Genomic DNA, 102,398 nt, shown 5'->3' with positions numbered 1-102,398 from the left:
AAATGACTGCTTTTAGTTTGCCAGAGTCTTAATTCTACAACATTTGCTGTCACATTAGCGTAAAGTCCGCTAAGCAGATGGGTGGAATTTACGTCAATCCGTTATTTTAAAGGGAGCCTGCTAGGGTGACGCTAAACGGGACAATCGTCTGATTAGTCGCTCAGAAGATATAAGCGACATGTAAACACGGCCAACAACCTGCTGACGAGCGAGAATTTGTTCAGCTCACCTAAAAATAGTCGCTGGTTGATTAATTACTGCCTGGTGTAAACAGGCAGTCGGTTGCCTTTCGGTGACTAGCTAGTAACTTTCTAGTGAGGCGTGCGCTTCAGAGACCGCGATATAGAACAGTCGCTCTACGTAAAAACCACACAGTCATTCATGCGCTAGCAGTGAGTATTTCGAGCGTCTGTTCAGACAGTCGTCCCGTGTCCCTTTGGGGTCTTTTCACACGGCCAGAGTTATTCGGCCGCATCAGTGGACTTTGCAGTCCTGCCGAAAATTCTGCAGCGCCAATGTGCAGAATTTAAAAAGGCTTAAAACTGCCTGAAATTTCGCCAGTTGGCCGTGCGGATTTCTGCAGCAGAACATTCCGCCACCTTCTGGTAGAATAATTCCGCCCGTGTGAATGAGCCCGGACTCTCCTTAGATTAGCGCACCTGCACAACGAACTATCATGGCTAAAGTAGTCGGCGCAGGTGCAACCACGTAACGGAAAATGGTGAATATTTGGAAGATCTACACCAAAAACTGCATGAAAATCTGCATTATTGGTGCAGATCTGCAGCAGACTGCACTCCTTTTATTGAAAGTGTGAAATCCTCTAGGGATCCATGTCCAAATCCGTACCATTGGCGCGTATTTTGACACCATTTTTGGCGTAGTAATGTTGCGGATTTTCTGCAACAGACAATTTCGTAACATTTCCGTAAAAGAAGCATCATTTATAGCGGATTTTGACTCGGAATCAGCTGTATATCCGCTGCTGATTGCGGCAGATACAATACACCCCTCACCTCCCAATTCTTCAGCATAGCCTTTCACCCGGCGGCCTGCTGGTCAGGTGATGCCACTTCTGCATCACCTGACCTGTGGTGTTGCACTAGAGGTCGCAGGCTGTTCTCAAGAATTGGGCAGTGAGGAGTGTATTGTATCTGCCGAAATCAGCTGCGTTTATACAGCTGATTTCAGGTCAAAATCCGCACTGATGGTTTGTATTTTGACTGTTTTTTATGCAGAATCTGGATTTCACTGCAGAAATTCCGCAGCATTTTCGCCCGGTGCGTAGGTACCTTTAAAGGGGTTTCCCATTATTAGGAGCCAGGGCATAGCACTAGAATATGCCATCAGCTCCTGATTGGTGGAGATCTGACTGCTTGAAATGAGTTGTGCTGTAACCCTTTTGCAATGTTAAAAAAAGACCCGAAGGACCTCAGTTCACGGCCAATCGTAATGTTGTAGCATATCCTCATGATATGCTATAATATCACAGGATGGGAGTACCTCTTTAAGGGATCGGGCAGACGAGGGGACCCAAGCTTTCAACGCTTCTACACAGTGTTTTAGGCCTTACAATTGTAGTCAAGTGTCCTCTCGGCTCTGTCCAGTGGATGAGAAGACTCCTAGGGGAGACGGTCATGTGTGGCAAGCCCAGTACCCACTTGAGCATGGCACAATGTACTTCGCCAGTTGGATATAAGATGCCCTAAATGGGGCATGGCACAAATACTGGTTGCCTTTAAAATGGCATTACAGGGTTAGCCGTACAAAGACGTAAACTAGATGTCCGTCCCACATACTCTCCATTCACGTAGGGTTAATTAGGCATCATATACAGTATGACTACTGTCATATAGAAGGTTGCTGTTAGTGCAGTCGCCGCCTTATAAAGGCCCGCAGCAGGGATACAGATGTAATTCTAGATCAGTGTATGTTGTTCTTCCATGACTGTCAGTGAGTGGACTTTGTGATTTTGTGGCCATCGAATTATGTGGTTTCCGCCTTGGAGATGTTTACATCCTCCTTCACCTCCCTTTCCCTAATTTAAGAGATTTATAGATTTTTGTGATTCTTTATTAGGTTCCAAGACCTCGCCCATCAGAACAGTTGTGGAGATGTAAGACTGGCACTTTGTCATTACCTTTCAGTTTAATTTTCTATGTATGTTTAATGTGGAAACGGCACCCCTCTTATCTGCAGGATGTGCCTGGTACTGCAGTTCAATCACTTGAATAGAGTTGAACCAGGTACAACTAAAAGGACAAGTGGGGTGACGTTTCTGGAGAAAACACACTGGGTCTCATTTATCAGAACTGTCGAAAAGAACGGTCTTTGTTGCCCTTAACAACCAATCAGTGAGTCTCAATGTATTCCTAATTGGGGATAGGCCACTTAGTTTATAATAAAATGTATCACGGGAGCACTAAACTTATAAGATAGATATAAGTCAGCGTGTGCTGTGTGGACGCATCATTTAAGGGTTGTGTAGAAATCCTCATTAAAGGCGTTGTCAAGTTGTACACTATTGATGGTCTATCCTTTGGATCTGCAGGAATACACTGCCCAGGATCCCACCAGTCAGCTGCTCCTGCACTGAGCTGATCTCTACAGGAAGCATACAACTCCATTCACACTACAGTGGCCAGATGTGGCATTACAGGCACTTTTTCATTTGAATAAATGGGAACTTACATGCACTACCAAGCCTGGCCACCGCAGTGGAAATGGAGCTGTCTGCTTCCTGCAGAAATCATATCAGTGCACTAGTGCAGCGGTCCGTGAACAGCTGATCAGTGGTGGTCCTGGGCATTAGTAACCAATTTTAAAGGAGTATTTCCATCTTGGTTTTTCATAGCCGAGATAGGAAACCTCTACCATGGCTACCGGCACCATGCCCTGACTGCGTAAATCAAGATGTTGTCTAAGAATTTTTTTAAAAATGCCCGTTGTCCATTCAACCTGTAACAAACCAGTCCCAGGATGGGAGAATGCATCCCTAGAGCAGAAAGGGTCTACCGCCACAATGTTCATTCCTGCCAGGCTTACCATTCAGCCTACTATGAACTAATCTCTATGGCCACTTCCTACTCCAGTCTAGCGATGCATTCACCCATCCTAGGATAGGTTTCTCGCAGGCTACATGGACGGCAGCCATTTTTAAAATTCCTGGATAACCCCCTTTAATGATGACTGTTTTGAGATCATACAGCTTGGCTTCCGCCGTTGGCTTTTGTCAGGCAACAGCCTTCTGTTTCGCTACTGCTAGGGCTCTATCATCCTCTGTAACTACTTCATTTCCTATGGACTCGCATCACCAACCCAACCGTTACATTGCGCCCCCCTCCCATCCGATGCCGGATCACCCTGCAATAGAAGCCAGTGGTAAATGTTGCCCATATATCCATAACCTATTCTAACTCCGCCTTTTAAAGGGCAAGTAAAGCACATTACTTTTCCATTGAATACCATGTTGTAAGCCGCTGTCTTTGTCTCTGCTGCGTCTGTCCACCTCTTCCTCTATCAGTGTATAAGAAATGAGATCTGTTCCAGCCAAAACCGTCCGAGCGATTTTGTGGCCCCTAGTGAGTCGGTGTCATTGTACGTTGTGTTCATGTAAATAATTACCCTTCTAATTGTCCTGTTCAAGGAGCGAAGCAAAGTTCTGGGAAGGAGATTTCAATAGGAATAGACTATTTTGATATTGTTCATTAAGAGGATGATCTATGTGTACATATCTATATTGTATATATGTGATGACAATGGATTTGGCTCCTTTTTTTTTGTTTGTTTTTTTGTTTTTTTTTCTTTTTGTGCAACACTACCTTCTCCCCCGTACTGCTGTTCTACAGTCAGTGTTTTAATGTTTATACTTTTGTTATTGCACGGTTTAATACATTTGCTGAATAAGTCGCAGCACAAACTCTTGTAAAACTGCGGTGCTGTATCATTACAAAAAGTGTCATGGGATTGTTGCTGACGGATCTGATATGCATGGAAGGCACTTAAAAAAAAGAAAAATTAATAAAAAAAAAATGCTAACAAATTTTTCTTCATACCCGTCGACGTGTCGGTTGCATTCTATGTAGTATTGAACTTTGACAGCGTATGATTTAGGCTTAGGGCCGCGCGGCGGTTTTCACCCAGCCAAAGATCACAGTGTCACACTGCTACATCACAAGTAGTGAATGTGGTTGGCAGGAATCCAAACCCGTTGGATTTGTATGTATGTTGCGGTGTGACATTATGAGATTTGGCTACACATCCCATGCCTTGGGCAATATTCACATCTGCGTCAGAGGCTCTCTTTAGAGTCAACCGTGCAGATCCGGCATAAAGTGGGAAACAAAACAGTGCAGCATGCTGCGTTATGTTCAGGAGAGCATGATGAAAGGTGGACAGACCCCATTATAGTCAGTGGGGTCTGTTCGCTGTCATTTCCTTCTGTCATAGAACAAATCTGGCATTCCGTTTGCTTACTAATAGGGTAGAACAGAAAAATTGAAAGCTACATGCTGGTGAGAACCGAGCATATGATGGTGTATACATTCTCTGCATCCAATGAACTGGAGGAACGGTCTGCTCACCCAACTTTGCTCTTCCGACCCAGTAAGTGCACAGAAGCAGAGAGCTACTGCTGATAGGCATAGTGAAAAATGAAGTCTTTTATATTGTTGCAGTTGTTAAAACTTTCATTTCAGATCGCCGGTAAGAGCATGGATTAAAAACCAGCATAGATGTTTAAATGCCTACATGTTTCGAGCAGGAAGCTCTTAGTGATAGTATAAGATCCTTATGGCCCATTTACATGCAAAGAATCGTTCAAAAGATAGTGTGCATTAGCAGTTTATGCAAAGCAATCACTGAAAACCTAATGCCCATTAGCAGCTTATCACCTTCATTTGCATGTAAATAAGCCTCCTTATTATGTTATGCCAGAACGACGCTCCTGCTTGAAACATGTAGGCATTTACACAAATTTGCTATGATTTTTATTCATATTCTTGCTGAAATTAAGCATTTTATGCTATCAGAGTTGTTGAAAAATGTAAATTTTCTTCTATGTTCTGCATATACAGAGAGCACCCGCTGTCTTAGGGTAAACGCACACGGACCAGAATTGCTGAGGATTTTCCATCTGCATGAAAAATCCACAGCGGGTTACAATACTGGCCATGTGGAGGAGGGTAGAAAAAACTCACATCCTCAGGGATTTATTCACATGTCCGTATATCGGCTGGGTTTTCACGCCCGGGCGATATACGGTGTCCCTTTCTGCAGGGGGAGGAGGTGGGCTGGGAGTAGTGCACGGAGCTCCCGCCCCCTCTCCGCCTCTTGCCACTATTTGCAATGGGAGGGGGCGGAACTTAGGTTCGCTCCGTCCCGCCACTCCCATTGCAAACAGTGGCAAGAGGTGGAGAGGGGGCGGGAGCTCAGTGCACTGCTCTCGGCCCGGCCCGCCTCCTCCCCCTGCAGAAAGGGTTACCGTAAATCAGCCGGGCGTGAAAACCCAGCCAGTATACGGAAGCGTGAATAAGCCCTCATAGTGTCGACTTTTTCTGCAAAGAAATTAACGTGCGGTACTGATTTTAAAATTTGGTATCAGGTCAGTTTCTGCTGCGGACTTTTCACTGTAGATTTAACCCCTTAATGTAGATGAACGAAATCCGCAGCAAAAACTGTATGTGTAACCTTTTTATTTATGGTGGATACATGTGCAGTTACCTGGTAAAGGGGGTTGTAGAAGTTCAGCAAAACATGGCTGCTTTCTACCAAAAAAAATGTGTCACTTTGTCCACGTCTGGTAGTGTAGTTCAGCTGCATTGAAGAGAATGAGGTAGGGCAGCCATTGTTTGTTAATTCTATACAACCCCATACAGGATATGCTGTAACTGAGCCTCTAGATCGTGTAAACCTGTAGACTATCAGTTGGCGCCACCGATGGTCCCATACATGTTCTATTGGTGATAAATCTGGCGACTGGGCGGCCACAGAAGTGTGACAATGTTGTGGGGACATTCCTGTGACCCTCTAGTATGTGCGGCCGAGCATTATACTGCTGGAAGCTGCCATGAGAGGAACACATGTGGCTGAACATATCACTGAGCTGGCATTATCCCTCTTTGCACTACTAGGGGTGACAGATTGTAATAGGCGATTACCCCCTCCCCCTTCCCCAGGACCATCACACCAGCAGAGGGCAGTGTGCCGCTCCACATCAGAGCCAAGATTGAGGCGCTCTCCCCGAGGTCTCCGGACCCAAACTGAACCTGCATTCATCGCTGAAGAGAACCCGGTTCCACTCCACAGTAATTCAGTTTGGTCATTCACAACAATACTGTAAATGGAGGAAACGGTAGGTGTGTGGCAAGGGCAACACATGTAATGGGCACCTTGACACCAAATGTCCTTCAGCCAAGCACCTGTAAATTGTTCAGACAGACACAGGAGTGTAACGATGGCGCCACCTGTCTCTGGAATGGGGACAATGAAACAGTTGGAGCTGCTCATGCTTGGCGGATGATCCGACAATCCTCTCTACTGGTGCTCTGTCAATGGCCCCTTGACCCCGGTCACCTTGTGTGCCCTCACGCATCCACTGCTTCCCCACCTCCTAACAGTCCGGTCAGAACGGTCCAGGTGGCGGCAAGTTGTTGCTACAACCATTCAGCTTCTCACATCCCAATAATGCGCCCCTCTCAGACTCTGGTAATGAGGTGACATCTCTTCTCTGCGCCGTAGAGGTGTCTAGTGGTCAACAAGCTCTACACAAGCGGAAGAAGAGGTCACTACACACAAGGAACCTCTGATAGACCAAGGTGGGGAACCACTTCTAGGGCCTCAGGTGACAAGACCGTTCATCTAATCTCCACAATGCTCATCATTTACAGATCTGCCTGAGATGGAACCGCAGGACGAGTTTTGCACCAAAACAACTTCTATTAGGGGCACAATTGTTTTTTTTACGAAGTATATATTTAGGCCGCCTGCAGACGGCCGGGTCAGATATGTCTGCGAGAATTCTCGCAGCAGGACCCGACCCAAGCGTCTGCAGAGAGCAGCGCGGAACTCACCTGCTCCCGCGGCCCCGCCTCTTTCATAAGCCGGCGCATGTGCAGAGTGGAGTCGGCGGCCGGGGAGTGACGTTCCTGTGCGGGGCTGCACAGAAATAGAGCATGTCGCGGTTTGTTTGCTGTGCGAGATTTCGCGCGGCCAAATCGCGGCCGTCTGCATAGGATTGCGTTTCTTAACGCAATCCTATGGCAGCTTCCAGGGGAGGAAATCCCGCCGCGGAATTTCCGCCCGTCTGCAGGCGACCTTACAGTGATGGTGATTACAACCCTGTAAACCCCATTCAACATGATGTACTTTTTTTTTTTACGCCATGGATTTTGCAGCAAATTCGCAACATAATCCACGTGTTTTAAATGTTGATTTTTGTGCGGCTTTTATCCAGGTCATTTGAGAGGGTGAAATCTGCCGGCTGGGCATTAAATAACCCGCAGCGTGCCCTGAATGTTGTGCTGATGTTCTGTTACATGTGGGCGCAGTCTCTAACCCCCCCTTCACATGTATTGTACTATAAAGTGCTGCAGAGTGGCACTGTGGAATCTGCATTGAAAATCCACCACGTCTGAATTCACCCTCAGGCCAGCTTTACACGAGCCTATATGCGTATTTACGTGCGTCTGAGCGTCTAGTTTTTGCGGAATGAATGATGCTTTTTCAATAAGTGCATCAGCATATTTTACTGTACATTTTGTGCCTGCAACGCATGTTCATTTGCACATTCCAACAAAGGCGCACTAAGGCCGCCGGCACACGAGCGGGTGGAATCTGGAGCGGGCGTCTGCCTCCAGGTTCCGTAGCAAATAACCCTCCATAGCATGCTATGGAACAATGATTCTTCATGCACACCAGCAGAAACCAGTTGTAGTTTCCGCTCACGGATGAAAAATCGCACCATGCTTGATTTTCCTGCAGTCCTTACACGGACGGCTTCCATTGAAGTCAAAGCAGGAGTTTTAAAAAAAAAAAATCTGTTCTGCGCAAGTCCAACGGCGAGCTGTGCAGACCATCCACAATACAGAGAACCTGGAAAACAACAGGTGCATTCGGACACCAGCATTTAGGGCCAGAATCTGGAATCTGTGTACATTCGGGCTAAGGGCTTATTTACACTAGCGTATATCGGCCGGCCAATATATACTTCCATCTGAGCAGTTTCCCCTCATCAGCTCTCCGTCTCTCTCTTCCACTCCAGCGTTTGCAATGGGAAGGGGCGAGGCTAAGCTCCAATACAGGGGCGTACCTATAGAGGATGCAGGGGATGTGGTTGCACCTGGGCCCAGGAGCCTTAGGGGGCCCATATGGCCTCTCTTCTCCATATAGGGAGCCCAGTACTATGAATAAAGAATTATAGTTGGGGGCCCAGGAGCTTCATGTTACGCCTCTGCTCCAATCTATCCCGCTCACTCCCACTGCTGGTTATGGACAAGGGCCGGGAGCTTAGCTCCCCCCCTGTCCCACCCACTCCCATTGCAAACCGCTCGGAGGGGAGGGGAGGAGAGGGGGGGGGGTGCTGCTCCGATGGGAGCGTATATCGGTCGGCCATGAGAACGCCGGCCGATATATGCTCATGTAACTAAGCTCTAATACTGATCAGCATTTGTCCAATGCTATGTTTTTAAAAATACAGCCACAATAGATACATAGATTTACGTTGGCGCTGCATTACGATACAGAGTTAAAAAGCAGCATAAATAAGGATCTTCCTTGATTGTGTTCTTAAAGGAAACTTCTGGTTTCAGCAAATAAATGTATAATAAAAAGTTCAGCATTTTCCAATCTACATCTTTATATAAATTCCTCCTCCGCTTGCAATCATTTATTCCCATAGCAATCAACACTGACTGCATATAAAGATATTGAAAACTGAGGAAGAGGTGCAGAAGATGCTGGAGAAAAGGATTAGCTTGTATTAGGCACAAAATCACCTTAGTTGAGGAAGAAGAGGAGATTGTGGCAAGTGAATACAAGTAAATACTAACAGTTATTAACCCTTTCCAATCCACTGTCTGATGGCTGAAGACATTATGATTTAAGGCTGTAGAGCTCCGATGTTGGAAGACGGCCGTCAGGGTTCTCTTACTGTATATTGCCAGACTCTCTGCTGTCAGAGCCTATCTAACGTGTCACCTCATGCAGTACTGGCTTTAGCCAGCAGATAGCGTTGTTGTATAACGGCAGAAAAAGAGTAAGCCCCCTAGGAAAACCAGGATACAAATTGGATTGGAAAGGGTTAAAGATGAAGGTCTCCGTAGCTAGACACTAGTTGTCTTCCAATCATGTCCGATTGCTCCAGAGCTCCGATGCTCCTTCTCCGAGAACATAGCAGTGAACGGGTGGGCAGTGCTCACAGAACGTGCAAGTTGTGAACTGCGACCAACGGGATACACCAACGTAAGCTGTTGCAGTAGACACACATTATATTGATAGCAGGGAAGTGATCCCCTTTTCTCAGTAGGACTGTGTATTAGGGCATCTTATAGCTTGCAAGGAGTACTGTTCTCAGGATTGAGTTAGTGCAGACTACATTAATTAACCGTAGAGTAATGCCCCATTTACAATGGGATGAGCTGTCGGGCAAATGATGCCCGACATGTCCTGGTGAAGCTCGCTCCTGTGCTCAGAGTGGTGCCAGAAGGGATGCGCAGGGGCCGGGTAAATGGCCCTTAAAAGTCTGAGTGCGAGTAAGTAATGTGATTGGTATTATTTATACTTCTGCATATCTTAAACAAACCTTATCTATATTTTTTTGGTAACTCCATTGGCTCCACTGTAATCTAAAACCTCAGTCGCTACAGCTCACAAAAGTTGGCCATAATGAAGCGCAGTGCATCAGGCTGTCTACAGTGATGCAAAGAGCATTGTCAGTGGACAGCAGAGCAATGGAAGAACTTTCTATGGAGTGACAAATCACGCTGTTCCATCTTCACATCACATAGAAGCACCTGGGTGAGGAGGATGATGGGGAACACCTTTTGCCTGAGTATGTTGTGCCAACAGGTAAGGTCGGTGGAGGTGCCGTTATGGTTTAGGGATGTTTTACGTGGCAAGCCTGTAAAACATCAGTTTTACAACCAAACTCGGTTGTAGTGGCAAGAACCATGAACAGGGAGGTGTACCCTGACATGCCACACCAGCGGTGGCGAACCTGCGGCACACAGAGCCCTCAACTGCTCACCACAGTCGTGAATACGGCGGATGCTGCGGCTCCTCTGCTAGCATTCACTCAGCAGCACTGATCCCGGCGCACACTGTGACATCAGTGCGCAGCCGACATCCTCCTCCCCTGACGTCTCCTACTTGGTTCCACAAGAACAGGGGAGGAGGTGTCCAGTAGCACACTGACGTCACAGTGTGCACCCGGGATCAGTGCCAGCAGCAGTGCTGAGGATGAGAGGAGAGTGCTGTGGGATGTCACTATTTCTACTGGGGCCACTGTAGGAAGTCACTACTGGGGGCCGCTGAGCAGTGTCACTCTTACCTCTGGGCTTCTGTGGGGGGGGGGGGGGGGGGTTAATATATCTGCTGTGTGTGTGGGTCTCTATTACCACTGAGGCTGCTCTTGGGGGGGGGGGGGGGGTCACTATTACCACTGATGCCACTCTGGGGGGGGGGGGGGTCACTATCACTGCTGGGATATGTTTACATAATTCCACAGCATTTCCGCATCCAAAAGCAGTCAAAATCTGCACTCGGTCTATTTTGAAGCAGCCTTGTCCTTTTTAGAACGACGGAGGTAAAAATCATTTGTTGTGATAAGCCCCCCCCCCCCTGACGTATTGGCACTTTGCGATAAATAAGTGGGTTTTGGGCTGCAGTTTGGGCACTCGGTCTCTAAAAAGTTTGCCACCACTGTTCTAGACAGCAATGTGCTGCTGACAATGTGGTAATACTTCCAACAAGACAACGCACCTTGTCACACATCCAACACTGTTTTACGTTGGTTTGAGGATATGGACGTTCTACGATTAGACCTGCTGCACAGAGTCCAGGCCTGCACCCTACTGAGCATCCTTGGGAAGAACTGGAATGTTGGGTCAACGTCTCTTCTCATAGAGTGAAAAATAATTCCTTCCTGACCGCAAAAGCGGTGATTGGCTATCGCTCTGGATCTAATCTACCCTCCTGCCTATTTCTGCTGCACATACTCCAGCTCCAAGTAGGAGACTGAGTGAGGAGCTAGTCGTGCAAGCGCTCTAGGGCTTCATCCATTTTTAATGGAACTGCGGAAATAAAATGGTACCTACTTGGCTGTTATATCCATTAGCCCCATTGAGATGAACAGAGCACTGACTGGGCATGCTCGGCTAGCGCTGCATTCAAAGTGATGTCACTGCAGGAAGTGAAGCAACCCCCACAGTTACAGGAGTCCTGTTCTCCAGAGCGGCAGGGGTCTTGGTGGTGAAACCCCCGTGATCAGTAAGTTATCCCCTATCCTATATAGGTGAACAAAACTTGTCAGACAATGCTGTAATGTTCTTTAGGTCACTCAAACATGAATAATTGTGCGGCCGCAGTAGACTTCCCTTAAGGCCTCATTCATACAAGCGTTTTTACGCGGCTATTTCACCGCGATAAAACGCCTGATAATCATGACCGTGTGAAGCGGTGGATTCCATTGCATTAATTCTTTTCGGTCGCCGATTTTTCACGCTGCATAAAAAGATAGGACTTGCCCTATCTTTTGCCGAAAACTGCTGGGGGCTCACATAGATTCCAATAGTAGCTTGAAAAAAAAAAAAAAGAAGGCCGGGGGGAGGGAGTTTACACGTGTTCGACACTCGGAAAAGAACACAGCGGGCTTTATTTAAGCATTAGAGGATTTCTGCCGACCGACGGAATTCCGCCTCGCAGCATATTTTTCATGCGATACGCCCGTGTGAATGGATGAGAAAACAATAATCTCAGGACTCGAACGCGGCTATTTTTGATTGATGCGATTTTCATCCATGATGAGACTACCATAAGGGTCTGTGGCAGGTTCGAAATTACGCAATGAGAAGGGTGAAACACTGCGCAAAACAAAGCAAAAAGAGGACAGATGGCCCCGTTTTGCATGTTGCTTCAATTTTCCTATTGAAGCAACATGCGTTTATCACACGTATATAAATTGCATGTTGTAGAGAGGCGATGCAAAACGCATCACAAATCGCACGTTTAAGAGCTCTATAGTGGTCGAGTTTCCCAGACCAATACTGCACTCTTCCATGTGAACGTAGCGTTTTTTCGTCAAAAGATAGATCAGTACTAGAGATGAGTGAACGTACACGTTTAGGGCGATTTCGCAATCGAGCACCGCTTTTTTCGAATAACTGACTACTTGGGCGAAAAGATTTGGGTGCTGGGGGGGCGGCGTGGTGGAGCGGGGGGGGTAGCAGTGGGGAACAGGGGGGAGCTCTCTCTCGCTCCCCCCCCCCCCCTCCCACTCCTCTCTGCAACCCCCCGGCTCACCACCGGCGCCCCCCGAATCTTTTTGCCCGAGTAGTCAGTTATTCGAAAAAAGCGCTGCTCAATTGCAAAATCGCCCTAAATGAGTACGCTCGCTCATCTCTAATCAATACCTATCTTTTGATGTGTGAAAAATCGGTGACTGAAAACAGTCGTCAATTTGACATTTTGACAGTGCAGTTTTTTTTTTTCACGTGCCCAAAAATCGTCCATGTGAATAAATGCCCTTGTATCCAATGCTTCACACGGGCGCAATTGTCAGCTGACGTTAGATCACGGCAAAATAGCTGCGTAAAAGCACTCGTGTGAATGAGGCCACAAGCTGCAGAGAAACATCTTCAGTCCACGGGTGTTGCGGTATCCGCCGCTCATGGACACGGGGCCGGCGATGTTCTGCACATTACCGGCCATCCCCTAATAGTGTTCACATTCTGTGTTAACCCCTTGAAGACCTGGCTATTAGTTTTCCATTGACGTAGCCATCTAAAAGGTCATTTATTTTCCGGGATCAGTTGTGTTTATCATTAGTACCATTTAGATCGGGTTCATACGAGCATATGCGTATTTCTATGCGCATGAGCGTAGAGTTTTTGGGGAATGAAAGAGGCTTTTTGCACGCACAGCGGTGCATTTTATTGTACTTTTCGTACATGCAAGGCATGTTCATTAAAATAAAACACACAATTGCGACATTTGGGGGAAGCTGGTTATGGCGCACACATTGTAGCAAAAAATAACGTGACTTTGTTCTGTGGGTCAGTCCAGTTACGATGATACCAAATGTGTATCATTTTTTGTTGTACTACTTTTTAAAAAATGTTCTGTTGCTATTTTCAGTGTGCATCACCAAGGGGTTAACACAATGCATGCCTTCTAATTAATACGGTACAACTCTTAAGTACAACCGCTACGTTAATGTAAAAAAAAAAATACGCAAAAGCGCCGGCAAGCAGCGATCCCTATAAAATACTTGGAATATCAATTAATGCCTAATTACGGCCAGTGGTGGTATTCTCCCAGCGTTATACGCAGGCTAACTCCCTCCCCCTCCCTTTTTTTATGGGAGCTTGCTGTGTATTTCAGCTAAAGATAGGGCAAGACCTATCTATTCACAGACGTATGAAATACAAAACTGAAAATGATGGTATATGCTCGATTTTCCTGGTCTGATTATTTCACATGGTGGTGGCAAAATGCCTGCGTAAATACAGTCATGTGAATAAGCCCTCATGATGTCTTTACACAGGCAAGTGTGATATGAGTGCAGCTTCAGATGGCCATAGACGCAGCTACACTGGTATGGAGCGTAGTTGTGCCTGAAGGATGGTTTTCGCCGGTCGTTCAAACTCCACGCCGTAGCGCAGGAGTTTTTAAGAAAATAGTGGGAAGTTATCTTTTCTCACCCGTACAATTAAAAAGGTGAGAATCCCGATGGTGAAATCCACTGAAATCAGTGGTTTCGTTGTACAGCTGTGATTATCACAGCCGCATAAGAGCAGAAAAACACATTCGGTTTTAGCGAAAAAAATATGTCTCACTCCAGAAACCCCTCGGGGTGCCTTCCAATGCCTGTATAAAGGCACCTGTAAGCTTTTTGCAGCGTGGGACGCAGCTAAAATGTTGCCCCGTTTCTTTTTTTTCCCCACCTCCCATAGGAGTCTATGGGAGCCGCTGCCGTATATCAGGCAAAAGATAGTTTTTGAACTATCTTTTTGCCCGCCGTATATACGTCAATGTGTATTTCGGTCGCATATGTTCCATTTTTCACGGTCCGATGCATTTATGCGCCATATATTTTTGCCCGTGTGAACAGATGCATTGGAAACCAATGCCCCAGATGGTCACGTATATCGGTCGGCCATAAGAACGCGGCGTTAACGGGCTCGTGTGAATGAAGTCTGATAGTGGGTTTACAAACGCACTATTTTTTATACAAGGGCAATGCATTGTGCAAGAAAAACAAAAATTGCATCACTTGCAATTTCCCACACGCGAGTGCGATGATTTTTTTTCTTTTGATCACATAGGGAATATTGGGCGATTCTTGACCAGAATCGCTCTATAACATGACGTGTGAGCTCCCGCAGCGAGCAAAAAAAAAATCAGTTCATGTAAGTTTACCTATTTAAAATGATTCTCTCTTTTCACGTACGATTTTTGCGCATCTTGCAATGCATAGAAATTCCGCATGAAAAAACACCCGGGTAAATACATCCTGAACCAGTTTGTTTTTTCCTGCAAATCCCTAATTCACATGAGTAATAACTCTGCGAAACCTGCTGGGTTATCAGATGCCAGATTACAAATTCTTACTGTATATACAAAGAGTGGACAGATTGTTTCCACCATAATGTCTACATTTTTGTGTACAACCTGCCATCCCGCTATGTGCATCTCCTCTCACCAATCAGGGCAGCTTCACACGAGTGTAATAACATTTGTGTACTTGCATGCCACCAATCACAATGCACCATCTGGGTGTGTAATACACGCCAAGATAGAACATCCTTTGATCTTTTTGTTCTGTGCGTATTTTGCTCAATATATGTGTTGTGGCAACATGCAAGCCTATGGCAGATTGGTACAGCATATTGCGCATGCAAAACCTGCGCATGCAAGACGCTGTCACAGATGTTAAGGCAGTGCAGCCTTCTGATTCGGAGACCGGTCTCTCTTCCGCGTACTGATCGTAGACATCCAGTGCAGCCTTCTGATTCGGAGACCGGTCTCTCTTCTCCGTACTGATCGTAGACATCCAGTGCAGCCTTCTGATTCGCAGAGCGGTCTCTCTTCCCTGTACTGATCGTAGACATCCAGTGCAGCCTTCTGATTCGGAGACCGGTCTCTCTTCCGCGTACTGATCGTAGACATCCAGTGCAGCCTTCTGATTCGGAGACCGGTCTCTCTTCTCCGTACTGATCGTAGACATCCAGTGCAGCCTTCTGATTCGCAGAGCGGTCTCTCTTCCCTGTACTGATCGTAGACATCCAGTGCAGCCTTCTGATTCGGAGACCGGTCTCTCTTCCGCGTACTGATCGTAGACATCCAGTGCAGCCTTCTGATTCGGAGACCGGTCTCTCTTCTCCGTACTGATCGTAGACATCCAGTGCAGCCTTCTGATTCGCAGAGCGGTCTCTCTTCCCTGTACTGATCGTAGACATCCAGTGCAGCCTTCTGATTCGGAGACCGGTCTCTCTTCCGCGTACTGATCGTAGACATCCAGTGCAGCCTTCTGATTCGGAGACCGGTCTCTCTTCCCTGTACTGATCGTAGACATCCAGTGCAGCCTTCTGATTCGGAGACCGGTCTCTCTTCCCCGTACTGATCATAGACATCCAGTGCAGCCTTCTGATTCGGAGACCGGTCTCTCTTCCCCGTACTGATCGTAGACATCCAGTGCAGCCTTCTGATTCGGAGACCGGTCTCTCTTCCCCGTACTGATCGTAGACATCCAGTGCAGCCTTCTGATTCGGAGACCGGTCTCTCTTCCCCGTACTGATCATAGACATCCAGTGCAGCCTTCTGATTCGGAGACCGGTCTCTCTTCCCCGTACTGATCGTAGACATCCAGTGCAGCCTTCTGATTCGGAGACCGGTCTCTCTTCCGCGTACTGATCGTAGACATCCAGTGCAGCCTTCTGATTCGGAGACCGGTCTCTCTTCCCCGTACTGATCGTAGACATCCAGTGCAGCCTTCTGATTCGGAGACCGGTCTCTCTTCCGCGTACTGATCGTAGACATCCAGTGCAGCCTTCTGATTCGGAGACCGGTCTCTCTTCCCCGTACTGATCGTAGACATCCAGTGCAGCCTTCTGATTCGGAGACCGGTCTCTCTTCCCCGTACTGATCGTAGACATCCAGTGTAGGCCACATGCGAGTGCCATCTTGGATATACCCACAAGCTCATGTTCACACAACGCAGAAGTCCATCTCATATCTCTCAATAGGGATTTTCTGTAGCGAGTACAAGCACCAGATGAATGAGAGGAGACACATTGTCCACATGTGACCCCCCCCCCCCCCCCAATCAGAACGGCTGTGTGCTCCCAATTACAACTGCGAGTGAAATATAAACGCCAACAACTAGTCGCCATGATTTTCTTTTTTATTTACACATCTCACAAAAACGGTGATTTAACGATGTAAAAAAATACTGCGTCTGCAACATAAAAATGGAAATCACTAGTAAAATGCTTCACTTTATTGGTCCATCCAACCTTAAGCAATAAATAATCTTTTTTTGCAAATATTTGACAGCAGGAATGTCCAATCTTGGCTCTTCAGACATTGATGAACCACTCTATACAGCCCTCGGCTGCTCGAACACGCTGGGAGTCGTAGTCCAGCAACAGCGGAAGAACAAGAGTTGGCACACCCTGCATTATATATAGATATATAGATAGATTTCTCTCTGCATGCTATGAAAATACTCTGTTTTATGGCTTGAAGGTGGACTGTAGCTCTTTGAACGCCGCCTTCCTCTGTTCCTTCTCTTCCGCCTGTCTCTTCTTCTCTTCTTGTTCAGCTTTGATTTCTTGTTCGAATCGGCTGCCGTGATTGATGGCCTGTACCTAGCGAGCAGAAAGAAATCCACACTTGTAAGACGCGATACGCGAGGTTGGGCGCACACCAGCATAATTTCATTGCGGAGTACGGGCGCTAGGTACGCGGCGAATAGAGTCAATGAAAGCATATTGATTTTTATTAATGCGTTCACATTTGCGTAGATTCGCTGCGCATAATCCGCACGTAAAAAAAGAAAGCGGTATGTTGTATTTTACTGCGTATTACGCGTGATAGAGCTCTACTGTTTTCTATGGGTATGTAATAAACAATTACATTGTGTATGTGCGGCGTTTATACGTTAAAATCACTGTCATACTCGGTGATGCAGCGGCTCACACAGCGGTAAAAGGCTGCACACGCTCATGTAGGCCTAATTCATATGAGCAGCTGCAGCTCTGCACGGCATGGGAGAAATAGAAAAACGTAAGTTTGGTATGTTGGCTTAAACCACGCCAAAGGAGGCAAAAACAAGACCTGGTTAGGCTTTGTCAGATAAATGGTGGCCTACAGCTACATTTAGACCGGCTGCACAGGACCGGGTTTGAATTGTGCGATAGTCTCCTGCGCAAATGATCTGTGGCATTCCGTGTAAATCCATGGAGGCGGCAACATCCCAGCACATGCGAGGTGCACACACATGTGATGCAAGATTTTCTAATGAAAACAACAGGAAACAGTCAAAGTTCCCCCGCCAGCGGCAGTAAGCCACGTTGGCGGATTGTTATTTGCCTGAGGTGATGCAAGGCGGTTTTAACACAAAAAGGCTATCACAAGTAGGTGAGTGCGATATTGGGCCTAGTTTTACATACTCGCCCGTGTGAAATTAGCCTTAACCCTCTCCAGTCCAATGTCGGGCCTGCCCCGACATCATAATTTCCCTCCACAGCTCCGATGTCGGGGCAGGCCCGACACTGCAGTGCAGGAGTGGATCTGCACCCGATCGTCAGACACATCGGGTATAGATGCACTCCTGCACTGGTCCTCATCGAGGACCCCCGAGGAGAAGGTAGAAAGGGTTTTTAACCCTTTCTGCCTTCTCCTTTACACATTACATAGCGCTCAATTAGCGCTATGCAATGCATAGATTCCGGCCGGCAATCATGTGACCGCCGGTGTTACCTGACCCCCGGCGGTCACATGAACGCCGAGCCGGGAGCCTGCACCGTGGGGGGGGGGGGGGGGGCTGCTTACCTGACCGCCGTCTTGCACATTCTCCTTCTGTCTCCCAGCCCGGCGATCATGTGACCGCCAGGTGCCACCTGACCACAGCGGTCACATGATCGCCGAGCCGGGAGGCAGAAGGAGAATGCGGAAGACGCCGGACAGGTAAGCAGGTCTCTCCCTGCACCCTCCTGAACTCTGTCAGATCAGGAGGGTGCAGAGAAAATGTATTTTTTCTCACCCATTCTCCCCAGCTCCAATTTATTTGGAGCTGGGGAGAATGGGTGAGAAAAAATAAATGGATTGGAAAGGGTTAATGTACGCACCAGAAACTTTCCTGGCCTGTACACCGAACGTCTCCGCGTGACGTGGGAGGAGCTGTAACTCGTATCGCAGTCTTGTGGCTTCGTTTCCAACTAGTTATGAATAAGAATTTCCTTTAAAGTCCAAAAATCAGCAATAAATGTAAAGGTTTGACACCAGGATAGCGGTCGGCGTGCCAACATATGCCATTGCAGACTACTGACAGTGGGAGGAAGTGGTAGTCTAAGGCTGTGTCACACAAGCGTATGCATATTCGCTTGTGTAATTATGTTTTTTACTGTACTTTATCTGTGCGCAATACTTATTACATGCGCAACGTGTGAACGGGACAATGCAATTCTATGGCATATTAGTACTGCGTATTAGTACACGCTTGTGTGAGCCCTACGGTTGTTTTCACACGACGAGAAAATCGCATGAGTACGAAGCCAGACTTTTTTTTTTTAAATTGTTCGCATTGACATGTGGGGAGAAAACATTGCAGTACGCACTATCTTCGAGAACTCCCGCGGAGCGCCCATTGTTTTTAGTGTGGCCGGTACAGTATCACACGACGTGCGAGGTGCACACGAGTGCCAAGCGATGTTTACCCATTGATAACAATGGAAAACACTCCGCGATTCTACTTCCCCTGAAGTGACACGAGTCGGTTTTAACACAAGTACGCCTCGCATCCGCGGGGACATCGCATGTTGGTAAGCGCAAAATTGGGCAGTGTCGCGGCCCGATATCGCACTCACCCCTGTGAAATTAGCCTAAGGATATGCAACAGTTCCAAGTTAATTCCGCCTCAAAACTCAGACAAGTGGCTATGCATCATGGGATTGTTTGAAAGTAACCTTAAGATGTTGCCTGATAAGCATCAGACAGGAGGCTGCACTGCATGGAAGACAGTGCAATATACAGAAGAGACCCCCAGAGTGTGACAAGCAATCAGGTGAGGGGGGACAGGGATGGAAGAAGGTATTATCAGGAGGGGGGCTTGTTTAAGTGGTTTCTCATATTTGTTGTACAGTTTCTGGAATAGCAGGGTGACCCCTATTATGGCCATCATTACTGCCCCCTTACACGTGCCAATTATCCCTATTATAATCACTAGGCAGACCAGCCATACAGTGAATAGCGCTGAGGTACAATACCACACACAACCTTTGGCCAGGGGTGGCGCTGTTTAAGGAATAAAGCAGACATGTTTTTCTAACCTTGCCGCTATGTTTGACCTTAAGGGCAAAAAACACACGGGCAACAACGGAGTGTAGTTACCCATGAACGAGGTTTTCTTTTTTTCTCTTCTCGGGCTATTCAAACTCTGCGCCAAAAAAACAGCAGGAAGATGGGTCCGGCCCTACACTGCTAACTATATGCAGGAACGATGGGGCAAGTCTTATTAACGGGCGAATCTCGCTAGTGGAAACTAAACCGTTGTCTGTGCCGCCGGGGACCGGATAAGGCAGGCCCTCCCTGCGTCAGCACGGATTGCGGCATTTCAGTAGTTAAACAGCCAGAATTGACGTTTTCCCCAATCCCGCCTGGTAGCCCAGCAATGATGTGCCTGTACAGCGCTCTGCAGGAACCGCCTCCCGCTAACTATCTACACACCCCTCATTTTGGTGGGAAGCGGACGCACTTTTAGAGGAGTCCAGATGTTACAAGTAAGTTACCTTTGCTTCAAAGAAGCACTTGGCTCCTTTCACCCCCTCAATGGAAACATCGATCTCGGAGAGTCGGGCGAGAGCGTGCAACCCGCTGTCCTCCTCCAGCTCCCCCGCTGCAGCTTTACGGAAAATTAAAAGGAACTTTAAAGAGAGGAAATAAGAAAAACTTAGATGTAATAAATCTACAAAGTGGAAGATTAATGCGTAGAGGTTCATTTTAGATTTAAGCACAATCAAATAAGTTTTTAACTTCCTTTAGGCTACATTCACACGGGCGAGAATATGAGCTCCATTCTTCTGAATGGACTTATGTGATGAGGAGTGTTACCAATGGGACCATGGCCCTCGCATATCGTGCGATGTGATGTTTCCCACTGTATGCTTCCAGCCCTTGATCCTTATAGATTACAGCCAGGACCAAGCACCGTATACTTACAGCACTTGATCCTTATAGATTACAGCCAGGATCAAGCACCATATACTTACAGCCCTTGATCCTTATAGATTACAGCCAGGACCAAGCACCGTATGCTAACAGCACTTGATCCTTATAGATTACAGCCCAGGACCAAGCAACATATACTTACAGCCCTTGATCCTTATAGATTACAGCCCAGGACCAAGCACCATATACTTACAGCCTTTGATCCTTATAGATTACAGCCCAGGACCAAGCACCGTATACTTACAGCCCTTGATCCTTATAGATTACAGCCCAGGACCAAGCACCGTATACTTACAGCTCTTGATCCTTATAGATTACAGCCCAGGACCAAGCACCATATACTTACAGCTCTTGATCCTTATAGATTACAGCCCAGGACCAAGCACCGTATACTTACAGCCCTTGATCCTTATAGATTACAGCCAGGACCAAGCACCGTATACTAACAGCACTTGATCCTTATAGATTACAGCCAGGATCAAGCACCATATACTTACAGCCCTTGATCCTTATAGATTACAGCCAGGATCAAGCACCGTATACTAACAGCACTTGATCCTTATAGATTACAGCCCAGGACCAAGCACTGTATACTTACAGCCCTTGATCCTTATAGATTACAGCCCAGGACCAAGCAACATATACTTACAGCCCTTGATCCTTATAGATTACAGCCCAGGACCAAGCACCATATACTTACAGCCTTTGATCCTTATAGATTACAGCCCAGGACCAAGCACCATATACTTACAGCTCTTGATCCTTATAGATTACAGCCCAGGACCAAGCACCGTATACTTACAGCCCTTGATCCTTATAGATTACAGCCCAGGACCAAGCACCGCATACTTACAGCCCTTGATCCTTATAGATTACAGCCCAGGACCAAGCACCGTATACTTACAGCCCTTGATCCTTATAGATTACAGCCCAGGACCAAGAACTGTATACTTACAGCCCTTGATCCTTATAGATTACAGCCAGGACCAAGCACCATATACTTACAGCCCTTGATCCTTATAGATTACAGCCCAGGACCAAGCACCGTATACTTACAGCCCTTGATCCTTATAGAATACAGCCCAGGACCAAGCACCATATACTTACAGCCCTTGATCCTTATAGATTACAGCCCAGGACCAAGCACCGTATACTTACAGCACGTGATCCTTATCAAGTTAATAAGCCTTTTTTTTTTGCCCCTCTGCATTTCAGCAGCGATACCCTCATTCATGTGGCCCTGTGAAGCGTTTTTTGCGCCACGGTTCAAAGATGTGTGAATTACAGTAGCATACAGATTTTTTGCAACTTAACTAAAAACGAGACTTTTACCTTTTTAGTATTTTTTCTTAATACCCTGAAAAGGCTGATAAATCTTTAGGTCATTGAAGTTGGTCGGATGGCCAATATGCGTCGGTTTTCTGTAATGTGCGCAATGCAATGTATTTTATTGTTTACGCGCCTTTTACACGAGTCGATTCTCGCCTGAACATCGCCGCTAGCTCATCCGCGCTCGTTTACACAGGCAGATCATCGTTGAGAATCGTTCACTTCTCGTTCAGCGCTTCACATTCAATGTATACACGGAGTGTATTCATACCGTAATGAGAAGTGAGCAAATCGACGATGATTTTTATCCCGGCCGAACGAAAAGTGCACGATGGCTCGCGTTTAGACTTAACGATTGTTGTCCGTTCTAGCTATTTTTTTTTAGCACTAATTGCTAGCGGGCCTTAAGTAATGGCGATACGTATAACGTGTAGGTACCTTAACAGTAAGCAGCTATCATTTCGCTAGTCGCTTAAAAAAATCGCGGAAGTGTACGAACGACATACGCTTGCCTCCTTCCCCACCGAGCACTCGCTGTCGGTAGACACCTACACGCCGCAAACAATCCGCGTTACCCTCCGTCACCTTACTAGCGACAGGCATCTTCTGAATATTTCATCGGCTTCAGCCCTGGGTTCGGACGCTGGGGGTGATACAGCCTCGTCTACCGGTGTGATGGATGGCGGTAGTAACTCTGCACAGACGCGGCCGCCGGCTCCGACTCACCTCCCTGAAGCTCAGTTTTCCATCAAAGTCTTCATCCACTTCTTTAATCATGTCCTTAAGGCCCAGGTGGGTTTGCGGCGCTCCGAGTTTCTCCATCATCAGCTTCAGCTCCATAAGATCTATGAAGCCATCCTTCCCGGCGTCGTACCTAGCAGAAGAAACAGACGTTGAGGATTAGCGCTGTGTTACGTGTATTTACCTACGCTGGTAATATTAGCAGGCGGAGGAGGCGCAGAAACAAAACTCCACGTTCTGAGCCGGGGCTAGGATCGCTTCTCCTCCAGCAGCTGCGTGACGGTGCCTCGCTGTACACACTAATCCCGACGCCGGGGGGAGGCCGGGGGCAGAAAACTGAGCTTATGAGTCTGCTGCATTAATGGGATGAATGTCGGCGACGTCTGGGAGCGTCTACTTACATTGTTCCTCGCGCACCGTAGCTTGCAGTCCCACACAAACAAGTAGAAAACACCAGCTGCGCACATAGCTTTGCAAACCTTCAGTGATTTAATTCATGCATCAAAAGCAACGAGACGCGTTTTGGCCTTAAAGCACTTTTCAGAATAAGCTGCCGTGCGTACATGAAGAATAACATTGTCCCTGCCCGATATATGACTTGTATCCTGGTGTATCACCAGTTTTCCCCTCTGCAGATGTGTATCTAATTCTCAGTCTTCACTGAACTGATAGTAGGGGCCTGCTGTTGTGATGGCCACTGTACACTGAACATGGAGGAAACAGCAGATTCTTCTCCCTTAGAGCTTATTCACACGGGCGAGAATGTGCATTTAGGATGATGTGAGGATGAAAATAACAGCATTTTCTATTTTTGGGTGTTACCTTGGGAAGCCTTGCCCATTGTTTTCAATGGGACCTTAAAAGTAATTGCATGGCACTCCCATGCCGTATGGTGTGCATACAAGTGCGAGATTTCCTATTGAAATCCCATTACGATCTTCCGGCGCACGTGAAACATGCGCCTGAGGATTGCGATTTCTCATAAGTGACGCGAGGCGTTTTTGAATGAAAAAATCACCTTGCACAACATTAACATTAACCCTTTCCAATCCACTGTCTGACCTCTGAAGACATTAGGATTTAAGGCTGTACAGCTCCGATGTTTGAAGACATCCGTCGGGGTTCTCTTACTGTATATTGCCAGCCTCTCTGCTGTTGGAGCCTATCCAATGGGTCACCTCATGCAGTACTGGCTTTAGCCAGCAGATAGCGCTGTTGTATAATAGCAGAAAAAGAGGAAGCCCTCTAGGAAAACCAGGATACAGATTGGATTGGAAAGGGTTGAAGGTTTTTCACATCATGATCAGTGTGACTCCCTTTGCAACTCCTCACAAACATCGAGCCGGTAGTCTGTTTCCTACCAAACACGTTGTAGCGTATCAAGACTAAATGGCTTCACAGAAGCCAATGACTCTGCACACTAATAGACTGTTAGACGTGAAAATGAAGGACACAAGACACTGTCCTGTCTTCGTTTGTCTCATATCCCCCAAGCAACGACTGTGGCAGAATAAACTGTTTTTGGCCTGGTATAGCAAAACAATCTAACAGTAAGACGTTACGGACAGCAAGGATGTCTTACTAGTTAATTTTGCTAAAGTTAAACTATTTGAGTTTGTTTCCATTGATATCAAATTTATGTATCCAAGTGCCATTAAACGGGGGTTATTAGCGGTTCGAAGCCGGAAGATCACCTGGAATTACAATATACTGCAATACTGAAGAACACTGTTTCCTGGGCATCCTATTAAGCCTTACCATAGGCAGGGCTTAGTATGGGGACATTCCTGCAATGATAATGGAACAGCCTCCCATAATCTTGTTGCGGGTGGGCCATTCGGCAAACCGAGGCCACGGGACGGAATATTCCGCAACAGCGTTGCAGAATATGGTGTCGCTGGATTCCGCAGGCTAACTGTTAGCAGTGTGGATTTTGGTGCTGAGTATTCTGCAGGAGGCCACAATAAATGTTGTAGACTATTCGGTCCTGTGTGACAGCACCCCAAAATGTTGCTGTCAGGAAAGTGCCATCTAAAGGATTAACAGCGTAGTTCGAAATTGCCTCCGATATCCGCCATTAAGCTGGCTGTCAGCTGCCAAAGACAGCAGACACCCGCTGCTGAACTCTCGATCATGCTCTGTATAGGGACACCCGGTATTCATCATACGTATACAGCGGATGTCAGTCGGGTTTTTGCATGAACAGTGCTTATCCCAATCACCGGGGGTCTGACTGCTAGACCCCCTGGAAATCAGAACTGGGTTCCTATGTGTGTCTCACCCATTTGAATGGAGTGGCGGTTGCGTATGTCCTGTGCTACTTCATTCACATCTTTGGGAATGCCGGAGACAGTCACATGTTGTACTCCGCCAGTCACAGAGTAGATTTAAAGGGGTTTTCCAGGCAGCGCCCACTGGGATCGGAGCGGGAGCACTACTCCGACTCCTGTGTAGTGGCCGACGTTCGTAATTGCAGGTTCAGCTCTCATTGTGATCAGAGGGATTTGCACTTGAAATAGCAGACTGGGGTCCCATTGACTTCAATGAGCGCTGCTATCATGAGCGCCAGCCACTAAGCAGAGGTCGGAGTAGCGGCTTCTGCTCCGACCTCCATGCATCCCCACAGGCGCTGCCTGGATAGCCCCTTTAAGCTGCAGTGAACGCGGTCAGCTACGGCTTCATTCAAACAGGGAGGGCGCCCAGTACACTATTTTTGTCGCGCTTGTCAGGGGTCCCGGCTGTCAGACCCCCACCCGCCAGATACTTATCTGCTACCCACAGGGAATTTGAATCCATAGATCATAAAAACATGATATAGTAAGAAATTAACATGGAAGTGGGTGTAAAGCAGGCGACCGCCCCCCCCCCCCCCCCCCCCCCGAGTATACGGCTGATGGATGAAAGGTGTAATATACTGGTTATCTGCACATACACGGGAGCTGGTCATCACTGTATCCAGCTGCCCCTGCAGTAGGTCACATCCCTGGAGTACAGTACGGATGGCCTCGTACCGCGCGGTGCCAGGAGCCGCGGCTCTTCCTATATCTTCTCCCTGCTAGATACAACCCACTGCTGTGTATTAAGGAAACTGAAGATGAATTATGGGGATTTTTCAGCTATTTTTACTCCACCCCTCCCCCAACATTCAGAATTATCTAAACTATCATCCTATTTTCAACTGCGCTGATCAAGACCGTAATCTTCATCGTGTGATAATTGCTCCAGCGCCTAACCACTAGCTGGAGAAATACGTGCGGGGGAGGGGTGGGGGTTATTCTGTATAATCTACAGTACTCCTTATAATACACAGATACCGCAGAACCTCAGTCGGTCCACCAATGAGCGGAAACACTCAGCATGTCCACAAAGAGAAGCTGCAGCAACTGAAGCGTATTGTGAGGTTCTGCAGCAGCTCAGGCACGGATCGAGACGTTCTGCAGCAGCTCAGGGACGGATCATGAGGTTCTGCAGCAGCTCAGGTTCAGCAGCAGCTTAGGTATAGATCTTAAGGTTCTGCAGCAGTTCAGGTATGAATCATGAGGTTCTGCAGCAGCTCAGGGATGGATCAGGTGGTTCTGCAGCAGCTCAGGTGTGGAGCATGAGGTTCTGCAGCAGCTCAGCTATAGATAAGGTTCTGCAGCAGCTCAGGTATAGATCTTAAGGTTCTGCAGCAGCTCAGGGATGGATCAGGAGGTTCTGCAGCAGCTCAGGGATGGAGCATGAGGTTCTGCAGCAGCTCAGCTATAGATAACAAGGTTCTGCAGCAGCTCAGGTATAGATCACGAGGTTCTGCAGCAGTTAGGACATAGAACTATATAACACACTGTGCAGCCTCTTCACTAGGGCTTATTTACACGGTTGAGTGTACTCAAGACTGACTTCACATGACTTCTGTCCGTTTTCACGATGCACAGGACTCGTGTGCTGTATTAACCCATTGTGTCCACTGGTAAATTCACAGAGGCATTTTTCCTCTTGCAGTGGTGCTGGCAGGCAAAAAAACCTGAAACGTTCCGTTTTTCAGCAAATTAAAAAAAACAAAAAAACTTCAATGTACATGGATTGCGATTTTTAATTTTCTATTGAAACATGCAATATTCACACGCATGAAAATCACATGTATTGTGATGGCACTCGCCCGTGTACATACAGCCCGAGGGGGTTAACTGGCATCAGAGTCCAAAATACTAAGTACTGCGCTGCCGGTTCACAACATGGACTCTAGGGAGTAATCCTTTAAAGGGATTTTTCCATTCCAAAATTAGTCGCTAAAATGTGATTAAAGGGATTTTCGGGATGGAAGAAGTTAGGACCTCCATTGATTCCTAGAACAGGAGGTCAGGTTGGCCCCCAAATGCATGGAGAGGTGGCTGCGCAGGCACTCCATTAATTTCAATGGTGGCGCTGGAGGCTGTCTAGCGCTCGAACTCAGCAGTCTGGTGCTGTCACTGAAACAAATGGGGTGGCAGCAAGCCTCTGCGACCTCCTCTCCATTCATTTGGGAACTGACCAGACCCCATTCTCAGGATCTGTGGGGGTTCCAGCGGTTGGACCCCCATTAAACAGCCAGTTATCACCCATGCCATGAATAGAGGATAATGTCTTCCAATCACAATACCCCGCTCATAAAAGTATTTGAATAGTTCCATTACCTTTCTGTAGTTTCTGCCGTTCACCAGATTTGTTGTCATCCCTCACTTTCTCCCAAGCTGGCTCCTGTCGAGGATGTTGACCATGATCCCTACTGATTGGCCAGGAGCAGGTGCAATAGGGTCACATTGAGCAAAGGGAGAAGTCGCCATACGCACTTGCGTATTTCACTGTGTATGTGCGGGGATTTTTATAGACCCCCGGCAGAACATCTGGTCAAGGAATGAACATACATTGCCCTGGTCGAAGCCAACCGGACGTCAACGGAAGACCCCAAATCACCATGCATCTGAGTCAAATGACCGGGTCTGGTGCGCCAACTCTATAGATAAACCAGTAGGACGGGGCAGCGAAAAGTTAACGGCTATGTACTAAATCAGTGTTTCCCAACTCCAGTCCTCAGGGACCCCCAACAGGTCATGTTGTCAGGATCTCCTCAGTATGGCACAGGTGATGTAATTATTGTCGGTGCCTCAGACATTGTCACAGGTGTTCTTACTATAGGATATCCTGAAAACATGACCTGTTGAGGTCCCCGAGGACTGGAGTTGGTAAACACTGCACTAAGTAATCCAAAGTACCCTGGTAGCTTGAATTTGCTTTGGAATGGACTCAAATGGAATATTCAACCACTTGTCATGTAATAACTGTTCAGCCCCCACTAGAGAAGTTGGGAGGGGGGGTGGTGACGTGTTGTTCATGCTCTTCAGGTCTGGTGAAGATGCCAAATCTCCTCTCCCTTCTCCTAAAACCACGTCTGCACATAACGAGCTGCATGGATGGGGGTATTAGCATCCTGCAAAATCACAGCAAGAATGGAACAGGTTGCCACAGGAGGTGGTGGGTTCTCCTTCAATGGGAGAGTTCAAACAAAGGCTGGACAAACATCTATCTGGGATGATTTAGTGATCCTACACTGAGCAGGGAGTTGGACCCGATGACCCTGGAGCTCCCTTCCAACTCTACCATTCTATGATCTGTATCAGGATACAATGTCTGCCCCGCTGGGTGGACCCAATTGACCACAATGTCATGTAGTCCTTGCCAGTCACTCAACCTTTCAAGGTGATGATGGTTCCTGCAGAAAACCATGAGATGATTGCCCGAACCATGACGGATCCACCACCGTACTTGACTATGGGAAGCAGATAGGCGGAGTGATAGGCTTCCTTCAGGCCGCCTACACATGGCAGAGCCAGATTCTATATGCGGCTGCGATTTATTGCGGAAATGATTTAAAAATGCTTGCGGACAATCACGGATTCAAGAGTTTTTCCACGGGGGTGAACAATGGATCATCCGAGTGAAAAAAAAATGCAAGCCCAATAGTGCCCTCCTCCACCTGCCCGAGTGATCTCCAAGCAACCTGAGAAGTATCTGCTCGTGGCATCACTGTAGTCTCCGTTTATTTCTTACGCTACCAGCGGTTTGCGGATCGCTGCTCTGCCATGAAAAATTAGTTTCTGGAATTCTCTCTCCGTTGTCTGGTTGAGATATGCTAGAAATGATGATGATCGCGCGGCAGGCACTCCGGCCAAGGGTAGACGTACCATAGCGGTAGACCGTGCGCCGGCTACGGGGCCTCTGAAGGGAGGAGCCGGCTCTGATTGTATAAGAAGGTATACAGGACCTCCGAAAAAGAGGAACTAAATTCTTAGCAAACAAGGTGGAATGGGCAAGAAACATCGGGCCCTCTTGTCATGGGTGGCAAAACCGGACGCCATAATGGGCGGCTCATTAAAGTTTTTGCTGTAGGGCGCCATCTCTTCTGTGTACACCGCCACCACCGGCCGCGCTTTAGAGGATACAATCGGCGCCCTTCTGTTCACACTTTGTCACCGTTGCGGTTAGCAGACAATGGTTTGCCTTTGAGGGTGGATGCTGCCATCACTCCCGATACCGCACCTCTGGATACACCAACTGGCAGTTTTGTGGACAGATGCTCCAACTAGATGGCACCATCAAAGTGCCCTCTCCGAAAGGCCGCAAGATCGGACATCGCACACGATCCACAACACACGTCTTGCGCAGATGACCTACTGCGGTTTTACAGATGGTTTGCCACTAACCCTTAACGGGATTCGGTCACCCCAATATCGAAATTGTGCCGTTAACAGAGCGTTAAGTGTGGCACACAATTCGAGCACGCGCTTATAGTTATTGCTGATAACTTACTTTTAATGACGTGGCACCGTCTATACAAGTGCGCTCCCCCCAGAGTCACAGAGGTGGGCCGCCTGGGATCCAATCATGCGCCCCCCACCTTTACTAACACCCCTCCGGCACCCCTCAGTGACGTCAGCGGTGAAATCCGCACTTTCAGTATTTCACCTTCTCGCTCACACCGGAAGCGGCCATAGGCACTGAAGCCGAGGTATCTGCCCCTGGCCCCATTGACTCGTTGTGCCAGCACCCAGCCTGGCAGAGCTTCCGGGTGGCTGAGAGAGCCACACAGGGCAAGCGCAGGAGCTCACCACTACTTGTGCTGATGGCACTGCCAGAACGATGGAGGGCGGTTAGCCACCGTGACTCGGAGCTCAGGCAGCCCACCACCATGACTCAAGACGGACCCATTTTATATGCGGCGCCACTTTACAAAAGTTCTACCAGTTTCGCCATGGCGGTGACAGAACCGTTTTATCAAGGGGGGGGGGGGGGGGGTCGTGGTCCGCGTGAGTATTATTACTGCGTACGCTACCAGGAGTATTATCAATCTTCCTGTTATATTAACCCCGTACACTACATTACACTATATTATATACACGCGTCTGACCGTCGGCCTCTCGCTATACCTGTTGCCGCGCTGCACCCCCCCGGCTGCCGGCAGCCTGTTACTCCCGAGGAGTGGGCTCTGGATTTAATGGAGAGGATCCATCTGTTTACGAGAACATTGCTGGAGGGTGAAGAGCCGCATCATAATGACAGATGACATTTCCCGGGGACGAACTATAAAAGGCACGACCCCCCCCCCCCCCCCCCCCCTATAAGCCACATCAGGGTTAACCCTTTCCCTTCCAGGGAGAGAGAAACATATATCCAAATATTCTGCAAGTGAGCACACTAATGAATGAAAAAACAAAAGCCATCATCTACACCCCCCCCCCCCCCCCCCCCCACCGGAGGCCATAATGCCATTAACCCATTAGTGGAGGAAATCCGAACCGGATGAGAGGTATTTCTGTTCCTAATCACCCATGTGCTGCAAATGCAATATGTTAGGGTTAGCAATGCTCTTCGATCAAGGTGTGCCACCTGTAGCTGGGAATTGTCGTTTCCCCTACCAATGCAGAAAAGAGAAAAAAAAATCCTTGTGCCGTCAATTCCCCCCCCCCCCCCCCCCCAAAAAAATACATTTGTGAGTATTTAGGCACGTGGAATATATAAAGATGGCCGACAGATCGGAAAAGGTGCGTTTGCAGCGAGGGTGAGCGTAGATGGAAAACGAACAGGCAACGCAGAAGAAAGTCGCCTTCGGGAAAACGTAACCGTTACTCTGTAAAAACGATTAGCGGCCATTTTTGGGCAGATTTAGAAAATTAAAGTCAAACTCTGGGCAAAATGCAATGTTTTTTGGTTATTTTGTATGTCTGGCGGCGCACAGAGAACGCGCGGAATCCATAGAGAACGCATCGGACGTGGCAGATGTAGCAGAGCCGAGTTTGCAGTCTGATGTTATGGTTGCAAGTAAACCGAATGCACAAGTGCAAGTTATCAGTTCAGCTCTGCTACATCCACTAAGCGGGCACCGACCGGCACTCACCGCCGGAACATCCCCTCCATGTCCTTGATCTGCTTCCTGCTGAACTCCTTGAACTCGGTGTACGGGTTGAAGACCCTCATGTGCGGCGGCTCCCGCTCCTCCGGGTCCTCCATCCGCAGGCGGCGGTTCAGCCTGGAGGCCAGCTCGTCCGCAGCCATCGCGTCCCGTCCCCGGCTGCTGCCGCCGCCACCTGTCCCCCCGCACGAGAGGCAGCAGCCGGCACGGGTCATGTGACCGCTCCCACACATATAACGCCGCAGCCCATTGGACGAGAGCGCAGAGGGGGGCGGAGACTGGTCCAGAGAGATGAGGAGGAGAGGAGGATGCTGAGAGGCGGAATGTCACCGCACACTGCGCCACACATAGCGCACGTACGCACAGCGCCGGCAACACTGCGCCACACACAGCGCTGGGCAGCACAGCGCCGGCCAACACTGCGCCACACATAGCGCACGTACGCACAGCGCCGGCAACACTGCGCCACACACAGCGCTGGGCAGCACAGCGACAGGCAACACTGCGCCACACACAGCGCTGGGCAGCACAGCGACAGGCAACACCGCGCCACACACAGCGCTGGGCAGCACAGCGACAGGCAACACCGCGCCACACACAGCGCTGGGCAGCACAGCGACGGGCAACACCGCGCCACACACAGCGCTGGGCAGCACAGCGACGGGCAACACCGCGCCACACACAGCGCTGGGCAGCACAGCGGCGGGCAACACTGCGCCACACAGCGCACGTACGCACAGCGCCGGCAACACTGCGCCACACACAGCGCTGGGCAGCACAGCGACAGGCAACACTGCGCCACACACAGCGCTGGGCAGCACAGCGACGGGCAACACCGCGCCACACACAGCGCTGGGCAGCACAGCGACGGGCAACACCGCGCCACACACAGCGCTGGGCAGCACAGCGGCGGGCAACACTGCGCCACACAGCGCACGTACGCACAGCGCCGGCAACACTGCGCCACACACAGCGCTGGGCAGCACAGCGACGGGCAACACTGCGCCACACACAGCGCTGGGCAGCACAGCGACGGGCAACACTGCGCCACACACAGCGCACGTACGCACTGTGCCACACAGCGCTGGGCAGCACAGCGACGGGCAACACTGCGCCACACACAGCGCACGTACGCACTGTGCCACACAGCGCTGGGCAGCACAGCGCTGGGCAACACAGCGACGGGCAACACAGCGACGGGCAACACAGCGACGGGCAACACAGCGCCACACATAGCGCACGTACGCACAGCGTCGGGCAACACTGCGCCACACACACACACACACACACACACACACACACACGGCAAAACTGCGCCACACACCCAGCACATCCGCAAAGCTTCGGCGCCACACACCGCGCATGTCCGCACAGCGCCGGGGCCACACTGCGCCACACACCGCGCATGTCCGCACAGCGTCGGACAACACTGCGCCACATACAGCATCGGGCAATACTGCGCCACACACACCACGCCACACTGCCCCACACCGCGCCAGGCAACAACGTGCCGGGGCAACACCGTGCCACACTACCAGCCCCTCACCCCTACACTATAGTCATCCTATATTACCAGCCCCTATAGTATTGTCCCCTCACCACTACGCTACAGTCGTCCTACAGTACTGGCCCCTCACTCCTACGCTATAGTCATCCTACTCTACTGGCCCCTCACTCCTACGCTATAGTCATCCTACTCTACTGGCCCCTCACTCCTACGCTATAGTCATCCTACTCTACTGGCCCCTCACTCCTACGCTATAGTCATCCTACTCTACTGGCCCCTCACTCCTACGCTATAGTCATCCTACTCTACTGGCCCCTCACTCCTACGCTATAGTCATCCTACTCTACTGGCCCCTCACTCCTACGCTATAGTCATCCTACTCTACTGGCCCCTCACTCCTACGCTATAGTCATCCTACTCTACTGGCCCCTCACTCCTACGCTATAGTCATCCTACTCTACTGGCCCCTCACTCCTACGCTATAGTCATCCTACTCTACTGGCCCCTCACTCCTACGCTATAGTCATCCTACTCTACTGGCCCCTCACTCCTACGCTATAGTCATCCTACTCTACTGGCCCCTCACTCCTACGCTATAGTCATCCTACTCTACTGGCCCCTCACTCCTACGCTATAGTCATCCTACTCTACTGGCCCCTCACTCCTACGCTATAGTCATCCTACTCTACTGGCCCCTCACTCCTACGCTATAGTCATCCTACTCTACTGGCCCCTCACTCCTACGCTATAGTCATCCTACTCTACTGGCCCCTCACTCCTACGCTATAGTCATCCTACTCTACTGGCCCCTCACTCCTACGCTATAGTCATCCTACTCTACTGGCCCCTCACTCCTACGCTATAGTCATCCTACTCTACTGGCCCCTCACTCCTACGCTATAGTCATCCTACTCTACTGGCCCCTCACTCCTACGCTATAGTCATCCTACTCTACTGGCCCCTCACTCCTACGCTATAGTCATCCTACTCTACTGGCCCCTCACTCCTACGCTATAGTCATCCTACTCTACTGGCCCCTCACTCTTACGCTATAGTCATCCTACTCTACTGGCCCCTCACTCTTACGCTATAGTCATCCTACTCTACTGGCCCCTCACTCCTACGCTATAGTCATCCTACTCTACTGGCCCCTCACTCCTACGCTATAGTCATCCTACTCTACTGGCCCCTCACTCCTACGCTATAGTCATCCTAGTCTACTGGCCCCTCACTCCTACACTATAGTCATCCTACTCTACTGGCCCCTTACTGCTACACTATAGTCATCCTAGTCTACTGGCCCCTCCATTCTACGCTATAGTCATCCTAGTCTACTGGCCCCTCCATTCTACGCTATAGTCATCCTACATTTCCGGCCCCTCACTCCCACACTGTATAGTCATCCTAGTCTAACGGCCCCTCCATCCTACGCTAAAGTCATCCTACTCTACCGTCCCCTCACTCCTACGCTATATAGTCCTCCTCCTCGACCGGCCCCTCCACCCTACGCTATAGTCATTCCTACGCTATATAGTCCTCCTACTCGACGGGCCCCTCCACCCTACGTTATAGTCACTCCTACGCTATATAATCCTCCTACTCGACCGGCCCCTCCACCCTACGCCATAGTCACTCCTACGCTATATAGTCCTCCTACTCGACCGGCCCCTCCACCCTACGCCATAGTCACTCCTATGCTATATAGTCCTCCTACTCGACGGGCCCCTCCAACCTACGCCATAGTCACTCCTACGCTATATAGTCCTCCTACTCGACCGGCCCCTCCACCCTACGCCATAGTCACTCCTACGCTATATAGTCCTCCTACTCGACCGGCCCCTCCACCCTACGCTATAGTCACTCCTACGCTATATAGTCCTCCTACTCGACCGGCCCCTCCACCCTACGCTATAGTCACTCCTACGCTATATAGTCCTCCTACTCGACCGGCCCCTCCACCCTACGCTATTTAGTCCTCCTACTCGACCAGCCCCTCCACCCTACGCTATAGTCACTCCTACGCTATATAGTCCTCCTACTCGACCGGCCCCTCCACCCTACGCTATAGTCACTCCTACGCTATATAGTCCTCCTACTCGACCGGCCCCTCACTCCTACGCTTTAGTCATCCTACTCTACCGGCCCCTCCATTCTACGCTATAGTTATCCTACATTTCCGGCCCCTCACTCCTACACTGTATAGTCATCCTAGTCTACCGGCCCCTCCATCCTACGCCATAGTCATCCTACACTACTGGCCCCTCCATCCTACACTATAGTGTAGGATGGTTATAGTGTAGGAGGACTATAGTGACTCCTACGCTATAGTCATCCTACTCTACCGGCCCCTCACTCCTACGCTATAGTCATCCTACTCTACCGGCCCCTCACTCCTACGCTATAGTCATCCTACTCTACCGGCCCCTCACTCCTACGCTATAGTCATCCTACTCTACCGGCCCCTCACTCCTACGCTATAGTCATCCTACTCTACCGGCCCCTCACTCCTACGCTATAGTCATCCTACTCTACCGGCCCCTCACTCCTACGCTATAGTCATCCTACTCTACCGGCCCCTCACTCCTACGCTATAGTCATCCTACTCTACCGGCCCCTCACTCCTACGCTATAGTCATCCTACTCTACCGGCCCCTCACTCCTACGCTATAGTCATCCTACTCTACCGGCCCCTCACTCCTACGCTATAGTCATCCCACTCTACCGGCCCCTCACTCCTACGCTATAGTCATCCTACTCTACCGGCCCCTCACTCCTACGCTATAGTCATCCTACTCTACTGGCCCCTAGAGTATGGGGGGCCATTTTACAGTTCGAGTTATAATTTCCTACCACTATTCATTACCCCTCGCTGACATTATAATCATATAAACCCCCCCCCCCCACCCCCCACCCACCAACTACTATTCTATTTATATAATATTGATTGTTCCTTACTACTCCGGTGTAATAAATACTCACAATACAGCTTCATACTACTATATTGTAACCACATCATACTAACCCTCACTACTGACCTATAATAACCAACCATACCATTATAATCATTACACCAATAAAACCCACAAAGTATCAGTGCTGCAATTACTGGTGCAGTGAAGGGTAATAATAGTAATACTTATATTGTATAACACTACTAATCCTCCTGCAGCGGCAGTTCTATCACATAATCACTACATCAACATAATACTTTTCCTCATCACTAGACCATTATAACATATCATTATACGCCTCAGCGCTCGGCGAGCGTCCTATTCTACTAGCCTAATCATTCCATGTACAAACATATCTTCATACTGAAGCAAACATGACCCACCGCACAACAGCCTTACGCCAGATACACAGGGCAGCTTACAATCCGTTCTGCAAGGTTTTCACATAACTGGATATCTGTGCAGGGATTGATTCATCAGCCCGTGTAAAAGCGTCCGGAAGACGGGAATCAGTCAGTGGAAAAGCTTGTGTTGACTGAACCACAAACAACTTCTTTGCTTCTCATTAGACATGAGGTCCCAAGCAATCAACTATTGATGACCTATCCTGAGGATCGGTAATCCACAGTATTCTCTCTGGAAAAGCCTTTTAAATGTTTCCATGCAGGAAATTTGAATGGCTGACCGTTTACTGTGAAGAGGGGCGGGTGGGTTGGAACGATCTCTCTCGGATAACAGAGCCTGGAGACCCCCAGATTTTCCACAAGACCAGCGGGATTAGAGGTATGGATGGGAAGGCATAAGCGAGATCCCAGTCCCAGGTCTGAGAAAGAGCGTCTGTTTCCAGTGACTGCCTGTCTGCTCTCCTGAAGAAACAGGGGCATTTGGCGTTCTCCTGGGAGGCGACCAAGTCCACTTGTGGTATCCCCCACTCTTCTGTAATTAGACTGATTGCATGCGGGTGAAGTGACCACTCCACCGGGTCTATCTGTTTGCGGCTGAGGAGATCTGCTCAGTTCCCTGGACCCCTTGCATGGAAGGCTGTGACGGAGGGTCCTAGAAGGTTCACCGCCAGGCCTTGGAGTCGTGGATTCCGGGTAGACCCTGGTGACGAATGAGGGACACAGTCGTCACATTGTCTGAAAAGATTTTAATGCGTCTACCGTTGATATCTACCTCAAAGCCGTGAACCACCTTCCAAGGTGCATACAGTGCTTTATAATTAGAAGACTGAGCCGCCTCCTCCTGGTTCCAGCCCCCCTAGATGTCATAACGACCCAAGTGGGCCCCCCCAGCCAGTCACAATAGCATCGGTAAAGATAGAGGTTGGGGATGTAGGGTACCAGACTGTGGACCTGGCGAGGTTGGATGACGACAACCACCACTCTAAGGATTCTTTGATCCTGGGGGAAAGGGAAACTAACCGATATAGGGAAGAAGGTGATCCATCCCAATTACCAAGGATAAATTCCTGCAGGGTTTTGCAGTGAAGTTGAGCCCATGGGACCACTCCAATGCATGAAGTCATGAGGCAGAGGACCTTCATGCCTTTCGTAATGGAAATCGTAGCAGAGAAAGAAAGTGCCTGACATTCGTCTAGCACCGCCTTCTGTCTCTCCGTCGGAAGGAAAGAACGCTGGAGGCGAGAGCCCAAGATAACTCCTAGAAACTTCTTCTGGTGTTCAGGAAGGAGACTAGATTTATCGTAGTTGACAATCCAACACAATGACTCAAACAAATAGAGAGTGAAATTAATGTGAGTTTGGAGCTCTGGCACCGACCCCGCTACCATCAGGAAGTCATCCAAGTATGGGATGATTATTATATTATTGGCCCTCAGCAAAGCTATCATTTCCAACACAACTTTGGAAAACACGCAAGGTGCCGCAGAGATTCTAAACTGTAAGCATACAAACTGGAAGTGTGACACTGAACCGTTCATGACCAGAGCAAACCGAAGGAATCTCTGGGAATCTGGGTGAATGGGGACGTGGTAATAAGCGTCCTTTAGGTCAATAGTGGCCATGACGCTACCGGGCGCAATTAAGGGCATCGCTGATTGTACTGACTCCATCTTAAATCTCCTGTAAGAAATAGACTTGTTCAAGAACTTTAAATTAAAAAAATTGTTCTATAAGAACCGTTGGGCTTCTTGACAAGGAACAGGGGGAGTAGCAACCCCTGAACCGATCCTCCACGGGAACCTGAATGATAGCCGCAAGAGCTAACAATTCTTGCACTCCCAGTTGAAGAGCCTGAGCGAGCGAAGGCAACTGGCAGGGGGTGACCACGAACCTACGGGAAGGGGAGGAGGAAAATTCAATTCTGTAGCCCTCCTTAATAAGGCGCAAGTCCTAGGGACTGGACGTCACTTCCTCCCACCTGGAGGCAAACTGCATCAGTCGACCGCCGACCTGTGGTGTCTCGGCCGTAGGTGGCTCTGAGGGTGTTGTCTCACCCTTTCTGCCTTTGGGGTAGGACCAGCGTCCGGTCTTACCTTTCCCCTTACATGCCCTGGTGGGAAATGATGGAGGGTAGGAGGAGGAAGGGCGCCTGAAGGTCCTCTCTGTAGGAAGCCCGTGGCTCTTGTCCGATGCCTTCTCCAACAATGAGTCTAGGGACGGCCCGAAAATCCTGTGGCCCTGGAACGGCAGGGCACAGAGCCTATTCTTGGAGGTACTATCTACAGTCAAGGCTTTGGCCCAGACAGCTCTCCTAGCTGTATTGGAGAAAACTGCCGAGCGGGCTCCAAATTTTACGGACTCCATGGAGGCGTCCGCCAGGAATCCTGCCGCTAGCTGGAGTAAAGGCAAGCAACTGGCAATGTCTTCCCTGGGACCCCTTTGGGTGACCAGCGACTGGAGCTGGTCCAACCAGACAGTCATGGACCTCGCCACTGATGTGTCTAATATTCGCCTTCATAGCTAGGGCAGCGACTTCCCATGCTTTTTTCATTGTGGAATCCACTTTAGCGTCCGGCGGATCCCGCAACTGCGAGACATCCTCGAAGGGTAGGGCCGCCTCCCTGGACACCCTGGCCACCGCTAGGTCTACCTTGGGGGTAGCTTCCAAGAAGTTGATGTCGTCTGTGGAAAATATCAGGCGATTCCTGAATTCTGTTGGAAGGGAGAATTTGTATTCCGCCTGCCTCCACTCTGATAAGATCAGCTGTTTCAGGATGTCGTTAACCGGAAACTGCCCTCAGTATCTTCCCTGGCTCACATCTTGCATTCAGAATCCAGACAGACAGCAGCAGAGGAAAATTGGTCTTTAAATTTTTGAATTTGGCGCCTTCCCGAATCCGGACACGCCCCCTTGGCTGTGGCTCTGCACCTCATGTGACGGCACTATGTCACTCCACCGGGGGTCACTCTGCACTTACCTGCTGGATGCGGCTGCCGCTCTGCCGAGAGGGAGGCCAGGACCGTCTGCCGCTGCCGAGCCCAGTGCCACCAGACGCCTGCTGCTGGATTCAGCACAGCTCCTGTGCGCCCCCCCCCCCCCCCCCCCCGGGAGAGGGACGACCATGGAAGTAGGAGTGATGCAGGGCCAGGTACCGGGGATTCTGTTCCTCCAGCCAGCAAACCCTATGGGCAGTGTGCTGGGAGGATAAAAGGTTGCTGTATAGTATGGTCCTGCGGGTGAGGGGCCCTCTTACGTGGTCCCACCCGCACAGGGACTGCCAGCCCAGCAGAGGATCCGCCCCAGGGCGGACAGGCTGCTGGAGTTCCTCTTCTCCGACATACACCTGGAGGTTTCTCCGCTTGGACTGTCCTGTAGGGACAGGAAGACACTGGTGAGCTGGTGATGGGAGTTGCCTTTTGTATTTTCTGCTTCCTGTCCCAACAGGTGTCCAGCAGGCAACCTCCAGGTGTATGCTGTCAGGATGACAAGGGGAAACAGTTTTCCCTTAGAGGGGTTGTCACACTTTTAGCAGTTTTGCAACAGGAAGCAAACAGCTCCATACATTACACAGTGGCCCAAGGTTGGTACTACAGGCCGAGTCCTATTGAAGTGAATAGGACTGCACCTGCAGTACCATCCCAGGCCACTGCGTAACACACCGCGCCATCTGCTTTCTAGAACTGGTACAACCTCTTTATAAAATGTCATTCTTTTATAAATGGGTCTGAAATTCTTTATACATTTTCCTCAACCACATACTAATCTTTGCACCATCAGGGATTATTTCAATCAGATAGCCTTCAGCTGCTTATTTCCACTGCAGCGGCCTCTACAGAGGAGATTTTGCATTACATGCACACAATTTCAATAGATCGCAGTGAATGTCATACAGCAAGAGCAACTGCTCATTGGCAACCATCCGCCATGGCTGATAAATTCCCATCCCCCCTTCCAGCTTGGGATACCCCTGATGCAAAAAAGTTCCCTTAAGTTTTAGCACTTTTTTGCTTGGACTCCTCATGAGCTGCCCAGTGACACCAGTTCTGATGGAGCATGTGCAGGAGCATGTGGCTACCATTGACAGCACCTCACAGGGTAATAGTGGGAGTAAGCAATAAAATCCCTTTTTCCAGTACGGATAAGAAATGGAAGCGGAACTCCGGCTGCGCCAATTTTGAGACACAGACTACAGTGTTGATGGAAACCTCAATGGTTGATTACACAAAACTGCAGTAAACTCTCTGCAAAATTATTAACCTCTCCCCTTCAAAGAGACTAACTTCACACCGCACCTTCCACCTACTACCCACATATTTTATCAGAAGGATCACACAGGATTAACACTTTAGTGTCCTACATTTATATCAAGCCGTACATTATACTTCCTTCCAGGCCTGAATTTTTCTTGGTCACCGTTATAACATAATTACCTAGTGCACCAGCACCCTCTAGTGGAGACCTATAAACATGCAGGATACAGTGACACCAGCAGGTAGATCAGTCTCATTACATCTTTCTTGCAAAAAAGGGCAACGGGGTGTCCTACATAGAAGGAATCATTACACAGGGGTCCGTTTTGCAATTTTTTAATAGACAGGGCGTTCAAAAGTGTGGAAACACCCATATTCAGACAAAATGGTTTGGCAGGCAGTGATCCAATTTTGCATACAAACTGCCGGGAAACAGGGAAACCTATTAGGCCAGGTCACCAAAAGGACTGCCATTTCGGTTGCCGCCATCTTGGACTCATCATCACATTGGAACAATTAGTCAAGTGTGTATAATATGTCTGACTGGGGATGTCACACGCCTACCTTCCCATTGGAAAAATTATAATTGAGGCCAAGATGGTGGTGTTCAAAATGGCCGTCATGTTAGTGACATGGCCCAACAGGTTTCCCCGCAGCTTGCATGCAAAATTGGATCATGGTCTGCTGAACAGCTTTCATTCCATATAGCGTAACAAATCTTCACCATCTTCAAGAGCTCTGCTTGCAGTCAGTGAACGAGGTTTTCAGCATTTATAGGCAGTGGATAAAAGCCTTGCAACGTGTGCTCATACTCTAAGTAAATGGTGACAGTTCCCATTCAATGACGGCAAGCAACAACCTGGAATGGATAAATAAAGGAGGGTAGAATATTATACACGAGAAGCCTCTGCTAGGTTTACAGGCGATGGCTGCTTCTGCCACAAGCTGTAATAGAAGGGAGATAGCATTATGTCCCTAGCAGTGCAGCATTCCAGGAGCGGGCTCACAGCAGATGAGATGGCGGGGTAATTGAAGGCCTTGCCCCGGGCCTCTACCATCTCCTCCCCTGGGAGGTAGCCTGGACCCGTCCAAGTTACTGCTGGGGGATGTCACAGGGAAAGGGCAACTAGCAGTTACTTTGAAGTTCTTTGTCACTCGTGACGCCATCGTCCCATCCTCTGCGGTGAATCCTGAAGATGTAATAAATAGTCCATACACACTGGTAACTTTCTGAGCAAAACCAGGAACGGTTGGAAGAGCTCGTTTACTGTTGTGGGCCATATTGTGCGTCTGTGTGCTACAGGGACAAATGTGATCACTTATGGAGCACTATATAGCGTCCTATGAAGTGCTCGGAAGGGAGTGAATTTCTTACCGAAAATTCCTTTTTTCCGAGTCATCCTGACAGCAGACATGGAGGTTGCACCTTGACCTCGTAGGGACAGGAAGCAAGAGACTTCAAAAGGCTCCTCCCGTCTCCCATTCACCAGTGTCTTCTAACTTACTTACATGGACATGTCGTGGTTAACCAAGGAAGATAGTTATTTGCTCCGAAAAAAAATAACATGGTTAGTTCCATTTGAACATAAACAAGAAGAGGGTAGCTTACCCAGACTTAACACAAGATAATACGCACAAATTTTCCGCATAAAAGGAAATGTCCACCATAGGAGCCTCTGGGCTACTGGTTCGTGCCCGCATAAACGTTTATATAAACGTGTGAATTTTTGGGAGGGAAATACGTAACGTCAGGATGACTCGGAAAAAAGGAATTTTCGGTAAGAAATTCACTCCCTTTTCCCGGCGTCATCCTGACGATAGACATGGAGTATACCAGATTAACTCTTTAGGGAGGGACCACTGCCTGCAGGACCTTTCTCCCGAAAGAGAGATCGGAGGAGAGGTCCGCATTCAGCCTGTAATGTTTTGCGAATGTGTGCAGGTTGGACCATGTGGCTGCCTTACAAATTTGGTCCGGCGTCGCCATAGCCCTCTCTGCCCAGGAGCAGGATACTGCCCTGGTAGAATGGGCCTTGAGTCCTTCCGGGATAGAACTGTTGCCGGAAGAGTAGGCCTGCTGGATGGTGGATTTTATCCAGTTGCTGATGGATCTCCTAGAAGCCGCTCTTCCTCTGCCCGGCCCCTGAAATTGAACAAAAGACAGTCAGCCTTCCTAAAGAATGAGGTCTGCTCTAGGTAGCATAGAATGGCCTTCCTTGCATCCAGGCTATGGTAGTCTCTTTCCCTATCGTTTTGGGGATTTTGACAGAAGGATGGGAGAATAATTTCTTGCTGTCTGTGGAATTTTGAGGCTACCTTTGGAAGAAGAAAAGGGGGTCTGTTTTTAGTATGACCCTATCGTCCTGGCTTAATAGGTAAGATGTCTTACAAGATAGGGCCTGGAGCTCGCTTACGCGCCTCGCTGTTGTGATAGCTACCAGGAACACAGTTTTAAACGTGAGGAACCTAATTGGAATCTGATCGATAGGTTGAAGGGGTCTTTGCAGAGGCTTTGGAGAACTAGGTTCAGGTCCCATGGGGGGGGGACTGTACTACGGCTAATTGGCCTCATTCTTTCTGCCGCTCTCATGAACCTGCGGATCAGTCTATGATCCGCCAAAGTTGGGTCTAGAATGGCCGAGAGCGCTAATACCTGTACTTCCAGGGTTCCTGGTCTCAGGTTTTTATCTGGAGGAAGTCCAAAATCTCCGCCACCAAAGTGTCAAGATTGGAGACTCCCAGCCCCCTCCAGGAGGAGAATTTTTTTCCCGATCTTATTATAAATAGCTGAGGTTACAGGTTTTTGGGACTGGCGTAGAGTCACGATAACTCTGGAGGACAGACCTTGTCTTAGTAGCGTCTGTTCCTCAATATCCACACCGCGAGGTTCAGTCTCTCTAGGTTGGGGCAAAGAACAGGGCCCTGCGCTAGAAGGTCCTTCCTGGATGGAAGGCGGATTGACTCCGAGCTGGCGAACTTTAGGAGCACCGGAAACCATGCCCTTTTTTCCCAGTGTGGGGCGATCAGGATCAGCGTGATGTTGCTCTGCTGGACCTTCTGAAGAACTCTCGGGATCAGAAGTATGGGGGGGGGGGGGGGGGGGGGGCGTACGCCAGACTGAAATCCCAACTCTGGGAAAAAGCGTCTAACCCCTTGGCCTTGTCCCTCGGATCTAGGGAAAAATAGGCGGGACATTTTGAATTTTTGCTGCTCGCTTCTGTAATGAGACGAAATTCCTCTTGATTCAGAGACCATTCCCCGGGGTCTAGGCCTCTTCGACTTAGAAAGTCGGCTGTCAGGGACTGTACCGTGGACTCGGCCCATCGGAAGATCCGGGCTGTTAATTTCAGCAGGTGAAAGTTTCTGGTGCCTCCCTGGTGGCGAATAAGTGAAACGGCGGTCACGTTATCAGAGAAGATCTTAACATGTCTCTTCTTTAGGCTATCCTGAGCTCTGTGAAGCGCCTCCCAGATGGCCCTAAGGTCTCTGAAATTTGAGGTCTGGGCACGCAATGTCGGACCCCATTTGCCCTGGAGCAAACGCTGCCCCACTTGCGCTCCCCAGCCAGACTGGCTTGCGTTGGGGACTACGGAGATGAAGGGCTCTGTCACCCATGGGGACTCCGCCTCTAGGTTGCCAGTTGACCGCTACCAGCGGAGGGACCTTGTGACCGATGATGGCACGGGCATTCTGCTGTCCAGAGAGGTTGTTGCCCCGTCCCAGTTGCCCAGGGTGGCTCTCTGTAGCGTCCTTGAGTGCGCCTGGGCCCAAGGAATAATGCCGATACAGGAGGTCATGAGGCCCAGGAGCCTCATTGCGTCCCTAATCGTTATTTGCTTCTTCTGGCCGCATTTCTGTGCTGCCAGCCTAAGGTTTTCCTGCCTGGGTGGAGGCAAGACAAGATCTGAGACGCTGAGTCTATCTGTACCCCCAGGGAGGTCTTTCGCGTCTCGGGGAAAAGACTAGACTTAGGGAAGTTAACTATCCACCCCAGTCTCTGAAATAGGGAGATGATTCGGCTGGTATCCTCTTTGAGGATCTTCGGCGAGGATGCAATTACCAGGAAATCGTCCAGGTATGGGACAATGTTTATGCCTGCCACATGGAGATGCGCCACCATCTCTGCCACTATTTTAGAGAATATCCTGGGTGCCGTTGAAATTCCGAGGGGTAGGCACTGGAATTGAAAATGGTGTACACGGCTGCCCATCCTGATGGCAAACCGCAGGTACTTGTGATGTTTCGGCAGGATTGGGACGTGGTAGTACGCGTCCTTTAGATCAACGGTACTCAAAGTCCCCTCTTTTGATCAGAGTTACTGCAGATATGACGGTTTCCATCTTAAACCTTTTGTAGGTAATAAACCTGTTCAGGCCCTTCAAAGTAAGGATCATCCGAAACGGTCGTTCGGTTTTTTGATCAGAAATAGGGGTGAGTAAAACCCCAAGCCCTGTTCTACTGCGGGGACCCGGACTACCGCCCCCATCTGTAGCAGCTTAGAAATTTCATTTTTAAAGATATCCTGCAGGGTGGGGGATTGCATGGGGGTGACTCTGAAATTACTGGGGGGCTGGGTGAAGAGTTCTATTCTGTACCCTTGGGCTATGAGCTGCAGGACCCATGGGTTGTCTGTAATCCCCTGCCATTCCCGAGAAAAGCTCAATAGTCTGCCCCCCACCTGGTACTCGCCTACAGGGGAAGGGGTTGTTTTTGTCTTACCCCTGCCTCCTTTGGGGTAGGACCAGTGTTTTTCCTTTGCCTCGGTATGGCTTGAAGGATGGCTGAGGTTTGTGGGGAAATCCAGTTCTTGCTTGGTCCGGGAAACTGTGGGTCCTGTCGGTAGCTCTTTTTAGGATCTCCTTTAAGTCCGTGCCAAAAGATGTGCTGGCCATGAAAACGGGATGTTACACGGCCTTCCTTTGGAAGCCGCATCTGCTTTCCATGTTTTCAGCCAGACCGCCTGTTGCTGATCTAAGTAGAGGCATGCATTCCAGTAACACATCTCTAGGAGCCTTCTGTTTAATCTGGTCGTCGAGTTCCCCCAACCAGAGGAACATCGACCTCGCCACAGAAGTCGCTGTGATATTGGACTTCAGCGTATAGGCGGTTGTTTGCCAGGCCCGTTTCATCAAGGCGTCAACCCTGTCCATCGGGTCTTTAAGATGAGGAGTCCTCGAATGGCAGGGCTGTCTTTTTGGCCATTATGGCCACCTGTGCCCGACGCCACGCGTGGCTGCGCCGGCATGCCTGGAGGAGAGAAGCATCTGAGCCTATGGCCCGCCGCTCTCCCAGGCTGAAAACAACTGCGCCGAGCTGTGGCAGAGGAAGGAGGGAACCCCAAGGACCTCTGGTCCGCCGCTCCGACCGCTGCGGTGGTGAACCCCGGGCAATCAGACCTGTGGCCCGCCGTGCTCCCGGACCGCGCGTAGATGCTCACGTCTTTCTCCGCAAAGCGGAGTCTCTCTTTATATTCGCGGGACAAATAGCGGTGTTTGTCCGCGCAGCCCACTCATCTGTGATTACTTTCTTCAGGGTATCATTAACCAGAAACACTGTGCGGTTCCTTGGTCTGAGCCAGCTGACAAGTCGCCCAGGGATTGCTCAAACTCTGAGCTTGTTAGCGGTATGTGGCTCGCCCTTTCTTCCCGATGAGCTGGGGGAGACTGGAAATCGATGCCCGGACCTCCTCTCTAACCAGGGATCTAATATCTTCCCTGAATGCGGCCTGTTCATCCGTAAGCATCTTGTAGGTACAATCGGGCATAGCGGCTTTTTATACGCCTTGTCCTTTTTTTTTTTTTTTTTAAAGACACAGGGCGCCTTTCCTGTGTTTTTTTCTTTAGGTCCTGTTTAGACCGGGTAGATTCCCTGTCCTGCAGAATATACATGCACATAAGGGAAAACCCCCCACACAATGCTAAATCTCTGAGCATAACATCCCTGCAACAAGTAACACTTAGTTTGCAGGGCTTCCATCTCTGGTTCCTTTGTAGTCATGATGCAGAAACGCAGACAGAACCAGATTAGACAGATAAATCCTTCTCTGAAGGTGTGCTGTCAGTGGAAGCTTGCCGGGGGGTCTCCATTTTCAAATCTCCCGCTGTTCCGGGTCAGCTGACTGCGTCTGATGTCACCGCGTCATGCCGCGTCATTGGCGCGGCCGCGCCGGCATGCCTGAAGGAGAGAGGCATCTGAGCCTATGGCCCGCCGCTCTCCCCGGCTGAAAAACAACTCCGAGCTGTGGAAGAGGAAGGAGGGGGACTCAAGGACCTCTGGTCCGCCGCTCCGACTGCTGCGGTGGTGAACCCCGGGCGGTCAGACCTGTGGCCCGCCGTGCTCCCGGACTGCGCTGACACCCCAAAGGGAGATGAGAAGGGAAGCAGCCCTATGGACCGTCAATCCCTACAGTCAGCCTGCTTTGGAAAAATGTGAGGGGGGGGGGGGGGGGAGGGGGGGGGGGGGGGGGGGAACAGCCCTATGGACCGTTCCCCCAGCTGTCATCCTGCAGCTCCCTGGAGGGAGCTCCTCTTGCATGTCCCTGTAGGGACAGGAAGCACTGGTAAATGGGAGACGGGAGAAGCCTTTTGAAGTCTCTTGCTTCCTGTCCCTACGAGGTCAAGGTGCAACCTCCATGTCTGCCGTCAGGATGACGCCGGGAAAATACAGATCTGTAAAGGCTTTGATCCATGCACATGGCTTGCCAGACTATTAGCAAGAACGCTTCATTTTAAGGAGCCATTGCACTTTTTAAAGACTTGACATGTTAGACCCTCACTGAAAAAAACTTGGCGTCTCCGAGTACCAAAATACCTCTGCAGCGTGTTTCCCTGAAAATAGGTCCTATCCCGGTTTTCAGGGGAGGCTTGAAATATAAAGCCTCTCTGAAAAGACCTAGCTAACCTGCAAAAAAAAAAAAAAAAAAAGAAAAAAAATATATTATACTTACCTGGTCAGAGGCGTCCCGATGGTCTCCAGCGGCTCTGCGGCAAACTGCAGTGTCCTCCTCATCTACCCTCTCAGCTTCTTTATGGCGACCAGGCATTGAATACCCCACCTCTAGCAAAGCGAGTGCTGTGATTGGCTGCTGACTCTCGATTAGCCAAGCACATCCGGCGCTCAATTAGCCAATCACAGCACTTCCTTTGCTGGAGGCGGGGTATACAAAGCCCCGTCGCCATAACAGCTGAGATGGCAGACGGGGAGGACACTGCAGTTTTCCGCAGAGCCGCCAGAGACCATCGAGAGGCATTGGGACGCCGCAGACCAGGTGAGTATAGGGGTTCTCCCCCCAACCCTTCCTCGAAAATAAGAAACTGTGCTTCTTTTGGGGGTAAAATTATTATAAGACAGAGTATTATTTTTTTTTTTATGGAAACATCATTGGATGGCAGCATTCCTACAAAATCAATGGGACTTTTTAAGGACACACGACACCCCTCCTGACCCACATCACAGGCCTCTCACCAGCTAAGCCAGAAACCTACTGGACACTGATGAAGGGCAGACACCCCAAAACAACTGTCTGTGTAGTTTTCTGGCTTGGTTTTCTATTCCCAGTCATTGTTAAAGGGGTTGTCCCGCTCCGAAACGGGTTTTTTTTTGCATAGGCCCCCCGTTCAGCGCAGGACAAACCCAAGGGATGTGTTGAAATTAAAAAAAAAAAAATTTTACTTACCCGAATCCCCTCTCTGCAACTTCTTCCTTCTTTTCCTCCAAGATGGCCACCAGGATCTTCACCCACGATGCACCGAGGGTCTTCTCCCATGGTGCACCGTGGGCTCTGTGCGGTCCATTGCCGATTCCAGCCTCCTGATTGGCTGGAATCGGCACACGTGACGGGGCAGAGCTACGCGATGACGCGTAGAAGGGGGCGGAGCCAGAACGCTGCTCGTGCCCGGACCGACCAGAAGGGAGAAGACCCTTCTGCGCAAGCGCATCTAATCGGGCGATAAGACGCTGAAATTAGACGGCACCATGGAGACGGGGACGCCAGCGCAGGGAAGGCGAGTACATAACTTCTGTATGGCACATATTTCATGCACGATGTATATTACAAAGTGCATGTATATGGCCATACAGAAGTGTTTAACTTAACTTGTCATCGCGGGACAACCCCTTTAGGACTTGTTAAAAAGTCACATTGATTTGAAGGAATGCAGCCATCCAATAGATGGCGCTGCAGAGGTATTTTTCCCCATCTTTCTAATTTGCATAAAATTACCCAGAGGAGCTTGCATGGCCTTATAAGTCTCCTCACTTACCTTCTAGTTGCCCCCATACCATTTTCGGGTTCCCTCCCTGCGGAGAGACTATACCATCCTCTGACCCACTCTCTGCCTAGGTGTTTCCATGCACTTTTTGGGGGCTTTCCTTAAGGAGACATGACACTCCTCCTGAGTCTCCTAAGAGGCACAGCACTTGAGAGATATCAATGAATATTGTACATAGTATTTAATGGGATTGTCTAGGATTTGAAAAACCACTACTTTGCTCAAAAAGTATCTCAAGTCCATAAAACTGAACGTAGCCCAGCTGCAATAACACAAAACTGTAGATAGGGCGGTGCTGTTTTTGGGAGCCAGAAGCTAAGTTTTCCTAATCCTAGGCAACCCCTTTAATGAGCAGATCTGCTGCAAGTCCAGACTGATATCATCCCATGAGAAAAATAGTACAGAATATTTTATTAAACCCATACGAATGACAACCATGTAAATTTACAAAAATGTGGAATATATTCAGAGAGGAATAAAAAGGACTTGTATAACAATAGAGGTAGAGGAAACAACAAAGCTAAAACGAAAGCACGATCGGGCAGATTTACCATTGAAGACGCACTAGTAAACAGTCTTACATGCTGGCATCACATGTATGATGTGCTTTACACAGAAAAGGAGTGGCTTCACAGGAAAGGGGCGTGGCCTCACAGGAAACAGGGCATGGCATACATGTCTTTGTGCCAAAATTTTGACCAAAATCGGTCATAGGACTAAGTCAACTAATAGGTGGTATAAAGTCATACTAGACAGTCTCAAGATGCACCAGATTCATCATCCAGCACGAGCCGCAGGCACATTTTTAAGGCTGTCTAAGTTTGCACTGTCCATTAGACAGTATCAAACGTGCCCATACTTTTCACAGCAACAACGCCCTATGCGGGCTGATCAGAACCAATTTTCTTATCTTCATATTCTGGGGGTGGGGTAATAGGCTCAATCTTGTTGGTGGTTTCCGCTATTTTTGTCTGACCCGACAGGTTAAGTCTAAATTCTTTCAGGTGAAGTTTGTCTGACTTTATTCTTCTGATGTTTAAAGGCTTTTTCTCTTTCGCCGAGCGAGAATTCGTCCTCTGCGGTTGCTCCCGTTTAGCTGAAGAGGCGTTGGGCCTAGTTGGGGTGGAATCATCAAGTTCTGTCAGGGACTCGTAAGAGGGGAGGGTAATACTCATCCTCCCTGAACGGTCAGTCTCTGTGGCTTCTCTGGCGTTGTACCCAATCCTCATCACTTCCTCGTAGCTGGGAGCCGAGTATCGGGGGACGTTCACGTCTTCATGACTAGAGGGAAAAAGCGAGAGAAAACATTAAAATTGCTTTTTTAGCAATGGTCTCTGCCGTCAGACTAGTACATCGGGAAGCGAAAGTACTACTACTGCCGATGCCGATCACAACCATGACCAACACTAAATTTACAACTCGTCAAATAAGTATGGCATAAAGTATACCTTATTAGCAAAACCGCGAACCTTATGTAAATTGGGACAATGGCAGATTTCCAATGCATGACCTACATTCTGACATGGATCAGTTTTGGCAGGGCTGCCCATTGGCACAAGCCTCTTATACCAAAATGGAAGTCCAGCTCTAGGGATGCAGCCATTCTGGCCTTAGCAGATGGTTGGAATAGGCAAAGGGGTTCTTAAAAAGGAGTTCTCCCACCATAGTAAGATTTTGCCCCCCGCACCCCTCTTTCACCCGATGGCCAAATCTCTTACAGAAACTAATTGCAGGAACATTGATTAGTCTAGTCAACATTTCCCAAAACAACTCCCAACAGGTCCATAGTATTGTACAGGTGTCCTCTATAGGGCATACTCAAACCATGACCTACGGGGGAAGGGGGGGGGGGGGGAGAATTCGTGAGAACTGGAGTTTGGCAGATACTGGTCTAGTCCCTCACTTTGTGCACTATAGACATTAGGTGCTAGGATATAAGCCACCACCATCACTGCCACCTGAGGGCAAAGAGGTAGGGCTGGAGGGCTGAGCATCCCTTGCTTAGGAGGAGTCAATCTACTTGTGTACTACATGGTGGAGAGAAGATACTGGGTGGCTGCCAGAGTCATCGGAAGTTTTGTTTTTTTTATTTTTGAGACTGTGGCTAAGAACTGCAAAATTCTAATCCAAATACCTAAAAGGGGTTGTCCAGAAATTGAAACACTTTTCCAATCCTAGGCCTCCCGACTGTCTCAGATTCTGCAGAGCAGTCCTGGTTTTGGGATGCTGTCCCGAAGTCCCAGGAGGCAGGAGACATGTCCCGACCCTTCCACACCTCCTTGGTGCAGTTACTAAGGTACAGCGGATGAAGGACCTGCAATGATGATATCAGTCACATGACCATAGCAGGTCCTTCATCAGCAGTCTACAGTGGAGGTAAGAAAGTTGGTCCCGCCACCTCCAGCATCACATATAGGGGAGAGGAGAGATGATTAGTGGGGAAGTTCAGCCTACTACAACTCCCAACATGCCACCAGTCTGCAACAGTCAGGGCATGCTGGGAGTTTTAGTTCTATCAATTTTAGGTCTTTCATCTGTTGAGATTAATAGAACAACAACTCCCAGTATGCCTTGACCGATTCAGACATTCAGGACATGCTGGGACTTCTAATTTAACTGTAATATAAGTCCGGTGACACACTGACGCATTTTGGTCCCTGTTGTGTCCATAATACAGAGGTGCATGACGGCCTGACTACGGATCTCCTGACTCAGACTTCAAGCATCATACATTCCCATCATGCTCAGCTGCTGGTATTCCAATGTAGATGTGACCCCATCTAAACTTGATATTGCTAGAATCGTGCTGACCCAGAGAATAATGTTATCACATGATTTATTATTCAGGCTGAACACCAGAAAAATCAAAATCAAAAGGATTTGCAGAATTTTCTCTCCCCCACCCCCCCAAAAATAAAAAAGTTATAGATTAAAAAAGTATCCTGAAATGATGCCATTAAAAATACACCTTGCCACTACGTAAACCAGATTTCCCCCCTTCCCCACAACAACCGATGAAGGACAGGACTGCAGACAAAACACGTGCCGCTTCATATACATTCTGCAATCCCATCCCTGATAACGTGGCCTCAGTTTATGATGAAGGTCACCAACTGAAACCTGTTCTTCATCTCCCATCATGTGACCCGTCATTCCACAGCTGGAGTATTTTATACTCTGCTGATAGCACGAAGGACACGCAGTAAAAGGCGCCAAGAACAACCCTGCAATGTTATATTAAACACTTTAAATTCTCCCACTCTGACATTAGAGAAAAAAAAACAAAAAAAAAACAAAAACAAAAAAACCCCAAAAACACAGGGCCGTTCGCTCCCAGCAACTAAAGCTTGTTCATTGTATAGTGAAAAATTGCCATTTTCTGATCTGCTTTCTAGTTTGATAAATCTGATTGCCATCATTGAATAGGAACCTTCATTATTTTCTTACTCCTCGTCCTGCACTGATCATATGGCTGCACGGCTCGTACAGAGCGCTCAGGTACTTGTAGGGTTGCCACCTTTGTCACGAAAAAAATACCGGCCATTGTAAAAAAAAAAAAAAAAAAAAAAAAAAGGTGTGTCTTATCACAGCATTTTTTTTTCTCTTTATCTCCTCGCGAGAACATGCTGGAGTCTGCAGACGCTCGCATTGCATACAATCTACACGCAGGCGTGTGTGACATCCCCCACATCTCAATGGCCCCCAGTCGTAATGGTGACATCCCACAGCGGCCCCCTGTAGTAATAAGTCACGGCGGGGACGGCGGAGACAGGATCCAGCTGAGCCCCAGGAGCTGAAGAAAAGGAGAGTATGATTTTTTAAAATTTTTTTACACCAGTTTGGGTTGCGTTTCAGGGATGGGTTTACATTTAAAGCCCTTCCCTGAAAAACAATTACAAGATGCCAGCGGCTGGATCCCCTACCGCATCTGTCATCTGTGACAGCTGCAGTAGGGAATTCTTTATTTCCCATGGGGATGAACAAAACATCTGCTGCATGTCGCAAATGTGTTCTTCACCCCCTCGGGGGACACTGTAGCCCGACCAAAATACCGGTCTGTAATAGGGCCAGTAAAAAATAAATAAATAAAAATACCGGACCAGCCTGGCGGGAAAAATACAGGCCAGGCCAGTGAACTACTGGCCGGGTGGCAAAACACAACTGTACGATCCCTGCATGACTGGGACGCATTCTCATTCTCTGGAGGGAAATCATGAAGGTTCTCATTCAGCGATTAAAAGTAGAAGACCGTTTAGGTGTTTTTCCCTTAACCATTACAATGCATGTCACATAACGAAGAAACTTTGCAGATAGTAAAAAAAAAAAATTAAAAAAAATTGATTATAAAAAAATCACACAAAATCACTTTTTTCCCATTTTTCAATTTTTTTTATTTTCTGATTGTTGAATTTTTTTATTCTGTTGTCCATTCATGACTTTGGGGGCGGCCATGTAACCCGAGCTGCATTTGGAGCATTTAGGCTGAATGGCCACAGACGGATTATCGCTGCGGAATTTGCGGTTAGACACCTGCCGCGAGTTTCCCAGCAATGTCCGTCCATAGACCTGCTGTGTTAAACGAGTGTCTCCTGCCCATGAGCAACAATAAACCGATTTTCCTCTCGCAGGGAAAAAAAAAAATCGCCGCATGTTCCATTTTGTGCGGAAGAAAAAAAAACAAAAAACGCATGGACGGCTTCCATTGCAGTCAATGGAAGCTGTCAGTCCCACGATACTTCTGCTGTGAGCACTGCAGAAGTATCGTGGGAATCCACGTCACAGCCCAGCACCAGCGAGTCATGCGCGCCAGGCGAGACATTTGCCGGAGAGACGGATAGGTGACTATAGGGCTCTGGATGGCGCCAGTTCTGATTCTGCTGCAATATTTCGCAGATGAAATTCGACCCGGCCGTGGGCATGATGCCTTAGACATAATTTACAGCAGCCTCATGGGCCCTTTACACAACAGACAGGAGCGATCCATTGACTTGTATGGAGACTATTCTAGTTATGCTCTGACCTGTGCAGGGGTCATTTTACAGGGAGGGGGAGTAGATGGTTACAGCTTGTGGCTATTGTGAATGGTGGATCCTGTGTTATCTACATCAGTTTACCTTTCAGTCTTAGGCTGGCTGCACACGGGTGGATTTTTGATGCAGAATCTGGAGCAGGCGTCATCCTCCGGATTCCGCAGCATTAACCCTCCATAGCACGCTATGGAAAAATGATTCTCCATGTACACGAGCAGAAACCAATTGCGGTTTCCGCTTGCAGATGGAAAAAAATCATTGCAGCATGCTCCATTTCACTGTGGTTCCTACATAAACGGCTTCCATTGAAGTCATGGGAAGCAGTCTGACCTGCAGATTTTGCGGGAAGACCAGGAGATTAAAAAATACATACTGCGCATGTGCACCGGCTGGCATGCCCGCACACATCTGCAGTACAGAATAAAGAAGAGTCGCAGGGTTGCCGGCCGTGGGCATGGGCAGATTCCATGCAGGATTCCCCATGTGGAATCTACGTATGCTGTGGACATGAGGCCTTAGGGTAGTTTCACACGAATGGTCGCGATTCCACTGCAAGAAAAAGCGAGGCAAAAATTTGCAATTCAGGATGCATGCGCATCCACAAACTAAATCAAGAATGCGGATTTGATTTGCGGACCTTCTGATCTGGAAAACAAAATCGCAGCATGCTCCATTTCTGTGCGGATCCCGCACTGACTGCTTCCATCATTGAAGTCTATGGAGTCTCTGGCCACGGGCAGGGTCAGCTCCCTGCAAGCTCGCACAGGTGGAAGCTGATCCGCCCGTGGACATAAGACTACATTCACATTCCAGGCCTCAAGGGAAGAAATGGCAAAGAAAACAAATAAATAAATAGGAAAGTGGTGGTCTGTGAGCGCCAAATGCCAACCAAACCGGAAAACTGTTCAGAGTGAATCCCGCAGGACATCCGCATATACCGTTGATTTTTGAAGCTCTAGCCAATAGTACCAAGTTTTATAAACCTGTCAAAGAAACAGTTTAGAGAAGAGGAAAGATCTTCCATATTCATCACATCAATCTCGGAAAACCTTAGACACCGTAGGGCGGTGGGCTTTCTCCCAGCGTAGGCGGATGCAAACTCTCGCTGTCATCACCAAGCGACGCAAGAAGTGAATGCTTGTAGATCTCGCAATGATTGAGTTGAAGCAGCGCTGGCTCCAGCCTGATCCAGGTTCCAGCAAGCCGATGGATCACCCATCGAACCTCGTCCCAGAAGGGGCGCCAGGAACCTGCAGGACCAGAAAATGTGAAGGAGGGAGCCCACTTCCACACCGCTCCAAAAAAAGTCTGTGTTAGGGAATGTTCTGATCAAGACTAGTAGCTACAGAGGGAACGGTCACACCCAAGGGGGCTTCCTCTGCCATGTAAGAATACGCCAGCATTCTAGACATAGGTGGGGGCTGCTTTCTAGATTTTGTACTGAAGCTCAGGATTCCGCAGCCGTGCCCCTTGCCTCAACATTCAGGCCACAGGTTAGGCTGCAGTGGGCAGTCTAAAAGGGGTACACCAGCATTCTAGTATCACACAAGCCCTGCAGGGTTGTTGCTATCGAACCCCCGGGTTATCGGTATTAAAACTCACTAATGAAGTAAATAAGTAAACCCAGCGTTCCAACAATCCACCATCCTACGGCCTTATCCTGCTCACCTGGCACTTTTAAGGTGGGTTCACACGGGGCGGAATTCCCATGCGGAACGTTCGCACTGCAATTTCGCCTGCAGCTCCTCATCCCAGGATTAGCCAGCAAAGTGGACGAGATTTTGCAAAAATCTCATCCACACGCTGCGACCAAGCCACAAGAAAATGGACACACGGCGCGGAATTCAATTCCGCAGCATATCAATTATTTTCTCTTTTCCGCAGCGGCCTCTCTCCTCTCTATGGGAAAATGCCAACGGTGAAACTGCTAGAAAACCTGCGGCTAAAAACCGCGGGTTTTAAAGCTCCGCTTTTCCAGTGGAATTCTTGCGGTTTTTCGGTGCGGCCATTCCGTTAGAATTCCTCTGCAATTTCATCCAGTGTGACCCCAGGCTTACTACTGCACCAAGATACGTGCCAGACCAGAGGACGCCCCAGACTAGTACACGCAGTAAATATCTGGATAGTTTTTCTTCAATCTCCTACGGGTGCCTACACACTTGAGGAGAAAAAAAAATAAAAAACAAAACACTATTTTTGAGCGATACGAGAGAAAACACAGACTTGTGAAACCAATGGTTTTGAATGGTTTCATTGCCATTTATTTGTGATGCTTTCACTCATCCGATGTGGAGAAGTGGGGGGGGGGGGGGGGGGGGGGGGAAGAGAAAAAAAAAACACCAAAAAAACACCGCAGAATGCCCCATCAAGGAAATCACGTTCCTGTCTCACATTTTTGTCTGTAGCGAGGATGCAGCGAATAATGGTAATGACTTGTGTGCCAACATTAATTCCATTTATCACAAACTCGCTGGAGTATATTGATGCAGAGCTGATTGGGAGATCATTTACATACATCCCATCAACGTAAATTAGCTGCTTTACAGGAACATTCTGTGGTCTCCAGCTTCTCTCAATGCGTTTCCCATGACGTTAACCATCAAGTGGGCAGTGCCCAGAAGTCTGCCCATATCCGTAAACCATATTTCTCTGCCATCTCACCATCACACACATTGGCTGCTACCTTACTTTTAACCCATTCGCACGAGGCGCACAGTTGTTCTTGGGGTATGATCATGTGCCGATCGTGTCACACTATAACCAAGACATGACAGATATTTAACCCTTAACACTCTGGGATGTACAGTTACATCTTGGACATGTGGGGCTTGTATGGAGGGAGATCAGGAGCCGATCCTGCTCCATACAATATGGACTGTGCCTTTAAGTGCCCCAGAGTTCAGGGGTGGTCCTGAACACCCGGGTACCAAGCAGCCTGGAATGCACTTTACATTTTTGCAAAAAAAAAAAATGTTTTTTTTTTAAATATTACATACCCCATAAAACATGGACACAGAAGTGAGACTCTGGTGAGGTTATTGGAGCCCTGAAGTGCATCAGTGGCGATACACTAGAAATATCAAACAGTGGTTCAGGTGGATAATTGTCTGACAGCGGGGAAGATCTTGGGACACATATGAAGGCCAATGGATATTTGTCCACCCAACTCCTACTGGGATTGTTGTAGACACGCTGTTGAGCCAAGTGTACATTGGTGTGCGGAGACGCAGAAGGAATCTCCCCAATCACCAGGAGTGGTCAGCCAACAGATTTCTGAAGAGTATGGTCAGCCTTGTTGAGTAGGGACTCTTCTCTATGAGGTCTATATTCCCTAACAGAGCAGATGGATATAGGTTACCCCAATTGGACAATCCCCTTAATTAGTGCAAACTGGGATCTTCATTTACCCAATTAAGTAACACTTTAATGTAACACCCAACAGTCCAGAAATTCTGATGGCCTGACATATCATAGGTGATCACTTACAGATTTATGCTGGAATCATAGGCTTATTTTAGGATATCTTCCTAGACATTATCTACCCTTTTATAAAGGGTTGTCCAAGGTTAGAAAAACATGCTTTCTTCCAGACACATAGTGCCACCCTTGTCTATAGGGTTGTGTCTGGTATTGCATCTCTGCTCCCATTCACTTTAATAGAGCTGAGCTGCAATACCAGACACAACCCTGTGGACAAGGGTGGGGCTGTTTTTAGAAGAAAGCAGCCATGTTTTTCTAATCCTGGGTTAACCTTTTTAACCAAGTTTTTCTAGGACTGTGATAACTCAGAACACATCATGATCTGCCATATATTAATATGGCATTGAAAACAGAGGATTTCCAAGATTATAGTTGATCAATGGGGGGAGTCCACTGCTTGGGATCTCCACCATTCAGCTGACTAAAGAGGCAGTGGCGCTAAGGTGAGCGTAACGGCCTCTTCTCAAGCCAGTGACAGTGTTCATTTGTCACATGGCCCAAGATTAGCTCCGTCCCAATCAAGTGAATAGGACTGAGCTGCATTACCAGGCACAGCCACTATACAATGTATAATGCTGTGCCTGGTATGGACTGAAGTGACAGTGGGGTTCCCGAGTGATGGTCCTCCACCAATCCACTACTGATGATGACCTATCCTGGAGGACAGGTCACCAATAGTTTACTCCCAGAGGAAGAAAAAAATTTCGGCCCTTTCAGCTTTTCAAAAATCGTTTTTTTTTTATTTCTAACAAGAGTCCTGAATTTGAAGGTTTTTTTTTACATTCTACATTAAAAAGAAAAAAAAATAAAGAATTGTATGGAGAATTTAGTAAGATAATGTAAGGTGTAGCATTACTTGCCTTTACGGAGAGGTTTTGCTATACTGTGAGCGCTCTGTGCATCTCTGGCTGGCCCATGTCAAGTTCCAGCATCAGCCAGCAGGGGGCAGCGTTATCGATTTGTACAAGGAATGTGCTGGGAGTCTTCACATTTAGCTCGGAGTCTCACTTACTGGGTCATTTCTATGTTCTATCTAAGGAGGGAGAAGCGCTGCATTCCCATCCACAAGACACTTCATCACAATAGCAGAAAAATCAATGTGTCTCTGGGTCATTATGTGCTGTAGTTATTGTGTTCCACCTCAAGCGCAGCGAGACATCAGCGCTCTCTCCAGGAGAGAGGAGACCGGCTCTTTTTATTAAGAAATACAAAAGAGAAGTGTCAGGATACAAATTAAATGGCCAATCATCTCCGTGTTAAATGGGATCCGCCGCCGCTCGTTTCTGGCGTGTTACCAGAGGGAACTGGAGGCGGTTCCATCAGTAGGTCTAATCGCTAGAGGTCCAAAAACCTTATAGGAATAAAAAGTCTTTTGTTTTTTTTTAACACTTCAAAAAACATGGGGGCGTTGCGGAAAAAACGTTTACTGTTAAAGTGATGGGATTAAAGCAAATCCTGTAGAGGGGGAAAAAAAAACCAAACAACTGGATTTTCTGCAGTAACTCTAACCCGTGGTTTAGCATTTGTGCAACGTGTGCACACACTTTAAGGTAGGTCTGCCAGACATTCTTGTGGGACAACTACATCCAACGTTCAGTGCAAGATAAGCTGCTAATACATCTCCATGTATGCGCAACAGTGTATACAGGATTTTGAAATACCACCCCGTTCCATCAGGCATACCAGAATAACGAGATTATCGGTCCGTGTAAGACGGGTCATCAGAAATATGGCCAACATGCAATCAAACGTTGGTCAACATTGAATACCAGAACAGGCTAAGGCAATATGTTTATCTCAAGTGCATCTGTTGCAACTAATGAAGCCCTTAACTAGTTGCATCAGGTGTGCTTGACATAAGACCAGATTTGTAAATGTGTGCTCTTGTGGAGAATTCTATTCAGAGGGTTTATAAGAGGCCAGGCTCACACGAGCGTATAGTAGTGTACGGCAGCGATTTCTTTCGCATGACAGCGTATCTCACACACGCTGTCATGTGCAGTCTTCCTGGGTTAATTTATTTTTTAATTTCCCACCCTGTTGCTTAGCAACGTTGCTTAAAAATGCTGCACATGCGCAATGTAATTGCATATGTACAGCATTTAGTACACAGCCATAGAGAATAGGGCTCTGTCGTACATAATACATGGTAAACTTGAACATGCTGCGTTCTTTCATCGCGTACAATTTAATTAAAAAAAAAAAAGCGCTAGAGTATAACAGCGATGTACCATGTATTAGATGCGCGTAAAAGGCAATTCAAATACGCTCGGGAGAGCCCGGCCTAAATCAGAGACTGCAGTAGTCCGTAAACATGGCATTTTGTGTTTTGTTGTGTTGGGCCATTTAAATTCTTTGATTATATTTTGTAAATCGCTGAAAGTTTGTAAATTTGGAAAATTAATTTGAGGATTGAATAAATTTGATTGCAACTGTACATATACACCCCAACTCCTAAATCCCAGAATATTGCAGCCGATCACCTTGATATGTAATACTACTATACCCATGCTCTATATAGAATTGTAATAGTGATGCCACACATCTGCTCTGCCTTCCCACACAAGTCTCTACATGCAGCCAATTCCTGGGTATACAGTAACGTTATAAAGCATGTGTCATCACCTGCAGCGCCAAGACACGCGGCAAATACTGGAGGGAGGGAGAAGAGCCCACAGTTGAGTAGCATTGTGACAGCACAGAACCGGCACCACTTTTGCCACCCGGCCCAAGTCCGGCACCGCCACCCGGCCCAAGTCCGGCACCACCACCCGGCTTTTTATTTTGTCTTTGTTAGACACATATTGACTAGGACTAATACAGAGAACAACAGAGAGCGAGTTAAATTACTCCCCCTAATGTGTGACCCCCACACGGGTTATTACATGGATGAAAACAAATTGATTAAAGTTGAATAGGAAATGAAGGGTCCCTTTCTAGGCCAGCTGTACTTTGGTTGATACCCTGTCCAACATGTTCTGTTGGTACCCCTTCCCCTCTCGTCCAAACAGAACGCAACTGTCTCATATGCTGCCCAAATAATATTTTCATACAATTGCCTAAATCAACAATGCTAGAACACTACCGTCATGCATTGTAAGACTATATGGGGCCGTGCAGCAGCACCACAATGGAAATTCCACCATATAAGGTGGTCAAATACCATCATCATGCACTGCTCCAAACACATTAAAGGGAACACCTAAGGATCACCATCGTCTCCAAACTCTTTTACACCCGTCACATGCAGAGTGTGAACCCTCTTATCTGTGAGGGTAATGGGCGCGAAAAATGGACATACCAATTCTGGTGTTTGCTTGTGAAGGACAATGAAGCTGCACTATACTGTAACCCCAGGTCCTACTTACAGTTACATGATGTTGGGTCTGTTCATGATAGATTGGGGAGAAGCATGCAGATCAGTAGCCCGCTGGAGGTTATTTTATAGGGCTTCTGCAGCACTCCTCCTGTTTCGGATGTCGGGTTAATGCCCTTCTTCAGCTCTATTTAGATCTCTTTGCTTAACAGCCTGCGTCCTGGTATCTGCTCCATGTTCTTGAGACTGTACTGGGAGACTCAGTAGACGTTCTTGCGATGGATGTGCCAACCTAGAGGACCAAAACTACCTGTGCTACCCGTCTGGGCTGCAGGTACGCCTCATGTACCAGTAGTGACAAGGACATCAGCAAGACACAAAACTAGTGGAGAATCAGTCAGAAATGATAAGGAGAGTAATTGTCTGCATTCCCTTTCTAAGGGGTGTCTTGCTGTCGCCTCTCCAGGGTCCCTGTTGTCCCTTTCATTTGCACCAAAGCAGGTGAGATGTATTCACAATCACTTCTGCTTCTTATCTGGACAGATTAATATCCAAGAAGTATTAATGATGTGTAATAGACTGACACCACAATAGCTAGTGAATGCCACCAGTGCTCACATTTTCCCAACAATTGCTGGGCTGAAGCTGCAAGCCCAGTCCAGAAATTAACGCTATTACCTAAGCATTAATGGTTCAAGTAACTGCACCCTTATACTGTGATGCTTAAAGGGTTTCTGTCACCTACTTTTAAGCCCAATAAGCTAAGCTTATGGGCTGAAAGTAGGCAACCCACTGAGTCTGGGAATGTGTTATACTCACCTCCTCCGTTGCAAGTGCTGAAAGCCACCGCTTACTGCATTGAGCAGTACTACTAAGTAGTCCATCCTACTTTCATAATGGGCGGACTAATTAGCAGAGTCACTTAATGCATTGAGCGGCGGCTTTCTGCACTCACACCGGGGGGAGTATAACACTCAGATCCCCGGCCTCAGCGGGTCACCTACTTTAAGCCCATAAGCTTAACTCCTAGGACTGAAAGTAGATGACAGTGTCATGGAGTGTTCCCTTAATTGTTCTGAGCAGTGCACTATACAGTAGACAAGGTTTGTGGTGGTCTTAATCCTTGGGTTTCAGGCCATATGTGGCAGCTGAACAGGTTGCACATCCCTAAGGCCAGTTCTGGTCTCACTCATGGTGGATATCAATGTAGTTCCAGAAGAGAGCTGGAAGCCTTGAAAAACAAGTATTATGCCAACAGTGTAGACCCGTCATAGATAAGCATTTACTCACTTTTCGTCACTCCGTGGATGGCTTACTTCATGCTGCACAACCCTCGCTTCTTCCGTACTCAAACGACGCTTGCGTCTATTACGTATGCTTAAGCACACGGCCAACAAAAGTAGAGCAATGCCAGATCCCACCAGAACGTAGGCTACTGAGAACGTCTTGCTCTTCAGATGAGCGTCCTCTGGTGTGCTGGTATTATCATGCGGAGGGTCAGGTTTCGCGTTGCTCCCAAAACCTGGGACAAGGTTCCATACTGCCATCACCACGCCAAGCACCAGTAAGCCCACTCCGATGGCAGTAAGGGCATAGTGAGGTACACTAGATCTTGTATGCGCCATGGTCACCGATTTCTTCAAAGAGGTGTAAATGGATGTACCAAGTCCGCGGTTACATCTCCTGTGTGCACGCCGAGGGTAAAGGTTGCTACCTGCTGTTCAGATACATGATAGTAACCTGTTAAAAGAAGAAAAAAAAAATAGATTAAGGAGGCGGGGTGGAGAGAGGACATGATCACAATAGCATCAAATTTGCATGTACCTCCAATATAGAGCAGGTTTGGCAATCTGAAGGACGTACAAATAAAAAATTAGTATTCCCCTCAAAGGGAATGTCCACATTTGTACTTTTTTAGAATGAAAAATAAAAGGTCTGAGATTGATCTGTTAAATAAAGTAGTTCTTGTTGACTGGAGCCACCACTAGGGGGAGCATACTGCATACAGATTAATACAGCTCCCATTAAAATCAATAAGGAGCTTGCTGCAAACTCCTTAGGCCACTCTCGCACACAGCGTTGGCAAAAACGCTGCGATTTTACTGTTCTTTGGGTCATTGAGATGGGTGAGAAGGTGCGTTAAAAAGCGCAAAAAAGATGCAAAATAGAGCAGACAGCACTCCAAAATCACAACACTAGAAAAACGCCGCGATCAAGCGCAGGTCTGCGAGGCCCCATTGAATTGAGGCACAACACTCCCAATATTTCAAAGCGCCGCGGTAATCGCGGTAAAGAGCGTATGTGTGAGAGTGGTCTTACAAAAAATGGTACATGTAGAGGTTACCAATTTCGGCGTAGATCACCAGAAAAAAAAAATATGCATCAAAATCCGCATTATTTGATGTGAATTTCACCCTTTCAAATGAAGGGTGAATTCTGTTGCAGATCCACACCAAAATCTGCAAAAATAGTGCGGATTTTAATGTGGATTTTCCGCTGCAGAAAATCTGCACCAATTCCGCTACATGTGAACATATCCTTAACGGGTTATATCATAATCAACTTATCACCTCCGCATAGGATCTAGCCTCTGAGACCCCACTGATCCCAAGAACAGGGGTCCTACTCAATGCAAGCTTACTGCACCCTCCATAGCGAGAAAACTTTATGAACTAGCAGTCAAGCATTCGCGGTGCCACTCCGTTCATTTTTAATGGGACATCCGGAGATAAATAGCCAAGTGCTTGTACTCTGCCATTTCCGTCACTCCACGTGAAAATCAATGGAGGAGTACCGCACATGTGTGACTGCAGCTCCATTCAATCTACAACTCACTGCAGGTAGATGCTGTGAGGTCGTAGGACCCCCGTTCTTGGGATCAGTAAGGGTCTCAGCAGTGGGATTGCCCACCAGACTTATCACTTGTCTATTAAATAGATCGTAAAAAAAAAAAAAAAATATTGGAGTTTGTTAACACCTTATACTGTTGAAGTGACCCTCCGGTTTCAGGATGTCCTTCTGATCTGATGGTTCGGAATCCTGTTTTAGGCTGCGCAAATTATCAGCTGCAAATTTTCTAGCTACTTAATGCATACTATATACTGATCCCAGATTGGCCAGTGTTGGCCAATCAGAAAGCAGCGCTGTGGAGATTAGGTAGTCTAAAGATTGCACTAGCCATCTTAAACGGCTGAAAATGGGACCCAGAACTGGGGAATCAGAAGGACATCAGCACAGAAGACCAACAACAATCAGTAGAACTACTCCCCATGATCCCAGGACCAGATTTTGTCCAGAGGGTCACCTTAAAAGGCTTTCACATTTGCATCGGGGGTTCCATTTTCCTGTTCGGGGGAGCAGGAAAGGGGAATCCTCTGACCAAACAAGTCTGTCTTATAATTGAGCTGAACGGACCCCATTCACTATATTGTGGTATATTGTGCAGAGTCTACAACGAGGTTCCAGCGCAGATGTGAGCACAGCCTAATTGGCTCACTGTAAATACCCATTATTTGCCAACCTCAGCTGTACATTACAGACCATCATGATGCTGCCAGATACACAGTGCTACAATGTTGGTTTTGGAAGAAGCACCCAAGAGCCTCTTCGTGCCGCCACTTCTGGGTTATACACAACAGTTGCTCTTTGAAGTCATTTGGAGGCTATAAAAGTACATTTCTTTAGCAAACATGGATGGGATCACAGCCAAACAGCGAGTAATCACCTGTGTACAGCGGCCAAGCGGAAGTAACATCTAATAGGGCAATACATAAAGGCCCGGGCAGACAAAGGCTTTACTTCAGAACGCAGAAGTCACGTGTAAAAGGAAGTGAACTAAGTTTTGCTTGTTGTTCAAACGCGCACGATCCAAGGATTTTTTGAACGATCCTCCCGTGTAAAAGGGCCCTAAGTTGCGTGGTCCTTTCTGGATTTCCGCATGGCACGAACATAAGACACTATATAAATGAAAGTTTTACAACTCTCTAATATACTTTGGGGGACATTTACAAACTGTTTTATGCCAGAATTCTAATGCAGAAAGGCTGCAAATATTGGTGCAAGTCACGCAAAAATTTAGCAACTTTTTTTCTGACTGCTGAGTCTGGGGCGTGTTAGGAGGTAATGATACACCAGGGTTCTGAGCGGAGACTGCTGCTCCGACCCATGTAGTGGCCGACGCTTGTAACTGCATGCGCAGATCCCACTGTTTTCAATGAGAACTGCGTCTGCATTTACAAGTGCCGGCCACTACACTGGTCGGAGCAGCAGCCTCCGCTCAGAACCCTGGTGTATCCCAATGGGCGCTGCTTGGAAAACCCCCTTTAAGGTCTGCCAAGCGATTCCGCAGCGTGTGAACTTTCTCTTGAGGTTAGACACTGACTTTGTCGTTTGTACGTGCTGAAAGACAAACTGCTTCTGTTGTGTCAACAGCGGAACGTCAACCTTGTTACCAAAATACTACCACGTTCCAGGTCAGACGTAGAAGTGTTGTGGAACAGATTCCCCACATCTACAGGCTTGAATGCTTTTAATTGAATTAGCCAAAAAGTTAGAATATAGAAGTTTTCTAAATTGCATCATATGAAGGAAGAATATGCAAATTAGGGTCTCCTATACAGTTAGGAACCATAAAAAGATAGTTTATGGACAATATCGCAAGTTGATAAATACAAATCTATTTCTAAAAAAAGGTCAAAGAGGGACAATTTAACAAAAAAAAAGCCAAACTGGGACTTGGGTCAAAAAGAAGGCCATTTGGGAGGTAAGCTTTACTGCTTTTAATGCTCATGCAGCGGGCAGGGACATCTGTGCTTCGGCTATAAAAAAAAATAAACCACCACGCTGTCACAAATTACCACGCACGTGCCGAACAGGGGATTCCGGCATGCCCACTACAAAATTAACATGGAAACCAGCCGCCATAAGCATGGCGACTGAGGCAGTTTTCCTTTTCCCAGTTGTCAAAGGATTAATTTACACAGTTAAAGCAACCGTATGTGCGGGAACAGGAGGGAGTCGGGAGTACATCTCCTGCCGTTCTTCTCTGCCGCCCCTCCAGTCTGCCAGTTCCAGACCCCATTTTTGGCCGTCCAAGATGGCCACAGCAGTTTTCTAACTTTGGAATGCACTGTACACTGCTCTCTGATTGGTAGTCTAAAGCCCCTTTACTGAAGTGCCCGACAGCCGTCCCAGCGATGATCACTCCTGTGCTTTAGAACAGCGAATGAAAGTGGAGCGGGGATCGTTCCGGCCTACCCACCTACACTCAGAATACAGAGGCCGTTGGTCATAGATGACAGACGGCCCGATTACAAGAATAATGCAGCGGTCATTCACTGCATGCATTCACACGGCACAATTATTGTGCAAACCGCTAGATCTAATGAGCGATTTGCACAAGAATCGTGCGTGTAAAAAGGGACTCAAGACTACCAATGCACTGCGATTAGGTAGTCTGAAGATTGCGTTGGCCAGCTTGGATAGCCTAAAAACAGGACTGGTGGTTCAGGAGGAATGTCAGAGAAGAACAACTTCAGGTAATATCTCCCACACCCCTGTTCCCAGGGCAGAATTTATTTATTTATATATATATATATATATATATATATATATATATATATATATATATATATATATATATATATATATATATATATATATATATATATATATATATATATATATATATATATATATATATATATATATATATATACACATACACACACATATACACACACACATACATACACACACAAACAAACTTTAGTTCGTAAAGCCATACTGCACTTACGAGCAGTAATACACAGCTACATCCATACTCTAAAATGACCAACGACGTCTACTCCCTGGGATAAAAGCGGGTACTCCTTCAGTAATAAAACACATCCAGTGTTTTGTTTCCTTTTGACAATGAGGAATAGAAGAGCTCCAGCATCGGCCCGGACTTCATTAACCCGTTGCAATCCAATTTTAGATTCAGGGTTTCCTAGTGGGCTCTCTCTTTCTGCCATTATACAATGGCGCCATCTGCTGGCTAGAGCCAGTACTGCAGTATTGGACATGCTGGAGAGGCCCCCGGACAGAGCGGCCAGTAATATACAGTAAGAATACCCTGCCGGACATCTTCCGACATCGGAGCTGTACAGCTTGCAAACAGAAAGTTTTCAGACATCAGACAGTGGATTAGTAAGGGTTAAAAGTTCCTTCTGTTTTAATGCAAAATTAAAATCTAGAGCACAGAACACTTCTCAATTCAGTGAGTTACAGATCCGTACTATGCTCTAGACATTAATATTGTATCACTAATGAAGAGCTTTAATGAAGTCCGGGCCGATGCTGGAGTTCTTCTATTCCTTGCATTGGATTTGGTGTCGTGAATCTTCCGAGCGCGCTGCGGACTGATGAGCTGATTGAACGGACTGCGGATACATATAGTATATACACACACCTATGTTTGTGACTACTACCTAGTTTCAGGTCCCTGTTCTACTAGATTCATGTTACATATTCACCAGTGCAAATTACGTAATCCTCTGGTTGGCTTTATCGATTTGCTGAAGCCGGCAGTAACCGCTGACTCACACAGCGATAAGAAATACAATTGGTTACTATTAACTAGTGGAAAGGTTTCAAGGACATAAGGAGGCAACCAGGGAGGTTTCACAAGACTGCGTGACTCTCAGCCACTGAGGAGGCGATTTCGACTTCATCTCCATTGTTCTGACTTGACTAAAGGTTAGTCATTAAAATATAGAGAGGCCTCAGCCAATATGTACCGAGAACAGAAGTCTAATAACCACACCTCATAAATAACCGGCAGCCCTGAAGAGGAGATTAAGACAGCTTTTACTTTTTAAACACTCTTATTAGGAAATATACCATACAGGCTATACTTCAATAACTGCATACATCATATTCTTCAGATTAAAGGGGAATTACAGATACAATATCCACATCAGATATATAAATATAACACTGGTACAATTAGGCCTCATGTCCACGGGGAAGAAAGAAAAAAATAAATTAAAAAAAACAGGCCCGCTGCGGATTCTTCATGCAAAATCCCGCAGCGGGTCCCTCCTTTCCCGCGGACATAAGGCCTAAAAAGAAGGTTTACTTTTCTGTCCAGACGCTGCGGATCTTCCCTCTGTCACGGCCGGATCTTCTTTCTTCAGCCCAGCGGATGTGCTGGGCATGCCGGCAGCGTGCTGCGCGCATGCGCTGTGCATTTTTTTCTTTTAACTCCTGCCCTCCCGTGCCGGAGAGCAGGAATTCAGCTACGGGTGTGCCGCGGATCCAGACGGCTTCAATAGAAGCCTGCGGGAGACCCGCACTAAAATGGAGCATGCTGCGGGCGTTTCCCCCCCCACACGCAATCCGCGCCTCAAGGGGAAAATGACATCCGCAGGTATTTAACTACCTGCGGGTGTCCAATGCATCCCTATGGGGCGCGGATCACCCGCTGCAGATCTGTCCCCGTGGACATGAGGCCTTAGGTTTCAATAAAATTAGAATTTTAACATTTGGTACCCATTTTACTGGGCAGACCTAGGTACAATTCTACTCAACATGCCTTAAACCAGATCCTGCGTCTGACGAGTCACACCATCTTCCCCCCCACAGATTGTTAAATTTCTCTGGGCCTTCTCTATTTTTTATTTATTTTATTTCTAGACTTTTTGGAATTACCAGTATTCTGTCACTTTGAGAGCGCTGGGGGGCCGCCTATCCATCTCAAAGCTACAGTTTTGCCAGCCATAAACAATATTTTAGTGAGAAATATCCAGTCATGAAATTGCCAGTGCTCCCCGTCCAGGATCCCCAATAAGCATACGCTCGGATCGAGTCGGACTGGCATTTCTATTAGCCGTCTTAGGAATTCTGTGACCTCCCTCCAGTGCGCATAGCTCTCCGGGCAGCTCCATATTAGATGATTAAAATTTGCACCCAGTGACTGGCACCAATGACATTGATTGGTAGGCACCCTGTCAATTTTGTAAAGCCTAGTCAGTGTTTAGGTAGCACTGATGGAGTATATACAATTGCGTTGACTTGTTATTTGCAGCTGGCAATACCATGGTATATGAGGGCATTGCCGCATCCCATTCAGTGAGGGAGGGGGATGAGTTCTTTCCACCCATCTATTACCACCATTGGTGTACAGGAAATTTTATAATGCAGTAGATGGGTATATAACGTAGATATCAGACCCCTAGGGACCCGAGTGCACAATATGCCCATCAAGGGATACTGAGAAAGGGTTGCCTGGGTTCTGGAAATTGTGCCATAAGGGCATGTCGGAGCTGTAGGCATCTATAGAAACTGGTCCTCGGAACCCAGAAGAGTTGCTGTAGCTGTTCAAAGGAGGCTAGTACTCAATATATAAAACGTTCTAGTGTGGCGATTCCCGGGTTTACCCAGTACTGCTTATGTTGTAAATTCACACGGTGTGGGAGCGCTCCATTATCCCACAGAGGGGTTTCCAAGGGTGTCCCTACATACTTGGCCATTGATTTACACGTCTGTGACACTAACCACCAGTTTGTGAATAGGCAGCATCTGTTTGGCAAGTAACTTTTTTCAAGAACGATCTAGAGGGACATTTCGGGCAGAAAAACCATTAGGTGATGTTCAGAGTTTGGGAGGGGAGAAACTGGTAGCACCATTCCTGCCATATCTTTTGGGCGCCGTAGTGTTTCCATGCAAAGCTTAGCGTCTTTCTGGGGGAAGGTTAGAGCCATCAATGAGTTGGTCTTATTGAAAAATGTCTGTGTCTGCATGCCCTAAGCAGTATAAATACTTGGAGAATATAATAATTTTAATAAGGTTTATTATGCCGGCCACAAATAACGGCAGGGCACTCCAGGTTTTGAGCTTTTGCTGTAGTGAGGTGTAGAGGAGCAATATTCAAGTTGAAGCTCAGAGCGTGATCCCGAGATATTTAAATTGGAAAGTAACCTGTAAATTGTGGAATACCTTCCCCCATCTTCCAACCCTCGAGTCTTAGAGGCATAAAGGCAGACTTCTGCCAATTTATGCTCAAGCCCGAAGACCTCCCAAACCCATCTATCAGGGAAACCGCAAATGGCAAGAACGTTCCTTGGTTCTGACATATAGTATCAAGTGGTTTCCATGCAAGCCAATTCTATCCTCTCTAGATCCGATCTTTACACCCTTGTACAATGCACCTTGCCGAACAATTAGATTAATCAATCTTTAACAATCTTGAACCAGAGCCATCTCTGAAAGAGGACAATGCAAATCATACAAAGCCAGCATTAGAAACTGCACCAATGGCCTCCTCCCTTCAACACTGCAGCAGATCATCCAGCCAGGCCGACACCACATAGTATCGTTGATTGATAGATCAATTATTTTGCATAGTACTCCAAGAGTAGGCAGAATATCCAAATGAAAAAAAGCTCATTTGAGCTGAAATATTGCACTTTATATGCCATTGTGGGCAATAAAAGGAACATTTTGAAATGATGATATTTGCCTAATTTGGGAATACTATGCAAGACAGGTGATCTGCTCATCAACAACAGTATCTCACAAATGTCTGGGCCTACATCAATGGATTTGGGAGCGTAAGAAACAAACTGATGGCAGAAAAAGATCTCATAGTCCATCTAGTCTGCCCTTATAGCATTTCCTTATTATTCTCCTCTTAGGATACATCTATGCTTATCCCAGGCTTGAATTCATTTATTGTGACTTACCAACCACATCTGCTGGAAGTTCGTTCCAAATAGCGATGATTTTAGGAAAATATTTTTTGATGTCACTTCTGATCTGTCCCCCCAAAATAATCTCAGATTGTGCCCCCTTGTTCTAGTGTTTGACTTCTTCACTCCTGACCTTTACATCTGTAACAAAGGTTTCCATCATATCTCCCTCTACTCCTGTAACCTATATAAAAAGGTTCCCATCGTGTCCCTCCTCTCCTCCTGTAACATCTATAAAGCTTTCCATCATGTCCCCCTCTCTCCTCCTGTAGCATATAAAGGTTTCCATCAGGTCCTCCCCTTTCCCTTCTTCCCTCCTGCAACATATGAACGTTCCCATCATGTCCTCCCTCTCCCATCTCTCCAGTAACATATATAAAAAAGGTCCCCATGTCCTCCCTCTCCCATCTCTCCTCCTGCAACATATATAAAGAGGTTTCCATCATGTCCCCCTCTCCTCCTGCAACATATATAAAGAGGTTTCCATCATGTCCCCCTCTCCTCCTGTAACATATAAAGGTTCGCATCATGTCCCCCTCTCTCTTCTCTCCTCCTGTAAGATATAAAGGTTCCCATCATGTTCCCTTTTCCCATCTCTCCTCCTGTAATATAAATATATATATATGGTTTCCATCAGGTTCCTCCTCTCCCATCCCTCCTCCTGTAATTTATATATGCGTTTCCATCATGTCCCTTCTCTCGTAACATCTATAAAAAGGTTCCCATCATGTCCCTCCTCTCTCATCTCTCCTCCTGTAACCTATATATAAAAAGGTTTCCATCATGTCCTCCCCCTCTCCTCCTGTAACCTATATAAAGGTTCCCATCATGTCGTTCTCTCCCCTGCTGTAACAGATATAAAAGGTTTCCATCAAGTCTCCATCTCCTTCCCCCTAGGACCTATATAAAAAGGTTTCCATCATGTCCCCACTCTCATCCAAGCTGCACAAAACAGATCCTTCGAGTCTTTCCTGATAAATAGTAGAAGGTCTCCAGAACCGAGCTTTTGTAATTAGTCTTTGGACTTATTCTATTTTATCAACATCCTTCTGTAGATGGGGTCTCCATAACTGAGCACAATACGCCAGATGTGGTCTCACCAGAACAGGCCAATCTCCCTCTTTCTACTGGTTATACCTCACTAGGCTTTGCTGCTTGACCACACTGAAGTTATGTTGAGGCCATCGGGAACCAGAAGGCCTAAATCCTTCGTTCTGGATAACACAGAACAGCTAATAGATACTCAGTCTGAGGAATTATTCTCCCCGAGTGCATTATTTTACTTTCTGAAACCTTGAACTGCAGTTTCCATTGTTTTGACCCTTTATCTAGTAAATGGTCAAAAACAATGGAAACTGTAGTTCAATGTTTCTAGTTATAAAATAATGCACTTGGGGAAGAATAAATCCTTGGAATGAACATCAACGGTACAAGCCTGGAAAACCCCTTTAATTTATGGCACTGCATGCTCAGAGCAAGCTGCAAACCATCCAGAAATTTATGGACCGTCTATAAGAATAAAAGGGACTATTTCCAATGTCCGTGAAAAGTATTAGATACATCCGTGAAATTTTTTATTTTAAGACGGTTTAGATAGTGTCCAGAAAAGTGTTCCAAATAAGAAAGGAAATCTATTCTTGAAGAGGATCTCAGCTTTGCTGCTCTTATCTATACACCAAAATTTGAATAGCCGCCATAGTCCAGGGGAGGAAGTAGAAAACGTGGACAAGTTTTCAGAGGAAGTGAAGATACTTTTACAGGCGGAGGGTCACATGTAGAGATGAGCGAGCATACTCGCTCAGGGCAATTGCTCGATCGAGCATTGCCCTTAGAGAGTACCTGCCCGATCGGAAGAAAAGGTTCGGCTGCCGGCGGCGGGCAGGGAGCAGTGGGGGGAGAGCGGGGAGATCTCTCTCTCTCTCTCCCCCCCGCTCCCCCCCCCCCCCCCAGCTCCCCTGCTCACTGCGGCAACTTGCCTCTCACCCGCGCCAGCAGCTGAACCTTTTCTTCCGAGCGGGCAGGTACTCGCTAAGGACAATGCTCACTCATCTCTAGTCACATGACAAATAGAAAGAAGTAAGCAGCTAGGCAAGGTAAAGGGAACGCATTATAAAATGGCGTATTGTGATAATGTACATTAAATTTTGATTATGAAGACTGATAACCCTGATCTCCGATTTTTGCCCGTTTTTAAATAGAGGTGTTTCAGAATGAATTATAATTTTGTGAAATCCATTCTATACAGATGCAAATTAATATTTCTACAAGAGCAGGTTGAGTAATTTGAACTGCATCATTAAATGCACATTTGTTGTCTCCATGCTCACTGATATTTCACAACAACGTGTGTTCATTTTACTTAAGGGCACCTAGTGTCAGCAATTGCTGATCATCTCTGTATGTGCAGCTGATTAAATAGAGTCTGGCATTCTAACCAGAGACAAATATGTACTCTCAAGATCATAGACAAGTGGCTAAAAGTGTATAAGACAGGGAACCAGCAGCCTACAAGCCTCTTTGGCACAATAATATGGCTGAAAGGTCATATACACTAAACATATAGTGTAAAGTAGCCCGCCTCTGACAACCCCACAACAGGAAGAACAAACAAGTGTTTCTTTTTTTTCCCCAAAAAAACTTTACGGATATACCCACATGTTACAGCAGAAGCTGGAAGTGGTCCCCGTTCACTCCTGTGCACCTCTGGGCACCTTGCAATACGTTGACCGATACAGCCTGCAGCTCTTCAATGTTGACGCTGCAGATAGTGCTCGTGAGGTTTTCCTTGAGTTTCTCCATGGCATGGGTCCCCAACTCCAGTCTTCAGGGACCACCAACAGGTCATGTTTTCAGGATCTCCTATGGTAAGAACACCTCTGGCAATGTCTGAGGCACCGACTATAATTACATCACCTGTGCAACACTGAGGAAATCCTGAAAACATGACCTGTTGGCGGTCCCCGAGGACTGAAGTTGGGGGGGGGGAGAAACACTGCTCCATGGTATGTGGATTATTAACGACATGATTTTGCCAGACATGGTGAAAGGGCTATGACCTCCTACAAAGAGTGTGGTGCCGGGATCAGAGGTGGGCTAGTTTTCCATGGCCCGCCCTGTAGAAAGTATATTTTGAGTAAATTTACTTTGGAAAACCAGCAAACTGAACATAAGTTTTCAGAGGAAGACGACTAGTCATTAATATACAATACAGGGATGGACAATATATTGGAGGTTCAAGACACAGGAATTGGCGGCACGCGGAAAGTATGCATGTCATGGCATTGTCACGGTCGTGTGAGCCCGGCCTAAGAGTAATTTTAGGCAGTCAACTACAAAGCACACATACTTACAAAAAGTTTTCTTCTAACATTTTATTGAGACAGGTCAGAAGATAAGAGTTGGTACCCCTAAGCCATGACAGCCCCTCGTTTTCCAATTAAAGAGAACTTGTCGCAAGAATTTAGGCACCTAAATCTCCGTATATGTGGTTACTGCTTGCACAAATGGAGGAGGTATCAGCAGAGTTACAGTTCGGGCGCAGTCACATGCTACAGACAAAACCCTCCTCCCTTGGCACACGTGTGTAATCAATGAAGTCAGCCATGATCCTGAACTATTCCTGTGCCACAGCTCAAAGAGGAGGCCCAGGATTCGTGGAGAACACTGGACCTGGTGAGGGCCGACAATAAAAGCTCAGGGGAATAGTATCAACAGAGCGGCATGAATATGCCAGACTCATCTTGGCCAGAAGAGGCATATTGGACTCATCTCTGCCGCATTAACATACACAGCTAGAAAAGTTTACATTGGGATATCTGGCTAACAGAATGGTAGTAAAAGAAGTATTAAAAAAAACAAACAAACAAAAAAAACAAATCAACACATTTTCGATATGCCCTACCCACATAGTATAGCTGTAATGGTGGTTTAGGTGCCTAAAATCTGGCGACAGGTTCCCTGTAAGGCAGCTTGCTCATAACCGCCATCAATTTGAGTCGAGGGCAGCGGCAAACAGCGTCTATTCCCAGAGGGCTCTTCACATGTTTAAATTTCCCTGTTGCTGTGCTGTAAAGGGAATTGAATACTTCCGGCCAAATTCCACTGATGACCATTAGGGACTTTCTAACAAAAAGCCTTGCTCAGAGCCAAAACTACACAACAACTTTCACCATAATAGTCAAGTCCATAGGAGCACACCGAGCTGCAGTAATTACTGTGTTGCACAAGTTGGTCATATTCCAATAGCAATCAATGGTAAAGGCTTCGGGCATCTTGACAGAAATGATCCCATAGGTTGGGCCGAACAACTTCAAGCTGAGGTTTCATACTTTAATTAGCACAGTGACTTTTCCCCTTAATTTGAAATCACTAGTGAGGGAAGAATACTGAACACCTCAGAAACCATCCAGAAGAGTTCAGGAACCAACTTTTTTTTTTTTTATCATGCTCATAAAAAAAAAAAAAAAAAAAAAAAAAAAAAAAGTTGAGTGCCATCAGAAACATTTTAGGTGCATTGGCTGCTTGGATTGTTCAGTTCTGATCGAAAGAATGTATCAACCGACTGTCAGTCTTATATCATTTCCATTTTTCCTGATGTACCGGTTTCCATCTAGACCAGCGTTTCCCAACTTCAGTCCTCAAGGCACCTGAACAGGTCATGTTTGTAGGATTTCCTCACTATCACACAGGTGATGCAATTACTGTTGTTGCCTCAGATATTGCCACGGGTGTTCTTACTAGAGGATATCCTGAAAACATGACCTGCTGGAGGGTCCTGAGGACTGGAGTTGGGAAGCATTGAGGTAGACAATAGACAAATAGGTAAGATAGCATTGGCTTGTCCAACGGTCAAGATGACATCAAAAGAGACATCCCATCATGTCAACCCCTGTCCACATAACGTATGAGGACATAAGGAAGTCACAAGGTGCTGTTGGCTCGGGCCAGTCCTCTATGACCATGACAGGCATCAGCGCGTCCTTTTTATGTATTACTTGGACAGCCAATCATCTGAATGGCTGCTATAGAATGCTGCATTTTCCCTGCAGTCGTCTTATGTTCCCATTGCAAATAGGTCCCATCGGCGACGATGGCTTTACGTGGAACACCTATTGGTTACGGTCTGTATGTCGGACAGTCATGGAAAGACAGATTGTCCATTTACACCAGGCCAGGATTCAACCAACGACTTTAGGTTTGCTCAAGTGAAACAAAATTAGTGACTAGTAAACAAATCCTCGCTCGGTATTAGTGTATTTTGACGCCACCAAGAATTCCTGGTGCAGTCAAGATCCACAAGGGGGTGACGCCCCTTGAACATGATTGGCTGGAAAGGGTGTTCAGTGTTAGGTCCTGCAAGTCCACTAAACATTAATAGGAAAGGCATACAGTGGCCGCTGCTGCCGCGCAGACCCAGGACAAAGTACCTTCACCGGCGCCGGGTGTGTGGGGTCACAAGCAGCGGCTGGTGCCACGCAGCCCCAGGACAAACTTTCTTCACCGGCGGGCCACAAAGAGCAACCCCCCAAATTTCAACAACAGGGAAGCCATACCGAAGTGACAGTGGTTTCCCTGATGCGGCTGTGACGGAGCAGTGTTTCCGCCGGCGCAACGGTGGTGACAGTGGAGGTCCGGGACAGAGCCCTGGAGGTGGGGGTGGAGGCTGCGGGCGGAACGGAGAGGTGAGCGGCCGCGCACCCATCACGCTTGCCTGAAACGCCGACCAGCACGGAGAACACACGCTGCTGCGTCTGCATACATGTTTCCTAGCGCTGCAAGCTTAGCCTCAGGCTTACTAAAGTACTTCACCTTACAATATGACATGTAAATGCTGCGATGTTACACCCCTAAGTACCATGGTAACCCGGAGAGTAAGGCTGCAGCAGCGCTGGGAAACATGTATGCAGACTGTGCTGCCAGCACCTTTCTACCTTCACCCTATCAGGAGCTAGGGGTGAGAGGGGGGCGTTCCTCCTGTCAAACCCCTAGCTTCCGGTGGTGTCAAGGTACACCAATACCTTCTCGCTCATCGCCTCGTCTGTCACCATGTCTACACAAAACCCAACAAACATTGTTCGCATGATTGCTATACTTATAAAACCACCCTAATATGGATCCATTAATTAAACCTCCACCAAAGAGCCCATCATGGGTAGAAGGAGATACAAGCAAACTCCACTGACTGCAGAGGGCAATGTCCTCCCACCATTGAAATAAGCCAAGAGTGGCAGTTCCAGCACTTCTGTCTCGCGGCATCCCATGTGTATACGGCACATTAGATTTGTATGCAAATTCTCACATCAATTTAGCTTTAGTCAGAGGTCTTCAAGGTGCCCTCATTCAAATGAGCCTGTCCTAATGCAAAAGCTCTTCGTGCCATCTCCTACATCCCTCCACGACTAGCAACCACAGTCTCACAAGTACTTCCTCTCATAGACATTGATTTACTTAGTCTTCGCTTACTTCCTTCTATATGTCCTGCAGTCTCATCTCCTTCCATAAAACCCCACCGTCAGCATGTCTTCCACAACCTCGTCACACAAAACCTCAACAGCAACTTAAAAAAGGTTTAGAAAAACAATGGCCAGTGTCTTACAAAAACAGTGCCACCACTCTGCACAGGTCGTATGTGGTATTGCAGCTTCATCCCCTTAAGAGGAGCTGAGCTGCAAAAATAGAGGCAACCTGCCGATAGGTACGGCAAGGTTTGTGAAAGAATGAACCATGTTTGCCTAAGGCTTGGTGCATGCTAGCGGTGTGTTAGAGTTGAGCCTCTTGGGCTCAACTTGCTTTTCGGAGAACACATGGAACGAAATCTGCGTGCTGGCAGATCTACGCAGAGACAACACATTGACTTGCAGACAGGAATAGTACTTGTGATGAGGGTTTTTTTTTTTTGGTGGACCATTGGTTGGTGTGGACACATCAGGGTGCATGTCCTCATAGGCAAGTAATGGGGCGCTGTGCTGTCCACATACAGCACACGGCCCAGAATATGCCAGTGCGTGGGGTGCCTACTCCTGCATGCTCTCTTAAGGGCGAGGATCATATGCTGGAATATATATTTTTATAGTAGCTATTGCAGAAAGCAAAGGGGGAAAAAAAAAAAAGGGGAAGTCGCCGGTGACAAATCAATCAAATTTTTCCTTGTTGCCTCAGCTGCACAGGACAAAAAAGCTAATTAGTTGCTATGGAAGCTGATCCATTATCTGCACTAGCAGTCGAGCATTAAGCTCTAGAGATAGGTAAAAAATAATACACAACATGCTACTAATGAGAGCTGTGAAGCCGGCCTGTTGACCATCACAATCTAAGGGGCTTTCACGTACCCCCCAGAATATTCCACAACACTCAGTGGAAATGTACCCCAAAATCCACATATCAAAAGATACTGCCGTAAAATCCGCATGAAGGCCTGTGCAAATCGGCATCAAAGTTTGCATGCTAGACCTGCAGATAGCGTTGTGGATTTTTCTGAACATTTCGCCGTGTGTTGCACAACATTTCAGCATGTGTGAAAGCACCATAAACTGTTTTGGCAGGAATTTCCAGTATTCTTGTAGGGGGGTGGGGAGGAGGAAGAGGCTGAAAATATTCTTCATAAATGTAGTCATTTCAGAGTACTTAAAGGGGTTGTCCAGTTGTAAACTAATACTAGATTAGCAGGGATCTGCCAGCTGGGACCCACATTGATCAGTCGTTTTTCCAGGCTGATATGCTCAGACATTGAGCTTAGTTCTGCAGGAAGCAGACAGCTCCGTTGTTCCAACAGCAGTGGCCAGGCTTGGTATTGCAGGCCAAATTTTTATTAATTTCAATGGACAATGTGCCTGCAATACCAAGAAAGGCCACTGCAATGGGAATAGGGGGGGGCTGTCTGATTTCTGCAGAAGTCTCATCAGTGTATGAATGCACCAGCCCGGTGAACAGCTGATTGGTGGGAGTCCTGGGCTATGGACTCCCAATCTACTATTGATGAACTATTCTGAGGATAGGTCATTAGTTTACAACTGGACAACCCCTTTAAAAAGGATTGTACCATACACATTAGTTCAGCAGGCAAGAATCCTGAACAAGGCGGTTTAGTTTTTTTAAGGAGTATTCTCATTTTTGGGATGTTGTATATACCGCTTGAATATGCCATAACACCAATCCTGAAATCAGAGGGACTTGAACACCCTTTGTTATTTCTTCTGGATGGTCCAATAAAGTCTGTTATCTGTTCAGGAGCCATCTATAGAGTAGGCAATTAGTGTCAGATTGGTGCAGGGTCCAACTACTCGACAACCAGCTCAGGGGAGCACCGTCGCCTCTGACATCACATTCATCGGTCAGATGGCCTTTCTGCAGGTTAGTGTGACTCAAGTAAATGGCAATGAGGTGCAATACCAGGCAATGTGATGTATGGCGCTGTGCCTGGTTTACATTGAAGAGGACGCGGCACTCATCCAAGTGCTGCAGCCCCTTGAAATAATGTATATTAATTCAAAAAAGACAGGTCAGACATTTTTGTGTTAAACATTTAAAAAAAAATTGGTCACAATCTATTTAAAGTAAACAAAAAAAAAAAAAAATCTGTCATTTTTCACACTGTTGTCTAAATGGGCCTTTAGGCTCTGTGTTCAATTATTGCTCAAATTCCATCTTTTGAGCGATAATCGTTGCGTCTAAACGTGCACTATTCGTTCATTGCTCATTTCTAGCCAGCTAGAGATGAGCGATGAGCCTCGTCAGCATGCAGTGCTGATAGCATTGTTTAAGCTGGTATCCCGCTGGCAGTTCTCAGTGGGACACCAGCTGAAAGTAGAGAACAATGCAGCTGTTTGAAAATTCTAAACAGCTGCATTGTTCTCAGAGCTATTGCAGTGGTATCCCGCGCCGTCTGCATAACTCCAAGTAGCTAATTAGCTACTTACGAGTTATGCAAAGAGGATCTCTCAAATCTGTCACTTAAACTGTCGTTTTAGCGATCATCACTCCGTGTAAATGGGCCTTTATTCTAGTCTGTCACTTCCTGATCAGTAGAGAAAGCTTTGGCAGCAGTCAGCCACAGGATGAGGCTGCTGTAAAGCATATATTCTAAAATGCTGTAAAATATAGCTCAGAAAATATGGCCACCCCCATAGTCCTCTTTACACAACAGAATTATTAAAAAAAAACAAAAAAAAAAAACGTAAAAAAAGGCACGACCATCCACAAATCAGAAAATAAAAACAGATTACAAAAATGTAGTTTGAATTAGTTAAGAAATATATTTTAAAGATTCTCCAAGTCTCGTAACACCCCTTAAAAAAAAAAAAAAAGGGTTCTTCTCAATTGCAGTCTATCAAAGTTAAGACAATGATCCATTATATTTTACGACTATAGGTTTACTATAAACACTCCTGCTGTTAGGGTTTCCATTGGAATCACAGAATTGACTTTGAGTCTCCAGTCATAAGATTTAATAGCTCCCTGCTTTAGCGAGCGGTCACCCCCATAAGACACACTTGGCTGCAGCCCCCTCAAGCTGCGCATCTGACCACTGTTACCCTCCACCGCCGTCTTCATTCTCCAGTCCCCCAGGACAAACGGCTCAGCCAGGATTAAGAATGGCTTTCACCTTCTCCTTACCAGCAGTCATCTTGGCAGCACTCATCTCCGAACAACAAATTAGAAGAGTCTCACCCCCCGACATATTATAAATCACATTCCGTACTTTTATTAGAGATCTCACATTGCTGCAAGTTGGGTTTAATAATCCCAGCCATGTTCTCCAACATTACACAAAGTTAGCGGATGAGTACAGGAATAAGCGGCATAAAGTGAATTTGCTTTTCTAGCAAGTGTAAATAGCATCCTCAAGGCCCTTTTACACGGCACGATCATCGTTAGGTCGAGCGGTTCGCATAATTGCGTAGTGTAAATGCATGCAATGAAAGAACAATCAGTGCTAAAAGCTGATGGGAACCCTCATGCAGACCACAAAATCATTGTTGGCCTGCCGCTGCATCTGCTGTGAAAAACAGGCAGTTCATCTATGATAGACTGCCTGTTCACTGTGAATGGAGGCATTTGGGCGGGAACGTTCTCCACTCCGACTCTATTCACTGACCAATGAAAGCACAGGAGCGATCATTGCTGGCTTGGTGTAGGATACAAGGGCCTTTAGAACCTTTTTAATATCTTCAAAGAATAAAGTTGGGAGGGGTATGGTTTACTCTTGTGGAGAGCGCCAAGTAGGTGTAAAGAGACTACTAGGCCATGCAAGGATCCTCTGGGAAACTCAGTATGTAAATGGAAGATAGTATAGTGCCTCAAGAGCGCCACCTATTGGAAGGTAACAGCTTAATGAATTAATGTCTGAGCTTTTGACGGGGCTTGTAACAGGGCTCCTGCAGGAAAAAAAAAACACCCATGTACAGACTCCTAAATAGCCAGTCTATACATGGGAGGGGGGGAGGGGGGAGGGAGGGTCTTGTATCCTTCTGGTCAAGACTCTTGTTCATATTCCTAGTCCTGTTACAAGCCCTGTTCGAAGGTTGGACATTGAGTTATAGGTAAGCCACCTTCTCATGGGTGGCACTTCACAGAATAAAGTATTTGTCATTAACCCAAGGCCGGCACTGAGAGCTAGACATGGATGGCACCCTGCGTGGATTTATTTTGGGTAGAAGACATCTATATATTGGCTGTAGTCGATTTGTGCAGAAAGATAGCAGCATACATGCACCAGAACCAAGCTCATATCATGAATACAGCACCAGCACCAAGCTATTTTGTAGCTGATGGGCCGACATTGGCACATCAGCGGGAAAGAAACAAGAGCCAGGATGCGGATGATTCATGTAGCTCCACAAGACGGTGCTGCATGAAAGACAATCATCTGACCAGATGGTCCTAAGGAAGCAATTGCCCTCAGCCTTCATTAGCCTGATACCCCACTCCTACAAGCTGGGGGCCAGAGCCCGGGCGACCACACAGATTGCACATAGCCAAGACCGCTTATGCTGGTGATTAAACCCCCACTGCCAAGTATCGGAATAGAATCCATAAGCCAGACTGTTACCGAGCGTATCTTCCAGGAGTCGGGAAACGGCTGCACAGATGTGAGGCTTCATCTACGGGTAGTCACAGGCTGCAGACGTCTCACTGACTATCCCATTCACGTGAGTCAGGCCTGCAGAGATCCACGTGCTTACAGCCGAAGCAACACGTTCTGATGTAAAGACAGGGCCGTCTTTACAGCTCATACTGCCCTTAGGCACCAAGGCTGCGTGACTCATTTCTGAGCAATCGTGATAATTAGTTCATGCGAACAAAAAGATCTACAATAAAACCATTATTTATTGCCGACAATAAACAGAGATGCCGTTAAAAAAAAAAAAAGTTATTGATAGTACAACTGATAATGCAAATGCTACTCAGTGAAGTTTACACTCAGCATTGTTTTACGAGAACATTTACATAGATTAGCTCTGCTAAGTAATGCCGCCACACCATGACTCAACAACACCGTCATGCAGCAAACACCCTGGTCCTCAGCGGTGTTGGTGCCCTTCCATGAGGACAATGTCATATCACCAGAAACCCCCATCAGTCCTCAGGCCCCACACCCAATCTTCAATAAGGGCATGTTAACATGTAGCGGAAAGGTTGCAAAATTTGCACATTGGAGAAAAAAAAAAACCTTAGCGGCAATTTCTGCATTTAAAAACAGTTAAAAAGTTAAAAGCCGCACCACTGATGCAGATTTTGACTCGAAATCAGCTGCGCTCCCCCTCACCTCTGAAGACTTTGCACTCATGGCCATGGGCGTAACTATAGATGATGCAGGGGATGTGGTTGCACCCGGGCCCAGGAGCCTTAGGGGGCCCCATAAGGCCTAACTTTTCCCTATAGTAAGCCTAGTAGTATGAATAAAGCTTTATAGTTGGGGGCCCTGTTACAGCTTTTGCATTGGGGCCCAGAAGCTTCAAGTTACGCCTCTGCTCCTGGCGCCTCTGTCTCGGAGTGCTGGGTTGACACACTCCACGGAATCGGAAGCTAATCCCTGCCTCACTTGCTGCTGCTAGGCCTTAGCCTGGGTTTCCACACATCGGAATCCCGGCGGAAGTCTCGCGGTTTGGCTGCAGCGAAAAACCACGAGATTTCCGCCGGGAGAAGCGCTGCTTCAAAACCCGCGGCACTTAGCCCCGGGTTTTGAAGCGGCCCGGCCACTCGCTCTTCCACTGTGGCCGGCACACCCATAGAGGTGAGCGCAGCCGCAGCGGAGGAAGAAAAAGAATGAGCATGCTGCAGCCGGCTAATCCGCGCCGCAGTGCCAGCTTCTGCTGGCTTTGATGCGGAGGATTTGCCGGCCATGTGGACGAGATTTCTCAGAAATCTGGTCCACACGGCCGGCAAATCCCGGGATTAGCAGCCGCAGGCGGATTTGCCACAGCGAAATTCCGGACGGAATTTCTGCGGCAAATCCGCCCCCCTGTGAGCAAGCCCAACAAAACTGGCTTACTCTCTGCCACAGGACGGGCATCACCCTACCACATCCTGGATTGTAGGGTAACAGGGATTTTTGTTGCGTTGCATTACATGGGTTGTCCTACCCAGCGCCCAGAGGGTACAGTTCGTAAACAAAACGTTGCTCAAAACACAAAAGACAGTACATATACTGAACCCCCCCCCATACATTTTGAAATACAGGGAATCCGACAAAACAAAAAACTTATGTCGAAGATCATAAATGTGGAGTGAACAGGGCGCAAGAATCACTGAGGCCGGACTCACACGACCGTATATTCGCGCACGCAAAATCCAGTTCCAGCGCCGATGTGAAAGCGGCCTTTACTGTTTAGCAGAGCAGCAACAGATCTCTGTTTAATCACAAATAAGGCAACATTGTTAAAGTTCAGTGGAAACTTCTGGAGGCCTCATATGGGCTTATTTGTAGATTGCTGGAGCATAATGAATGGCCGGGCTGTGTGCATTGTGCGCTTCAAGTAACAGAATAGCTGAGATAGTCAATTAATGAAATCCATCTGTGTGAACTGGACTCTGCAAGTTCAACGCTCTCCACTCCAGAGTCACCGGGCGCCCTGCAATACTGGATAAACACCAGCTGTCAAGTAGGGGGGCTACAAGTTCTGGAAAGTAGACTCCAACGTACTGCTGGAAACGGCCACAAGTTACACTCCTTGCACTGCGATGAGCCAAACCCTGAGCAGTGTGACCGCCGTCCAGTGCTAGGGGAGCGGGGCATCGGCAAGAGAAAAGCATAGCGTGAAGTTCAGCCCGATATCACGCTTAACAACAAGTGTCCACCCCCCCCCCCCCCCCCCCCACGGCGAAGCAAGGCCTTTTTTTGAGCTAAAAACGCCTCAAATCACTTCTGTGAAATTGCGATTCTCAGGCACGCGTTTCACGCACAGTGGATCGCAAGCGTTCTCCATTGACTTCAATGGTAGACATCACACCGCATGCGAGTGCCATGCAATGTCTTTTAAAGTCCCACTGAAAAAGTTGGACGCAACACCCAAAGATAGAACAGGATAGAGGGGAAAAAAAACAAACAAAAAAAAAAAAAACACGCTAGTATGGCTAGTACGAATAAATTGCTACTTCCCCCAAGTGATGCGAGGCGGTTTGGATATAAAAACACCTCGCATCCCCAGGAATATCGCATGTTGGCAAGCGATATCAAGCCGATTCACGGCCCGATATCGCACTCGCCCATGTGACAGTAGCCTTAGGGAGACTTCACACATCCTAGAGTTGTGCTGTAGAACGGCTACCAGTTACGCTCTTTGTACTGAGAAGTGCATAATCTGCAACAAGATCCATATGCAAGACATGTGGATGTTTGTGGCAGATCTTTACACCACGTGTGAATCCACCCTTTCCAGACCATATGGACAGCCAACGGCAAAACACAGGACCACCTGGAAGAAGACAATGATAGCCAACAGGACTGGTGAGGTCTTCTGTGGTCACTCCACCGATGGGAAATCAAAATCTTAGTAACTGCCAGGTTCCAGAAACCATCCACATGAAGACCCTCATGGATGGAAATAGCAAGGACTAGGCAAGTAGAACGTTGTGGGTGAGGTGGGCACCTCGCCGCTAGTTAACGCTACATTTTCAGGTTTTTTTTCACTGTAGCATCACTAACCACGTACAATCTCATCCAGCCAGATACCATGTGGACCTGATTACGGAGCCAGATAGAGTCGAGACAAGTGACATCATTGAACTACAAGTAGAATCAGTATTTTACAGGAATGACATCACCACTCAACATCTCTAACAACGCAATATAAAACCCATTATACAGGCCATTTCATGTTCCTTATCTAATGTGCAGTGAGGATATTTAGGTCTATCAGAGATCAGGCATCCAATAATGCATTATTAGATAGCCAAAGAAAAGGATAAAGATTCATTAGTAAGGAGGGAATTTTATATAAAATATGTAACTACAACTCCAGCGGGATTTTCTAATAAGTTATTGCTGTTTGGTCTTCTAGACGTATAAAACTCAATGGATTGCCAGACTAAGGGGCCTTGTACATGGGAGGAGCACTCAGTGAATGAAGGCAGAGCAGGCTGGGGATCGTCCAGGCCCACCTGCCTCCATTCACAGTAAACAGGCAGTCATTCCTATATGAACTGCCTGTTTAATTAGGCTGATCATCATTTGATTTTTTTTTTTTGCCTGCAGAAACTTGATCATCATTCGTCGTTCATTCACTGTGATCATTAAAATTCCCACAATCCAGAAAGAATCTGAACGATTATCATTCATTGTAAAAGGGCCCTTCATCTACCGGTAGGTGGTTCTTTTGGGGCCGAGTGCTGTACACAAATCCACTGGGCCCCATTATAGCCTATAGGAATAGGCATGTGGATGGAAAGTACTGTATTGCATAATGGCAGCAGAATGGAACCCATTAGGCACCATTTGGGTCCGACATGCCAGAGCTGGGCAATGGGAAAGTTAGGGAGGAGGGTGTGGCCAAAGGCAGGTACAAAAGGATTCTAACCACCACACACACAATAAGGCACATTTTTTAAAAATTAACAAGCCGCTCATAAGGCCGCTCACACACGGCGTATTGGAAAAGGCCACAACTTTGATCACGGTGTTCTGCCGCGATTTTTACCACCATTATCGAATGCATGTCACAGCGCTTTTTAACACAACCCATCATTGTAATGGGTGATGAGGTGCATTAAAACGCAAGACCCTATTGAAATCAATGGGAGATTTGTACGGCGATTACCGCGGCATTTTGAGAGAGAGTGGCCCAATTTAAAATTAGTTCTTTCATGCAGTTTACAACAGCAGCCCCCCCCCCCCGTGTGAAGGAGCGCCAGAAGACTTGTACTACGAGTCATTGTGTTTTCACACCGCTATCTCCTGTAAGCGGTAATTCTAGTCTTTACTTCTCTCTGGTGCTTTTCTTCGAGGCGCACGAATCCACATGAATATTAATAGTAACTATACGAGAGGCGGCAGAAAATCTTTGCAATGCAAACAGGTTTGAAAAACTAGATTTTTCCTGCTCAGCTGCCGTCTGACTAACTGAATTATGAAAGCAAGGAAAGTTGTAGAGCCGTCACATAGGAATGCGAGGAATCGCTTGATCTGCCATTTCAAGTAGTTCCCTTTAAAGATCTACGGAAACTTCAAGCAAAAAAAGGATCATGAGCAGTAAGTGACGTCTCTACTTGATATTCAGCTTCTGCCTCTCCCAGCCTGCCAACATAGTAGCATACACCAGAGATAGGCTGCAAATTAGTTTTGGCCAACCAGAGGAACCAGTTCTTAGGTGCCACCAATGTCTTGGCACATTGGCTACCTTAGCCCTGGGATTTCTCCTTGCCTGCCATAGCCCGGCTCTATAGGTTAAGGACACATTTATATTTGCCTTTGGATGGCAGAGAGCAACACATAAACTTATTCTGCCCATCGAAGTGATGAACATTTTGTTGGACCCAGTTGTAATTCAGTAGGGTTTGTTGGGCAGCGTTTGCCCCCTCATATGACAGCTCTAGCACAGAGTCACGGTTTTCAATTATAAACAGATGCCATGATGCCCGTGTGGACAGGACATAAAATGTACCAGTTGGGGACCATTTCTATTACATGAAGAAAAAAAAAAAAACCTCTTAAGTACTTCACACAACTTAAAGGGGTTAACCCACCAAAGACAGTTAGCAACTATCCACTGGATAGGTGGGAAATGTATGATCGCTTGGTTCCGACCACTGGTACCTCCATGGTTCAAGATAACGGCGCACCAAAAATCCCCCTAGTGAATGAAAAGGGCAGGTACATATGTGACCACCCCTCCGTTCACTTACATGGGACTGACGCTTGTCTATGTCCATAAACAGTGAATGAAATGATGGTCACACATGCACACCGCTACTCAATTCACTTGAGGTGCACCATCCTCATGAGCCTAGGAGTCACAGTAATCATACATTTATCACCTATCCAGTGACTAAGCAATAAAGGTTTTTGTGGGTTTACAGTTTTAAAAAAGGGGTTTCCCAGGCAAAGTTAATCACCAGGGACCCACGATCAGCTGATCACCCAGCCCATCATCAAAGGGGTAGGAGTGGAAGTGCCTTAGCTGGCTTCACTCCCATTGGAATCAATGGAAGATGAAGTGGCCATTACACTTCTGCCTCCAATACTGGGGTCACATGCAGAAATGTGAGGATGTAATAGCGGACTATGTAAAACCTGCTATGGTATCCTCCCTACCTACTCCTGTCCGCTATCACGATGTCTATCCAACTGCACCGAATGTGGGCCAAGCAATCCGTTCATCACCAGGCATCCTGAACGGCTGGTCCCTGGTGATCAAGTACTGATGACCCATCCTGAGGGTAGGTCAGCAATAATTTTTGCATTGACAACCCCTTTAACATTAGAAGGAGTTGATTAAATCCCCATGCACATAGACCGGTCATGCAACACTCGAACATTTACAGGCCTACATTGTAACTCCAGAGATTCTAACTAGGAAATTGGTGTGAAAAATAGAAGTTGTGTCATGCTCCATTGTTTGCCATTCTGGAGGTTGCTTCTAGAGGACAATAGTGCCCACAGGTCTTTGATATGGATTCTATACACCAAGTCCAGTGCTGGCCCTAGGTTAGATGGCCCCCTGTGCAAATTTTTTTGTGCCCTCACCGCCGCCAACATAACAGTAAGGGCTCCTCACAGCGCTCAGACAATTAGAGGCAGTGCTTTTAGGAGGCAGGGATTTTTCAATCCCCAGCCAGAAGAGATGCTGAAGAAGAGTTCCGGGGACCTGCTAGAAGATGCGCCGGAGAGGACAGCGCTTCTAAGGTGATGTTTTTATTTTTTTTTTTTCCTGCAGCTATGAGTTATTTTCAGGGTAGGTCTTATATTTCAAGCCCCCTCCTTAAAATCCTCACCACGAGGAATTCCCTCATCAATGAGCATTGTGACAGTGCTGTCACAGAGTTTAGTGTTGAGGGGACTCAACGGGGAGGAAGGAATCCCCTGCCACTGCCATCACAGCTGTTGCAGAGGACCCTGATCATCTCCAATTACTTTCAATAGCAGCCACGCCAATCCCATTAGAAACAATGTGCGAGATTGCAAAAAAGATAGGATATGCTACAATTTTGCTTTCATGCTGCATTGCAAGCGTTAAAACATCGCACATGTGAAGGGAGCCGTTGGCTTCATAATTTAGCGATTTCTCACAGCGCTGAGAAATCGGGCGATTTCATTGCCAGTGTAAAAACATTGATAGGCAGTCTGCCTGTACAATATCTTACTTGTGTAGAAAGCAGCAGGGTAGCAAAAATACAGCCCCAGAACCAAGCACATAAATACAGTAGAAGAATAAAGCAATAATGTTGCAGGGGTGCCAATGAACTGATGGTGGCTCCTTAAAAGGTTTATAGGGGAGGAGACAGAGCCAAGAGAAGAACGATTCATATAACTCCTCAAGATGATCATCTAGCCAGATGGACCTGAGGGAGGCAATCTCCCCCAGCCTAAATCCGCTTGGTGCCCCCCCATATGATGGTGGCCAGCACCCTCTGCAACTGCGCAAGTAGCCTATGTGGTACATATGGATCTCTAGAGTCTAGACCAGTGTTCCCCAACTCCAGCCCTCAGGGGACCCCAGCAGATCATGCTTTCCTCAGTATTAGACTGCCTTCCCACGAGCGTCTTATCGCGGCTGTTTGGACGCGATAAAATGCTGCTCGTAAATCGTGACCATCTGATGTACTGGATTACAATGCAGTTGTTCAGTTGGGCGATTTTTGGGGGTGCAAGAATCATCTGGACAGAGAAAAAAAAATACGCATACAGTCATCTGCATGGGCAGAAAAACGGGAGATGCAGCTGCATTTTGTTCGCGGCTGCCTCCCGTTCACGCAATTTGCGGCCGGGATGCGTGCGGCTGAAAAAGCGCATCGCCCGTGTGAAGGAGCCCTCGCACAGATGACGTAATCCTTGTCAGCCCCATATTGCCTCAGGTGTTCTTACTACCTGTGATATCCTGGCAGACGCTGATCCAGGCAGTAGGAGCGTCCATGAAGACATTACAGTTACTGACGGCTTTAGAAGGTTTACAGAACATTTTTGTTTTAAATGAAGAGCCAAAAAAAATCTTTACAGGCAAAATCCTGGGAGGTTTTTGTGGGAAATGGTTGCAGCACAATCCCCCCCCAGAAGAGGAGGGCTGGGTGGGTTTTGGACCTCAAGTACTGACAGTCTACGACAAGTCAGAGGACGGCCGGCGCCCCTACAAAGCCTGGTATTCATTACCCTGCTGGGACCGAGCTAGTAAGAAGGCCGCGCTCTCCAGAGCTGAATACTGTCCTGGAACCAGTTTCAGTCTGTTTAGACACCGATTGTAGTCATTTCAGAAAAACCCCTGCCCCCCCCCCCTCCCCCTGGGAACTTCCTGAAATATCTACATTCACATGTGCGAAGCTCATTCACGGGTGCATTCAGTTGTAGCCATCATGTCATTGCTTTGGCTACAAGTACTGCAAGGCTGCGCCTTGATCGCAGCATCTGAACGCACCCCTACAATGCAGCGCTGCTGCCGCTGGCCCCAATGCGTAATATTGCAAAAAGATAGAACATGCTGCAATTTTTTTTTTCCTACATAGCATCACATAAAAAAAAAAAACCAAAAAAACGCTCATGTGTATTAACCCATTCAAGAGAATAGGGATCATTTTTCCCGGCCTTGTGGGGGGCGGGGGAAATCAAAACAAAAAAACAAAACACACGAGCTGCAAAATACAAATAGGGTCATGCATATGAGCTATGTTTTCATGCAGGAAGACAAATCATGGCATGTTATATCTCCCTACGTCCTCTCGTATCGCAGCGCCTACTACCAAGAACAGAGGTCCCGTGACCCCTCTACTCCTGGCTGCACCCCCGCAGTGAGGAGGAGATTGAATAGAGCGACAGTCGAACATGTATGGTGGCACTCCATTCAACTTCAATAGGGTCACTGGAGATAGCCAAGCGCTTGGACTCCGCTATTTCTGTCCATTGAAGAAGATGGAGCGACACCACGCATGTGCGACCACCATTCCAACCAGTCTCTACATTACTGAGAATGCGTGCAGAGAGCCTGCAGTAAGAAGAGGGGGACACAGGACCCCTGATCTTGGGATCAGTGGAGAGACCCTCCCCACGATCAAACATAATACCTATTCTATGTACAAGAGATTAAAGCCAGTTTTGGTACGACGCTTTAAAGGGGCTCTACAGACACCTGCGCCTCGATACGGACAGGATTTCATGGGGATCCCAGAGCCGTCTAGCAGAACCGCACATTTTTGGTGTTGCAACCATAATATGGATCCCAAAAATGGACTAATCTATAAAGGCAAACAAAATGAGCCGTCCGCAGTCACCTGTATAGACCAGATTCTCTCGAAGGGCACGTTTACAAGAGCCGGATTTACCGTGGATTTTCCGGGCAGACTATCTGCACGGTACTTAGTCGCAGCAACATGAATGAGATTTTTTAGATTCTTGTTCTCGTCACGTGGAGGTAAAATGCCCAAGATCAGAGCAGATACCGACATGTGGTGCGGAATTTAAATCCGCAGCGTGTCAATTAGCTGGAGCGGATTTATGGCGCAAATTCGACCTCTTCAAATGACGGGGTGCATGCCACACCAAGTGGAGAGGATTTTGAGCTGCGCATCTGCTCTAGAATGTCCACTGTGTAACACTGGCCTGAGGGAGGGGTCCACGAGTGTAAGCGCATTTGCACGCGTTTTTCTGTACACGCAAGTTGTTCACATTTGCGCGCTGAAAAAAAAAATGCAATCATGCAACAATTGACTGAAATATGGACAAATGCTCAGGAAAAGAGCACGCTGCGTAGTTTTCCCTTGCGCAAACACGCACACAAACCCATTGAAATCAGTGGGATCTATTTAACGTGCGCAATAACGTTTGCGTGAATCCGGCCTTACACAAGGCCCTTAGAAAGCGGATGCCTCAAACTACAGACTCAAGTTCGCCAACGGATCCAGGAAAAAGCATTCTCCACCGACTCCATTTAACAAAAACACGAATATGGTAGTACCAGAAGAAATAATTTGCCAAGTTCATGAATTGAAGAATTGATACATATTGTGCCTTTCATTCGTAGACAAACGCTGCAACAAGTTTTCACTTTGTTTTGCCACAAGTACAGAACAAGCTCACCCAACAAATCAATACAGCCAAAGTAGGCAGAGTCTACAAGTAGATCAAATTACTTCTTCCCACTTCTTATCAGTCAGGGAATGAATCTTTCACAAATTAATAAGCACAAAACAAACAAAGGGTATATCTGTGTATGGCCCTTTAAGAAGAAGAATAAAACTTTTCTAAAGTTTGGAAAACTTTGTGATACAATACATAGTAGCGTAGAAGAACACAAGCTGGGCCCTCTAGCGACTCCATGATATAGATCGGTGCTCTGTAGAGGTCAGCAACAATCGCTACAAAGAAAAGCCTGAATATTCAATGTTCTGCTGCTCACCTGTGCCAGGTGTGGTCATTCTACACAGAGATCAGCCTTGTACTCACCTCCTCCAGGTCACATCTACATTACTGCATCCTGAGAAGCCCCCTCTGGCTAAACTTCCAAGAACCCCATGAAGAAGTCCTGGCTGCAGTTTCTGTGAATGCAGGATACACTTGGAAGGTGCAATGAGCCGCACACACACCCGCCCACCCCCACTTTCAGGAACTGGGAGGAACAGTAGCCTCCCAGGTCCTAATGCCCAGCCCAACTAATTAAGTGACTCTCTGTCAGTGATATTTGCATAGCTGTCCCGGCTATTCAGCGGTTAATTTAACATGACTAGAAGAACTAATAAGCGACACTATAATTTATTCTGAACTTCCTTTATTTAGATGCGTAGAACAATAAAAGAACAGTCAGCTGTAATTACATATCCGATTACTCCTTTAATAAACGTTGCCGCTGAACTTTGCTGGAAACCACAGTTTTAACTCCCGGTGTGGCAATAAAGTAAAATATAGGATATGAAATACAATGGGGCTCAACGTGTATTTCAGATCTTCAAAACCGTCTTACGTAATGTGCGGCGAACGCCCGAATGATTAAAATGGCGAACAACAGAGAATGGCAAACATATGAATAGTTTCACTTTGGGGCTAAGGCTGTAATCACAAGGGCGATTTTTCTATGCGATTTTCGCACTGAAGGTAATTGGAGCGACACATTGATGTGAGTGCGGATATTCACATGCAGGTTTTTATACTTGGATGTACGTGCGCGCAAAAAAAAAAAGGAGCACTTTTGTGTGCATGAAAGGTCCATAAAGAAGTCTATGGAGGGTGCGCAAATGCATGCAAAATACGCAAGGAGATGCGCCATACGCTGTGCAGTTCTACGGGAAAAAGAACACATCTGGAACTCATTAGGCCATTTAAATTGGAGCGTGTTCGCCTGCCATGCGCAAATGAACATGTCCTGCTGGTAGCAAGTTTGCGGAGGTTTTTTTGCGTCTGCATGATTTGCATGCACAAAAAATACAGTAAAACACGCACTTGCATGTACAAATTTGCAACGCTCATTGCGCAAATACAGGGCGCAAAATGCGCTTACACACATGTGAAGCCGGCCTGAATCTACTGGGAAGCGACAAGATAGAGAACACTGAGCTATAAGGAGCAAAGTCCACGTTATCACAAGAAGAGTTACATGGCGGATCTAGTCACCGTACCACCAGCGGCTGTCAGGGCATGCTGGGAGTTTTACGTTGTAGCTGGAGAGCCGGAGGTTGGAGAGCGCTGGTCTATAAGGAGCTCAGCCCATTTTATCACACAAAGAGTTAAATGAAAATCTGATGACTATAGGAATATATAGAAATGTCAGCTTGTAAACTAATTCTAAGCAGATGATAGGAATCCTCCCCTCCGCACACAAGGCTGTTCTGTAGATAAAGCCAGAAGACATGGCCCAACCTTAAGTAACTTAAAGTCCAGAAGTCATCACCCAGCTGTCCCAGACTACTGAATGTCACATCTGCTTAGGCTTCGGGAGTAGCTAAAGGCTAATGGGGGCTGGTGTAAAAGTTCAACAACTCTTCATGGCTACCAGCCGGGATCCTCCAGGAAGTTTGTACTGCATGGCTGGGTCTCTTATGTGACCCATCCGTATATCACTAATAACCAGGGGTGTTGTTAGAGTCTTAAAAGATTAGGGGACGAGCCCAAGACATGTTCCCGAGCAAAAAAGAATTATAAAGAAAGTATTTTTATAAGAAAACTTCTAGAACACAACGGGCTCAGAGTGACTCAGCTCTAGTGCACCTCTAAATAATGCACTCACCAAATAATGATAAGATACTCGTTCTATGCAGTGATAGTGATGACAGTGCAGTTACCTCCAGTGATCAAAGGTGACGTCTTCTTTTATTGTCATCCTTCACTTTCCTTTTTCTTTATCTAGGCTTCTTTCAGCCACAACATGTTTCTGCACGCTCTCCCCAACCTCCGCTACCCTCTTCTCTCTGTTTCTCCCCACAGTACAGTGTGCCCCTCTATGCCCCACACAGTAATAGAGCCCGCATACATTAATAATTTTTCCCTATAGCACCCACTGATCTGGATTATGATTTCTCCAGCAGGCTTTGGGGTATTTTGCTGCTTCCAAATTGAGTATTGTGTACACTTCATCGACCAGAATCAGACACAAATGCTTGTCTAAAACCGGGAGAGTCTCTACAATGTATAGAGGCTCAAGCCTTTTATTATAACACATGACAACCGCCCTTTATGGGCGTGCAACAGATTACATCAGTAACATATAAGATTCTCATTTGTCGGATCATATAGAATCCTCCACCTCTCTGCCCACCTCTCTGCCCACCCTCTCTCACGTCCGCCATAGTATGGACTTTGTCTTCTTTAGCATGAAGTCAGCTCCGTGTAGTGATGAATCATTGTTTAACTAGCTTGTGTGAAAGAGTGGAAGGGGGCTAGGTAAACACTCAGTGTTAAACACAGGATATACACGACACTATGGCCCTTTAACTCTTAGAAACTGGTTGAGCAACTTCTATGTACTTAGAGCAAATACATCACCCATCCATTGGCTAGCAAATACCATGATTAGATTGTGTGTGTCCTTTAGACTCCACAGAGCTTAGAGTCATTACAACAGCAAAATACATTTGGGTTATACAAATCGATAGACATTGTATAAATAATCATCATGTCTATCACACCCACCACAAGAAATAATTCCTCCACTGTACCCCACAGTAACAGTACCCTTCTTTGTTACTCCCACATAGTAATAATAATTCCCCTTTGTGCTGTTCACAAGGTAATAATGCCCACTCTCAGCCCCTGAAAAGTAATAATAGCTCTGTGCCTCTACAAAAAATATTAGCGCTCTTGCTGTGCCCATAACAAACTAATAGTGTCTCCGCCATAATCACACAAATAGCAGCTCCTCTCTGCTCCAATAACCGATATTGCCTTCGACCCCACAAACAAAAACTGCTCTTTCTTTGCTTCCAGAAAACAATAATGTCTCTTCTGTGCTCCAAACAAATTAATTCACTGTGCTCTCATTCTAACAGTGGCCCCTCTGTGCCCCACAGTCTGAGTGGCCCTCTGTGCTCCCATAGTCTAATAGTGGTCCTCTGTGCCCCACAGTCTAAGAGTGGCCCTCTGTGCTCCCATAGTCTAATAGTGGTCCTCTGTGCCCCACAGTCTAATAGTGACCCTCTGTGCCCCACAGTCTAATAGTGACCCTCTGTGCTCCCACAGTCTAATAGTGGTCCTCTGTGCCCCACAGTCTAATAGTGACCCTCTGTGCCCCACAGTCTAAGAGTGACTCTCTGTGCTCCCACAGTCTAATAGTGGTCCTCTGTGCCCCACAGTCTAATAGTGACCCTCTGTGCCCCACAGTCTAATAGTGACCCTCTGTGCTCCCACAGTCTAATAGTGGTCCTCTGTGCCCCACAGTCTAATAGTGACCCTCTGTGCCCCACAGTCTAAGAGTGACTCTCTGTGCTCCCACAGTCTAATAGTGGCCCTCTGTGCCCCACAGTCTAATAGTGACCCTCTGTGCTCCCACAGTCTAATTGTTGCCCTCTGTGCCCCACAGTCTAATAGTGACCCTCTGTGCTCCCACAGTCTAATAGTGACCCTCTGTGCTCCCACAGTCTAATAGTGACCCTCTGTGCTCCCACAGTCTAATAGTGACCCTCTGTGCTCCCACAGTCTAATAGTGACCCTCTGTGCTCCCGCAGTCTAATAGTGCCCCTCTGTGCCCCCACAAAACAATACTGTCTTCTTTTTGCCTCCACAAACTAACTCTTCCCTTCCTGTGCCACTACAAACCAATCCTCTATGCCCTCACAGTCTAATAGTGGCCCCTCTATGCCCCTTCATTTTAATTGTGGCCCTCTCTTTGCCCCCACAATTTATTAGTACCCCTCTGTGACCCCCTGTGTCCAAAACTCCAACCAATGCAAGTAAAACACTTCAGTCAATAGCTGACTCAGCACAGCAGCTTTATAATAAAGCCAACTCCTCCCCAGTCTCCGGCTGTCAGTGTACAGAATACAGTATAATGTTAATTATAAAATCCCGCGTGGGAGATCCACAGCTCTAGGCGCCCCTAGGGATGCATTAGCATCCACAAACAATTTAGAGCATGCGGATGTGAGTTTTTTCCCAGCACGCAGATCGCACACACGGGAAGAAGTCAAGGCATGCTCCATTTTTCTGCGGATCCCGCGGGGCGGCACGTTGCCAGTGTGTCCGGACGCATCCGCGGTGCTGCAGAAAGAAGATCCGGCCGGCACGGAGGAGACCAGCGCTGGATCTGGACAGGTAAGAAAATTTACTTTTTTGTCCTTGTCTGCGGGCATGGCTGGATTCCACTGCGGGATTCAGCAGGTGGAATCCGTTCGTGCCCGTGGACATTGGGCCTTAGGCCTCATGTCCACAGGCAAAAGAAGAATTAAAATCCGCAGCGGATTTTAACTCTTCTCCTGCCCACGGATCCGCATCCCATAGGGATGTATTGACCACCCGCGGGTAGATAAATACCCGCGGATGGTCAATAAAAGTGATTTTTTTAAAAATGGAGCATGAAAAAATCTGGACCATGCTCCATTTTCGTGCGGGTCTCCCACGGGGACGGCTCCCGCAGGCTTCTATTTAAGCCTATGGAAGCCGTCCGGATCCGCGGGAGACCAAAATCGGAATTTACTCACCTGCTCCGGATCTTCCCTTTCGCCCCGGCTTCATCTTCTCTCCGTCGTGGCCGGATCTTTTTTCTTCGGGCCGGCGCGTGCACGGGGCATGCAACCGACGTGCCCTGTGCATCCGCCGGGCCGAAGAAACAAGATCCGGCCGCGACGGAGAGAACATGAAGCCGCGGCGAAGGGAAGATCCGGAGCAGGCGAGAGGTGAGTTAATTCTTATTTTTATTCCTCATGTCCGCGAGGCAGGAGGGACCCGCTACGGATTCTCCATGGAGAATCCGTAGCTGGCCTGATTTTCCCCGTGGACATTGGGCCTTACGGTCCTTTTAGATGAGCCGATTCTCGGTTGAATGATCAAATAACGTCACCGCTAGCTCGTTAGCTCTCGTGGAGCTGTTTAAATTGGCAAATTCACCATTGGTTCATTCAAACAAGAATACAATTATTCATACAATAATTGTCCAGTCCCCGTATAAGTGAATGAGAGGGATTACACGATTTCTATTTTCAACCGAATGATAAGTGAATGAGCCAATGATGGTTTTTATGCCTGCATTAAATGAATGACGAATGACAAGCGAATCATTCTCATTTAGTCGTTGGCTCGCGTCTAGACCCGACATTTATCGTTCACCTTAGCTCGTTTGAACGATTTTTTGAACGATAGTCGTTCCGTCTGAAAGTACCTTAAGGCCTCATGTCCGCTGCTAAATTGTCATTTAAAATCCACAGCGTTTCTCCCGCAGCGTGATCCGCGCCCCATAGGGATGCATTGGACACCCGCAGGTAGTTAAACACCTGTACGCCGTACCTGAATTTCTGCTCTCCGGCGCGGTAGTGCGGGAGAGCAGGAGCTAAAAAAAAAATGGAGTGCCCGGTGCATGCGCGCGACACGTTGCCGGCGCGTTGAGCACATCCGCTGGGCCGAAGAAAGAAGATCCAGCCGCGACGGAGGGAAGATCCGCAGCGTTCGGACAGGTAAGTTTAATCTTCTTTTTATCCTCATGTCCGCGGGAAAGGAGGGACCCGCTGCGGGATTCTGCATGGAGAATCCGCGGCAGGCCTGATTTTCCCCCGTGGACATGAGGCCTAAGTGTATATGGAAGAAGCCAGGCTTAATTATGCATGCTGTCATGCCAAGTCAGCAGTCAGGCAACAGCGAGAGTAGTAAATCAAGTTTGTCCTGTACTGGCCGGAGCTTCAGTGGATGGAGCCAGAGGGGGCAGTCTTGGTGCTTTTGGGCCCTACAGGCTTAGGAGACCGATTGTAATCGCCACTCCTACAGCAGCACCACTGCTTAGGCTCTGTTCATATATACTAAGGGTGGGTTCACACAGGGCGGATTCCCGTCGGAAATCTCGCGGTTTGGCCGCAGCAAAAAACGAGAGATTTCCGCCGGGAGAACAGCCGCGGCTTTGAAGCGGCTCAGCCGCATGCTTTTCAGTTGCGGTCGGCGCTCCCATAGAGGAGAGCGCGGCCGCGACGTAAATAAACAAAAAAGGAAAGGTAGACAGACATGCTCAATCTTTGGAGACCGCGGCTGCGGCGGCCGCAGCCACGGTTTCAAACTGATTTACCGCAGCGGATTAGCCGTCCTGTGTGGACGAGGTTTCTGAGAAATCTCCCGAGATTAGCGGCCGCGGGCGGTTTTGCTGCGGGCGGATCTGCTGCGGCAAAACCGTGGCAAATCCGCCCTGTGTGAACCCAGCCTAAGAGTTGCTATTAGCCCGTAAATATGAAGATTTACCTATCAAGAGTATGGGAAAGTAGGGTCGCTATGATTGCTATAAATGATTTCACCCAGCTTTCACAAAAACAGCTTTAAAGGGATTTTCCAGGTTATACTCAGGGTAGGTCATCAATAACACGTCAGTGGGGGTTCACTGTTTCGGACGCCCCGCCAATAGGTTGATGAGAAGATGCTGTGGATGGCAGGTATGCTCAGAATGCTGTCCGCAGCGCAGTGCTTCAGTTTGGTATTGCAGATAGGGTTGCCACTAGAGATGAGCGAACGTACTCGGATAAGCACTACTCGTCCGAGTAATGTGCCTTATCCAAGTACCGCTGTACTCGTGCTGAAAGATTCGGGGCGCTCCGCTGCTGGCAGGTGAGTCGCAGCAGGGAGCGGGGCAGAGCGGGCGGGAGAGAAGGAGAGAAAGATCTCCCCTCCGTTCCTCCCGGCTCTCCCCTGCAGCTCCCCGCTCCGCAGCGCGTCCCGAATCTTTCAGCACGAGTACAGCGGTACTCGGATAAGGCACATTACTCGGACGAGTAGTGCTTATCCGAGTACGTTCGCTCATCTCTAGTTGCCACCCAGTCAGTATTAACTTCAACGGTAATTTACTCTAAAGGCCCATGGCATTAGATTAATGGCTGATAAAAAATAATAACCTCATGTGAGCACCTCTGGCCGGGCAGCAACCTTGTCATCAAGCACTATAACTGACTGTAAAGCTCTGGTTGGGAGCTGCAGCTCACAGAAGAGCATCACTCCTTCTCCCGTCGCCTGCATTCCTGCACATACTGTACACAGCGCAGACACTGGGGGGAAAGTCGGGATGTTTTGTAAGAGCTGCTGCAGCGTTCCACCCTGACCAGGGCTTCTAGATCTTCACAAGGAGTTATAGTGCTTGATGGCAGGGTTGTTAGTCGGTCGAAGGGAAGGGCACCAAGAGGGAGCGCTACTATTACTGGGGTTACTAAATGCAGCACTGTTATTACTAAGGGCCAATAAAGGAGGTGCTATTATTACTGGGGCCACTGAAGGAGGAATTATTACTATTGGGGCCACTAAAGGGGGGGGGGTGCTATTATTATTGAGGCCGCTGTGAGGGGTGTAGTATTACTATTGGGGTACTAAGAGGTAGCACTATTACTACTGGAGCCACTGAGTGGGGGCACTATTACTACTGGAACCAATGGAATAACAGAGGCAAAAACATATGTATTTGATGAGCCATGCCCTTAACTACACCTCCACCCCCTTTTTATCTTGGTCGGAATTTTTCAGTGACAAAGGTGGCAACCTTAATTGCAGATCTGTCCCAATCACTTCAATAGGGAGGAAATGCAATACCCAACGGGGCCACTGCCGAACACGTGGCATTCTGAGACTTCCAGCCATCTGCATAATCTTCTCATTAGCTGATCGATAGGGGTCCCAATCATTCGATCACACTGATCTGCTATTGATGACCTATCCTGAGGATAGGTTGTTAATAGTTTTTGACTGAAAAAACCCTTTAACCATGTATTTAATCCATGGTCTCCATGACAATACCTGACAGAACTCATGTCTCAGTAGTGCAGCCTCAGGCTTTTGGCCTGTAACTGTCTATCATTATCCGTTTAGTCGGGGCTGAATCTCAGACACTTTATGGACTAGTCGGTCCTGTTTTGTACGGCTTCTTTCAGTTCGATCACTTGCATGTTGGTGTCGGCTTTGATAGTATCCAGCCAGCGTGTCCTTTGGTGGCCGGGTCTTCTTCTGCTCTGACCACTCCAAGCATTATCCATGTTTCTAATCAATTAGCTCACATTATGTTGCTGTGATTTTGCCCTCCAATGAAAACTTTGGTTTGATGTGGTTTACGACTTTTTTGTTCGTGATCTTGGCGGTCCAAGGAATTCGTAAAAGTTTCCTTCAGCACCAAAGTTCAAAGGTCTGTAACTGTATACGATCATATCCCAGAAAATATTATAATACTTCCACATTTTATAGGACATCTAGGACAATACAGGATCGTCTGAGTGTCATGTTAAAATTACGGCGATGTCAGCGTTTCTCATGCTGGATGTTTTGTAACTTTCAAGGTCGCTTGTCACTTTTTCACATAGGGAAACATTGAAGTCGGCCAAGTAGGCCTTATAGGTGGCAACAGAAATAACTGACAGTATGATACATCTAACAATGGGGGAGATTTACAAAGAAAATGTGATGGAATTGTGGCCCAGATTGTTCAAAAAAGTGGCATAAGTAGAAAGTACATAATTTATTATGTGTTTTAGTCATTTTAACACCTACCTTGACATTTTTGAAAAATGTCTAGAAAAGGGATAGTGTCTAAGATGAGTCATAGAATGTGCCAAATTTAATAATGTGTAGTGGCCTGAAGTATACATATCTGGCCCCTCCATAACTGTTCATAAATGTTTATATATGTGTCCCTAAATGTCTGTCATCTCTTTAATGTGGATGCACTGTGCAATTGTCTTGTTGGTGATTTATGTGTATTGCATGGCTGCAGCGCGCAAGGGGTTAACGTCTAGGTCTGTCTGGAAAATTTAACAGTTAGTGTGTTGTCTATGTTGTCACATGAGCATGAATGATATATGTGTTTGCAAGGTGTATAAATGAGGTTGGTACCGATGCATTATGTCTCCACGGGAAGTATGGGTGGAGACATGGGTTAGCCAGATTGAGATACAGGGGATGGGTAGGTGACGCCCACAGGTGCTGATTGGCTGTGCTGCTGTCACTGTCTCGGCTCCCATCTTCCCTGTCGACCCCACTGCTGTCAGTCTCCCCTACCGACCCCACTGCTGTAAGTGTTTCGGCTCTGATCTCTTCTGCCGACCCCGCTGCTGTCAGTGTGCCATCTGCACTCCCGATGCCAGTGTCAGTGTCCATGCTAGCCCCTCTGGCGGCCTTCCAGCTCCGCTGTCACTATTGTCCTCGCTGCCCTCTCATCTCAGCTCCCGGCTTGGCTGTCACAGTCCCCTGCACCCTTCCATCTCCGCTGTCACAGTGCCTGGCGCCATGTGTCCACTCACGGCCCTGCGGTCAGTCTCCCCGCCAGCCTCCCCTCTGTTCTATTGTCTCCGCTGTCACTCTCCTCCCCGCCAGCCTCCAATACATGGATGGATGGCTGGATGCAGTTCACCGCTGGCTCACACCTCCATCCCCTGCCCAGTCTCTGCTGCTGTCTTTGGCTGGCGTGATAGCTGTTGTGTGCCGGTGTCAGCTGCCATGGTCTTGTAGATGGATGGATCGATGGGGAAGTCAGCTGATGTCCGTCAAGTAACTGTGGGGACAGCAGAGACCAGCAGCCAATCCACAGCTAGGGGCGTGACCGGGGTGTTACCTCCAGCTAAGGCCAGTCAAAACTTAGTTTCCGGTGGAGACATAATGCACCAGTACCAATGAAGTCTTTTGTCTTTGTTGTTGGTCTTGCTAAGGCCGCCTACAGACGGGCGGAAATCCCGCGGCGGTATTTCCCGCGGGATTTCCGCCACTGAAAGCCTGCATAAGAGTGCATTACAATACGCACTCCTATGCAGACGGCTACAGTTTGGCTGCGCGAAATCTCGCGCGGCAAACAAACCGCGACATGTCCTATTTTTGTGCGGGGCTCGCACTCACCCGGCCGCCGGCTCCGGTCTGCGCATGCGCCGGCTGCGCGGCAGCCGGCACATGAAAGAGCCAGGGCCGCCAGGCGCGGGTGAGTACGCGCTCGTCACTGCAGGCTCTCGGGTCGGGTCCCGCGGCGAGAATTCTCGCCACCGGATCCGACCCGCTCGTCTGCAGGCGGCCTAAGGAGAAAGTGATGAAGTCTACTCTGAGTGGGTGAGGAGTCAAGCCATCTAGCAGATAACGAGGGAGTCTGAAAGTCTACCTGTGAGCAAGAGATACCCCCACCTAGGCCTACTCAATATGGAGAAAGCCGAGCGATATATCCATAGGCTGTGAATGAAGAATACCCCGATTGAGAGAGTACTTTAACAGACAACTAAACAGTAAAACACTTCCTTACCAGTAGAGAGAGTGAGAGAAGTCGTCCGGGATAGTGATTCTACAGATAACGTGGACTGTATGTATCAAGATGCCCCGAGTTGCCTCCCTTCCTCCTCGCAATTAGCAGTTGTCTCAGAACCAATCCTCCATGTCAAGGACTGTGGTATATTATCCCTATAGGATGTTCCAGTAAAGAAAGGCTTTACTGACCGTTCCCGGTTTAGTCTATTTAAAGTACAGCCCTGTGTGGGGACTATTTAATTGCACCATCGTCGGAGTTCACTGCAGTGGATGGAACAGTGGCGTCACCCGTGACATATACTAAAACTTAATCACTACAGAGTTTTATACAGGTAACCGCACCACAAGCGCTCACTGGAGAGGCCTGCCAAGACCTTGGTAAAGGGTTGCACGCGTCCCTCAGGGGAGGAGAAGGTAGCGCCACCGTGAAATCCTTAATAGCTACCTCGCCATCTCCTCAGCTGTGGTCCCTGCGCCTCAGTCACTGCACATGCACTTTTTCGCACAAAATATGGATGTGAAGTATGCCAGCCATAAGGTGGCATAAGTAAATGAAAAGTGTCTTAACAAGTTGTGCCCAATTCATCATATATCATGGACCATTGTGATATATTTGGCTCAACTTCTGCCCTTTTGGTCTAGTTTTGTCCGGTTTGAGATTTGTATTCCCCTTAAAATCAAGTTTATTATGTGTATATAATATCTATGTTTAGACATGCATTGTATTAATTATACATGCAAATTACCACTCCCTATTACAACACCCCTCTCAGATCTGGCACGGGCATCATC

At 47.5% G+C, this 102,398-nt stretch overlaps 2 protein-coding genes across 2 annotated transcripts; both read right to left on the bottom strand.

The window, feature by feature from the left end:
* Positions 1 to 16,620: 16,620 nt before the first annotated feature.
* Positions 16,621 to 31,351, bottom strand: EFHD2 (EF-hand domain family member D2). The gene is made up of 4 exons (XM_066606728.1): positions 31,145 to 31,351; positions 22,720 to 22,867; positions 20,226 to 20,360; positions 16,621 to 17,084 (listed from the first exon to the last, which is right to left on the bottom strand). The coding sequence occupies exons 1-4, from the start codon at positions 31,300 to 31,302 to the stop codon at positions 16,950 to 16,952; spliced, it is 576 nt and encodes a 191-aa protein (XP_066462825.1). The 5' UTR covers positions 31,303 to 31,351; the 3' UTR covers positions 16,621 to 16,949.
* A 17,587-nt stretch (positions 31,352 to 48,938) lies between these two features.
* On the bottom strand, positions 48,939 to 91,329 carry TMEM51 (transmembrane protein 51). The gene is made up of 3 exons (XM_066606727.1): positions 91,182 to 91,329; positions 61,659 to 62,108; positions 48,939 to 49,823 (listed from the first exon to the last, which is right to left on the bottom strand). Exons 2-3 carry the CDS (start codon positions 61,991 to 61,993, stop codon positions 49,421 to 49,423), a joined length of 738 nt encoding a protein of 245 aa, XP_066462824.1. The 5' UTR covers positions 61,994 to 62,108; positions 91,182 to 91,329; the 3' UTR covers positions 48,939 to 49,420.
* Between the last annotated feature and the right edge of the window lie 11,069 nt (positions 91,330 to 102,398).

This window comes from Eleutherodactylus coqui, chromosome 6 (genome assembly GCF_035609145.1).
Source record: "Eleutherodactylus coqui strain aEleCoq1 chromosome 6, aEleCoq1.hap1, whole genome shotgun sequence".
NCBI lineage: Eukaryota > Metazoa > Chordata > Amphibia > Anura > Eleutherodactylidae > Eleutherodactylus > Eleutherodactylus coqui.
The sequence above is the reverse complement of the archived record's forward strand: the minus strand, read 5'-3'. Positions and strand labels throughout refer to the sequence as shown.

What these genes read in the sequence shown, in the direction of transcription:
- TMEM51 (XM_066606727.1), bottom strand. Translation starts at nt 61,993, where the DNA reads ATGGCGCATACAAGATCTAGTGTACCTCACTATGCCCTTACTGCCATC. An exon ending in CATCCACGGAGTGACGAAAA is followed by an intron (nt 49,824 to 61,658) that starts GTGAGTAAATGC and finishes TTTTCCCTCTAG; the next exon opens with TCATGAAGACGTGAACGTCC.
- EFHD2 (XM_066606728.1), bottom strand. Translation starts at nt 31,302, where the DNA reads ATGGCTGCGGACGAGCTGGCCTCCAGGCTGAACCGCCGCCTGCGGATG. An exon ending in ATGGAGGGGATGTTCCGGCG is followed by an intron (nt 22,868 to 31,144) that starts GTGAGTGCCGGT and finishes TTCTTCTGCTAG; the next exon opens with GTACGACGCCGGGAAGGATG. An exon ending in GAAAACTGAGCTTCAGGGAG is followed by an intron (nt 20,361 to 22,719) that starts GTGAGTCGGAGC and finishes CTCTCTTTAAAG; the next exon opens with TTCCTTTTAATTTTCCGTAA.